This window comes from Plectropomus leopardus, chromosome 19 (assembly GCF_008729295.1).
Source record: "Plectropomus leopardus isolate mb chromosome 19, YSFRI_Pleo_2.0, whole genome shotgun sequence".
NCBI classification, from domain to species: domain Eukaryota; kingdom Metazoa; phylum Chordata; class Actinopteri; order Perciformes; family Serranidae; genus Plectropomus; species Plectropomus leopardus.
In genome coordinates this window covers 24,870,201-25,000,637 of record NC_056481.1, presented here as the reverse complement: position 1 = coordinate 25,000,637, position 130,437 = coordinate 24,870,201, and the positions used below count along the sequence as shown (strand labels likewise).

The 130,437-nt window shown below is 39.8% G+C and overlaps 1 protein-coding gene across 1 annotated transcript; it reads left to right on the top strand.

The window, feature by feature from the left end:
- Positions 1-38,698: 38,698 nt before the first annotated feature.
- On the top strand, positions 38,699-129,076 carry LOC121958945 (protein shisa-6). The gene is made up of 9 exons (XM_042508130.1): positions 38,699-39,268; positions 44,005-44,165; positions 55,613-55,714; positions 103,236-103,274; positions 118,729-118,791; positions 120,069-120,089; positions 125,065-125,217; positions 127,398-127,501; positions 127,728-129,076. The coding sequence occupies exons 1-9, from the start codon at positions 38,745-38,747 to the stop codon at positions 128,637-128,639; spliced, it is 2,079 nt and encodes a 692-aa protein (XP_042364064.1). The 5' UTR covers positions 38,699-38,744; the 3' UTR covers positions 128,640-129,076.
- The last annotated feature ends 1,361 nt before the right edge of the window (positions 129,077-130,437 follow it).

Here is a 130,437-nt window from a genome sequence, read left to right as displayed (position 1 = left end):
TGTTAGGATCCTTAAATTAAAGAAGCAAACGATGCGTGCAGCAAATTCTCGCCCCTAAATCTCCAGGGCTACCTTTCTCTGAGTGGAATCTAACTCCACTTTCTACCAGCTCAACTCTCATCTGCTCCACTGAATCAGCCCCCCACTCTTGAAAAAAAAGGGGGGAACGTCTCGCTGTCTTCGGTGTATCATTGAATTGGAACTGTATTTATCTACAGACCATTTTCATCAGCGCTGGAGAGCAGTTACTTGTGCATTTCATCACTCGGAAATCTATGGCACTTACAGCCGCGTTTCTGGAGTGTTTACCCCTTTCCTTTAGATTGTTGGGCTCTTTGAGAACATGGCAATTCAATTTCAGATGCCACCCAGCACTTAACACTGAGACGCCTGGAAAATTAAAGAAGATCCTGGCCACCTTTCAAGTGAGCTGAAGTGCAGATGATTAGGAAAGAGGATGTAATATGAACCAATTAGTTGAGATGCCTCAGCTTAGTCATCTAAAGGTCTAAAAGTGCAACAATACTAACTTATCAACATACTTTAAGAGAATTTTTATGTGATTGCAGAATCTTTAAAATTATGACTCTAGCATAAGTTTTGTCAAAACATAAGATGATTCTGGTGGGAACGGGTGAATGTGTCACTTTAAGCATTACCTCATGCCTTCAGGCCAGATCCCTGGGTTCTGACAGTTCTCATTCCAAAGTTGTCAAATATTGCTGCTTTGGCAGTACTTTCAGCATATGATCCCAATGCCAAAAGGCACCTTTCACATTTCCCTCATATACCCCAGACAGTGTATGGGTCCAACAAACCCTGGACTTTAATGTGGGAGTCCAGTGTTTGCTTCCCATCTGTATATGGTGTTTTTTTTCTACTCTTAACCATGTGCTTTTTTTTGAAGTTGTAATATTGGTTACCATGTTCTTGTGTTGACTAAACACAATAGCGCCATCCCGCAATGTCAACAGCAGATGCAGAAGGATACCTGAAATGTAATATGAACACGGAGAAGTCTGCGGTAACATGTTATGACTTGGGGTGAGAACATGTTTGTTTTGCAAAGTCAGAAATTTTCAAATTCTTCATATAGTGTGGGGGCTTAAGGGGATAATTCTGGTTTAATGGTATGTTTGGTTTTATTTAGACCAGTCACCGGGAGAAAATGTTGGCATTTTACGTTTCTGCAAACCACAAATACATTACATTTGCACCTTTCATTTGTATAGTAGCAACATTTCCGAAGTTACATAGTTTATGACCTGACTTTGTGTACTGGAGGTTTAGGGGATGATGGAATGTGCATCAAATCTGGGTGTGTTTTAGAGAGCCATTGCTGAGTTTCTGATGGCTTTTTAGCCACCAAACATGGCTGTTTTGTTGGGACCCATTGCTGTTTTTCCAGTGGGGATAGCCATGAAAAGGAGTTGTTTTAATATTGAGACATCACTGCATTCCCGCCTGGATAGTGCCATGAGAAGCAGTTATTTTTTCAGAGACACTGTTGTGTTTCCTGCTACGGAAGTGCTGTGAAAAGCTGTTTTTTTTTTTTTTTTTACAGAGACTGCTGCTTTTCCAGCAGGGATTGTGCCCCAGAAACTGGGTCTTTTAAGTCAAAACATGATCTTTTGTGTCTAAACTAAACCACGTTAACAACAGCACTGCTGAAAAGTAATTATAACTTAAAAATGAAACATATCCACGACTAATTGTAATATTTATTTACCAAAGTAAATAAATGCGGCAACTTCAAAAAAAGGCTCCATGAGACAAGAAAAGATTGAAACAAAGCCCCATGTCTGTCAAACTTTTTTTTTTAACAAAAATGTCAGTTAATAGAGGATCTGCGCATTGCAATGTTGTAAGGGATACACAGGATTGTGGTTATGGTTAATTTCAGGTCCATGATGGGATACGAAGTCCAATGTCAATATCTGTACAATGATTTAGATATTTCAGTCTGTATCGAAATAGTTCTAGACCCATGACATCTGCAGACCGTCCTTCATCAGGACATACAGTCTGCATGTTCACACCTCAAATGGGCCTTCATGTGACGAGATTTGATTGTTCCAGTTGTCTGTGAGCAAACTCAGGTATAGCCTCATGCAGCTACAGTGTAGCTTCATGTTTCATTAAGTGGTATGAACAAAAGAAGAGGTCAATTACAGCAGAAGGTGTAGAGGATGGCTATAGAAGCATGAATTACATATGATATGATGTTTTTTCTTTTACACTTCATAATTGGCATAGAAGTCCAGTGGGCTTATATTGAGTGAACCTAAAGCAGTGACAAAAGTGCAACAAAGTCAACTTTTTCCACTTTTATACAGAGCAAAGAGAGCAGATTGTAGGTGTGAATGCACTTTCACTTTCATGACTTTCCACCATGACCTGCACTCAATCCACTCTCCTTGCACCTTGTAATAACAGGGAAAAGCTTCTCTCTCCCACCCCCTTTTCTGAAACACAATCTGCCTCTGCTCCAGCCCGAGCAGGGTAAAGCTACAGGCGTGTGGGCTAATAGAAAATCTCCCAGCCATGCATCATAAACTTTGAAGACTCAAACTGGGGAGAATGAAAATAAATGAGGTATAAACACACGCTGGATGAATGTGTGCTATCGAATGAGCGTAAACACTGGTTATTCATTATCAAACGGGCACTTTAATTGGTAGCAGAATATATGCCGGCACCCCAGCCGCTATGAAAAATCAAGTGACAGCTTTGACAGAGGGTCGACTCCTCCGCAGTTCCTTTTGAGCAATGAGTCCCGCTTTTATGTTTAGAATTGTAAACCAGGAGTCAGACTGTCAGCAGGAGCTCGCAAACCGGCTGGTGTGCGTACATATGGATTATGTGGAATTTGCATCTGTTAATCAAGCTTGTCGGAATTTATATAAATAACAATTGGCAATTGCCGCAGTTGAAACTAATTATCCACATTCTTTATCAAGCACTGTTTGGTAATCCCTCTAAAGATTCTCTGCAGTGGCATCTTTCCAACACTTGCTCCTACAGTCAGCCAGTCACGAGAGAAAAGAAATTGTTTTGCATGTACACTTCATCAAATCCTGATTGTGGTTGGCCAGATATTCCATCTACTGTATGTGTGTGGAGTTTCGATGGGCCTTGGAGAGATTCCCTGCAGAGAGACAGATCAGATTTCCCCCTTGGAAATGTTCATGTTTCATTGTTTTACATCATTGAATCAAAGCAGATATAATGTAACATCTTTGACATTGAATAACTAAAAAGGACTCAAAATACATGTTTACATAATTATCCATGCCCTTTGATGGAACACACTTAAACCATGAATGGTTCAGTTGCAGTTGGTTTTAGGAATCACATAATTAGTTAAAGGCGCTCTATATGATGATGATTAATTATGTAAAGCCTAGGTCTTAAACAAGTCCATGTCCTCAAGGGGTTCCTCAGAGTTACTGCAGAGGGGTTGGCAAATTATTGTCTGATAAATTAATCTAAATTTTAAGGCCGTTTTTTTAATTCAGCCTTCTGAACCCTGAGTATATTGATTTCTTTTAGAAACATGGAAAGAAGGCAATGGGCAATAAAAGAAGAAGTGACCCAAACATTTGCAACACATTAGTAATAAGTACAAGAAAGTTACCTAAAAATTAGTGTAAAATATACATTTTAAAACAGAAATGACCTGGAAAAGTGCCAATAAATTACAATATTTCTGTAGCATAATTTTAAATATGTAATTGTGATAGCTATAAATAAATTTCCTCCTGAGCTTTTTTCTTCAGACATTTTCCAGTTGCTTTTTAATTTTTTTGTTTTTAGTATGCAATCGAGGAAATTTGTTAGCAAATTGATTCTTGGCATTTCCCCCTATATTTTAAAAGAAATCACACCAATTTGCTCAGAGTTTAAAGCTTTAAATACTTGGGAAAGGTGTCTGAAAGCAGCACAATAAAAGTGATGTCACTCCAGGTTTCAAATGGTTAAAATATGTCTGAAAATATAAATTAACATGGAATCAACATATTTAGAAAAGATAATTCCTAAAAAAAAAAACAAAACAAAAAAACATTTCATTTAAAATACACAAAGGTGATGACAGGCTAAATGTTTGTTACCCATGAATCTTTGTGCAATGATGTACGCTCACGAACGCTAAATCATTGAACATCAGTGAACTATAAGGCTAACATTTACATGCTACTGAAACATATTGGCCAGCTAGCTGTACTATTTTTTTCAAGTGTACAAATATTGTGAGCCACAATAGATTGTTTTATAGGATATTAGCAAGGGACTGACACATTGTCCACCTCGGAAACTATCAGTGAAACTGCAGAGGGTGAGGCCATTGGACATAACCATGCTGCAGCTGATGCTGAGTAAGCTGCAATAGACAAGCTCAAATTAGAGAAGACCAGAATATGTTTAAAGAATTATGTCAATTGGAAGTCAGTTTGATACAATATATGTATGCTCCACTTCTTTTTGGAGTTCTTGGCCTGAAAAATGTTGAAGACCCTGATGAAGAGATGTTATGGAGTAGGCTAATGACGTCCTAAGCAGAGAATCAAGTCATGCTTTTTCTGTGTATGTTGTTGTCTGAGCTTCTCTGTTTTTTGTTGTGGTAAACAGTCCAGCTGCATGTGCAAATTAGTGCAGGTGACTCCAGTGTGTGTATCTCACTGGCTTGCTAAGCACCATTGCTCTGCATTGCAGGTTATGGCTGATATCGGGACAGCATTGTTGTGGAAGTTTAACACTCTGGTTCCCCCCTACATTAACATTGTACGTTCTGTCAGCACTGTTGCCTTTGTCAGCAATTTGTTTTGTGTTGGCACCGTTAGCCAACTCCATGTTGAGAGCTGTGTGCAGACAACCTTTTAAAGGGAAACTTAGCTGATTTTGACAAGCTTTGTATCAAAACAGTGTGGCTAGGAGATGAACTGTGGTAAACTTCTAACCAGTGCCTGGATATCCCCCCACCAGAGCATTTATTGGTCTGGTATGGCGCAGTGCATTCTGGTAGTTGTAGGTTTTCTACCTCTTAAGCAAAAGAGACCACAGTCCTTTTTTGCTATTTTTATGTAGCACCAGTTTTAAAAGTATTTTCATCTTCTATTGCATGTATAGCCTAGTTTTATGTGAGCAGCACCCTCTTTATATCAGTGAAATACTTGTTTAATCATAGATGCAGTTTAAATATTGTAGGGCTCCTTTAAATGGACAACACCAATGTCTGGTCAAGAGTTTTAAAGATTAAAGTATAAAAACACCTGTATCTGGAAGGTTCAAAATATGGTGCATCAGTATTGTAGCAAAATTTCCACCACCTCAACAGAGAAACACTCCAAGCAATTTGGCAAAAAGGTTATTGAAAAGCACAAGTCAAAGGATGGATACAAGAAAACCTCCAAGGCAGCAAACATCCCTTGGAGTCCAGTTAAATGAATCATTAAGGAATGAAAAGAGTGTGGCACGGCTGTAAATGTGCCTCAAGCATGCTGTCCTTAAAAACTGAGTGAGCATGCACGAAGAAGACTAGTGGGAGAGGACACCAAGAGACCTATGACAACAGCGAAGGGGTTCCAAGCTTTAAAGGCTGAAACTGAATAGTGTGTATACAGCAGTTGGCCGGGTGCCTCAGCAGTCAGAGAAAGTAACTCTTAGACACCCTACATACCCATGAACACTTATGCAGGTTTAACAGTCATGTAAATCCCTTGCAAGCTGTGGCATCTGAGCCACATTTGGCTCTTTGGCCTTCTTTTACAAAAAAGCAGTCTGTTCTTGTTCCAAACTTGTAAATACTGCCAATTTGACAGAGCTTTTGGCATAAGAGTGCAATGTCAAAAGCCAGCTTTTTCATGCAACTGAAATGCCGCTAAATGGCGTCAGGTGAGAACATGATCAAAATGAACCATTAAAGGGTGTTATTGTATGCCAGCAGATGGCCAGACGGTACCTGCATCTGCATGAAACACAGCAGGATGGTGTCAGGTTAAAATGCTGGTGGTAACGACATAATATAAGGAGCGCAGGAGCGCCTATAGATGGGAGGGGCAGGGGATGGGTCCAACAAACCCTGGACTTTAATGCGGGATTCCAGTGTTTGCTTCCAGTCTGACTTTGATGTTTTGTTTCTACACCTTACCATGTGCCTCCTTCCCCTAATCCTAATCATCTGTGCAAGCATGTGCATTTGTTGATGTCCTGACGTTGGTTGCCATGTGCTTGTGTTGTTTAAACATAACCACGCGCAGCATAATCCCACCATGTGCTTGTTTTGACATCACGGTAGCACCATCCTTGACCGTACACAGCAGACGCTGATGTCTAAAATATACTTTGTGGATGCTTAAGTCCACTGCAAAGCAGCAGTATGTGATGAAATGGGATAAGAACATGTTGCAAAAATACATGGAAATAAGTAGCAGTTCTTTTTTTAACAGTTGACTTTACTACATTTTCATTTATTATTGTTTTAGGCCGAGAGTGATTCTTAGATTCCAAAATGTAAAAATGAGCAGCTTATACACAGAATTTTCATTTTGATTTTGTTTTATATTTTGTCAGTGAAATGTTCATCATACACCCATCGCCTTGCACTTTCCCTCTAAATTCTGCTGAATCTCAGTAGTGGTAGCAAGTTATGGTTCCAGTTACAAAGAAGAGAAAGTCTCGGACAAATATAGAGAATTTTGCTTAGCAGTGTGGACAGATTTGTTTGCTTTTCCCACTAACTCTGCACAAATAAAGTACCAAATGTTCATAAAATGACAAATGCTGAGTAGCCATCATGTGGTAAAACATATATATGAATGGTCACTTAGACTTAGGGGCAGGGGGGCTGCTGGTAAAGGTTGTTAAACCCTGCGGCTGTACATTTGTCCTTTTACAGACAGCATGCTAACATTAGCATGTTAGGATGCTCACACTGACAATTTCTGATGTCATTATCTTTTTGCAGATATTTGGTCACACAGTAATAGTGGACAAATTTTGCTTTTGACCTGATGGTGGTGCTGAATGGACGGTCAAAGGATTAACAAAGTTATTAGGATTCATCCTCTAGGAAACGTGAAGTGTTATACCACATTTCATGGCAATCCATTCAATACCTATTGAGATAGTTAATTCTGGACAGAAGTGGGGGATCTTGAGCCATGCCGCTCACATCATATCTGGATTGTAGTTTATTGGAAGACGGTTTGTCTTTGCTTTATACTGTGGCAGTAAATCCTTATTACAACGCCAAGTCTAACGAGGAGAGCAGCTGGAGCTGGAGCTTATTTTACAGTATTGTATTATTTAGTATTTAGTTTGGTATTGTCTACAACACCACACACAGGAATTTCATCCCTGGGAAATTATAAGAAACTTAAAACACTTTCAGACTCAACAAGGTCACACAGGTTCAAAATCACAGTGACAGGAGAGGTGATTCCAAGAATAATTATACTTTGTTTTTTTTTAACAATGTTTTCTTTTTCTGTTAAATAAGAGGCTGGTAACATTCTCTCTAAATGCACACACACACACACACACACACACAGTCACACAGTCAATTAAACAAAACAAACCAGTGCAAAATCAACACTACAAAAATGAATGGAACACAAGAAACACAAAAGCAAAAATAAATATTGCAGACAAACAAAACAACAAACTGAAAAATAAAAAAACTCAATACCATCAACTAAACCAATCTCAGCGAAAAAGAAAAAAATAAAAAACACACACTGATCGTAGGCTATTCTCACAGGGAAACCAGTAACATTTCCACTGTCCTACTGGTCAGCATCTCCACTCTTTGCTGAAGCAAGCTCGGACAAAGCTGCAGAGCCAAAGCAACTGCATTACAAAGCCACTTAGAGACAAACAGTGAGATTTGGAGACACTCAGACACAGTGCATGTTGAGGTGTGGACACTCTTAGAGACAAACATCACAGACAAAATCCTGTAGAAACAAAGCAGCAGTATCCCCTGGAGGGAATAGAGGCCAAGGCTACGAAGCAGGGCACCACGGTGATGCACAGGCTGCCGTAAGCATGTCAGAAAGCTTTTGCTCTCTGACTTCTCAGAGGTGACGCTTCCCAGACAAATGGTAGATGAGAGCCAGACTATGGCTCGCTCAGTACACAAGCAGCAAAGTTGTGTTTTTAGCACCAAGTTCAACAGTGGACAATATCACTTGGATCTGTCTGCCTTGCTTCCAATCACTGGGAAACCTGAAGAGACATGGTGTCAGCAACACTAAACTGCGTACAAAGCAAATTCATTTTCAACCAAGACAGTAAGTACGTTGTCATAATATTAGAAAAAGTCAAATTATTGTTAGTCTGACTAAAACTGGACTTTTAAAAGACATGTAAACATGTTTGTCCAACTGAAATTGTAGTAAGTCATATTTCTTGAAGTCGAACTAACACATCTAGATATTGTGGTTGGGGGTCAGTTTACTTTTCCATATATATGCCTAACCAGACCTGAACTTGCCTAGGCATTCTGTGCATGCTCCATGAATGACCTGGAAGGCAACCAGCAGAAAAACAAAAGTAGGGAAGAAAACAAAACAAGATGAAGGTATGAAGTAAAGCGTAGAGTACATATGAAATGTACGGCACCAAAATGTTTTCCATATTTTCACCGTTCGACATGCAGCCCGTTTGCTGCTTACCAACTTATTTGGTCTGTGATGTACTAGGTCAACTGGAAGAAGGTCCAGTAGCAAGTAGCTGAAAGGAGGCATATCGTCACCTACCACGGTGGAGTTGGACACACTTCCGTCAATAAATCGATTCTCCCCCGGTGCTTGTATACTGGGACAAGAACAGAATCCAATTAAATGGCCTAATCAAGCTATAACAGTAGCTCAATTTAACTGTGCATGTAAACATACTTAGTCTAAGTTTAAATCCAACACTACACAGAAGCCGCTTCAAAACAACATTGTAACTGCAAGGTCAAGTCAGAGTTTAGATCTCAAGCCATAAACCCCCACATGCAAACTGACAAAGCTTCCACTTTAATACGAAAGGATCTTTTTCTGTTGATCATTATCAAAGAAATTGACTTTATTGTCAAAAAATAAAAGGATCTGTTTATATTGGGACTGCTGTTGTGATGAAGGGACCCCCCTGTCGTCAGGGACCCTTTTGCCCCGGCCATCCATAATTTAGGTCAATTTATCACAAAGCCACTCGGTGGCTGATGAGCTGTCGAGAAACGCAGCGACAAAACCGGGCCTCTAAGGGCAATAAACAATCCCAGCTAACAAGCCTCCTCTGGCACAAATAAACAGAACAGTGGTGGCAGATCAAATGAAAGCAGACAAACAGAAAAGTTTCATGCGAAGGAGGTTGTTAGGTTGTTAGTAAGACACACGAATCATGTGCGCGCGCACTCACACACGGTGGGAACATAAATGTGCTTTTGACGATAGGAGTGCTACATGAAAGCTGAAGTCAATGAGACTTACTGGAGGAGGCATGCACACAATTATATAATCAACACCATATTCTCTTGCACTTCTGAGTCATTTTGGAGATTTGGGGCTCTCTGCTGTTGCCTTGCCATCCATACGGTGTCTGTGCACTGCATCTCTTGGTGGAGCTGAGCCTTAGAAGGCATTCATAGTTTAATCAATTAAACACTGTCAAATCGCTGGCTGGCTAACAAGCAGGGGGGGGGTAGGCCTTTCCTCTTCAAAAGAGGCTTGATTTGCTGTGATTTAAGCTCACAAGTTATTCAGTCAAAAGTTAGGGTGCATTTTGTGGGATCTGTGGGAAATTCTAAGGTTTCCTGTGTTGCAAAATGAAAAGGAAAAACAACATTAAAAAAAGCTCAGAGCCAGAAAATCAACACATCTCTCTACTGAAGTGCTGAGCGGAGAGCCATCTTTGTGAAAATTGTCCCATGCGTGAGTCATCGTGCCTTTACCCACGAGTGTCCAATTTGCATAACTACAGTTGCAACCACCGGGGAAAGTCTGTCTCTCTAAGCAAAGTTCTGTCCTATCTTGTTTCTCAGTAGTTCCAATCGTTGCCAAGGGAAATACTGCAATCATCTCATGGCTTGATACTGTACGAGGTTGAGGATGAAAGATATTTCATCTAAACAGCAGATGCTAACATGATTAGATCATGCAGAATCTCCTCCTGGCGTCCTGATTGATTCTACAGGAAGGTCAAGCTGCAGCTCACATTTATCACACCTTGCATATTCAATGACGTTTTTCTACCATCTGTTACCTGAAGTTGTTTTATTCAGAGCACCACATCCCTGCAGAGAGGGTACTAATCTTTAAGGGCGGGTTCCTATGCGTTCTTTTCCATGCTTTTGAAATGGAAACTCCCACTCAACCGTTGTCAAAAAGAAGTGATGTAGGTCACCCTCCCTACACAAGTAACTTGTGGTGTTGTGCAAAGTAAAAATTCTTTAAAAGGAGTCTGGAGGCTGTGGACGAAAACAGCAACTTTTGTTTAACCTCCTAAAAAAGGACCACCTAAAAAAATCAACCTAAATTCAAGTGTATGCCATATTAAGATTATTTTTCTCAATATCTTACTATCAGACAGCCCTTCCTGATGGAGATATGAAGCTGTTATCTTTGCTTTCTTTAAAGCCACCAGACTCCATTGGCAGAAACAGTAATTTCACTTCACAGCTCACAAGGTCTACCACACACTTGATTGTTTAGTTGTTTTTTTTTTATTGTGAGGCTTGAGAAGGAAAAATATCATTTTAATGCTATTGAATGGTTTTGAATGATATAAAAACCTCACAAAACACAAAGGCCACCTGTTTTGATGAGAATGTTGCCACTAAAAATCTAAGTCTTTCCTTGGGTTCAAAAAAAAAAAAAAAAAAAAAAAAGTCAGCGTTTATATAATACCATTGCCTGCCTTGATAACTCTGCCTTGATCAGTCTGTTTATGTTTGACTTTCTATTCAGTTCCTTGGCGGGAAAGATCTGTCTGTTTGGGATATCCTTGGCATATGATTTGATAAATGAGAATTATAATATACTGCACCAGTTGTTTAAAGTCTCCTGCACTGGAAGAAGAAGACGAATCTTAAAAATTTTGCAAGCTACACTCTGTGACATGTGTCTTAAACTTGGGTACGATATGAAGTTTCAGTTGTCAGTACACAAGAACAAAATGTCCTCGGTGTGTCATCCACATTTGCTGCTATAGTAATAAGAAGCAAAATGTAAACAAACAAATCGAGCCTTTGCTGTTGTAGCAATCATGTGTGTTGGAAGTCAGTGTGAAGAGGAGGATGAGGAGAATGTGGACGCGCTCATGGAAAAGAGGCAACTTGACATGTCAGTTTTGCACAAAGAGCTCAGAGTAAGTTTTAGCTTTTACCAGCGTTCAGCAGTGTCGCACTGATCAGTGTGTCATTCATGGCGCGTTCCTATTAGTTGGATAGTAGACATAGGTCGTAACAGTAGTCACACACTGAGATTCTCAGCCAAAATTTCTGACACTATCAGAACTTTATCCCAGACAGTCTTTGATCAAAAGACCGGAAAACGGCCATTCTTGAACCTCTCTCACTGTGTCATCTAGGACCACCGTTTTAGAGCCAGACATCGCCACATTTCCTTTGCGATGGTTATGTTTTGTCTGAGACAGCCCAAAATCGCACAGTGTATACCGGGCTGATGTTTTGATATAGCTTTGCAATTGTTTTGGATTCTTTTTTCACTGTGGAGGCATGCAAGAAAAGTTTTATTTAAGAATTCAGCGTAACACGGGAAGAATAAGTAATTAAGAGATGATCATTTTGAATGTGAAGCATTCTTTTAACGCTGAGGTTTCATGTTACAGATCAGTCCGCTAGGAGCAACTTCCACTGACACCAGCCAGGGAAAGGTTGCTGGATTTGCTTTAATACACTGTTCTACTACCTCAACCCCCAAATAGGAACAGATGGCGAGTTTTGGCAGCGTTTTGTTGGCTGGAAAAAACACTGTTTGATTGAGATACCCATTCTTTTTACATGTCTAAAAAATGATGTGCAGAGAGCAAACAGTGAGGGGGAAAAAAGCACAGAAGCAGAGCCAGACTACATCTTGCTATGTATGCAATGTCTTATAGACCATCTGGATGGTTCATTTGGTTGTTGAGGTTTCACTGCACTTTTCAGAAATCTCTTTAAAAGTCAGAGTCAGTGAGTGCAGGTTTAGCCCTCATCGTGTCAGTGTTTATTGTTGTGGTATCTGAGTTTTAGGAGTAAATCTGAATAGAGAATAAAAGCTTTTATTTGCCTGCTGTTCTACATTAACTGCAGTAATCAGCTAATGGGCAACTTTGGTCACAAACCACAGGGCTCTTCAAGGCTGTGTTACAGTCACCATTATTGGTAGTGACAGCGCATGTACGCCCGGGTTTCTAAGTGACTCCTGGTAGTGTGCCTTCTAATCCAGTAATTGGTAGAGAGAATGAGCGAGAGAAAGAGTGGGGCAGGCAAAGAGAGAGAGGGAGAGAGAGTGTGTACAGAGAACACACAGAGAGGATTGACCCTTTTCTCTCTTTCTCTAATTAGCAGTATTAGACAAAGAGCCCTGGGAGAAGACAGATTGCATCCCATCTAGAGTGCGAGATCACTCATGTTGGAGTGGCCCTCTGAGCAAACTCAGAGCAATGTGCCAGTCCCTGAAATAAAGCCGGTAACCCAGCACACCTCCTGCGGCTCCAGGGGGGCAGAAAGACATGTCAACATCACTGGCAGCACAGCCAGGATGGATGGTAAACAAAATCAGTGAAAAAAAAATCTATTATTAATCTTTATGTATGGATAAATGACCAGCTGTTCTCATAATAGCCAGGACATAATGAAAAATCTGAAAATTAACCATTTGAAACTGGACATCAGTTTCGTTGTGCTGCTCTCAAATGCAATTTTACAAGTATTTAAACCTCTGAAACCTGAGTAAATTGGTTTGATTTCTTTTAAAAACATGGAAAATGGCAGTGAGCTACTTAGCATGAAATTTCCCGCATATTGCAAGACATTAGTAGGTTTAGATTTTTTTTTAATCATCAAGCCAATATTACCAGGTTTTAAAGGTTTATAGACAAATTTTAACATGGAAAAAAAATGTCTGTAAGGGTTAAACCCTCCCATGTGGGGCCCATATGGGTAGTAAATGGGCTGAAAAATGGGCCCTATATGGGATTGTCCATGAGTTCCAAGTTAACCCAATTGGGCCCCAGATAACATGCTCATTTTGAGCCCATACCAACTTAGAACCCAAGAAGTTTTTAGGATTTTAGAACATATCTAGGACCTCAGGACATTTCTAAGGATTTTAAGATATTTCCAGGATTTTTTGGACGTTTCTAGGAATTAGGGACGTTTCTAGGATTTAAAGATATTTCTAAAGATTTTTGGATGTTTCTAGGATTTTAGGACATTTCTAGGATTTTAGGATGTCTCTAGGATTTCAGGACATCACCCCCCCCAACTGGCACATTTGTTTGATAAACTAAATATTTTGACGCTGTTTTATGCACTGGGGCACCTTATTGATACTAAAAATATGAAAACAATTCCTAATGTGAATAACTCTACTTTTTATTGTGAATTAGAAAATGGTTAGGGGCCACCTGGCACCCTATCAGGGGCCAGATTTGGCCTGCAGGCTGTAAGTTGAGTATCACTGGATTGGGAGATGCATATATCAGGTGTCGTTACATTATATTTCTGGCATCCACTTGCAAAGAGGTCAGCACAACCTGATGCAGACGTGTGTGTGTGTGTGTGTGTGTGTGTGTGAGAGAGAGAGAGAGAGACACGCTGCATTTAATATGCACTATATGATTCAATTAGACTTTTTAAGAGTTTTGTGTTTCAGTGAATTGAACAATAAGCCCACTGAGTATTCTGCTGATTGTAGTATTAGTGTTAAATGTAGCTCGCTGTGTTTTACATTAGAAAAAAAAAGTACTGTACAGGAGTACATAAAATCACATTGTAATGAATCAGTTTCTTCGCATAAATATAGCTGTTCTCCTGAACCCAAACCCACAAGCTTTTACATCTACATTTCCTGACATCAAACCCTTTAGATCTTTCACCGTGTAAATGCCACAGAAAATACTGAGCGAGGGAAACACAGCCCTTCTCTGCAACAAATTTGTTTTCCAGTTTAGTTCATTCTCTGTGATTTATGTGCAGCCCAGACACCCAGGGCAATTTTCCACGTTGCGGCGAGGCAGTTACACATAAAAACATCCTCCTTCAAGTCCTGCGTCAGAGCTTTTAGCGGGATAATTTTGGAAGGAGGATACAGTTGATCTGAGGACAAGAACTCTGCTGAAGGTGTCCTCTGCTCTGGAAAGAGCAACAGCCTTATCCATCACAGGAATGCATCCAAAGCAAGCTCTCTGATTATCTCAACAAACAACATTAATCTGTGCTCGGGCTGGATAAAATAATGATGAGCTAAGATAAAATCACTGATGGAGCGGCAGTGAAATGCGTCTTCATCCTCATCTCCCATGCAGAAATACAATGATTTTTTAAAAATACGAAGATTATACTTTTCTTTCTGATGATCCCGTATTGAAAAGTGCTGAAGATGATGCCTGGAGGCTTACAGAGCGGGATGGGCGGGGGGGACGGCAGCCCATACATACCAATGACATTGATCCCTGAGCAGGGCCCCTAAGAATGCTGAGACGGCCATATGCACATTTTTTATTCTGGTAAGAAAAGTGCGCAATGTTCCAACATCAAGTCGTCTCAGGGCTGTTATGATGAGCTGGGCGGTATTTGGGATGAGTGGGCCATTTCTGTGTCCTTCAGTTTTTTGAACAGCAGCAGAGCGGGCTGGGGACCAGAGAAAAGGCCCTTTATTGTGTTATGTAGCAGTGATCCGAAAAAAGGACCCTCTGCCACTCGCAGGACCTTCCCTCCAAGGACCCCTGGGTGCAATGTTCTACCAGGCCTTGAATCAAAATGCACCGTGGCGCTCGCTCTGGGGACCTGCTGAGCTCCAAACACTTTGAGCTTTAGTGTAATATTCTCACACTTTCATGCTCATGTATGAGCGGTTATTAATATTTCATGGCATTGTATTATCTATTCTCTACCTGATGCAATATTTAATGCATGTTCACTTTATCGCCAATGTTCAAACGCTTCTCAGAATATTTATGATTAGTATTTCATATCCATTAAAGTACAACTGTAACACAGTGTTTTTCACAGTTACTTTGACATGTCACAGTCACATAATGGCTGGGTTCTATTTAGCTGTGTCAGTTTCATGATCCTATATGTTGCATGCTTGTTCATTGTCATATTAGACAGGTGTCCATTAAGCCTCAAATAGTGCAAATTGAAATTGCAAATATAATATACACATAGTGGAAATGTAACTTTTGAATAAACTTATTGTAAAGAAGTTTTTATGCTTGCATAAAGTGGTATTTCAGGCGATTTAAAAAAGCCATATTTTGCAAAACTGCAATGAAAACGCTTTTTTGGCTTTTCTAGGTCACATGATGCTATGATGTGTTTCTCAGTAGGTGCTGGCTCCCTTGCGTCACATTACTCTCAAAAAAGCTATGTGGATCATCCCAAAGTTTTGAATCCACAATTCCTCTGTGAAATCATGGACTGTCACCTCCCAGAAATCCCTCATATGTGGCCGCTCCCACGTATAAGGGGCTTGCTTTTCCATTATTGCTCACATACCACACCTGCGTGGCGTTTTGTTGGAAATAATGACGGCTAGTGCGGTGGCTGCAATAGAAATAAAGCTGCTAATGTTTTGGATATCCATCGCCATGCTTCATGGAATGTTATCGCCAGAGAAGTTGAAAACATTACTCAATGGAAACGTAGTCATCTCGCAATTGTGTTTAATCAACATTTCAAAAATATGGCTTAAGTTTTGTGCAAATCTGTAATGGAAACCCACTTATTGTCAGTGGCAACAGAGCCATTGTCGATGTTATTATCAGATCGTTCTTATTTGGAACTCATAAAATGCCACTTCTTTGTGCTTTTGGGGTAAGCTCTTGATGCCAAAAGCCATCTTTTGCGTCTGCATGAAATAGCGCTGGACAGTGTCAGGTGAGAACATGGCCAGACAGAACTGGTCGCATGTCCTAGCATGTTTGTTTTTAACTTTTTTGGAAAATTCATTTTTCTTCTAAATTTTAAGTAATTTTTAAAATGTTTTATTTCATTTATTTTTTGCAACTTTGGGGGTCATTGCGTTAAAAGTTGCTCATGCTTTTTCCCATGTTTTTGAATGAAATCAAGCCAATTTGCTCAGGTTTCAGAGGGTTTAAAAAATGAGAGATCAGATGTGCTGATTTTTCGTGTTTTGTATGATGGATATTGTAAATCCGAAAAATCCTGCTGTGGGATAACTGCATTGTGTTTTGCTATTGTGCAGCACGACCCCTGTCATTTCATGGTTCCCCCATAAGAGGCAGTGTCAGCCAGCAGACACCCTCTTTACATGGACTCATAATGAAGGTCAATCTGACGCTGTCATCCCTCGGAGTCTCAACAGGGAGCTATTGTTTGTTCCTGACACACACATACACACACACACACACACACACACACACACACACACACACACACACATGCACACACAAACAACAAAAACACACCTACCACACACAACACACGACTATATATTCTCATAAACATAGAAATATAAAAGTGCACACACATGAAAGTATGCATATAAACAATTATGCATGCATGCACATACACACTCCCCGCGACACAAAGCCAGCTCAGCACAGCTGTGGCTTGGTTTGATGTGAGCATGGCCATCCAGGCAGAAGAGGTTGTTTCCTAGCATCACTCATGGGTACAACCTTTGATCTCTCTGTCTCTCTCTTTCTGTCTCTTTCCCTGCCTCTCTCTCTCTCTTTCTGCCTTTCCCGGAGCTTCTGTGAGTGCCTCCATCAGGATCCCTCAATGGCTAAACGTAGAGCTTAAGACATTACAGCCAAATCCATTTTAAAGTCCAACCAAAATCAGATCTTGTCATCCCTCATCGCCGTCACAAATCATGTTGAAGTGGTTTTTAATTTTTGAATTATTGAAATGAAGAGTAAAAGGCCTTTGGGGATGAATCAAAGTGCTCTGTTAGCCTTACAGCCTCAGAGTGAGAGCGCATGTGTTTGATTGACACTCAGCCAGCAGGTAAAAAAGGACACAATGTGCAAAAGCTCGTGTTCATACCTGTAGCCAGTGCTGCACACAAGCAATGTTGGAAGAATAGAAATAACAGGGACAAGATTAGCCTGTCTGTTCACCTACAGAGCAAGTTTCTAATCGGAACAGACTGGTGTGAAGGTGATTCATCCAGTTATTAACTAGCTCCTTCCACAAGCCTTCCCACTGCCTCCTCACTTGTACCCTTAGCGGTCTGAATATTAAAATACGAGATGGCTTTTATGTCTGCCGATTGCATTTAGGCTTCTGAATTACTAAAAGTTGTGTTCATTTATGATGATTATCTTGCTGACCAAAACTTTAAAGTATCACTAATGTTTTGTTTGCAACAGAGTTTAACCCTTAGGGTGCATTTTGCGTGTCATACCTGGTACACCATTATTTTGCCTGTAGTGAGCAATATATTGAGATTTTGGAAATATATGCAATGTATGTATGCTTTTTTGCACAAGGAAGTGAGCACAAATATGAGGCGTTTTATTGATGTTGTGAGTTTATTTTTCAAAAAAATGGTATCCATCTAACGAGCAGAAACTGTACATTTCCTGTGAAAATGCAAGTGTATTTTAAAAGGTGCAATGCTTTAAGATGCATAAATTGACACACCTAGTGCGTCATCTGTAGACGTGAACGGCACTGACCAAACAGCAATATGTGCTGAGTTGGAATGAGAATGTGTTTTTAGATGGGAAAGGCACCATCATTAAGCCAAAAAATGTTTAATATATATAGCACTGATGTCATCGAAAAAAAAAGAAAGCAATTGTGATCTGCACTAATTTAAAGATCTTAAGAACAAGCTCAAGCATGCAGTTTAATTTCAGATAGATCATGCCTTATTGCAAGTTTGAATGGCACGCTAACATTGAGGCTCAGGTGGTAAAAAATGAAAATATGTACAGAGCAAAGAGAAAGACCAGAGATTGAATAGTTGTTTTTCTGGCAGCCCTCGGGCAGCTTTCAATCCCCACAGCAGTGAGACAGAAGCAGTTGATGGAAATAAAGTAGCTGAGGCATTTTGCATGTGAATATGGCCCTGGACATATGGATGAGGCAGAAATAGGGGAGCCTGAGGTGCTCATTAGTATCCAACAAAACACAACACATAACAGCTTTTTGCTTTCAGCCTCAGCTCCTGTTTGTTTTCCCTTTGTTGAATTATCAATGTCCACAATGTAGATAAAATCATGCGCTGCGTTGTTCTACAGCTCCAGAGATACACTAAAGCACATGAAAACATCTCTCCGGAGAGACGCGGGGTTTGAAGGAACTCTGGGTAATGAGCTGGAAAACTGCATTGATAATGTTGACCGTCACTCGCTGCAGTGGTGTGAACGTGTCAGGCTCGATAAATAATGTGCGAGGTGCGGCCTCAATTTTGCGGATGCTCCCCTCGCTGACCCTCTCACTTGTCTATATCTCACTGAGGCTGTTTAATTATGTAAACCTATATTCAGAGAGAGAGAGAGACAGAGAGAGGTGAAGCAGAGATGAGGGTTATTTAACCCTTTGAACAGCCCCAAAACAAATTAGCTTGATGTCTTTCAAAAAAAAAATGAGAGGAAAGCAATGAGCAACAAAAGAAGAAATTACAATTAGCATGGAATTATTAAAAAGAGCAAGAAAATGACCTGAAATGTGAAAATGAAAAAAGAAATGAAAAACAGACATATATATCAAAAAGAAAAATAAATAAAGATTAAAAAATACTCAAAAAGATAAAAAAAAATATTTGTAATAATTGTAACAATTTTTTAAATATGTAATTATTTTAATTTTGGCTTTAAGGTTTTAAAAAAATGATTTTCTAAATCTAATAATTTCTTGCAATTTTACCAAAACTGAGCACAAAATTAGTAAAAAGATCAAGAAAATAACCTGAAATTTGTAAAATTAATAAATGAATTAATGAATAAATAAAAATAGTAAAAAAGTAAACAAAAAAACCCTGGGAAAAGTGCTTAAAAATTTAAAACAACTTTATAACGTAGGTTTTAATATGTAATTATTTTAATTATGGTTTTATATATGTGTGTGTGTATGTATTTTAAGTTTTTCTAAAATCATTTTCTAAATGAGCTAATTTGTTGCAATGTGTAGCATTTCTTATCAAAAAGTAGCAAGAAATTCTTAAATAGATCAAGAAATATTGATCTCAAGAAATATCAAGAATGTTATTTTGATTATCAATATAGTTTTGTTTTAGCCTTTTAACAATAATAAAATTTACTAATTTCTTGCTGTTTGTGGAGCATCTCTTACCAAATGTCTCATTGCCTTTTTCCCATGTTTTTGAAAGAAATCGCACCTATTTGCTTGGGGTTCAAAGTGTTAAATACTTGTGAGAGGCCACTGAAAGCAGCCCAAGAAAACTGATGATACTGTCTCAAAGGGTTAAATGCGTATTTTAAATAAGGTAATTGAAATACTGCCCATCTCTGCTTGTTAGATGCTTCTGATTACCGTTCTTAATGATGTTAAATCTTTAAACGTAGACAGAGAACATCTGCTTCTCAATCAAACATGCTGGCTTTTATGAGCAGGAGTGTGTCTGAAGAAAAACCCACTAAGCGGAATATTCGGAAAAACATTCTCAGCCCAACAATCTACGCAGAAATTGAAAATGCAAGACTCTAAAATGGATTTTCCTCAACAACAAAGATAAGGCCAACCTGGGAAACAAGCTTTGCTCGGGGTTGGGAGACAGAGCAGATATCAAAGAGAAATGGAGGGGTAGTTGAAAGGCATGTGAAAGATAGAGGGAAGGACGCGCATCAGTATGACAGCCTATTTGGAAAATGTATGCTCCAGGATTGCCTCTCTGTTCCTCTCGCTTGCATGGAGACGAACATGTGGTTAAAAACCGGGCTGCATGGGGGCAAGAGGAGGACAGGGCTGATGCACTCCTTTCATTTCTCCTCTCTGCTCAAGGAAAGCCCCTGCTTTAAGGAAACGGTCTTATATTGGCAGCTGTGACCCACTTTTACACATTCATACTCGAGCTACGATATGCACCCACACACACACACACACATGCACACGCCCACACATGCTGTAACGCATCAGTGAAGAGGAAAACAGAGGCATCTGGAAAAGTCGTCCTTTGGGAAGCATTGACATGATTTGCGGGGGCTCACTGCATTTCCCATAACTTTGGTAGTGCGGCACTCTGCTAGGTGACTTCCCAGTGCGTTCACCGTGGCAACTGATGGCTGCACAGCTAATTGGTGAAACGCATAAGCGGACCTGCGAGGGAGCTGAGGAATGTACTGTACCGCACTGTAAGGAGGCACGTGAGAACACACAATGTATAAATAATTGCGCATTAATGTTTAACTCCAGTTTAAGTGTCTCAGGACCGAAGGAGAGCATTTAAGTTCCCCGAGGTCTCAGCCGGAGCTGAATCGACAAAATGTCGTCTCTGACGTGATGGATTTGTTCGTGGCTTTAAATGCTTTTTTAATTCCCTAACATACACTGCAAGTTAGGTTATTGTTACTTAATCCTTTGAAACCTGAGCAAATTGCTTTGATTTCTTTCCAAAACATAGGGAGAAGGCAATGAGCAACGGAAGAAGAAGTGACTCAAAAATTAGCAGGAAATTAATAAAGGAAGAAGAAAATTACTTGAAATTGTGGCCCAAAGAAATATCAGGAAATTAGTAGAAGATATTTACTTAAAAATAAGCAAAAAAACAAACAAAAAAACAACAACCAAAAACACAGAAACAAACCTGAAAAATGTGCAGATTCTTTTTTTTTTCATTTTTCATAATTTTTTATATAATTTTAAATATAAATATAATGGATATAAAAATATAATATATTTAAATTGTATTTATTTATTTTAGTATTTTTCTCTAGTTATTTTTAAATAATTCTATCCCTTTTTTAAAACCATTTTCAGCTCATTTCCTTGTCCCCTTTGACTAATTTCTTGCGAGTTGTTGGACATTTCATGCCAAGTTGGTCATTGCCTTTTTCATATTCATCTTCATAACATTTACAGTATATAACATGTACCGTAAAAAAAAAAAACATATAACAGTAAAAACAAAACAACCCTCAAAATTAATAAAAATAAAATTAATAATAATGATAATATTATCAGCAATTTAAGCAACCGTATATAATAATATTAATAATAATAAAAGTTTAAATAACTTGTGAGAGAGGTGTCTGAATGCAGCACAAGAAAACTGATGTTAAACCAAGTTTCAAAGGGTTAGAGACAAAGAATGAAAAACATTTCAACATGTGTGATGAGGTTTTAAATGTGTCAGATTTGAAACTGTGCGCCTGTGGTGTCCCCAGTGGCTGTATTAAAAATGGCAACGTGGTAGATGGGAGAGAGGTGACGGAGTAACTGACGACATGAAATAGGCTGCCATTAATCTGATTACAAACACCAGCTGTACACCATTACTCACTGAAGAAAAACAAGATCACAGATGCTTTGAACAAGACGCTGCAGAGGCTTTTTCCGTCACTACAGTTTCTTAATGGGAATAAATTATCCATTTAAAAGTGTGCTTGGCATGCTGATGCCTCCATGTGGGGCCCAGAGTTCCCACAATACTGAAAGACGGGATTTTTGGCTCCTAATGTGATGTCGGTAAATTACACACAGCGAGGTGATGATTACCGACCCGGTTGGTCTGTGATGCTTTTGTTTCGGAAGGTGAATAGTGACAGGAGAGGTTACAGATCTGAAGGTGATGAGTCCAGCTGTCTCTGGTGGAGGAGGCATCACCTTGTAACACTGTTTACATGTTTGCAATATTAAGGAGCGATTTTGATTTTTAGATGCATGACAATGTGAAAATGGAAGATTCAGAAAAGCCAGAGATATGTTTTCTAAATGTTAATGTGATGTTGACGCAGCAAAAAAAGTTAACTCAGCTGTGAGTGCTCTGCAGCACCTGGACAGTCTACAGTGTGCACATGCTATAGTTATGCCTAATTTGTGCTTCTGCTAAAAAGCATGCATATATAAAGCTTTCACAGGGCTGCAAAGGTGGTTTGCAGGGCTCACAGAGGCCTGCAGATGTGCACTGAAACAGGTGTCTATGGGGTCGTTAGCATCAGGCACTGTAGTCACAGCAGAGGTTTGATTGGACATCAGATCCTGGAGATGTGACTTTGTGACTATTTGGTTCTTTCAGTTGCAAAGAAATGCAATTAACACATTTTTTGTGCACAATTGCAGTACTATTGTATATACACACTGTTGCCAAATGGGTAACACCTCTAACACACCCTCTAAATGAGAGAAAACATACCTCAAAACCTGTTGCACACAGTTTCACACTTTTTAAAGGAAACATATTGTTCAGCCTGAAACTGTAGCAAAATGGTATACACCATTTCCAAACTGAATGTGCCCCTGCTTCCACTTCCCTCATCTGTCCTGGAATAATGCTTTCCCACCTCCTCGCCTGCATGTATCAGTCACTCACTACATATACTGGTCTACTTCCTTTGTTCCTTTCCAGTTTCTCATTTTTCATGCAGTTACCTTCCTGCTACCTGCCTGCCTTTGTAAGCGTATTCCAAAATGAATCACTGAACTGCACCAGTCTACCTGTGTTCATCAGCGTTTGGGTCCTTCCCCTGCCGTCTGATCTCCTATCTGTGACAACCCCGGCCTTCAGCATTCAGCTCTGACTTACTCATCTTACATCAAATCAATCCAAGCTCCATCCTGCTGCCCGCATTTGTATCTTGTGGCTAAAAAAAAATGTACAGAGGCTGACAGGGGGAAACATGCTGCAACTTCAGAAAACAAATGCAAATAGACAAAATGCATGCAAATTAAGAAGAAATCTTTATTAATTTGAACACATGTGCAGCTGTCTTCATAATGACACCACTGACTAACAATAAAGACCAGACCAATCTGTCCCGTAATGATACCACTAACCAGATTGATCTGGTCTTTCTGAGGTTAAGTTCAGGCAGTAGTTGTTAGGTTGCATTATTATTTTATTGTATTATTTAATATGACCCTTTTTTGTCTTTTCTGTTTGTGTAATAATTTGCACTTCTACATCTATTTATTTATCTATTTATTCATATATTTATTTGTTTATGTATTTATTTAATCATTTATATATGACAGACTGACTGACTGACTTGTCGAATGAATGTGATTTACCTGAATGGAGCTTTTATTTTGAGGTCAACTCTTACATGCTGTTACCATAATGCCTATTATATACTCCAAACACTTAACAAGGCGGCATTAAGTTAGAACATCTTTTTCGTAGGGGAGGCTCACCTGACTGCAGAAAAAAATGCTTACATTTCTTCTCATTTTCCAACACCACTGACCGGTAGTCGACTCCTGTAACACAGTTACAAACTGCATCCAAAACAAGCTTGTCCAGATATTTGCATCACTATTAAATTTCTTCTGGAAACACTTGTCGTGTTGTGATGCAGAGTAGCACGTTTTCTCAATGTGTTGTGGTATTTGTAGCTTTTTCTTAATGTGTTGTGTTGTGGTATTAACAGCTTTTGCTTAAGGTGTTGTATTGGTAGAGCTTTCTTAATGTGTTGTGTTGTTTTGGTAATTGTAGAGTTTTCCCTTTTGTGTTGTGGTGTATGAAGCATTTTCTTAACCTGTTGTGTTGTGGAATATGTAGCATTTTCTTTATTGTGTTATGTTAATGTATTTGTAGCATTTCCTTAATGTGCTGTGTCGTGGTATTTGCAGCGCATTCTCCAAATGCTGCACGTGTCTTCAAATTGGTGTTCTCTTAATTTGCTTGTGTTTTGTGTATTTGCGTGTGTGTTTGTGTGTGTGTTTTTTAAGTTGCAGCATGTTTAAATGCTGTATTTGCATTTTTTACAGTGTAGATTTGGAACATCCCAAGATTCCCTGATGACAATTACAGCAGCTTATCATCATCTGTAACTGATCACAGTATGAAAGAAAGCTTCCAATTCTTCTACAAGGGTACCATTCCCCAGGCACACTCCACCATTAACTCCCATTCATTATATCCTACAAAGCGGCACTACAGTAATAATCATTTATAACCCCGACCACTGAGCTCTGTGAATATATGGCCCTGATCAAAAGCCAACACTGAACATCAAACGGGCTCATTCGGTTGTAAGTCTGGCTGTAAATTAGCGAGACATTATAGCGTGCCAGCACTAGTGCCAGGGACAGGCACAGGGACAGGATTTGAGACTAACAAGACAGTTATGGGAAGTGATGACAGCATGCTGGCAAGTGTCATTACTCCAGACCTGACACACTATTCATTCTGAGGAGGCAGCTGGCAAACGGCTCAAAGCCAACAGAAATATTGACAGAGTTCAAATGTTTTGGTTCTCACAAAAGTGATGGAACGCATTCAGTGGGTTTCATTTGGCATTAGCGCACCATATAGGCGGGAAAATGTGTATATTCTTCATTTTTATTGACAGCGTATGAGGCTAAAGCAGCGATACATGACTCCCTCTTTTTTGTGGGAACTGTTTCCATATTAGATAAGCTCTCCGGATTTTAATTCTCTGCCCGGCTCGACACACACCAGCCCGAAGCCTATGGCTCAAACTTGTAGCCCTGTGGGCAAAAAACGGAGCATTATCAGAAATTCTTGACAAAGCACTTTCTGCAGCAGGACTCAGCAGCACGCATAGTTAAACTCAAGGGGACAGTTTCTCTTAAAAGCTCTTGTACCAGCCTCGGCTCTTTCTGCAATTTGGGAAACACAGTTTTCAAAAGAAATTGGGTCATGGTAATGGCAGAAGAACATGGCATGTATAAAGGATCGGCCCCTGGAGAGAGAGCAAGAGGAGTCAAGAACAATGGGGGCCCGCTCAGACGGGGCGCGCTTCATTGCTTTGTCAGTGGCGTAACAGCAAAGTCTTGTCCGCTGAAAAACTGCTACTCCTCAGCCTGCCTCTGTGTTTCCCCCACACCGAGGTAATGTGTATCATCTCAGGGCAGCGAGTGTGCACCACGCTGATCCCGGGTCATTTCATAAACAAATGTGGAGCTTTAAGTGTGTCTTAGCCTCTAATGATTGTGAAGTTCAGAGGCTTTTCCCATGCAAAGGGGTCTTTTGGTGGTCATGTGGAAAAAAAAAAAAGAAATCCGAGGCACTCCGGAAACGTGTCTGAAGCCTTTATTCTGCATGGCTAGTCATAATTGCAAGCTTAAAATTACAGAAGGGGGGGGGATCCAAGGCACTCAAAAAATCTGTTAAAAAGCCTCTATTCTGCTCAGCTGGTCACTGTGAAGTTCTTAACTTGCAGTTCTGACTGCACAGGCTGAAGCTTTTTAACTGATTTTCACAGCGCCTTGAATCACTTACTCTTCAGCTTGATGATAAACAAATGGTGGAAGTGCCCGACTGCATCAAGGGCAAAATAACACCGAACAAAGGAAGCCTCCCTCCTTAAGAACACTCAATATAATCTGTTTATAGCACACTGTAGTGTCTCCTCTGGCAGGTGCACAAAGTGAAAGATTACAGTTTGGTCCAATGTCAAGAAAGTCAACGCATCCAGGTATTAACCCTTTGAAACCTGGAGTGACATCATTTTTCTTGTACTGCTATCAGATACCTTTAAACAAGTATTTCAATTGTTACACTCAGCAAATTGGTGTGATTTCTTTCAAAAACACAGGGAAAAAAGGTAATAAGCAACTTGGTAAGAAATCTTTCACAAATTTCAAGAAATTGGTAGATTTAGAAAAAGATTTTTCTTTAAAAGCTAGCAGACATCTAGGGAAAAATAGAAAAAACGCTAGGAAAACATTTTTAGTATGTTTTTATGTTACCAAACTTTTACGTAATTTTCAAAGCACTTGTTCCAGTTCATTTCCTTTTTTTGTTTGGCCGCATTTTACATACTTTTCATTCTTCATTTTTTGATAATTTTGGCTGCATTCATGCATACATGGCATGGCATACATTTTGGCAAAGTTGTGTAATTTTGTTTAATCTTGGAATTTCAAGCCCAGCTCATACAATAAAATTGATACATTCATTAAGTGAAAAAAATGTGCCATTGAAACCCATTCACACTGCAATTTTGATCAACAGCCATCAAAGCATAAACAAATGCATTGTATATTTCTAGGTGTCATTCTGGGCTTTTTCCCTGGAATTTGTCATTTTTACTTTTTCCATCTGGTGAAGTCATTTTTACCATATTTGTCATATTGGGAAAATACATGGTATTTCCACTTGGTGCACTGTCACAAATCAGTGTTGATGCAAATCATTGGGGATGTTTCATCATCTAAAAACGAAGTGGCTTCATGAGAAAAACCTGGCATTTAAAGGGTTAAAATTCTAAAAATTAATATATATTTGATAATTTTGGACTGATGTTTATTAAAAAAGAGCTCAATGAAAGTAGAAAATCATTTTAATGTATAATATTTTTTAAAACTCGATTTTGAAAGGCACATTTTGTGCGCAGAGATAAGTGTGTGCAATTTACTTCTCCTTTTTTACATTTTTCTTGCTATTTTTGGGTCATTTTTTCTTTTGTTGTTCATCACCTTATTTCATTGTGTTCAAAGACCAGTGTTGGTTACTCATTGAAAAAGTACAAGAGTTTGCCATTTAAAAAGCAGCTTAAGTTAAGTTATCACTTTACTCATAACTTTACGTCGTCTGTCCGGCTCCATCAGAGATGCCTTTAAACACCTCCAGACCGTCCAGATCCACACATCTTTTGTATTTCACACATGTAGAAATAGAAAACGAGACATTGTGATTTAACAAACAGGCAGCCAACAGTATAGAGGGATTTAGACTACTGACCATCCAGCAGCTAGCTTAGCCACAGTGAATGCACACAGCTCTCTAGAGGGCTCGACCTCACATACCCTCCAACTCTGCAAGGAAAAAAAAGCCCTCTCCACAAGTTTTGAATAAGATAACTTTGGAATCCCCAGGAGTCTTGTTTCTTGTCTTCAGGTAGAGGCTTAACTACCCTCTGCGTCAAGCTAACAACTTTGTTCCCCAGCTCTGTTTTTGCTTAACATGACATAGGCTGGAGTTTTGTAAGGGACTGTAAAAATGATTCAGAGAGTCATGAAGTCATACTGGATTTGGCCTTAATGGTACGTGCTCTGGCCGGTGAGCTCCCAGGGTGCCCCAGTAATTACTCTTTCTGTATAAACAACTTCTACAGAAATTCCACCCCTAGAATAAAAATAACAATTTGTCAACAAATGAATTAATTAACTCTTTGAAACCTTAAGAAATTAAATCTTTTTTCAAATACATGGAAAGAAGCAATAAAAGAAGAAATCACCCCAAAATTAATAATAAATTTGTAAAAAGGACAAGAAAATAACCTGATCTTGATCTTGACTGGTGTAGTCATAATTCATGCATGGAGAAGATCTAAACTGTATGACAGCAGAAAAGTTTTCCCAAAAAATATAAGACAAAAATAATAAAACTAAATTCCATGTTAATTCATACAATAATACGACCACTGATGATTCCCCTATAAGAAAAAAACAGGGATGTAGTATGAAGACCAAATGCAGCCTCAAAGGATTCATCCTAAACCATGTTTATTACAGGAACAGAAATGGATCTGAAACATTTATGGAACATCCTCCCAGTCGGTCACAAAGTGCAGCACACAGATGTAGAAGACTCGGGCTAAAACATGATCTTGTATCTTTGCATTTTTGGCTGCTTATAGAGCAGCTTTAGGCCATGCATGTGTTCGCAGATACAGTAACATGACTCATGAATCATGCAAAAGGAGTAAGGTCTGTATTTGGCTCGTATATTCCTGCTCTGTGTTTGTATATTTTTTGCACCACTATGTGCTTTATTTGATGCTCGGCTCCCGGCCCTGATCCATATGTCTCAGAGCACATCTATATCTCATGTTCGAGTCGCAGAGAATAGTTCAGTAGTGAGGAGTTTAAATTTTTCATCACAAGTATGGATGGCATCGTAAAACGTGGTTACCAAGCAACTGCCTCTCAGCCTCCCAATCAGCGGCGTTGTCGGTTTGAGATTCAGACACAAATATCATCACAGTCTCTTCTCCTCCTCTGCATGTCACTCAGTGTGCACAACCTTTATTGAATGGATTAATTTGATATGTAGTAAATGGAAAAACAAAGTGCTTTTGATCAAAACGTCTTTCAATTTCGTCTTCTAGAGGACAAATCCATTTCCTAAGTCGGTCTATCAACTTCTGATGTGCTGAAGGTGTAGAAGCCATTCAGGAGATACTGTAAGTTTTATAGGAAAGGCTTAGACTTTAAATTAGGATCTTTTGGTACCCTAACCTGCTGCCAGTCACACCAGTGGTGATAGTGAAAAAAAGGTGCTTATGCAAAGCATTTTTCCCCCTACTGTTCCTGTCAGGGAGCTTTTGAAATCCGTTTTCTAATGAGAGCTGGCATTCCACCTTCCTTCAGTATTTCCTCCGGAGGGGAAGCGGGGAGGGTTAGCGACAGACGGATGACAGCAGGGAAAGTGCCACAGTCAGGAAAACTCTCCTGCTCCCAGCTTAGAGACGAGTCGTACTCGGGGTTTGAGATTCGTGTGTTTTATAAACAATGTCATATGATTGCAAGGCGGCGGTCAGCTGTGTGACCTCCATCTGAAGCAGCGATATCTGATCTGGCACCGCTGGCTGTTCCTGCAAAAGCTTTGACAGGCACTGCTGATGGAGGTGGATTTGGGTGACTTTTAAAGGTCCCGTAAAAAAAAAAAAATAATAATAATAATCATTTTCTTTAGTTTTCAGTGGCTTAAAACCAATGATTCTCTTTTTATGTTTTGTAAATTATATAGTTTACCTAAAACTATTTTATGGGGAAAAATATTGTAAACATATCCAATGAAAAGAACTAAACAGACCTTTTTTCTCACTTCAAAACCTTGACTTTGGCAACCATCCACAAGCCCATTGGTTCATACTGAAGGTGTTGAATTTTCAGAAGAGAAGCAGTGGTTTCATGTTTTCATGTGTAATGTTTTCAAAAAAATATCTGTACTCCTCCAAAAAAGCTGGATGCTGTAGCATAGAAACAAACAGCAGGAAATAGTTGTACCTAACATTCAAGAACAAGAACATCATACAACCACAACATGACATGACATTTAAGAACTACAGTATTCTTGAACAATAACATTCTAGAGCTATAACATTATACAACCAAAATGTTCTAGAACTAAAGAACATTCATGACTTAACATTCTGAGGTTGTACTTTAACTTTCTAGAACTCTAATATTTTAGAGCCATAATATTCTAGAACTGATCAACATTCATGACTTAACATTCTACAGTTGCACTTTAACATTCTAAAACTTTAAGATCCTAGATTCATAAAATTCTAGAGCTCATGAAAACTCATAACTTAACGCTTTACAAATGTACCTTCATATTTCGAATCATAACTGTCTAGAATTAATGAACATTCATAACTTAACATTCTACACTTTTACTGTACCACTCTAGACCTAAAACATTCTGAAACCATACCACTCAAGAATCAATGGCACCTAAACATTCTACAACTGTACCTTAACTTTCTAAAAATATAACCTTTTAGAACCATAATACTCCAAAGCATAACATTTTATTGAGTTCATTGACATTCTAGAACTAATGAACATTCATAACCTAACATTCTACAATCGTACTTTTACATTCTAGAACCCTAACATTCTATAAAATTTAGATTCTAGAATTTATGAACAATCATAACTTAACATTCTGCAACTGTTCCTTAACATTCCAGAACTATAACATTCTATAACACTTACATTCTACAACTAATTCAATTCAACATTCTACAATTGTACCTTAACATTCTAGAACGAAGCAATTCTCTAACAAATGAACATTCATTCATTACATTCCACAACTGCACCACTACATTCAAGAACGAGAGCGTTCTAGAACCGATACATTCTTGAACCATTCTAGAACTAATGAACATTCATAACTTAAGATTCTACAGTTATACCTTAACATTCTATAACTAAAACAATCTTGAACTAATAAAGATTTATAGCATAGCATTCTACAATTGCAGCACAACATTACACAACTAGAACCTCCTAGAACAGATATGTTTTTAAACCATAATATTCTAGAATTTAATAAAGATTCATAACTGTTAAAGAAGTCATTCAAGTCCAGTCCATAAGTTTGCTGTGGTGATGTGAGTTTATTGAAGTATGCCGGCACACTGGTGAACTTCCAGACACAGAGCAGGTCTGAGTTGGTGAGCTGACACCCAGCAAATGAAATGGAAGCACATGTACACAGTAAACTAAAGCAGTGATCAGGAAGAATGAAAATCGTATTAATCAAAGCATAAGGGAAGACAGTGATCAGACACAATGCAGTTTCAAATGGAAACAAAAGGATGAAATAAGGGGCATTTACATACTCGGAAAAAGCGGAAACCCAGTTGTCAGCATAAAAATGATGAAAATAGCAAAGTTGGAAGGGGGGAAGGAGGCAGAAGGACACACATTTGATATGTGACAAGATCAATGGCCAGACCAGTGGGGGGCCTGAAAGCTGCTCCAAGATGCCACCTAGCAAGTCTGCACTGACCAATAACTATTCTTTAGGGTTAGCACCACAACATTCCAGAACTACAGCATTCTAGAACTGATATATTCTTGAACCATAACATCCTAGAACCAATAAACATTCATAACTAAACATTCTTCAATTGCACCTTAATATTCTAGACCTATAACATTGAGAACATTCTGGAACTAATGAACAATAAAAACTAATCATTATACAACTCTACATTAACATTCTAGAACTATAACATTCTAAAAACCCCAACATTCTACAACACTAAGATTCTTTAACTAATGAACCTATGTAACTTTACATTCTACAATTGAACCTTAACATTCTAGAATTAATGGACATTCATAACTCAGCATTCTACAATTGTACCTCAACTTTCTAGGACTTTAATATTCGAGAACTGATGAATATTCACAACCAAACATTATCTAAATGTACCTCAACAGAACCATAATAATCTAGAACCATAACATTCTAGAGCAGTACTATTCTGCCACTTAAGAAAATTCTTAACATTCTACAAATGTACCTCATCATTCTTAAACTATTTGGTTCTAGAACCAAATAGAATACTAACATTGTAGTAATACTTGAGATAGATCACATTCTGGAATGTTACCATTCTAGAACTAATGGACAATGATTACTCATAAATCTACAATTGTACCTTAACTTTACAATCATAACTCAAGATTCTACAGTTGAACCATCACATTCTAGAACTATAACATTCTACAACACTAATATTCTAGAACTAATGAACATGCATATTTTAAAAATCCACAATTGTACCTTAACATTCTTGTACTATAACATTCTAGAACCAAAATATCCTAGAACTAACTTTTGTAACTGTAATTGTACCTACACATTTTAGAACCATACCATTATAGAATAACCATTATAGAATAATGGTATGATGAACAATGAACAATGATGACGAAAAATCATAACTTTACATTCTACAACTCTACCACAACATTCCAGAACTAAAACATTCCAGAACCAATTCATTCTTGAACCTTTACCTTCTAGAACTAATGAAAATTCATAAAGTAACATTCCAACAGTTAACATTTAATAATTTTTTATAGTCTAGAACCACAGAATTCGAAAAACCTGTTGAACCTTCATATCTTAACATTGTGCAAATGTAACTTAACATTCTCAAACCATAACATTGTAGAACTAATGAATATTCATAACTCAACATTCTACACTTGTACCTTAACATTTTAGAAGTCATAAATTGCCCAACACATTGAAAGAGGATTGTTGTGGAACCCAAAATGTTAACTGTACCCTATTAGTCTGTGCACATCAGATAATTAGTAATATTAACTGTAAAAAAAAAAAAAAAAAAGTCTATCAGTATGTAAGTCCTTAACTCTCCACAGTGATATAGTCTTCAACTAGCCTATATACTTCAACAGCATAATCAAATTCCTGAAATTCAGTCATGGCTTTTGGTTTTGGTGTGCCACCTCTTAGACTTTCAGAGGCCCCATCTGGACACCCCTATGAAAAAAAATCTGGGTCTTGGATATGAGAGGCAAAACATGTTTGGTTTTTAATCAAGTACTTCTACAATCCTTTGGTGTGCTCTTGTTAAAGCCTCAACTCACAACAAGAAATTTCATCAGCCATAACTGAATTTGCAATAGAGAAGGGAGGACTTAAAGCTGCAAATATTCGTTAGTTCTTAAGCTTTTGCATTGTTCCGTTTTTCCCTTGTCACTTGCAATTGAAGTGTTTTTAATGTGTCTAGGACGTGATGCTGTGATAAGGTTGCAGGGAAATTAATTTTGAAAATGCAATAAGTAGAAATCAAACCCCATAAACACAATCAAATATCAAAGGAAAAAAAACTTTTTCCATCCTTTAGATTTTTTTTCATCTTCCATCTCTCCAGGGTCTTCTGACACACTCTCTCTCTCTCTCTCTGTCTCTCTCTCTCTCTCTCTCTCTCTCTCTCTCTCTCTCTCTCTCCTCTGTGTTTGTTTCAAGTGTTCCTTTGACCCACATCATTACAGCCTGCTGTCTGCTGGAAACAATGTTCTGTATGGTCATCATGTTGCATGCCTTAAGAACCAAGGCGTGTAATTCTGATTTAAGGTCCCGCTCTCACCCTGCAGCTTCCGGACCTCTTTGTAGCTGCTGATGTCGTGACAACCTCTGTAGTTTGAAAGTGTTGAGTGCAAATGTGGTGTACAGTGTACTTGCACAGTGCTCTTAGACAAAGTGCAACTGAAAGCAGTTTGTCATCATAACCAGGCCCTATACGAGTGATACTCAACCAATGGCCCATGGGCCAAATCTGGCCCCCCAACCATTTTCTGATTCACAATAAAGATATAGTGATTCACACTGGCAATTGTTTTTGTACTTTAAGTTTACATACAGTAAGATGCCAGTGTGCATGAAACACCATCAAAATAGAGCTTGTTTATAAAAACAAAAGGATCAGTGGAGGATTCTTTGCACCCCCTCTTAGCTAGGACCTCTTGCACAAAGGTCCTAGAAATCCTAGAAATATCTTAAAATGTAGAAACATCCTTAAATCTTAGGAATATCCTAAAATCCTAGAAACATCCTACAATCCTAGGAACTTCCTTAAATCCGAGAAGTGTCCTAAAATCCAAGAAATGTCCTGTAGTCCTCGAAACAACCTAGAAATGTCCTAAAATCCAAGAAAGATCAGAAATTCCAAGAAATTTCCCCAAATCCTAGAAGACTTCATAAAATCCAAGAAACATGTACGGGGCTGCTGCAAGTGTCCCCTGGCCTCCTGTCATTTTGCAGAAGTGGCCCCAAAGCAAAGCAAGTTGAGTATCCCTGCCATATATAGTACCTGCTGGTTTGGTGGCCCCATCTGGTTAAAGGTGTGGTAATTAGTTTACCTGGAAAGATCTACACATTAATATATATAGGTGATTTTCGATATAAATGGCTACAGAAGAAGAAGAAAAGGCATTAGCAACAGGAACAGAGCTGTGTGCAGGAGTGATCTATACAGCTTTGGTTCATTTCAGTGCAGCCGTGTTGAAACACACTTAACTGGTAATTTAGCCCTATCAGTTCTCCATAATCCCTCAGGTGCCATGGCTCGGCTACAGACTAATATGAATGACTTTATCTGAAATAATGAGTGTGTTAACTGAGAGAGCACAGCCAATTACTGTTTCACCCTGAAAACGATGCTTGTTTATGGGCATGTAGCTGGAACACGATAACAGCCAGCTGTGCAAAAGGTCGAGCAATTGTGGACACAAATAAACATGCAAGTGTGAAGACACCCAGGTTGGTGCCAGAGACAGTGGCGCCTCCAAGAGGGGCCAGGGGGGCCATGGCCACCATGATGCTATTACTGGCAAAAAATTATGGAACGCTGATATTATGTCATCAAACCTTTCAAACCTGGAATGATATCAGTTTTCTTGTGCTGTATTCAGATGCCTTTTACAAGCAGTTAAACCTCTGAAACATGAGCAAACTGGTTTGGTTTCTTTCAAAAACATGGAAAAAAGCAATTACCAACTTTCCATGAAATGTCACACAAATTGTAAAAAAAACCCCACCTAAATAATGATAAGAAAATGACCAATAACTTACCTTTTACAAAAGACCCTCACAGCAGAGATGGTTTATGGTTAAAACAAAAATTGTAAAAACCTCAGGAAGAACAACTGAGGAAGGATCCCTCTTCCATTCATAACTCAACATTCTATAATTGTACCTCAACACTCTAGAACCCTAATATTCTGGAACTTCAGAACAGTCATCACTTAACATTCTGTAAATGCACCTCAACATTCTAGAACTACAATATTTTAGATATATGACATTCTAGAATGCTACCATTCTAGAACTAATGGACAATGATTACTCATAATTCTACAGCTGTACCTTAACTTTCTTGAACTATAAGATTCTAGAGTGGTAACATTCTGGAACACTAACATTCTAGAATTAATAAACAATCAAAACTTAAGATTCTACAATTGAACCTCAACATTCTAGAACTATAACATTTTACTAATATTCTAGAACTTATGAACATTCATAATTTAAAATTCCACAATTGTACCTTAACAGTCTTTCACAATAACATTCTAGAACCAAAATATCCTATAACTAACTTTTATAACTTGACATTCTACAATTGTACCTTAACATTCTAAAACCGTAACACCGGAGAAAACCAACATTCTAGAAGGAATGCACAGTTATAACAATTCTAACTTAACATGCTCCTATTGGATTGTGTGGTACACATTCTAGAACCACACCATTCTAGAACTAATGAACAATCATAACTTTTCATTCTACAACTCTTCCACAACATTCCAGAACTAAGAGATTCTAGAACCGATACATCCTTGAACCATCTGCTTATAGATTCCAGAACTATAACATTCTAGAACTAAAGAAAAATCATAACTCAACATTCTACAACTGCACTTTACATTCTAGAACTATAACATTCTAGAACCCCAACATTCCACAACACTGAGATTCTAGAACTAATGAACATACATAACTTTACATTCTACAATTGCACCTTAACATTCTAGAACCTTAACATTCTAGAATTAATGAACATTCATAACCAAACATTCTATAATTGTACCTCAACATTCTAGGCCTATAGCATTCTAGAACACAAACATTCTAGAACTTCAGAAAATTCACAACCAAGCATTCTCTAAATGAACCTCAACATTCTTGAACCATAACATTCTAGAGCAGTACCATTCTGGAACTTAAGAAAATTCATAACTTAACATTCTACAAATGTACCTCCACATACCTTGAACTGGTTGGTTCTAGAATCATACAATTTTAGAATACTGACATTCTAGAATTAATGAATCAAAACTCAACATTCTACAGTTGTACTTTAACATTCTAGAACACTAACATTCTTGAACTGATGAATATTCATAACTTAAAATTCTAAAATTGTACCCTAACATTATAAAACAGTAACTTTCTAGAACCATAGCATTCTGGAACTTCATAACATTCATCACTTAACATTCTACAAATGCACCTCAACATTCTAGATCTATGACATTCTAGAATGCTACCATTCTAGAACTAACGGACAATGATTACTCATAATTCTACAGTTGTAGAGTTGACTCATAATTCTAGAGTTGTACCTGTAACCTGCTGTCTTCTTGACCCTTCTGCCAGTCCCCTACCGGTTTGTCTGCTTAGACTGGGTTATTGTTTCCTGCCTTCACAAACACATCCCCTGCCTACTCCTCCACAGTACCATTTCCTGCTATTGAAGTGAACAGTGTCTGTTGTTGGGGTAACGCCACCACTTGCTTGCATGCCTCTCTACCCAATTCGGCCTGCTAAACCATCCAGGCTGCAAAGGACTTTGTGGAGAGATTTTTCTGGAGTGCTGAACTGTATTTGTTTGCTTTTTACTCACCCTTGCCTGTACCTGCTGAGTTATAACAGTAATCATCATTACCGGTATCCAGTGTGCTGGATTTGGGTCCAAACACACCAAACACAGCATCCATTGGTACCAACCCCCTCAGCATAGTGTGTCAGGAAGGGGGCAAAAATAACGCTCCAAGGTTAGGCTAAATTTTGGCAAGGAAAAAACTGAGATGGTCATATTTAAAGGGGTCCCTCAAAATCCCACCTCAAGATGTTTGAATAAAAATTGGGTTCTACGGTTACCCACAAGTCCCCCTTAACATGTTATGTTTTATTCCTTACAATCAATATAGTCCTTCGAATTAAAGCTGTTTATTTGTTTCTCTAAGGGAAAACACAACCAGCCTATTTGAACAACATCAAATTGCGCACACATACAGATACATAGAACATAAAAACAGGATTAATTAGCTACTCCAAATGTTAACTGTACCAGAATTACTCTCTGCACTTAACATATTAACCCTTCAACACCTGGATCAGCATCAGTTTTTGGTGCTGCTTTCAAATCCCCTTTACAAGCATTTAAACCTCTGAGAATTTGGTTTGATTTACAAAAACACTGGGGGTAAAAAAAGACAACGAGCAGCTTTACAGGTAATGTCCCACAAATTGCAAAGAATTAGTAAAAGGCTACAAGGAAATTATCTGGAATTTAGCTGGAAGTTATTATTGGGCCACCTGTGCGGGTTGTCCTCTGACTGGAAGGTCAGCGGTTCAATCCCTGCCTCCTCCAGTCAACATGCTCGATCCTAGGGAAAGATACTGAACCCCAAATTGCTCCCAATGCTGCACCATCAGAGTGTGAGTGTGTATGAATGGTCACAGAGTTACAGGTGGCACCTTCAATGGTAGCCTTGACCACCAGAGTGTGAATCTGTTTTTTTTTTTGAAAAGCTAGGGGAAAATGTTTAGGGAAAAAGCTGCGGGGAAAAAATCAATTTAAAAAAACCCTTTTCATAGCTAATTATCATTAGTACATGTTCATAATTATGTTACAGAATTGTTATGTTCTATGTCACTTCCTTTTTTTCCTCCCTTATTTATTTATTTATTTATTTATTCATTTGTACTAGTTTTCTCGTAATTTTCTTGTACTTTTCACTGATTTCTTGGTAATTGGATTTCTTCCTAAGTTGATCATTGCCTTACATGTTTTTGAAAGCCATTTTCTCAGGTTTCAAGGGTTAACTGTAAAATATGTAAGCTCGGTATATTAACTCTCCATATTGTAACTGTTTTAAACTAGCCGATATACGTCAACCACATAATCCTGAAATTCAGTCATGGCTTTTAGTTTGCAGTGTGCCACCCCAACATTTTTAGTTGCCCCATCTGGCCCCCCCTATGACAGATCTCTGGGGGCACCCCTGCTGTGCGAGAGCGCAGTGTTCTGCGGACAGAGGTCTGCACAGCCGCTTCATTTAGAAGTGCTAATGCCAATAACCAGGCTTGCTTTCTTGCTTAGAGGAGGAAGAATAGGAGGAGGGGGGTTTGCAATTTACCAATACTTGACTGAGTTCTGACGCCAGCACTGAAATGATGTAAGAGACGTAGGGAGGGAGAAAGCCGAGAAGGAGGAGAGAAGAAGTAGAGAGAGGGGGGAGGGAGAGTGAGAGAGAGAGAGAGACAGAGAGAGAGAGAAAGAGAGGGGGGTTCACAGCTCTGATATTCTCCTCACTTTCGGAGACCCAGACAGAGAGCAACTCCCCAGCGGGTATCCTAACCGAGGTAGGCTGGCTTTCCACACTCCCACCCTGTGAATATATAAAGAAAAATATCATATATTAAAGTTATATTCGAATTTTATTGGAAACCATCAACAATAATTGTCCTGTATCCACGTTGAGTTGAGTGCGGCGATGGTAGGATGTAATTCTTAACATAAAAATAACATACCGCCACGTTCATTTGGAATATACTGTGTGGGTGTTATCAAGTTGAATGCGTCGTGCAAGAATGATTTTTTTTATGACTAAAATCTGTCAAGTTATTCGGACGTGTAGAAGCCTGCTAATTAATTAATGACGTCCCTGTGACGTGGGGATAATAGCTAATGAGACCGTTTGGCTTATTTGTTTCTCCAGCCTAACTTTGACTCGAGCAGAACTGACTGGGTCTCCAGGAATCAGCACCTTGGACAGCGACGCACTCAGCGGCTCTCTCACGCCGCGCAGCCCGGAGAGAGAGCGCACATCCCGGGCACACAATCAGCTCCTCTCCTGGTCAGGACATGGTGCTCTCCTGCCGCGGTTCCCCGACGGGTCGCGATGGGTTTTAGTTTGTCTATTGCATAAGAACAAGCGAGAGATGCCCTTGATGGCAGCGTGCACAGAGTTGTATCCAGCATGACGGCGGCGCAGGAGACTGAGCGAGCAGGGGAAGACTCGGCGGCGAAACTTACACAAGACTAAACCCGTGCATGCTTATGAACCAGAGTTGAAGTGTCTTTGCCAAAAACATAAGACTTGAGTTCTTCACACTACCATGGGGATAAGGCACCTTTTGTTGCTGCTGATCTACCTGGACCCGCTGTGCGTGCTTAGTGCCGCCACAGGCGTCAAAAAAACCAAGCCGGGTATCAAGAAGCCCAAACCCACTATGGTCCCCACGGTGGTCCCGCAGAAGACCCCGCAGCCGGCGCCCGCCAGAGACCACGACACATGCCTGGGCTACTACGACGTGAGCGGGCAGTATGACAAAATGTTCGAGTGCAACAACACGGACCACCGGTATTGCTGCGGGACGTGCTACCTGCGCTTCTGCTGCGACTACAAGAAAGACCGGCTGGATCAGAAAGCCTGCAAGAACTACCAAACACCGGTGTGGGTGCAGACGGCCGCCCCGTCGCCCATCCCGACCGGTGAAACGTACGATCCGAGCATGGATCAGACCAACACCGCGGTCTATATCACCTGTGGGATCATAGCCTTCATCATAGTGTTGGGAGTGTCGGTCAAAGTTGCGTACGACAAAGCGACAGAGCCGCCTCAGGAAATGAATATACACAGGTGAGTGGCCCTAAGACACTTTATATCTCATATTATGTGAGAGTTATTCCATGGAATGTGTTTGCAGCACAAATATGCACTCTGCTCAATCATTTCTGCAACATGTTTTCCCCTTAGGGACTGTACTTTATTTATCAGAGTAGTGGGGTGGTCGAGGCGTGACTTTTTTATATCATGAGCCTCCAAAGAACTACAAATATTTTCCTTTAGCCTCCCTGAGTGAGTGGGGGGAAGATAAATGGCTCTCTAGCCAACATAAATAACCATATTTCACACTTTCTGGTCATGATAAATGGTGTGATTTGGGCGATTTTTAAAGAAAACATGCTTTTCCAACCCATTTGCCAGTTTGGGGGATGTGAGGGGATTTAACCCTTTGAAACCTGGCTCAACATCATTTTTTGTGCTGTGTTGGTATGCCATTTGACCCTTTAAAAACTGAGAAAATTGGTTTGATTTCTTTCTTAATTATGGTTGGAAAAAGCAATGACCAACTTAGCAAGAAATGTCCCACAAATTACAAAAAATTAGTAAAAGGTGACAATAATTTTTTTTTAAAAGAAAAGAAATAAACAGGAGTATCATTAGTAAAATCATCAAAAAAAATCCAGAAAAGTATATTTATAATTTTAATAATATTACACTTAAAAATTTTTTTTTTGAAAGAAATTAAAAGAACTTTCTCTTTTTTTAAAGGGTTAAGATTAATACAAAAAATTACCATTTGAAGTTGAATGTCTGTTTCCTAAGCCAAATTTTAAAAAACCATTTAGTTTAAGTGCCTCGCCCATTTTACATCGTAAAATCGTAAAGAACAAACAGTTCCTTTGTAAGATAGAAAAAGAAACATGCAAATACCTCATCTTTTGCGATATACATATATAGAGTATGACTGGAGAGACTAATACAGACAAATGTGTAGACCTCTCTGCAGAAAGGGGTCAAAGGTCAAGACTCTTGTCAGAAACAAATCTAGCCATGGGCATAGGTTTCCTTTTCACTGTTTGGATGGCATATGAGAAAGAATTTTTATGCACCCTTTTGTGTCTTTTCTGCATTACCTTTTGATGTAAATGTAAATGTCAGAGTAAAACTCAGCCATTAGTGTAGTGGTAGTTAATAGGGAAGATGTGATAGGTTACCCTGGAGGAAGTGGTTATGCTCTCCTATATACTCCAATGGCTTTTTGGCTGTAAAGCGCCAGAAAAGCGCCACAACAGTAGGTGGGTATAACTGTACCTGCGTATACCCTCTACAATACTGCTGTCTTTAACTTTAATGTTTTCATTGGCCGAGACAAATGTAATGCTCTAAATATTGAGGGGGGCATGCCCTGTGCGTCCCCCCCTCCCGACATCTACGCCCATGCCAGAGCCTACAGGTCAGGGTGTTTATCCCCTGTATCCAAAAAGAGCTAGAAATCAGGCACGCAATGTGTTTGAAATTAATTAACAAATTGTTTTCTGAAGGCAAACTGAGGAGCACTTTTCAGATCCAATTCTATTAGATTTGCAGCAGATGTTAAATCCCAAAGAAGTGTTTCAGCATAAAAGATAAAAATAATTACGGAGGAGTTAAAAGAGAACTATTACAGTGATTGTGGTGCTCAGGAAGAGAGAGAGAGAGAGAGAGAGAGAGAGAAAGAGAGAGAGAGAGAGAGAGAGTGTGTGTGTGTGTGTGTATGCGCATCTGTTCTGTGTGGGAGTGAGAGGGACCGATGGCCAACATGTTTATTGGATGATTGTGGTTTATATAGCTGATACAAGTAGGGCTGGGCGATATGGAGAAAATCATATTTTTTACACTCATATGGATATTGAAACAATATTGAAGTTCAGACTATTGATGCTTTCAGAAAATATTTAGCCTACACAATGAGATTTTTCACAAATAATTATCAATCATGTGGCTGTAATGACCAAGTGAGTAAAAGCAAATTATAGAACATTATGTTGGAATTTCTAACTGTGATACACTACCCTGAAAAGTATCGATATCTGGTACCAATTTCGATACCACAGGAAAAAATTGACATTGAGTGCGTACAACCAAAGCTATAAACATGATGACAACTTTTCTTTTCTTAGTTAGTAGTAGAGAGCAGCAGAATGACTGTAGTTAATTTAACACTACGAAAGAGCAAAAGCGTAGCTAGTACCGAAGTATCGATACTGCAGAAAATGACGATTGAAAATGAAAACAGCAAGTAACAATTATTGTCATAGTTGATTCATCTGTTGGTTATTTTCTTGATTAAAAGATTAAGTGTTTGGAAAATGGTGAAAATGTTGATCAGTGATTCCCAAAGCGCGAGATGACATCCTCAAATGTATTGTTTTGTCCACAACCCCAAAATATTGAGTTTAGAATTAGAGGAACTGGAAAATTTTCCCATATAAGAAGCTAGAATCAGATAATTTGGATTTTTTCTTAAAAAATTACTCAAATCGATTAATCGTTCCAGCTAATGTATGTATCGATAAAACCAATGTTTTTAACTACAGTACTAGTAAGTTCAGAGACTGTAATGCAGCTTTAAAACCAGGAAAAGACAACACTTACAGTATGAAGATATACAAAATCTTATCTCATATCAGGATATATTGATATAATATTGATATATTGGTTAAACGATATATTGCCCAGCCTTAGATATGATCTGTCTTGTTTTTCATTAAAACTTTCAAATCTTAGCAAATTGGCTGATTTTTTTTTAAAAAACATGGGAAGAATGAGCAACTTAACGAGAAATGGCCCAAAAAATTTGTATGAAATTAGTAAAAAGGTACAAAAAAATTATCTGAAATTTGTTTTTTTTAAAAAAAAAAAAGACCAGTAAAACTGCTTAAAGATTAAAATACAAGAAAATTACCCGAAAATAAGCTTAAAAAAGAAAAAAGCAAAAATAATTATAATTTTAAAAAAAACAAACAAACATGTACTTAAGACAGAGGTGAACGTAAAGAAAAATTTGTATTTTTCAATCTAATATTCTAGCTTGTCTTTTTTTTTTACCTTTTACCAATTTTTTTTGCAATTTGCGGGACATTTCTTGCTGAGTTGCCCATTGCATTTTTCCCATTTTTTTTTTCAAATCAAACCAGTTTTCTTCAGTTTCAATGCTTGCGAAAAGCACCTGAATGCAGCACAAAATGATGTCACTCCAGGTACATGTTTGAATGCAACCGCAACCTACATATTTAGCTCATGAAGCAACCAAGTCAAGGCAGCCAGCTGTCAAACATCATACTTCACAACCCGCGCCCCCACTCCTCCGCTGGCTCACCAACCCCCACCCTCCGCACATCAGCACATGGTTGCCTGGTGTATTCAGGTGGGGATTTGACGAGAATGTGTAGCAAAGATGGGATACCACGGCCAGCAATTGCATCTCACCTCCTCAGCTGGCTCCTGCTTCCTCCCGGGGGCCCCGCCATATGAGAGTTATCACACCAGAGTGGACCACATGTTGTAGACTGTACCTACATCAGTGAACAAACGCTGACACACATTATTTCCTCAAGATTGAATAGCTTTTTTTTATTGGATGCATTATTCAACACTTGAGCAATCTTAAGACTGTGAATAATGGATAGTGTTAACGTTGAGGCTGTATCAAGGTCGTGTGACATGCATGCACCGCTGCACATTCAATAAGGAACAGGAAGGGGGGGGTGAAGCTAAAATATTCATTTAAAAGCAAAGGTTATGTCGGTGATACATTTGTCGTACAAAAGCTTTGAGCCGCTGCAGCGCTGCAAAAGTAATTTGATTTCCCCCCTTTTTTCTTTTTTTTTTTCAAAAGCAGCGCCAGAAAAAGCAAACAAACACTTTTTGAACTTTCTTTCATCGTGATTGCTTCTCCCTCTCTTCCATTCTGCCCCCTCGAGGGCTCCATCCTTCCATATGCACCTGGTGCGGTCTGAAAAACATTCAAATTCAACCCAATTAGACAAGATACTCACACACATGCAGTGTTGTTTCTCTTGCAAATGAACACTCGTCATGTTCCCAGACGTAAAAAAAATTAAAAAATCAGAGAAACAGAGCAGCTCTGAATTACTCATAATGGCACAACACTGTCTTAACAATTAGCAGCCATTCGGCGTGCAGAAAACAGACGTGCCATCACTTTGTTTTTAAGTTCAGTTGCACTGAGAGCAAAAAACACCACAAGAAAAGAAACATAGTACAGTATTAACCCTTTGAAAACTGAGCAAGTTGGCTTGATTTCTTTCAAAAAGAAAGATGTTTAAAGTTATGAGGTACAAGAAAATTACCTGAAATTTAACAGAAAAAGTAAAGAAAAAAGAAGTAAAAAAAATAATAAGAAAAAATAAATGTATAAAAATAATATAGATAAATAAATAAAATAGTAATAATAATAACAGTATTAATAATCATAATTATTATTATTGTTGTTGTTTTCTGGATATTTTCCCTTTTTATTATGTTTATCTAATCATTTTTTCCTTTTCCCTCTCTCTCTCTCTTCCCTTTTAATAACTAATTTTCAAGTCTTTTCTTTTCCTGATTTCTTTTAATTTGCAGGATATATCTTATAAAGTTGCTCAATTCCCTTTGAGTCATGCTTTCAAAATAAATCAAAACAATTTGCTCTGGTTTCAGAGGTGTAAATGCATGTGAAAGCCATCTTAACGCTGCACAAGAAAACTGATGGTGTTTCAGGTTTCACAGGGTTAACAGTCATTCTTGTTTTGTCTTTTTGCTTCCAGGGCCCTCGCAGACATCCTGAGGCAGCAGGGGCCCATCCCCATATCGCAATACGACTGCGAGAATTTCGCAGCGATGAACGGCTCGCCCAAAGACAACACACCAGTCAGAACCTCATCCAAGAACCACTACACCCCTGTTCACACCTCCAAATCCAACCACGGTAAGAGCTCTCCTCTCTCTCCCCTCACAAGCATCCACCAGTTTATGTGTCACTGGTCAAACATGGCTTGAAGGCAGCTTTGAAGTGCAACCCTTTGCGCACATCCCTCTAAGTGTGTCTCTGTGTAAAGCTTTTTGCGATACATTGATTATTTCTGTGCAAAATTCTGCATTCCCCCTCCAGAGAGCACCCACTGTGCTCACCCTTTCAGCAGTGTAATCTCCAATGTTAACATCCAGTAATCATCTGATTTGAGCGAGAGAGTGCGAGGGAGAGAGCGACAGGGAAAAAGAGGGGCCTGCTAGTGGAGATAATTACAGGCTGGCAAGGTAGCGTGGCCCCGCAGTCTCTGACAGGCTGGAAGTGATGGCCTCTCAGTCACTCGGTCTGTGAATCAGACGCGGCACGCACGGCGTGATTTAACCTCACGATTCAGAGAGCAGGCGGGAGGCGTAAATTGGTAATATGGCCGAAAAACAAGGAAAAATAGCAGTCCAGGGGAAGGCAGTCAGCAGCGGCAGGTTTCTGGATAGAGCAGGTGTTATCAGATGGGAGAAGGCAAAGACACTCAGAGAGACGCACACAGATGGAAAATAATGAGATATTAGAAACACAAAAAAAGGCAGAGAGATGGAAAAAAGAGTTTGATTTTGCAGCTGTTAAAGCACCAAAATGATGATATGTGTGTGGTTAGCTTATTGAAAGAAGTATTAACACATATAGATATAATACACTGAGGATACTCAACTTACAGCCTGGGCCAAAGCTGGCCGCTGATGGGATGTCAGGTGCCCCCCCCAACCATTTTCTAATTCACAATAAAAATAACGTGTGTCACACTGGTAATTGTTTTGGTACTTTTAGTAAACATAAGGTGCCAGAGTGCATAAAACAGCATTAAAACAAAGTTGTTTATCAAAAAAAGTGCCAGTGGAAGACCCCCCCATATCCCCCACATCCCCAACAGAGGTCCTAGCTAAGCCAGTAACATCCTAAAGTTAGACAAAAGTCCTGAAATCCTGGAAATGACCAACATTCCTTGAAATGACATAAAATCCTGGAAATGTCGTAAATTTCTAAAAACATCCTAAACACCTAGAGACAAACTAAAATCTGAGAAGTGTTCTAAAATCCTGGAAACATCCCAAAATCCTAGAAACGCCCCAAAATCATTGAAAAATCATAAGATCCTAGGAATCCTGTTAATAGACTTAAATCCTAGAAATGCCCTTAAGTCCTAGAAACACCCTAAAATCCTAGATACTTTTGAAAATAATAGAAATGTCCTAAAATTTGAGGGATGTCCTCAAATTCTAGAAAGGTCATAAAATCCTAGAAATGTCTTAAAATCTGAAATATGTCCTAAAATCTGACAAATGTCCTAAAATCCTATAAACATCCTCATACCCCAGAAATTTCCTAAAACCACTGAAACCTCCTAGAATCTGAGAAATGTCCTAAAATCCTAGAAACCTCCATAAATCCTACAAATGTCCTAATGTCCTAGAAATGTTCTAATGTCCAAGAAATGTCCTTGAATTAGAGAAATGTCCAAAAATCCTAGAAATATCCTTGAATCCTAGAAACCTCCTAAAATCCTATAAAAATCAGAATATCCTATAAATGTCCTAACTTCAAAGAAATGTCCTAACATTAAAGAAACCTGCTGATATCCTAGGAAAGTGCAAAAATCCTAGTAACATGATTTAATCCTAGAAACCCCTTAAAGTCCTAGAAACGTTCTTAAATCCTAGAAACTGTATGCGGCTGCTGCGACTGGCCCCTGGCTTCATGTCATTTTGCAAAAGTGGCCCGCCAGCAAAGCAAGTTGTATATCCCTTTAATACACCAAGGAGAATGTGATTTCTGTGGAATGAACTGCATTTATAAAGCCAGTCTCAGCGACCTCTCAAAGTGCTTTACACTGTAAGCACCATTCACACACTGACACACTCATTCATACACGGGTGGCCAAGGCTACCACACAAGGTGCAACCTGCTCATCAGATAAACATTCACACACACACACACACACACACACACACTCGCACATCAATGACACAGTCATCTGGAGCGGCTTGGAGCTCAGTATCACACAGAAAGACACTTCCACATATACACTGCCAGAGCCAGACACTACTGAACTTCTGATCAGTGGATGACCACTCTACCTCCTGAGTCACAGAAGCATTATGGGGTGAAACAAAAACACACATCTCCAGATCTGCACATTTTGAATCTTTGAGTGAAACCGATGGACTCATTTTCCCTTTCTGGCAGTGTTTCCCAGCCTTTTTCCTTAAGGGAGCCCTTCTCTGTGATTGAGTAACTGATGACCCCTGGCTAAATGACATTATTATGAATAATTCACATTATATTCAGTGCATGACAACAGTACAGAACAACAGATAAACTGTATAATTAACCTAAATAGCGAATGCAATAACTGCAGGAAGTTTTTGGAAGCGATTTTGATGAATTTTGGGGTGTGACTGTTGCCTCAAATATGAGTTTTCCTGGTAGGTTTACAAACCTTTTTATAAGATTCTCTGTATGTTATTACATTTTCTTCACTTTTAACATATGTAGAGGTCTTATAGGCGTCTTTTTTGTTGATTAATTCAGTGAGGCTTTCTTTTTTTTTTTTTTTTTTAACCAAAAAAGCTTTCTTACATCCCTTAAAATAAAAAAAGCCCCACTTTGATGCTTTTGTGACCACCAGTGGGGTTCCTGACCCCCAGGTTGGGAACCAGTGCTTCATGGCATTCCTGTTTTTCACAAGACAGTGATGAGCACAATGATCCCTTGTTTCTTTATGTATTATTTCAGTAGTTTTAAAAAATACATACTCTATGAAGGACACAGAATACAGAAAAACCTCTATCTTGCTTTTGCTCATGAAACAGAAATGACACTGCGTGTTCTGCACATAAGAAAGACAATACATTTGTATGTTATTCTATCCTGTTCCGTACTTCCTCCCTCCACCACAAAGCAGTAAACTTCATCCAGAATAGCAAATATCGATCATTCTTAGTACATGAAAAATCCATCCTATAAGGACATAGAGTGTGTGGTTTCTGTGCTACTTTGAAAAGACCCAAACCAGGGTCCTTACAGTTCTTTAGTAAGTCAACAGAAAAATTAACAGTGTCATCATTTTAAATTATAATACCTCTCTATCAATGCGCATGGTTTTCCTCAGAACCTTGCTGTAACTGAGCAGCATTGCTAACTGGAAAATCTCACTTAAAGGTGCTGTATGTAAGTCGGGAGAAAGATCATTCCAAAATTGTCTTTCAAATGCCTTTCCCAAGCTATTTGACCCTTTGAAAACTGAGCGCATTGGTTTGATTTCTTTCAGAAATATAAAGAAAAATGAAATGACCGACTTGGCAAGAAATGTCCCACAGAAAAATTGCAAGGAATTAGCTAAAGGGGATGAGAAAATTGCCTAAAAATTAGTTTAAAAAAAGGGGAGTATATTAGAAAATTATCTAATAAAATAGGGGAAAATGTCCAGAAAACTATATTTATAATTACAATATTCTTTTATTTGAGATTATTATAGTAGAGAAAAATTGCTCCTTGCTTACTCCCCATGTTTTTGAAAGAAATCCAACCAAGTTGCTCAGGTTTAAAAGGGTTAATTAAGACTTTCTATTGTATGCAGTCCAGGGTCAACTGCATGTTTAATGGCCTCTGCAGGTTATGACAGAGCTGCTGCAACATTCCTGAAACATCACTGGACACCCTTCATGTAGCTGTTAGGGTTGATCGGAGCAACAGGACAGCGGAAATATTTTTGCGTCTTGTTCTCTAAATAATAGATGGGTGCATACTTTCAGCTTTATTTGGGCATACAGACCCGCGTGTGTCATGTAAAGTTGGCCTCTTTCTGCCACATTGCCACCTATCAAACGCTGGGAACATTTTCTCGCAGCTCAGCGTTGGTCGCGACCGCAGTCTGCTGTTCATTCACTTCCTGTCTCCCTCACTCATTGGCTGCATTAGTCTAATGGTCACTCGCCGGGCGTGCAGGGGACACGGCTGATACGCATGTGGCAGCGCGACCTTGCATGCATTAAGTAAAGGTCACTTTATCTGTCTATCTCTCCTCGGCTGTGGCGATTTTGCCTGCTCGCACACAATTGCTGCAAAGAGAACACAACTCGGGCTCAGCTCAGTCTACCACAGCCAGGCCCCCCTTTCATCAGGGACCACAGCAGTCCTGATGGGCTTGGACATGAAAGGCAGTGACAGCCTGGGTGAAAGCGTGGTTAATGTGTGCATATAAATTGGGAGCTCCGCTCGATGCCTTAACGGGCTCCAAGGTGCTGAGGAGAGGGAACCGGCTCGCTCTCATAGAAAATGCATATTCATGTGCGCCTAAATGGGCATTTGGCACAGAGCGGGGAGGCAGGCCTCTTAAGGAGAGGGTCCTCGGCTGGAGTCATCACCACACTCCACATCCAGAGGCTTTTTGAGACACTTTTAAATGAGGTGGAGAGACCTCATAAAGCAAGTGGCTAAAGGGCCCAAGAGGATCCTATCAACTTGTGTCAAGAGTGGGAATAACATCCATTTCTCCTTTGATCCTCAGCATGCAATGATGCCCAGTCGCTCTCAGCGGTAATCACATCCTCACCAAACTTCTTTCATCCTCTGAGCTTTGTTTAGGCTCAATTCTAAAAATACATGCTGATTTATTCTTTATTTCCCCCCACATTGCCTTGTGTTGTGACATGGTACCCTTGGTGCACTGCAAAACTTCCCCCTGCATTTTTAGAACGATATATTCCCTTTCAAAAAAAGAAAAAAAAAAAACACAGCCCTAAAGCAAAAACAGTACAGACAGCATAATATGATACCAGCGCAAGTGCTGCTATTTTTATTTGCATCCACTCTGCATTGTTGTGGGCTCAGATCCTCTTTTAGGTCGGGGGTGTAAACACAGAGCGCCCCACGGCCACAACAAGGAGCAGACCTTGAAAGGGAGGAGTAGATACCTTTACAGGAGTTCGCCTTTGGTTAAAGTAAACAATAACCGCTTCTCTGAGTAATGCAGTTTGGCCCACAGCTCTCCTCAGATGAAGTTGATTTATTTAGCGCGCACCACAGGCAAAGATTTGCCTTTTTTTCCTCCCTTTTTTGTTGCTTGGTTTCCTCTCTGACGTGTTCTTAATGCGCAGAATGATGAAATATAGTTTTCAGGTAGTGCAGAGAGGAGCTACCCCCCCCCCCGTGTCAGTTTACTCAACAGAAACCAAAGAAAAAACAATTACTCCTTATATAGCAGTTCTAGCAACAAAAAAAAAGAATAGGCAAATTGGATTATGAGTTATGGGGCGCTGTGTTTACCGCACCAGAGGAATCAGAACGTTGGAGTGTATGCTCGTTCAGAGGTTGAAAAGCCTTCAGCCAGCATCTATAAGTGTCTGGGCTCCTATACAGTACTGGAGGGATTTGAGCAGTCGCTTCATTTAGTTTGAGATGAGCAGCCTCCCATGCTTAAAGGTCAGCTGCTGTGGACAATTAGAGGTCGTGATGATAGAATAACATTTCCAGCTTTTTAGCAGCTTTGACATGACCTTCAGATATTTTTAAAGCACAATTTGGGTGTGTGGCCGTGTGTGTGTGTGTGTGTGTGTGAGTGTATACGAGTGCGCACTGTAAAATCTGACGAGTTAATCTTCCTTAAAATAATCTTGGAAACAGATTGCCTTGAAAAAGGAAAGTAAAGATAACTATAAATCTTAATTTGCGTTTAAATGTGTTTACTTGAAATTTAGCTGTATTCACTTGATTTTATTAAGTTGTTGCAACCTATAAATGACAAGTCAAGTCAATTTTGTTTATAAAGCCCATTATCACATATCACAATTGGCCTCAGAGGGCTTTACAGCATACAACATCCCTCTGTCCTTAGTCTTAGTCTTAGCGTGAGGGAAAAACTCCTCCCCAAAAAAACCCATAAAGTGAAATTACATTGTTTTTTTATAATGTATAATGTCAGCGACTTCAGTAAAAGAGGATGTTGCCAGTGATGAATTAGGAGATCTACGAGTTCTGTTTTGTTAACGTGTTTTAAAAATGCAAATATGATTTACTGGTTTGCAACCAGCATGCAGATATATATCGCACAGTATACTTGGTTTAGTTAAACCAAGCTAAAATTAATAAAGATTGATTTCATGAACCCTTTGAAACCTGGATCAACATCAGTTTCCTTGTGCAGTTGTTAGACGCCTTTCACGAGCTGTTTGAGCCTTTGAAACCTGTATTGGTTTGTTTGATTTCTTTCAGAAGCATGAGGAAAAAGGCAATGACCAATTTGGCAAGAAATGACCCAAAAATTGCAAGAAATTAGTTAAAAGTGACAAGAAAATTAGCTAAAACTGAATTTAAAAAAGGGAGGATTACTAGAACCCACCACCCCACACCCCCAAAAAAATATAAAAGGGAAAAATGCTCAGAAAACTATTACAATTAATAACACTATATTTAAAATTGTCACAAAGTGCCCGGGCAGAGCAGGTGTCCCATGTACAGAGGCTGTGTCCTCGCCGCAGCAGCCGCGGGTTAGAGTCCAGCTTCGGCCCTTTGCTGCATGTCATCCCTTCTCTCTCTCCCCTTTTCACGCTATATCTGTCCTATGAAATAAGGCAATGAAAAAGCCCCAAAAATATCTTAAAAAATAGAATTAAATAAATAATGTCACAAAAATTACTATATATTTTAATACATTCATTTTTCAGCACTTATTTTGTCGTTTTACTTTTTTTTTGGGGGGGGGGCATATCTTGTTAAGTTCCACATTGCCTTTGCTCAGGTTTTCTTAGGGTTAAACCTGTCACTTTTTTAGTTGCAACAACTTCACAAAATTGAGTGAATAGAACTAAATTTTAAGCTAACTTAGGAATTAGATATAAGGTTTACATATATTAAGATTAATAGTTATATTTACTGAAATTTTTCAAGGCAATTTGGTTTCCTGGATTTTTTCAAGTAAAAGCAACTTGTCAGATTTTACAGTGTGTGCGCTCTCTGAGAGCAAAAGTTCTGCCTAAATAACAAAACAGTGATTTAATTACTCTAATTATTCGCCAAAAGGCACTTTTATAATCACATTCAGCGAGCGCTCCCGCCCCGCACACACACATAAAACACCTCCCTCCTCTGCCTCCAACCGCCCTCCAATTAATCGTTAAAGCGTGCAGGTATAACATCTCCGCTGTGACCTCGCCAGCTCCCCATTGGCCACATAATCATCCCCCACATGTTAAAAACAACATTCCTATGCTGACTGCATCAACATGTTTAATAGAAGCTTCCTCCTGAGTGCACCTGTGTTAAACCTCAGCATCTGAGAGACCCCGCCTAATTGTCTCCTGCCCTAGATCTCATTATTGCCCCTTATTATACAGCTGGACCTTTTGCCCCCCATGGGTGTACATGTGTACGTGTGAGTGGGGGGGGGGGTTCAGGTGTGGAGGCAGGGATCCATCAGCATCTCTTTCCAGCAGCAGCGCCTGTTAATTATGGTCTGGTGTGAATCAGGACTTGCTGCACTGCACCATTAGTTTCATGAGAGTTCAGGGGCAGGGTTAAAAGAAAAGGGGGCATGTATTTGCCAAGATGGCATTTAAAGAGCGCGCATCTCAGACCGAGAGAGGATGATAAAGATATGAGGATATGCAACGGCGAGCTCCAGCTGAGCGACTTTATCGAGATGATGTACACAGCTCCGCGTCCACTCCAGCAGATCGGCATCTGATAATGCTATAAAATCAGTATGGCATGTAAATTACCCCTGCCCGGCTGTGTTAAAGCTTAATCGACCTTGGAGTCGGGTAACCTCCCCGATGCCAGCCGCACAGTACCACATCCGGCCGGTTCATGATATAATTATCGTATTATTCACATTTTTCCCCACTCTCCGAGGTAATTCAGAGGTGTAGGTGTCCAGTGAAGAAGTCTGATTAAAAAAGTATTACCATATGAATCCTCAGCGGCGCCTGTTCATTTCCATGGCACGTCGTTGAGGTGAATGTCACGATTTTCTTTGTATCAAGGACGATAAATTCATAATGCGTAGCCTTCCCCCTGCAGGCTCTTCATGCTACCTCACCTTAATGAGCTGGGAATGGGAGCAGGAGAAAGGAGGGGATTGCTTTTGAAGGGTCTCTCCGATTCGAGGGTTGTCGCAGTGGGTCGTGGAGTGGCCTACCAATGACAAAGGTGACAAAGGAAGACAACAATAGCGTGTGTTGGTGTGTCAGACACAGACTCACGAGTGTGATGGAATGGGAAAATAACCCCAGCAGATAGTCTATCTGCAGCCATGACAGAGGCGCAGGGAGAAGTGTGATTGAGTTCAAAGTGCATTGGTACGTGGGTGGTTGAAACATATTGCTTGGTTGCGCTGTGTTTGCTGGCACGGTTCACTTTTCCACCATTTCCCCTCTTATCTGTGCTTGAGGGAAAGACACCACAGGGAAGTTCTCCATTTGACACCAAGAAAAAGACACAACTGGGGCCACTGAGAACATGAAGGAAAAAAAGCCCACACACAATTTTCTTATCTTTAACAGGGGCTCTGGTGGACTCTATATAAGCTTAGTGTTCTCAAGCTTTTGCTTGTCATCTCCTGAAGTTGAATTCTTGTGGTTACAGCTGAGATGATTGGTTGAAGAATTGGCCGGTCTGTTCACAGAAAAATAATCAGCAGCTATTTTGACAAATAGTTTAGATTTGATGCTTTGCTTTGTCTGAGGAAAGTAAAATAAATATATCTTAAAGGAGAAATACAAAATGTTCTCACTTTTGCAAATATAGTACCACGGTCAGTACTCCTAATGTGTCAAACCACCACATTCTCATCCCAACTTGACAAATATCGCTGCTTGGTCAGTGCTGTTCACGTCTACATATTACGTGCTACATGACTTTTGGCATTGATGCGTGATGCCATAATCACGGACCAAGCAGTGATTTGGCAGTTTAGGATTGAGAACTGGCTGGTTAAAACTCTGATGCTGTAGCATCTGTTTTGGATGCTCAGGGACGACGTGTCAGTTCCTGCTTGTTACATGAAGAGGATCTTTTCAAATTAAACTTTCTTTTAGAAAAAACACAGTTTGGGCTACAATAACCATGTTTGGTTAACTTAAGTAACTTAACGCACATGATAGGTGATGTATGTCTATGATGCTTTAAGTAACCCTCTAGCATTAGTTTTGGACGCTCATGTCAATTTCTGCTCGTTACATGCACAATGTCCTTGTCCAATGACCAAAACTACTTGAGGTTTAGGCAAAGAGCAACTTTGTCAGGTAATGTATGTCATGTGACATGTAAGTCTTACTGAAATGCACTGATGTGCAATCCTCTTGGCAGATTCTGATTTGCAATTTTTTTGATTTTCTGTCTTTCTAAGAATTAAAACTGACAGCGTACACAAGTATTTTTGTCACTTTTCTTCAAATTCACTAAAAATTTGACCTGAAAAAATAAAGTTGCGGGTATGATATCAAATCTGAGTGTCTTAAAATTAAATTAAATAAAATATTAAATAAAATTAAATATTCACAAAAATCTGAGTGAAAATAACTGTTTAATTCAATTGAAAAACCTACTTCAAACCAGCTCATTTGGCTCCACAAGTCCTTAGCATGTGGGGGCGTGGTCACATCATGTTTGATTGACAGCTGTCTTTCTGTGACTGTCAGAGTGACTTTACCTTTCTGATAAGCACTTGCGCTAAAACGTTTTGCTAACACGGAATAAACTACCGAATCTATCAAACGGAAACTAACTGGTAAGGAAACTAACTAGACTAAGTAGACACCAGGTAAGACCACCCAAATCTGTGTTTTTATTTAACTAGACCCGAATAAGGCGCTAATCGTTCTAGCATATTCCATGCACTTAGATAAATCGGTTAGCATTAGCATTTTTATGTAAAACTTTTTAGCCTGTTGTCAATTAAGTTACCCAAGTGGTCTGTTAGTTACCGTAACTATTCGGGTAACAAACAGACGAGAGTAGACAAAAAGGCAGACACGCCTGTATTTGTTTATTGAGCTACACCTTCCGGACTAAGAAGCTAAGTGTTTTAGCATCTGTCATTCACCTACGTGACACGGTTAGCATTAGCTTTACTATGCTGGGAGAGCCTCCTTATGAGTGATTGATACAGACTTGTGTGGTGTCCTGCAGTCTGTCAGTAAGTTTAGCACAGCAACTGGTGTTATAAAATAACATTGTGATCAATGTTAGTATACTCGCCTGACATGCTTTATAGTTAAGTCTGCTTGCTTCCTACAGCTAATAGATGTATATACTAAAATGTGCAAACACTAAAAGTAAATGATAGCTACTAGGAACAAAATAACGAAATGTATACATTTTTTGACAGTCATTTTTTGGAAATTTTGCAAGCTTTCTGCTATTTCTGCTGCCTGGAAACATCACGCAAAAGTCACAACTCGCCAACTTGGGTATCATCAGGATTTTTCCAATTTCCCACTCTTAACTATGACATTGGAGGAACTCGTAAGTACAGTAATATACAGTATACAGTGATATTTCCGAGGAGCAGGAGAAAGCAGCAAAACAGTAGTCATTACTGTCTGTTGCTGTTTGTGACATTAACCATCTTGCAGCAATTACATTTAAATCTGATCCACACAGGATCAGCTATTTCTGAGACTGATTGTCATGGCTGATCAAATACATGTAAATATATTAGTCAGACTCGAAATTGAATTTCTTGAAGTCAGACTAACACATCTAGATAATGCGGTTGGAAGTTGATTTACTCTTTCGCCGCAAGCAGACTTAAACTGGCTGGGGCGTTCTGCACACAGAACTGTTGGTAGTTGAGTTGCATTGTAATTGATTTAGGTGCCTGGTTGACCATATCTTTGATCTCTGGTCTGAGTATTACTACACAGAACATTGCCATTGGTTGCACCTTCTATGGGTCAACCCGATAGTATTTTTTTGTTCCTAATTTACTTCAGTCAGTGCTGTTAATCACCAGTATAATGTGAAAATGTGGTGCTGGAATCATGTGCATGCAAATTTTCTGCATGACAATTATGCACAATGAGTGTAGTGCAATTTATAAATGTTGCCATGTTACCATCTTTAAAGAAATCTGTGCTTGGTGTGAGATGACAAGGTTAAACTATCAAGTAACTCATGACATAAAAAGTCAAATGTTTAACTGTTTAATTTTGTCTTTACATGTACATACATGTTTTTTCTCTTCTTGTGAGCCCTCAGATGTGTCTTGCACCACCACGGGCAGGTCCCGATCCCCATCTCAGGAACCACTGTTTTAGCCACTGCTAGTTTACCAATTATAAGTGATCCGAATACTGACGCTGTATTAATGTCTACTTGACTAATTGTATCTGTGTGTGTATGTATTTGATCAGGTCTCCACTATGGGAAGGAGAGCGTCCGCAGCAGTGGAGGCGCTGACCTTCACAACTTCATCTCCTCTGGCTTCGTGACGCTGGGTCGAGGCCATCAGAAAGGTAAAGTACCTTTTCTTTCTTCCTGTCTTTTTTTCTCTGTCCTCTCACACGAGATTGAATTAACTCTTCTTATCTATGAACACTGTGCCGTATCCTCCCTGAATGCTAAAGCGACCTGCGTAATGTTCCACTTGGTATACTTGTGATCAACAACAAGACACTGGCGGAGGTGAAATGTTTCCAGATTCAATTTCCCTCCCAAGCAATTCACATGAACTCCTGCCTCTGCATTTCGCAATTAAATACAGGCCAACACACACTTACTGCTGCTGATGGGCGACGGCGGGGTGGAGAAGGTGACTCCGTACTCACACACACACACACACACACAGACATGCAGCATTAGTCGGGGGGCAGAGTTTTCCCATGGGTAATACACTGATTAGTATGCAGCCATGTTGGCCGAGCTCCTGTGATTTATTCCCATCCATTTGGGCTCCACAAATCAGACCCTGTGTGTGTGTGTGTGTGTGTGTGTGTGTGTCACCTCGCGGGGGTTGCAAGGCGAACTCCTTTACCTGATACTGCTTTCGAATGTTTAATTGAATGTGTTTGTGCCAGACCGAGAGTGCTTGTAATGTTTCACGCCGGCTGAATCCCTTTAGTAAAAGTCTACATGATTTAAATTTGATGTGGTTGCACCGCTACATCCGTATTCCCCCACTTCCTCTTTGCTGATCTCCTGTTCATCATCCCAATCACAGCAGCTGATGACCTGTTGGTGCTGTAATAAATACCAGCTCAGATTTTAGATTTTGCTCGGCAGGCTTCTCCACCAGCAGAGTTCGACTTTTGCAAAGTATCACAGCTTTGTTTCTGAGTGCACAAAGAACTGCAGGGGCCTGGAAGCGTCTCTCCACTTCTTTTTTTTTTTTTTTTAATGGGGAACCATCGTATTTATGTTTACATGAAATTAGCTGTTTTTCTCCTTGCTTTTTGCTTCCTTTGTTTTCCTCCCCAGAGGGGGTCTATTTCACAATGGTATTCATATGCAGCCAGAAAAAAACCCTCTTCTGATTTGCTCTGAAGTCCACCGCACCCCTCCACCCCCTGCATCTCTAGCCCAGATGAGAAATGAGGAAAAAATGATTACGTCTTATGAATCCTGGATTCTTTTAAATAGATTTTCTCCTCTGTACAAAGATCATAACAGCATCACTCCGGCTTCTCTTGCTATATACTTGTCACAACAACAGCATGGGGTATGGTTTAGCGTTCAGCATCTGTGCAGTGAAATCTGTGTTTTCTTGCAGCGGGTAGCCTTTGATTCCTCTGCTGCGAAAACAAATGAATCGTGACAGATTGAGATCTTGGAAGGGTCTGCTGACGCTAAGATTTCTCACAAAAAAAAAGTATGTGAAGCATGTGCACTTCCTTAACAGTATTCTTCTTTCCAACGTCTCTGTTCGTTCGTGCCCAGAGGCAGGTATTACTGTGGATTGAATTCGAAAATCAATGAAACCCTGGACTGAAGTTTGGTTCGGGTATTGTTGCTGCTTGGTATTATCTTTCGCATTTCACGAGCGTACAATCACTTCAGGGTGGTGGAGGGAAACTAACAGTTTAACCAAGCCTCCCCCGCTCTCTCATAGTCTCTGTACAAGCACTCATATGCACAAAAAGCAGAATGGCTTTAGCTCCATAATACAGCACTTCTCTTCTTGACTGATTGAAGGATATCAATTGCTCTTACCTACAGTGTATTCAGTGTTTTTGATCACACAAAGCCTTTTATGCTCCTGGTTTAATGATTTACAAATACATCACTTGATCCTGGCAGCGAATTTATCCAAAATCTGCAGATGGATTTCAGTGTCCAGCGCGGTGAAACTGTGGGCCGATGTGAACTCACAGTGCTGAGATGGAGTCATGTTAAGGTTAACAGCAAGTAAACAGTGCGGTTGAATTTAAATCATACCGAGCTTCATTATTTTTGAAGAGGTTTGCACAGCTTGATTTGCTCTGGCAGAGAGTATCAATGCTGGGGGAAAAAAAAGAATGTGAACAAATATTCACTGGTCGGTCAGTGGAAAAATTCAGTTTCCACACCAAGTTGGAAACAGATGTTGTCTTCTTCAGTTGTTTTTTTTGCTTTTGCTACACTGACGGAACAAGGTTTAGGAGTCATGATGTAGTCCTCTGGCTTTCGTAAGCGTGGTGTCTCTGACGGTGCTTAATTATACAGGCAGAAAGTGTGTTTGGTTGTTAATTATATGGCGAGTCGTGTGTGTGTGTGTTGCAGTGCAGCCCTTGGGGAGGACAGGTGAGGTCAGAGAGTGTTGCTGAGCGTCAGAGCAGCTGGATGCTTCGCATCTGTGTTGCGAAGTACAAAACAACCCTGTGCTGAACTCTAAATGAGATCTGCCACGAGCGCCAGGGTGGGAAACTAAAACCCAGCCTCTCACATTGCAGTCCAAGAGTTATTCTGTAATGTATCTTTTTGGTGTACTAACCTTCCCCTCAGCTTACCCTCTTTAATTGTACTTTAGTTAGTGGTGTCCTACATTTCCCCAAATGCCTTTCAGCAACCTTTTAAAAGGGTTATGAACTTATTGTGGCCATATCCAGGGTACACAGAGATGAGGTTTTCGTCTTTGTCCTAATTTCATACTGCATACTAACTCTAACTATGTGTGTTTATACTGGAAAAGTTTTAAAAAAAGCTTTTAATGTATGCAGCTTTAGGAAATGTATCATTAATGGAGCAGTGTTGTCGAAATGCCTTATAAAAATTGTTGTACCCCATAGCTGACTTAAATTATCTCAAGCTCAGTTGCCAGAATAAAATGTGGGCATTGTGTGTTGCTGAAAACCACAGATGTGTTATGTTTGTATGTTACACATTTCAGATCACATGTATCACAGCTGAGTTTGTTGATGGTGGATGGGCGAGTCACTTAGGTGAGATGACTGCTAAGCAGCTGACAGCAGCAGATCATTGTCCTAATTAGTAGTAATTTTAACAGACATTTCCATCATTTTTTAGAGACAAAAGGGAGTATTTTCAGAATGAGAGACTGGGATATGTCCAGTTGTGTTTGTAGTGACAAAAACAAATTGTTGTTTTATGTTTTTATGAGCGGACATTTCCAGCGTTTTTTGTAGTGAGAAAAACGTTTTTTTAACGAGAGGTCAGGACATTTCCAGCCTTGCTTGTAGCGTTAAAAGCGGGCATTTTTAACAACAGTATGTGACATTGCCAGCTGTGTTTGTGGTGTCAAAAGGAAGAATTTTTCATGAGAGGTTCGACATATACAGCTGTGTTTGTAGTGACAAAATAAGGTGTTTTTTAACATGGGCTCAAGAGTTTTTCAGCTGTGTTTGTAGCAAAAAAACAAAAGTGGTATTATTTAGCAAAAGATCGAGAAATTTACAGCCTTGTTTGCAGCATCAAAAGCAGACATTTTTTGTAACAGTTTGGGACATTTTCAATTGTCTTTGTAGCGAATAAAACTTTTCTTTTTAAGGAGAGGTCAGGACATGTCCAGTTGCATTTGTAGCAACAAAAGTGGGTATTTTTTAACTGGACGTCAGGATCATTCCAGTCATGTTTGTACTGACAAAAGCATGTTTTTTTTTCAATGAGGGGTTGGAACATTTCTAGCCATTTTTACAAAAGCAGTTTTAAAGAAAAAAAAAAAAAATGAGATTGGGGTATTTCTAGCCTTGTCGGCAGCATCAAAAGTGGGCATTTTTAATAACAGTTTATGAAATTTCCAGCTGTTTTTATAGCGGTTTTATAAAAGTGGGTGTTTTTTTAATGAGAGGCCAGGACATTTCCAGCTGCTTTGTAGCAACAAAAGTTGGCATTTTTAAACAACCAGTTGGTACATTTCCAGTTGTGTTTGTAGTTACAAAAATGGATATTTTTTAAAAAGGGAATGGGACATGTCCAATTGCATTTGTAGTGACCAAATCTGTATTATTTTAATAAGAGTTGGGGACATGTACAGCCACATCTGTAGCAACTAAAGCAGGTATTTTTTCAGTGGGAGGTTGGACATTTTCAGCTTTGTTTGCAGCGTCAAAAGTGGGTAGTTTTAACAAGAGTTTGGGACATGTACAACTGTGTTTGTAACAACAAACGGGGGTATTATAAGCCAAAACATGATGTTTTCCTAACAGTTAGGAATCAGGAATTTGAAAACTGCTTGCCTAAGGATGTTGTTTATCTTGTTAAAAAAAAAAACTATTTCACATGTGGGAAATTTAAATATAGGCAAGCAACCCAATTATCAGAATAAATGTTGTGATTGTGTCTCACAACCTGCATATAGTGTCTATGTTGAAACTTTCTTTAAGTTTCAGTTTTCAACTATATGTTGTCACAGTGCTGTGGTTCACATATGGTTAGATTTAGACACAAAAACTATTTTGTTAGAGTTAGTAAAACATCATGTTTTGGTTTAAAATACCTGGTTTGGTCTCTACAAATACGGCTGGTAACGTCCCAAAAACCCCTGCTGTTGGTCTGCTGCTGTCTGCTCGGCAGTCATCTCGTCTTGATGTCAAGCCATCCTCTATCATGTCCTGCTCCTGATAAAAACAACGTCACTCATGTACACGTAATCATATGAAACATACAAATATAACATATCTGTGGCTTATAGATACAGTAGAAGCACATTTATGTCTAGTAAATTCACACATTAATGTCTTATTGTAAATATTCAACACGGCATGTGGAAACATCGATTTCACACATGCTTGTTTAAAATGCATCTCTTCCAGTCAGCATCAGTAGTGGCTGTATATCAGCGGTCTGTGCTGTTGTAGGATGCTGAATGAATCATCACATTGTGCTACATTTTATGGGAGGAGATCGAGGAGCATGTAAGAGAGAGAGATATGAGAGGCCTTTTCTCCGTTTCATTCACATGCACATGGGTATTTTATAATGTAGTCCACTTCACACCAGCTTACAGAGCGTTCACGTCAGCTCAGATGGAGCGGAGCAATGTGACATTTTGTTGACAAACCAGCAGACGAGCTTTTTGTGTTGGAACATTTCATTTCTCCATGACTCTTTCTGAAACCTTCTGCGACTTTATAGAGTCAGGTGTAGTGTGAGGGTGGGTTGCCATCTGTTCCCTGCATGTTCTCCCTTCGTTCAAACTCCCAGGTTTGTTGAAACAGTGATGAACATCCAGAAATACTGGCTGCAGAGGTGGTTTGGGGAATTTGGAGTAAATGTTTTCTTTTTTTTTTTACTTTTGGGCAAGATTTAATGGCACAAAGAACACAGGGTTACTTTTGTTTGTTAGTTATGTTTTTTTTTTTTAAATCCCTCAACATTTTTGAACTCCAGCCTAGTGTTTTCCCTGAGTGACAGTATTTTTCGTAAAGTTAAACTTTATTTAGCATGCACAGCTGCTTACCTTGCCCCTGTCCCCTCAGCCATCTGTCCAGATCGATGCACCGCCTCACACATTCCTTTGCTCCTGTGTATTCTGTTGTCCTCTTGTCCAAAATTAGGAGGCAGCAAGGTTGAGGCTTCTGTCAAACTGAGCCAAACTAATGAGGATGCTCACTGATCTGTTGTGTGTTTGTGTGCTGCTGTCAGATGGGACTGCACTGTTACACTGCCTTGGGTGTAAAAACTGCAGAACTCAGTTTGAAGCTTCAGAGTCGCCAGTGATTGTATAAAAAGTTCTCTGGGAACATAATCTCAGAAGATAGATAAGAGGGAGCCGGAGCAACTTTGCTTTCCCTTGTTTGCTGGCAGCGGTGATGCAACGCGACACCACATCATCGCTTGTAGCCTACGCAGACTGAAGCCCAATCGCTCGGTTTATATTAATTGTTCTTGTCACAGAAGAAGTGCGGGGCACTTTTATATTCTCTCACTGTCACAGAGCAAAACTCTGCACTGTAAATCACTGTCGTACATATTTCTGTGTGCCGGAGCGTGTTTAAAGAGAGAAAAGCTCAGCGTGTGTGTGGTTGGGATTGAGCTCGCTTGCCAGTGGTGTGGCTGGATTACAACTCTAACACCTTGATTGATTGGAATATGTGGCCTGAGAGTGGATTGACAGCCGGCATGCAAATTTGATAGTGTATTAAAAATGCAGCACACCAGCTGTTATTGGTTGAATGCGTCCATTTTAATTATTTTTCCATATGTCAGTCTTGTTGATATGAAACGCGGCCAAGCCACAGCATCCGGCAAAGTGATTACTTCAGACAAAGCCTCCATCCTTGACTTAGCGTGCGCCATGCTTCATTACCTTGCTAAGCCCAACTTTTAATTCTGCCCCATGGAGGAAGTCAAATTGGTTTTCATGGCAGACAATTATTGTTTTTATAAATATGATGTGTCTGGAATGGCGGATATGGTGATGTAGTAGCAGAATTAGTGGGGGATGTTATCACAGAACTTTTATTTACTGTGCAATTTCAGCACATTAACAAGTGCAAGAGCCACTAATTGGTGTGCTCCTTATGTAGCAAGCCGCACAGTACGACAGCGCATTGCGAAGAGGCCGCAGGGACTATCAAGGGAAAGGACTTGTGGAAAAAAAAGGGATCTAACAAAGCAAACAGCAATCAGAGGGTTCTGCTGTTGTACTAACAGCTGTTTGCCTCTAATTTGTCCTTTTTGTTTACCTTTTTGTGAAGAACTTGATGACAGGGTATAAAAAGCCCCTCTCTACATCTCAGTACTTCCCTCTGATTGTGAAACAGTCATCTCCTGTTCCTCCGAATGAATCACATGCCGTGGAACAACAAACCCACAGGCAGTATCATCATTTCCCAGCCCGTGTAATCAACACTCCAGGCTGATGAGGCAGAAGATGAAAACATCCGCCCGTGAAAAAAAAACCTTTGGTGTTGTTTAAGGTACACAAGGAAAAACAAGCCCAGACAGGAACTGATTCATAGGGTGACCACTGAATAGCTTCGATGTATCATCAAACCAGAGAAAAATCTGATGCAAAAACATTTTGCAGCAAATCAAAGAGTGTAACAACCACTCACACACCTTCAGTTCAGTATGCTGACTCAGTGGTGGCTTGTGCATTTTGCCAGGCCCTGTGCGGTGGTGTGTCAGATCGTAACGGCTTCATTGAGACGTGCAAAGCCTTGTTCTTGCACTCTACCACTCCTGTCATCCATCGATCTGATTAGCTCTGACCAGCTTAATTTATCAATTTTCCACGCTGTGACTAAAACTGCTGCTGACGGATAAAAAGGATCATTTACCAATAATTAAGTATATCAGTACCCTGCCTTAGCCACTTTTAGTTCACTCTCACCTCTCATCAACCTAATGTCAAACATTAAAGTCAATACATGTAGACTGACAGTGAACGGAGGGATGTTGGGGTTGATTGTAGCACTATACTCTAGTTGATTGTGGAATTTGTTGAGTCAAAAGTGTGCAACTCTGCGTATTACGCAAACATTTCTGATCTTCACAGTCTGTATGTAAAACAGTACTTGCTCGCTTGATTATATATGTGCAATGCAACATTCTTGCGGTTTTTTTTTTGTTTGTTTTTTTAAAAACTTTTTTTTTTGCATTTTTGCCTTTATTAGACAGAACAGAAGATTGAAAGTGTAAAAGGGGGAGAGAGAGGGGATGACATGCAGCAAAGGGCGAGCTGGAATCGAACCTGTGGCCGCTGCAGCAAGGACATTGCCTTTATTTATGGGGCGCCTGCTTTGTCCACTGAGCCACCCGACGCCCCATGTTCTTGCGTTTTAATCATACAAAAACATAATTTAATATAAAACATACCAATAAAAGCGGCATTTTGACTGGTATATGTATACACAATGTTTGTTTGTTGTTGTTTTTTTAATGGAGCAGAGGCTTGCAGATTTGGTCGTCTTTTTCATTTTTTTTTTTCAAGTTGCTGTTGGAGGAGTTAAGAACAGCACAAACATGTAAAAAAGACTGCCAGCCATCTATTAAAACCGGATGATTTTGTTGAAAAGTGCATTATAACCTTCATCTCAATGGCATTTCTATGATTACATTCTCTCAAGGGTTCTACAGACTCCCCACACACATTTTCCAGTAAAAGCAGTTAAAATCTCAAGTCCTTTTATTCGCAAGTGAAGTACCCCGACAGTGATGGCAGCTTTACTTGTTCAGTTTTATCCATAGAGATTAAAACCTCATCCACTTTCTTTCTTTCTTTCTCTCGTAATGACAATTTGCAAATGAAAATGTATCATTACATTTGATTGTTTTCAATAAAAAGGGGCATTGCTTTGTATGTAAAACCCTAATTTAGTAAAAAAGTTGACCCCCTTACACATCAAAGAAGTCTCTCAAAAGTCTCCCATATAATCTTACTGAAAACTAATTATTAAGGTCGACCGATATTGGTTTTGCAGGGCCAATACGATTATTGGTAGTTAATGAGACAGATAACTGTTATTTGGAACTGATATGTATTTACAATAAAAAAATTAATCTTTGTTGTTATTTAGAATTTGAAATATAGCAAACTCCAACGCAAAACTTTGTTTAAATGCCACAAGCAAATGTTTAATCAAAACTGAAACATTCAACATCATATACAGCAAGATCCCTGCAACTTTTTTTGTAAGTCAAGCAAAAATTTGAATAAAAAATGAATAAATAAAAATAGCTCCCTGATGTTTTACGAAGTAAAAGTTCCTCTGTGAGACTTCCTTTTCATGTTTTAATTAATTAATTTTATTTGCGATCATTAAAATAAAACGGCGATACAGATAATCTGCAAAATGACAAATAATCGTCCCCAATAACTGGCCAGGCCAATTATCTGTGGACCCCTAATAATGATCTTACAAGATGTTAGTGTTTGCCTGAGCTTGTAAGAAGTGAGAAGTTGAGAATGAAATCTGTATCGACATCACCGTTTGCTCTCCTACCAAAGATTTCTCTTCCCTCCCTCGACTTCCTCTTCAAACACTTTGAAACCAGGTCCCACTTCAGGGAGCAATCTGTGCCCCCAAATCAGTTTTAGCGGCTGAAAATCCGTCTGGGCTGCTCACTTTTCGCTCATTGGCTGTTTTTGATTGACAGCAAGCTCCTATCGGGCACAAGCGTTCTTGCTCATACAAATTGATGGTCAGGTTCAGGGGAGGTGGCACGGCTGACCTGCTGGCTAAGCACTCTGCGGAATAACCAATAAGAAAGTGTTAATAAGGTCCTGGAGAGTGCAGGGCCGGGGCTGTGGCACTCATTAGCGGAAGGAGAGATCAAGACTGATTTCTCTTGCACACAATGCGGAAGGATGGCTGGACATCTCTGTCCTTTGCCCTGTAGCTGGAGCTTCTTCTACTTATTATGCAGGTGATGCTGGGATGAGGACAGAGGTGAGAAATTGTGCTACTGTATGTAAAAGCAGAAAGGAGGAGTTTTTGTATTTTTACTGGTAAACATACTGTGCTCAGTTAGAGGTTAGCAGGGTGTTGGTGGGTAAAGTAAAAGTGACGTGCCTGTTTTATTTGTTTTATTATTCACTTTGAGCTGCAGAGGGAGTAGAGAGGTGTGGAAAAGAAATTTGTTAGTAAAGAATGACTTGCTGACATTTAAAGGGACAGTTCACCCCAACAGAAAAAAAAAATATTTTTCCTCTTATCTGTAGTGCTGTCATTGATCTAGGTTGTTTTGGTGTGAGTTACTGAGTGTTGGAGATATCTGGTAGAGATGTCTGTCTTCGCTCCAATATAATGGAACGAGATGGCACTCAGCTTATGGTGCTCAAATTGTTGCCTTGCCATTGTTGCTATGGGCCAAAGTTCCAAAGCCCCATTAGTCTGAAAATTGTTCAAAAGCCCATTTCTCTGACAGCTCGTCATCCCAAAAACAAACAACCATCGCACTGAAATTCAATTTCTCTCAAAATACACACTCCTTGCAGATATTTTCAGTTTTCCAGCAGCTACCAATCCCAAGTGTTTCTACAAGGGATAAACAATAATAGGCTTAACAGAAATTGGCTTTAAAATGAAATATCCGAATTGGCCAACATGTTGATTTCTGCTGATATGACAGCTATTTTTATTTATTTATTTATTTTTTATATGACAAAATGAACATGTCCAAAACATCAAAGTTGAAGTGTTTCTCTTATTTTGCACAATGAATAAATATTACATACATTGAAAGGCACTATACATTATGTCTCCATCATCTGGTAGGCCATCACAATAAGAGTATACATAATATGACATCAGTTCCACTACAGAAGAGACCTGATTATTACTAAAATTAGTTGAGGAAAAAAGTGGATATAGCCTATCAATGTTGGTTATCTGCCAAATGAGTTATTATATATCAGCATATCTGATATCGGCAAAAAATCCAATATTGTACATCCCTAGTTTTTACTCACCCTTCAAAGCATTGCCCAGCAGCATCTGAGCCACCAATCCAGGGTGTGTTTTATGACCCTTTGCTGCATTTCCCAGTGGCATTTGAGCCTCTGATCTCAAATGTTTTTACCAGCCCTTCACAGCGTTTCTCAGGGGCTTTTGAGCCACTGATGCCAGGTGTTTTTACTAACCCCTTGCAGCGATTCCCAGCATGTATGAGCCATTACACCTGGGTTTTATTTCACTGACCTGTCCCTGCTTTTCTAGTAACCAGTTGTATTGTGTACTTAAACCTAACCACACATTCATAAAAGTGTTGTTGACAAAGTTAATGCATCTTTAGTTTACAGAAATGTGCAATGCAGTCTCTCTTTCTGGCAATTAGGTTGTCTAACAGCAGAAATGGTGTTGAAAATGGGACTTTGGAGCAATGTCACTCCTGAGGTGGATAACTGATCTACTGATACATTCACAGCAGATCAAATCAATGGATGAGAGAGGATATTTGCAGATTTTTGTAAGTGAAAGTGAGTTTTAGGCCCAGGAGAGTGAACGGTTTAGTTTCACTTTTAATGTGCCTGATGTTCTGCTGCTCATCTCTGTGCCTTAAATAACCCAGCATGTATATATTATAATACCGCTCCTAATTAACAGTCAAGCTCCTTTCATTGAGACTATGGCAGGACAAATAAGACTATGGCGGCCCTCCATTTTTCAGAGTAATGGGGCCTATGACCTCTGACTGTTGGCTGTTAAAACAATGGCTGTTTCCCACTCAAAATCACAAAAGAGAAAAATAAAATGAAAATAGTGGAGATGAAAATAGGTCCTACGTGGAACTGCTCACAGTAACCGAAGACATGCTGTTTAAAAAAATTTTTTGGCGCTTTGAGCACCACAAGCCGAGTGCCATTCAGTTCCATTCTATTGGAGAGAAGGCATTTTACGGCTGACTCATCAACTCACACCAAAACTATCTAGATTGAAAAATAGCACTACAGGTAAGAGGAAAAATATGTTTTGCTTTAAGGGTGAACTATTCCTTTAACTGCAATTTCTTCACCCTCATTCACAGAAGTCAGGAGCAATCCTCGGTGTCCTTTAATGACCATCTCTGGGTATTGAGGAATTCACACATGCCACAAACACCTTGTAGCATTTTCCAAAATACCACCAAAACTCAAATATGTTGAGGTCAGTGAATGACAAGCCACCCTACAATTCCTGACAAGACTCTCGGGTTTCCTGAGGAACAATAGCACCTCCAGATACACTGCAGTCAATTACAGTGATGTGAGATGTGGGGGCAGACAGAGGAAATGACAGTTGGGAGACAGCTCTCTTATCATTGTCCTTCTGTTGTGGCCACTTTGAAACAAGTGGAGCTATTTGTCTGGCAGCAAGGTATGCTGGAGGGAAGAGAAGAAGGCTTTTATCTTGGAGAGAGTCGGGAGAAGGGAATATGCAAGGAATGTAGCGCAGGCAGAATATCTGAGTGGTTAAAAAGTGAGCGAGCTAAACAAGAAAGAGGATTTTGCGAGGAGGAGTTTGGCAGGTAAAATGGCAGGAGAAGAGATAGAGAGTCCTCGCAGGCAGGTAGCCGGGGACAATGGGCTGACAAGGCTGCTGTGATGTTTGCTCAGGCACGGTAGCGTATTCTTAATGCGCAGCATCAATCAAGATGCTGCCCACTGCGCAGCACGACAACTTTTATCGCCACTCATTAAAGTAAGTGCAGATATTTTATGCATCAGTTGGAATGCAAGGACTTTTTCATGCTAATTTCCCCTCCTTTAGATTCGTTATTCATCATCTTTGATCAACGGGGTCCTGTACACAAATAAAGCGGAGTGGAGTCCGCACGCCTGATGAATCTGGAATCCGCCATGTGCTGAAGCATCATATCTGTGGATCACTACCGCTGCTTCAGTTTATTTACCAAGCTCAGGAGTTTTATATATGTTTAATGAAACTGTGTAATATATCAAACCCTCCTCCAGTTGTTAAACTTTTCTTTGGAGTTGAATTAAAGTATGCTCACTCCTTTTACAAGGGTGCATTTATCATCCTTTAAAGTGAGAAAACAGCATGTGGAAATCAAAGTTTCTGTCCTCCGACTCTTCCCCTAGGAGCGATTCCCCAATGAAAAGAACATTTAACAATTTTAAATCCACACCTCCTTTGCCCCCTGCCTCCCCCACCTTCATATCCACTCCTGCAGCGTCCACCCTAAACTGATAAGATGACTTAAAACGCCACAGCCCACTCGGAAATAAAACGAACTTGTGAACTTTGCCCCAAATATCCATCCTTGTGGATCATTTTTGCCTCCCTCGTGGACGCGTTAGCAGATGAAAGGAGGCTGGCATGAGCAGTTGAATTGTGTTTTGGGTCTGGTCCCAGTCTTTGAATTCCAAGCTTCTCCACACTGGGGCTTTCCCCCCTCCGTTCGTCTTCTTCTGCTTCACAGCGTACGCAAGGGGAATTGAATCCAATGTTTAGTTTTAATTGATTTTTTATGACCGTACGTGAGCAGTGAACACCCTCTCTGATTAGAGACATGGGCGCAGATCTGAGAGCTGTTAATCCACTGCTAAAAGGAAAGTGTCGAGCCTTTGAATCAAACAGCTTTTTTCCTCACAACCCTCCCCTATTTTAAGATGCTTCTCAGTCCAGGCTACATTTATTAAATTACACACTTGCAGTTATTTGAATGTTTTTTTGTTTTCTCCGAATACCTCAAACTGGTAATCAGCCACGGTTGCTCGCCACCAGCTGAGAATCCCAACATAACAAGCACAGAGGCGGCTTAGCCCCGAATAGGAGGGATAAAATGTGTTAAGTGCACAGCAGCAGAGCACTACCAAATTTTTAGCAAGAGAAGCACCAAAAATAGCTGGCTTAAGCTGTTTTATCATATTGAAAAGCCTGACATTGTGTATTGAGCAGCCCTGTCCTTCACAGAGTTGCTTTGAGTAATCAAACAGACGTTATAAATAGTCATGTCACGGGCGTTGTGAGGATACTTCTCCAAGTGTTTTAGAAAGGTCTGGTAAAAGACTGATGTTGGCTTTGCCGCGCTGACCTCAAGAAGCTTTATATCCACCTCCCTGCAAGGCAAACTCCCGCTCTCATCTGTAATCTATTATTCATAACGAAGAGGCAGAGACGAAGACTGGGAAAGGCAGATAACTTGGTCGCTTTTCCCTCCATCCACCCCCACCTCCCGTATTACTATTATCCAGAGGCCATTGTGTGGGAAAACAAATGGAATGATTGCCTTTTGTTGTATAGGAGCTGGGAAAATTTTGTATTCTGTGCAGAATTTGAATGCAGACTTGCTATTCAGAGCACAGGATGCTACGACTGCCAGTTGCATTGTGCAAATAATGATGCATGGGAGGGATCAAATTAAAATTTATCAGCTCTGGATTGGAATCCATCTCGAAATCTATTTCCAGCAAATGAAAAATTGAAAAGGCAAAGGGGAGCCTGTGTTTTGGGTTTGGTGTTAATTTGCTCTGTCAGTCTGTCTTGTTTTTTGATCAGTTCTTGTCAAATGTTTGGAGTTTTGTGAGTCTGTTGGGGCGACATGTTGTTTTTTTCCCTTTTCTATTAAGACATGCATATTTAAAATGCTTTAGTTAAATCTATCTACAGCTGCCCTGACCTAAACCATTACCAGTAAGTGCCCTGACCACCAGAGATGTACAGACACATTATTATTTGTATCTGTTCAACCAACAAAATTATCTCTCTGTATTTGTGTTCATATAGGAGACCTGACGTGTGTGTGGTTTATGTAGAAAGTTTCATTAAATCGGGCAAATATGTTTTTTCCTCACCAAATATTCACTGGCAATGGACACTGATCAGTCAGAAACTGAAAAAAACAATTCTATGAATCGAAAGATTCTGTCTTCCATTGTAAAAAATAACAAGTATTCACAATAGGTTCTTCAGTTGAAAAACATACATAAATAATTATTCATTCCAGTGTTGCTGTGAAAGGTTTACTTCTATTTCAACTTGGTGTATTAAAATGGAGGAAATTTACACAGACCACAGATAAAAACTACAGCTTTTAAGCTTCATTATGACATATTAGTTGCACGGGGTTTAAAGAAATCAAGCTGCCACATCAGGCTTTTGTCCTGATCCTCCCTAGTTTCCCTAATTGATAGCCGGTTTTGTCCACCTTCGGGTCCTGAACAGCTTACTAGAAGATATTGTGGGTGTAGCAGGCGGGTAGTATAAGTAGTATTCCAGGTAAGTTATCACTAAATTACAGTACCACTGCGTGCAATATTCCACTTTCCACTTGCAAAAACATTGGCCCAATAGTCCACCTTCCACTCATAGAAAAATTGCACTCAAAAGTCCACTTTTCACCCACACACATTGCACTCAATAGTCCTTCCACAAGGAAGAACTTGGGGCACAAGAGTACACTCTCCACTTGCAGAAACATTGTGTGCACTAGTTCACCTTCCACCCACAGAAACATTGTGCACAATAGTCCGTCCTCCACTCGCAGAGATATTGCGCAGAATAGTTGTCCTTCCACCCAAAGAAATATTGCATGCAGTAATCCACCTTTTACCCACAGAAACATTGGGGGCAATAGGCTATCCCCCCTTGAATTTATGTTTTCATTGCATGATTTGTGCTTACCTGATTATCGTACACAGATTGTACATCCCCTGTACACCCTAAACAAGACACTAGTCTGAACCCTAGTACTTTATTTTGTGGGGAGCAGCTCTTTTCTTCATAATGTGAATAATACAGATCCACATATTTACATGCGAAAAGATAGACACCTTGCAGCAAATGCGAAGACCAACAGCCATGTTTAGCAGCCCTGGTGCTGTAGAGGCTGATAAATGTCTCCTGTTGTTGTGATAATCAGTAATCATTATCAATTTACAGTGGGCAATTGTTTTACTGAGCACCTAAAGCAATTCGCTAATTTCGCATCCACAGATGATAAACCATTATGGGACACCTTTTGCGTTTTGCTCTCAGTAAAATTGCGCAGTAATAATCCAATCCACTGAACTGGGACAACCAAACCCTTTAAACGTACCTTTTTATTATCTCTGCAGTATATTTAACAACAAGCCGAGTCTCGCTGCCTCTTCATAAAGCAGGTGGTGTTTTCCTCAGCATGCACTTCACACTGTTGTTCATGCAACACGCAAGCTGGAGGGATGAGGGATCAACACCTTGTCAGGCTTGGCATTAGGCTCCAATTTGAAAAATCACACGAGACGTGAGAGACTTGACATGCTGTGAGGAGCTCTGTTGGGCTGATAAATCTACTCTACGAGTGGAGTTGAAGAGAGAAATTTGGAGCCATGTCTTCTTGTCTACATCTCTCTCAGCTGTCACTGACTCCATCCCCCGCCGCACATTACGCCACAGCGTTCTGGCCCTCTCCGACCAAAGAGCCAAATTGCCTCCACATTGTGCAGGTGCCCGGTGCAGGTTCTGTGAACTTTCCACATGGCAAGGCGCCGGAATTATTGCTGATAGAGGCTACAGGTATTCAATCTACACGCCTAGGGGTAATAGACAGAGGGGGCTGAGGTATTATAATTGAAAGGCTCCTTCAATAGCGATAAATAATGAAGTTTCCCCAGGGGCCATTAGGGGCTGGGGAAGGGAGTGTGTCAGATGATGGGAGGCGTTCTCACATATATTGAGCCAGCCTGTTAACCCCACGCTGGGTGAGTCATGGAGGGAATATGATACAGGTGTGAAAACACAGGAGGGGGAGTCACTCACACTGCTTCATTATGAATCAACCGGAACAAGTCTATGCATGACGTAACTCTGGTCATATTGCTAGCAGAGGTGTTGTTTACATCATTTTAGCTATGAATAGACGTTAAAGGACCATACCAGTAGTTTCACACATTATAGCCCATGTGCTACAAATGATATATTTATATATGCTTCACCATTTTTCAAGTTTTGGAAAAGTTGTGGAATTTTTGTTCTGCATAATTACATTTTTACAGTAATTTTCTGTGGTTAACCTTTCATGTAATGTAATGTAACGGCAAATTAATTTCTGTAGCTGTCAATGTTACATAGCATATATGTCTTTTGTTTACCATTTCCAACCATTTTCTCCCTGCAATTGGTCTCTCTCTCCATGTATGCCAGCTAGCTGAAATTAGGTTTGAATAGAGTTTGATATGTCCAAAAACATCAGGAAACTGGGGCAAGAAAAAAAATCTTTTGGGGAAAAGTCATGGATGAATTCTTACCATGAAAATGTGTGGGAACTCTTGTATATAATTTGTAGTTAGAATGATAAAATTGTACAAACACACTGGTATGGTCTTTATAAATAATATTATTTCCTTTGTGAGTATTTGCAGGTAATGGTAATAACATTAAGAACATTTTTATACTGATGCTGAAAAAGATCTTCTGATTTACTGAATATCTTTTATTTTCAGCCTTTCTTTCTAGATTTTATATGGGTAGTAAAGCCTGTGCAGTAGTGTTTAGCTCATCATGTGACACTGATACCTACGCTTAAGAAATTCTATTAAGGGTTTAGCAGGCACATAAATCAGAGTGACCCACCCCATCTATTCCCTGTTCGGGATGTCTCTGGGACGCATGAGGCATTTAAATGGAAATTGAATTTTTCAATTTCATTGCAGGTTTTACAAACCATTATATGTAACTGTTTGTCAGGGAAAAACCTTAATCTTATCAGACATGGACAACATGACGGCTTATGTCTTAGATAGAATATAATATACACATCATGATCGGCTGCTGTCTGATGTTTGATAAAAAGGTGAACACCTGTATGTAGTGCACTGGTGGTTCAGAGCTTTGTGGGAAAGGCGGAACATAATCAAGATGCAAACAAACTTTTTCTTGTCCCCAGACTATTGCACATTCCTGCCATGCGAGTCACATGCCGCTGCCTATAGTATATGCACATAGTAATTGGCACACCCTTGAAGCGCTTTCACATCAGCCGAAATGAGCAGCATGCTGCCGCTTCTGACAGATATGAGCTTTTCAATCCTCTTCCCAACTGAGTGGAGGAGTTTTCTGTGTCTTAATTACCTCACATTTGGCACAGTGCACTGCAGAGCTAGCGGGAGCCGCAGGGAGTTAGGGACTCAGCTGAGACACTCAGACAGCGGTTGGTGACAGAAGCCAGGGGAGGATGCAGTGGAGAAAAGGCTCCCAGCTAGCATGCCTGGGATGACAGGAGCGGTGGTGGAGGGGGCCAGAGATCCCCGAGGAGGAGCAGAAGAAAGAGGAAGAGCAAGCTCAAGGGAGAATTCCCCTCAGGCACATATGGCAGAATTGAAACATCCATATGCTGGCGTAAAAGAGAAGATATTCAGTGTGTCGATGCTTTCAGTCTCTCGCTCCATTTTCCTTTGGAGATATTGTCTGCTGGCTGGTCTGCTTTATTTTTGCACACCACTCCAAACCCCCCAGGAATGCTGACAGTAGGGGAGGCAAGACAAGGATGTTTCAGAAGCTCTAGACTGGGAGTGCAATGTCATGGTCAGTGTGTGGATGCAGCTATAAAAAAAACCAAAAACATTTTTATACTGAAGTTGCAATGAAATTAAGTTATTTTTGCTAAGAAATCAATATATCTTTAGTTTTGGCTCGTTTAATTGTTTGCTCAAATTTATAATTACCAAAAATAAGAAATGTATCTTTCCATTTTTTTTTTTTTTTTTTAGTGACAGCAACCCCCTACATTTGTGTTATTTTTTGCTGCCACTGATGATGTAGGTATTGAAATTTAATTGCATTTAAATTGTATATAGTAATTATCCCTGTAGGCTGACACTGAAATTAGATTTTTATTTAACTAACCCAGCAGCTTAATCGGCTGGGTGGCTGATGTTGATTCTCTAAACATGACTATTTTCTTTTTTTATTTTTGAATCAGAGTTGACATCACAGGACCACCTTCTGTCAGTTTTGGCATCTGTCATCACATCACATCATCCTCTTAGGAACAGTGCCAGGCTTTAAAGCCAGTTTGACACTAGGGTTGCACGATGTTGGATTTTTTGCCAATATCTGATATTCTGATTTAAAAACAACTAATTTGGCTGATGACTGATACCGATATCAACATACCCATTGTTATTTCCACCTAATTTTAGCGATCATCAGGTCTCCTCTGTAGTGGAATTAACATCATATTGTGCATACTCTTATCATGATGGTCCACCAGCAGATTGAGACATGAAATACAGTACTTTTCAATGTATGTAATATTTATTCTTTCTGCAAAATAAAAAATATAATTCAGCGTAGAGTTGATGTTTTTAACCTTTTCACTTTGTCTCATATTTCATTTTAAAGCCAGTATCTCCTGGTACTGATGACATGCTGATATTTTCGTGCATCCCTATTTGACATAGTGTCCAAACCATGGAGCTCCACCTTCCAGGTCTGCCAGGTGGTGCCATGGGGCCCAAAAAGACTCTGTCCCATTTACTTACATTGTGAAAGAGACGTTTGTAAATTAGTTAATACATTTTTTCTGAGCTTCACAACCACCACAAAATAATTTGATTTGGAAAAATCCATTTGGTCTGATGACATGAAAAGTCTTGCACCGTTGAATCAGTTTATGCCATTTAAGTTAGTAGGTTCCAGCTAAACCAAAATTAGCCTCCTGGCCAGGGGAAGCATATGGCACCTATTCAGTCCAGTGGAACTGCTTACCTGGTGCATATGCCAAAAAAAGGTTCCCACTTGGCTCATAGACTTCACATTGTGATGAAATCATCAATTTTTTAATGGTTTTTCTCAGCTTGAGGAAAGTTTAACAAATATAGAACCTTCATGGATGGAAAATTCATAATAGAAAAAGTCATAATTCACTTTGTTTGCAGTTTGAGATGTCCTGTCAACAAATTTGCAGTCATCTCTTTTACAGTGGTGGTCTATGCTTAATGGGCTTCTAAGCGGGCCGGGCTGTAGTCTCAAGTGAATTTGCTCCATGGGCCAAAGAATGCAGAAGATTGGGGTTATTTTATACCCGCATAGTCAAACTTTTTGGAGTCATACGCCACTGAGCAACTTTCATAAGAATAAAAGGGCTTTGCCTCCAACACTCTATCCAATTCTCTTTATACATTCATCTTTTTACATTTTGTCCTGCATTTTTAAACACAAAAGTGCAGAGAGGTTATCATATAAAGTATAAACATGCAGCAACTTTTTAGGGAATCTCATATGTCTACAAATGGCTTTACCCTCTTTTTAGAGGCTGACAACTATGTAGTATGCAGCAGTGGCTCTAATACCTTTCTTTTTTTTTTTTTTTTATTTTTTTTTTTTACATATTTTCTTACTTTTCTTTAATACAATGTATTTTAGCTGCAAGATTGCATCAGAATCACATCCACTGTCAACAGTTTACCAATCAAATGGAAGAATTAAACCAAATCCTTTCAGCTGGTGCTGAGACACCACATGGCTCCAAACACTTAAGGGCACTTAAGTCCTCCATGAAATTAAATAACCCCAGTTAGGTAGAAAGTTAAAATAAAAGACTAATGTACTAATGTGTCTTATACCCAGGCAATTTCCAGCCCAGTGTTTTCTCCAAGTTAGCTGATAGTGAAAAAGCACAAAAAGACCCTGCAGAGAGAATTGACTCCTGCAGGCGCGGGCAATGAACCGCGAAAGGCTGACAGCGAAGCACCCGAGGTGTTAGTGTAAAAACCGCCCCTGTATCCATGCTACAACACTCTGCCACCCGAGCCCATGTTTGCTTTCTCGGTCTTTTAATTATAACAGTCAGCTGATTGAAGTGTGCACGCAGACAGCAGAAACATGACACTGATGGGAGATGTCGCGATGCTGCAAAACACGGTTGTCCACACAAACAGCCGGACTCATAGGGGATGTAAAGAAGCCTTATCAATCATGTCTGCTCAGTGTCATTGCAGAGGCTGTTTTAGCTCTCCTGATAATACACAGTCCACTGAGGCTTTATGTTGTGGCCTAGCGTGTATAGTTTCTATCCATTCCAAACCCCACAAAGAAGTTACGCCTCCAGTCCAATTGTGCTCCCTTCACTAAACTGCCTCTATTCCCTTGATGTGGCATTGATCCGTCTACTCAGTGCATTGTCTGTGCCAGCCTGACCAGCACCATCAATATTGCATCAGGTTCAGTCTAAACAGCTCAGAACTCTTTTGCAGTCCATCTCAGGAGAGGTAATAAAATTCATGCCTGTCTTCATTCCCTTGGCGGGGGGAGAGTCATATGGCGGCTCGTCTCACCCTGTAGCTTAATTTCGTACAGCAGAGGACGGAATAATTGAGCCGATTTCCTTTTTGTGCCAAGAGGTGAGGTGATGAAACGATACTCTTGGGTTATGCAAAAAGTGACTTTTACATTATTTATCGCCTCAAACATTAATTAGTAATCCCTGGTAATTAGTGTTGGGTCCTTTCATCACCCGGAATCAGCTGTTGCGAGAAAATTAAATGTTTACAAGAGAGCGAGTCAATATTTGCTCGCTGGAAGTTAAATTGAATTATCTCAAGAATTACTTCTGAGCGCTCAAACCCACCTGAGCTGCGGAGGGAGTCGACAGCGTCCAGCTCTGTACTCCGGAACACAGATTTTGGCCCAAACTTCCACCTGACTTTTCACCGTTCCCTCGCTCCATCTCCCTCTCGATCGCGGTGGTTTATCTGGCAGACGCAGCAATCTAGGGAAGCATGAAGATATTAAATTAAACCAGGAGGAATCAGCCATGCAGCTGCCACAATGCCCTCTGGGAAATATAGTAAAAAATGGAAAGTGTTTCCAGAGGATGATATCTACAGGGCTGGCAGCTCATTGACTTCAAGCCTTTTAGCTAGCTCATTAGCCTTTTAGCTATAATTCACTCCACAGACCCCTGTGGCTCTACAGTTGTGCTGATGTTAAAAAATCCTGCTTTTTAATGAGTAGCTTGAAAATGATCTCAAAAGCCACAGTGTGTATTGTTGTGACACTGAATGGAATTTGGAAGTGGTTAATGCACAATAATGACCGACTTCATATCTAAATTGGTTGTTTTGGTTAAGCCACCAGAGCAAAGGGACCTACCAAGGGCACGGCCTATTTCTAAGGGCGTTGCGGCTGAGCTGGGTAATGATCCTGGCCAATGCAATAACCCCAGGCTGCCATCTTGGACTCTATTTTAAGAACACTAATTGAGGAAATGCCATTTTCCCCATTCTCTTAAGAGAAGTAAATCTCCCCAATTTGATCGGCCACACATTTGCACAGCAAAAGATCTAACGGATATATATATATATATACATGTTGTTTTTTTTAGGGGAAAAAAACAGGTTATGTAAGTGTTCTATGAAGTAACTCCCCCTAATCATTTAATAGGGCATCACTAATGTACTCTAATTTGTTCTAATTGAATTTGACTATGCAGTTTGACTGGAGCAGATGCATTTGTGCAAAGAAAAACTACTTCTCTTTTCATACATCATCCAACAATTATGATTTACAAAGAAATTAGAGCAGCAGTATCAGAGGAGGTTGCTCTAATTTGCTCAATTGAGGAATTTTTTTTTTTCATGCTGGAGTTTGCCATATGCTGTTAAATTAAGCGCTTTTGTGAAATTAGCCTCATTGGTACCACTTCCTAATGAATCACCATTTTAAAGGGTGCACAAGCTCTAAATAATTTCTTTATTAATGGTTAGTAAATATTTCACTAATATTTAATAGAATTGTTGTAAGCCAAATAAAGCCCCTAAACAGCTTCAAGCTATACACTAAATAAGGAACTATTAAATGTGGAACACACACACAAACACACACACACACACACACATACTCCTGTATTATCAATTTATAGTTTTATACTTAAAAAAACTGAGTTAATCTGTATGGGTGTGATTTTATCATATTTGATCGACAGTGACCAAACAACCCATTAGCTGTCATCTGATTCTGATTCAAATGTTAAATTCTGATCAGTGCATGGAAGCATATGACATCACCTCTTTCCAACTGACCCCCACCTACTTTAAACAAGGGGTATAAAAAAAGAAAGACAGACAAAAAAGGGTTGAGGGTGCTTGCTGCCTTTAAGGCGCCTTAAATGAACTGACATTCTCAGTAGTCCAGGGTAATGCTACATGGGCTGTGTGCAAATAAATTTAAATGATATAGTGCATGTGTTAAATATCATTTCTTCAAACATGATAAAATGACAGCCCCAGTACCCTAAAGGCCAAAAACTGCTGCCAATACTTTTATTTTGAAGGACCCGGCTCATCTCACAAATATTGATGTTTTTCTGTGGACTTGAAGCTTCTGGTCAACAGTTAGACAGTTTAGCACACACCACGGCACCTTTGACCATGAGGTTTCATTCTCTGTGAGCAGGCAACAAAAAACAGGTCTCCAGTTCAAATAGTACTAATATTTGAAAGAGGCACTGGTGCTCTGTGATCACAAAATGTGACTAAATAGTCGCTATTTGAGCTCTGCAAATACAAACAAATGCATCACCACTACCACTCATTAAGTTGGACTGTTACTGCAGTGCTTGTAAACATGTTGATTTATTCTCTGTACGCTGGAAACAAATTAACAGCTCTCCTGTTCATATCTTAGTAGTATTTGCAAATAGTCAGTCTGGAGCTCTGCAAAAGCCCTGCTCTGTGTGTGTGTGCTTGTGAGAAGCAGAGAGCTGTAGAACACAGCAAGAGAACCAAAACACTGGTGGCTAATCTAAATGGCGTAATATTTAAACGATGTTCGCAAAATAATTATTTCATACATCGCATGTGGAACAAGCCGCAATACATAGAGTATATACAATACATTGCTCACCCTTAATTCATATGCAGATATCTGTTTTCAGGTCAGCCGAAATGACCGGATGTCAGCCTGAAATATTGACTCTGGCCTTGAGAGGCTTTACGGTTGTCATAATATAGCCAATGGGTTAGGAGATTGGGGTTAGGGTAAGAATGTCAGGGTAAGCCAATCAGAGACAGAGTAAGGCAGAATAGGGCAGGTAATGCCTTCATCGTATTGGAAAAATACATTTACAATGTACATGTACATGTACATTTTTTATTTTTCGTTTAACTTTATTGATAACCGCCAAAAGACAGTGAAATGCCATGTGTGAGTTGCATATGGTAGATTATATGTTTGGTCTCATGTGGACGTGCTCTTTATTGGCACCAGGGCCGGGGCACTGTTGGGGCAGTGTGTCTTCAGCTTTAATCTCTCAAACAGGCTGGTGTCAGTGGATGTTACCTCACTTAAAGGGTCAAGCTAGCAGTTTGTCACTGTTGCTCTCTCTCATTGCGTGCAAAAACCAGTCAAGGTCAGCACAGACATATTCCTCCCAAAATACCTTTGACAGGTAACACAATGACATCCAGGAGGACAGAATGTGAGTGATATTTCTAAAAGTGCTCCAGCCTCTTTCATAAATAGCACGGCTGCTGACTGTCCTTCATGACATCCTTCCCCTCTGGCAGGCTGATTGATAGGGATGCACATAATCCATTATTTTGGTCCATTGATTGAGCCCGGCAATCAAAGATCAGCGTTGTGGCAGAGGTAACCGGACCCTCCTATGAGACGGCTCCGTCACACAGGCGCAAGCAAAGGTGTCAGCCGGCGGCCTACTAATCACCCCATGCTGTGAGTAATGGCTATGAAAGCAATCACGGGGGAAATGCATCATCTCTACAGACCCCCGATCTATCAACCTGACTCGCTCTCATTTGACTGAAACGCATGCCAACGTGAAATATGACGCTTTGTCAAAGGCAGAGGGAACGTGTTGGCTGCGGAGCTGCAGAATGTAATAATTAAACACACCCATAAAGACCCATTGTATTTCATCCATTGACGTGTACGTGTTGCGCATTTCCGAAGCCGTTTCCCCGGGTAAACATTTCATGCTCGGCCCCAGTGCATAATTACAATGCTTCACTAGTTTATACAGAGTTACAATATACTAACAGTCATTTTCCACTTCAGTCATCTTTCAATTTGTTTCCCCACATGATACCAACAGAGTAATGGCGGTAGAAGAAAGAAATGCCTCGCTTGCACACCATCAAAAAACTATTTGTCAGAGAGTTTGATGCGTTTCGCCCAAACAAAAGCCACAAGCAGGCGTCCTCAGCTAACCCATCCTTTTGAGGGTTTGCATTATGAAGCGGGAAGCAAGAGAGATTCCCTGGTTTTCTTTACAAATCTGGGATATTTGAAGTTGTTTGTGTTGCAGTTTTGGCTGTGCAGATGTAATTTCACGCAGTAGGGAATGCTTCCTCTCCGACCACAGGAGTCCTCAGTCCCATCACCTTGCAATCTGCAGAGTGGCCTCTTCCATGCCCTCTTCTGCAAAGTGGCTCTCCATTATGCTGCATGTTGTTAATCTCAACAGGTGCCCAAAAAATATTTGCACAAGGAGGCCTAGATTTGCTTGTTCAGAGATAAAGTGAAGCTAGAAGACAATCACGGCAGAGCTGGAGTGAGAACTGTAGAGGACACAGAGTTTCTTTCAACAAGCGCTAATGTTCCAATTTAGCAAAAAGACCAACGGTGTCAAATAGGGTCCCTCAACCCATAACAAATTCAGATGGTGATTTATGTTTTTGTACATCTAACGAATGCAATATTTGTCAATTTGAAACAAATTGCCACTGCATCTCTGGAAATGAATTCTATAGATTTTCCTCTCTGCTCATTCTGGTTTTCTCTCAGCGAGGTTATTACTTAATTAGATCGGAGGAAGGCTCCGTCAGATATCTCCCTTGCCTCCGACTCGCCTTACCTCAGTCGCTCACATGGAATGCTGATTGCTCCACAGACACTTTAACCAATTACCTGACACCAAATGTGAAATAATACATGAATACATTTCCACAAAAGCTGTTTCTACCGTTTTTTTCCTTGTTGCTGTGGGGCGAGTCTTTTTTTTTTTTTTCAAGATTTAAATCTTCAAGTTTTACTGCTCATTGGAGAATACGACAAACTTGATTTGAATTGAAATCAATCTAATTAAAACTAAATATTATACAAAGGAAGGATCCCCACAGTATTTCATGACGTTTTTATGCTAATGATGTTCCGAAAGTGTGCAGAATATTTTTGAAGCAGAGAGTTCTCTATCAGAAAGTGTATTAAATTATCATCCAAGCCATTTTCTGTTAATGCATAATTTTATGACTGGATTCATGTGAAACTAGATAGCCACAAGCAGCTTTGATTGGCAAGCAGATTCAGAGCATTTAGATGCTTATTTCTTATTTAACTGACAAAAAGAAGAAAAACGGCCGTGTCTGAAAACTGGGAAAACAGTGAGATTCAGGAGCTTCTTACCCTCCAAGCAGAGGACGAGATTAGCTGCCATATAAAAGAGACAGTAAATGATTGTGATTGAGCTGTTATGCCTTTGTTTTTAAATTGCTGCTTACACATATACAATATTCTATGTCATGCTAGAGGCAGATGCTCGTGCGTTAAACGTCATGCCCATCATGCCTTCTTTGACTGCAGGATGCCGCAATGCAGTGTATAATCACACACAAGAGCGGAATGATGCCGCCAGCATTTGGTTCTGTCTAAATGTTCAGGGGCGGTATAAAGGGGGGACTTAGTTGCAGCTGTACAGTGAAATCTCTGTGTAAAAGCAGCTATGTTTCACCTGATAACAAGTTAAAGTCATTACATGTCCAAAACTCAGGCAATCTTGTTTTAAACTTAAAATGCTTGCAACATTTAAAATGTTCGCGAAAACTCTGAATAAAATCACTCATTATCCGTCTGGTTTTAGGTTTACGTCAAATACTTTGGTGACATATAATCAAACATTGGGGTAAACAGAAAATGTTGTGCATACAGTATTAATTGGCTGAGGAGGGGGAGTCGCTGCAATTTTCGATTTAAGCTTAGCTATTCATCCTAAAGCTAAGCTAAATTGTCGTTCATTTTTTATGTCTTTCTCACCCACCCTGGAAAACTCTATAGCCCATTCTATTTGTTATAGTTTACCCTGCCCCCAGCCCATACTCTGAATTTCTATCTGAATTCTCTGAGTTTATGTCAAGTTTAGTGCTTAAATCGGACAAAGTAATTATCGTAGAGGATTTTAACATTAACATGGATATTAATAATGATAGCATTAGTGCTGCTTTCTCCACGCTTTTGGATTCAGTTGGCTGTGCTACAACCACACCCTCGATCTTGTCCTTGCATATGCGTCCATATCAAAGATTTATAAGTCTTTCCTGAGATTCCCACTCTGTCAGACCAATTTTTTAATAACTTTCAATTTTTTGCTCGATTACACACCACTCGGCAAGAATTACTATACTAGATGTCTATATGATGGTGCAGTAGCTAAATTTAAGGAACTGATTCCTTCTGCATTGATAAAATTATTATATATTATTCAAGATAAAATTAATCACTTTTGCCCTTAACTGACCTGATCTCAGACACAGGTAGCTTGGATAAGGCAACATGGCCTAGAATTTATTTGGACTGTTTTTCCCCCATTGAACTTCACCGACTCTAATTTGATTTCTGCATCAACATGCCTGTTAGACCCCATCCCGACTACGCTACTTAAGGAAGTCTTACCCTTAATAGACAATTCTTTATTAGATATAATCAATGTGTCTTTACGAACGGGCAATGTATCGCAGTCCTTTAAAGTAGCTGTATATATATCCCACACTCAATCTAGAAGTTTTAGCTAACTATAGACCAATATTTAATCTCCCCTTTATTTGTAAAATCCTTGAGAACTAGTTGCTCATCAACTTTGTGACTTTCTCCAAGATAATAGCTTACTCGAGGACTTTCAGTCAGGTTTCAGAGTTCATCATAGTACAGAGATGGCACTAGTAAAGATTAATAAAGACTTATTGATTGCTTCTGATAAAGCTCTGGTCTCCATCTTAATCCTGTTAGATCTCAGTGCCGCATTTGACACCATTGACCATCAAATCTTACTGCACAGACTGGAACACTTAATTGGCCTTAAAGGAACAGCACTATAAATCTTACTTATCAGATCGTTCCCAGTTTGTTCATATTAATGATCAATCCTCCGCGCAGACTAAGGTCTGCTTCAGAATGCCACAAGGTTCTGTGCTTGGACCAATCCTTCTGACGTTATATATGCTTCCCCTAGGCAACATAATCAGAAAACACTGTAAATTTCCACTGTTATGCTGACGATACACATCTATATCTATCTATGAAACCAGATCAAACTGATCAGTTATCTAGACCTTAATCATTTGTTAAGGACATAAAGGCCTGGATGAACCATAATTTCTTGATTATGAATTCAGACAAAAGTTATTTTTCTTGGCCCCAAACACCTCAGAAACTCCTTTTCTAAGGATGTAATTTCTCTAGATGGCATTATCTTGGCCACCAGCACAACTATAAGGAACCTCTGAGTTTTATTTGATCAAGATTTATCTTTTGCTTTCTATATAAAACAAACCTCTAGGACTTTTTTCTTTTACTTGCATAACATCGCAAAAATTAGACATATCCTGAGCACGCATTTGTTACTTCTAGGCTGGATTACTGTAACTCACTATTATTCGGTTGCCCTAATATATTTCTTAGGTCTCTCCAATTGATGCAGAATGCTGCTGCACGTGTTCTAATGGGAACCAAGAAAAGGCACCATATTTCTCCTGTTTTAGTTTCTATGCACTGGGTCACTTTAGTTTAAAATCCTCCTCCTTACATACAAAGCTCTACATGATCAGGCTACATCCTGTCTGTCACAGCTCATAGTTCCTTACCAACCCTCAAGATCACTGCGCTCTAAAAACGCAGGGTTACTTATGGTTCCCAGTCTCCAAAAATAGGATGGGAGCCAGAGCCTTCAGCTACCAGTCTCCTCTTTAATGGAACCATCTCCCAGTTTCAGTACAAGAGGCAGACACCGTTTCCACTTTTAAGGGTAGACTTAAGACCTTTCTCTTTGATAAAGCTTATAATTAGGGCTGGCTCAGGTTGCCTGGACCAGCCCATAGTTGGGCTGACATAGGTTTTATCTGCCGGGGGACTTGTTAGACTTGTTAGTCTTCACTGCTCACTGACCTTTATATTTAAGCCATAATATCTGGTTAGTGACCATAGTTTCTTTAGTGAGTGCTTATTCTTTTCTGGAGCACAAGTTTCTTGTGTTCAGTTGAAATCCCTATCCATGTGACGGTGAGGAGGAGGAGGAGGTTGCAGAGCTTTCAGCCTCATACAGCAGCAGTAGTTTTTCGTCCGTTCAGACCTGCCACCCTGGCTCTGCCTCCTCTTTCTTTCTTTTCTATTATTGCTCTCTGGCCCTAGGTTCTTCATTGAGTGCTTATCCTTTTCTGGAGCACAAATGTCTTGTGTTTTAGTTGACCTGACAGACTGAGCTTTTCCTTCTCTTACTCCCTCCAGCTGAAAACGCTTATGTCTGTTTACTGCATAACGCTCACTGCATGACGCTAACTTCATTGCCTCTCCTGAGCATTTCTGCTCCCTTGTCTCCTAGTTTTCCCGGATCCTGGCTGCAATCTTGGCTGCGCTTGATCATTGTGTTAGCTGTGCTGGTGCTGTGATCCTGCCTTGGTCATGGTCTTGCTGTGGCTGCACTGATACTGTTCCCCCGGCTCGCCTTGACTGTGGCCTTGGTTTTGCCACTGCTGTGGTCCTGCATGAAGCTACGTCTGTGTTGTGGGTCCTGGTTGCGCCAATGCCGTAATCATGCTTGATGCAACCCTCTACTGCCTTTATTATGAGCCACGCCTCCACTATCAAATATGCATGAGACTCTTATCAACACCCACGATATTACATTTAATCATTTTACACCTATCGTTAATGTAATATGACATGCATCTGTTTCCATTATTGCTGTGAACCCCCCCTCTAGTGCCCTCTCTCTTTCTCTTTCCTTTTTGTCATGATTGTATTTCATTTGTTATTTACGACATAAAGCTTGTCAATACCATCCAAACAATGCATCAAGTTTGGTAACAATTGCTTGTTTTTTGATTTTTGATTTAGGATTATTTATATAGAATTTTGCATGAAGACACAGTTTTAAAAATGTGTAATTTTAAACTGTTGGGTGAAATGGTGATTCCTGTCGCTGTGTGTGAGACAGGTGCAGCAGCAGAAACGCAAACACTGAAATGGCAAAAAATGTCTATATATATGTATATATATATATGAATGTCTCAAAACCAAATACCCACCCTATTAATGAATACTGGAATAGCTGAATATTTGGTTACAGCCCTAGTAACAACACTGTGGTTAGGTTTCCTTAGGTTTAGGCACAAATAACACATGGTCAGATTTAGGGAAAAATAGGGTTTGGGTTAAATTCCTACTTTGTTAAGGTTAAGGAACCTTTGTCATCATGGTTACAGTAATAAGATAGGGGTAGGGAATGATAGTGGTTGTGCTTTTCAAAGAAAAACAATGGTGACTCTTATTTGGAAACAGCAAACGGCAGTCTTGCGTGTTCAAAGTCAAACATTTTGTAGAGCCAACCGTCCACCTGACCATCCTCCCTATGCAGACTTTGTTGCTCTGTAATCGCTGCTTTCGTAATTTTCAGCCAGAGGGATTTTTCACTTAAACATTTTGTAGTTGTTGCTGAAATGACTCATATTTAATCTTTTGAGGACAGTCTTAAGTTGCCATAGGTCTCTTTCATCTTTCTTCTTCACTCCTTTGTGCACACTCACTCAGTTTTTTTGGGGACAGCATGCTCCAGGCACATTCACAGCCATGTCACACTCTTTCCATTCCTTAATGATTCATTTAACTGGACTCTAAGGGATATTTGCTGCTTTGGGGGTTTCCTTGTATCCGCCCCCTGACTTGTGCTTTTCCATTACCTTTGTTTTAGACACAGCCCTATTTATACTACAATCAATAGACTACACACGGGTAATCTCCATTTAGCTAATTACATGACTTCTAAAACCAATCGGCTGCACCAGTGATGATTTAGGTGTGTTCCAGTAAAGGAGGTGAACATGTATGCAAACACCCTGGGAACCAGGGAACATTCCCACAACATTGGCTAATGTTACCTACAAGTTGTAAAAATGTTTTAAAGAAAAAATTTCATTCTAATATACAGAACCTTTTTGGGGAGTTTTTCCTTAGGTGATATGAGAGTGTAAGGGCAGAGGGATGTCATATACTGTAAAGCCCTCTGAGGCAAACCATGTTATGCGTTTATCATTTTAAATAATGTTCCTGTAAGGTTAAATGCTGACTAAGATGTAACATTTTAACTGCAACATTCTGAGGATGTTTTGGCGATGTTGAGAGGTGACAGATCATTGAATGTTCTTTTTTTGTAATTTTTTTTTTTTGTTTCATGATAACAAAAGAAGAAAACTTTCAAAGCAACATTCAGAAAATTCCAGGATGTTTTTAAGGCCTAAGATTACAGAACATTTTTATGAAACATTCCTGTAATGTGATCTGTAAAAAAATAAAGAAAGAAAGATGACGTGTATATCCAATGTAATCCTAACTTTAAGAAGAACATTAAGGGTACTAAAAGAAAACATTCCACTGAAAACACACCGAAGACATTGCATGCATTGTACCATTCAGAATGTTCCAGAATGTTTTTAGAACTAACATTTGTTAGCTAGGTTGTCACTTTTGGCTCTGAAAATTCAAGATAGCAGCCAAAATGCCAAACTCAAGGTTTGAGTCCACAAACCAATTGGTGATGTCAGAGTAGCTCCATCCACTTTTTAAACAGTCTGTGATATGTGGTCATAAAACAAAACAATAGACAAGTGACATTTTTGACCAGATGGTGGTACTAGAGGAAAAGTCACTCATGGATGTCTGTGCATAATGCCATCGTAATCTAGCTGATGTTTCAGTCTGGACCACAGTGGTGGACCGACACGGACAGAAAGACTGGCTTTGCTGTCCTAACCTGCTGCTAGCATGGCTGAAAAGCCAAATTAAATTTACTTGAATGTACTGGAGTATTGTTACAATTATTTACCATTATAAGTGTGAGAAATCCACATAGCAATGTATGATGTGCCAAATACAAGGCGTAAATTCTTAGTATCAATACAACTGATTAATGCCTTGAAAAATGATTTCAGATTGATACAAGTCACACTAGTACGACAAAATGCCATTTATCTATTGATATAGTATGATCACAGGAATATAAATTGATGCATTGATACAGTGGAAGTATTGTTACACCCCTATTAAACATGAAACATGAGAACTTCCAAGAGGTTAAAGTACTTTCTATAGGCGGTGTATGAATTCCAAAAGAAGAAAAGGCAAAAAGTGCAAAGGATTTATTTGCTGAGAGATCCAGTCATCAATGAATTCTTACATTCCTACATATGGTGCCATAAACCTCCTCCCAAGTTACCTCCCTCCAGTCTTATTTGGCAGGCCATGAAATTAATCACAATTGCTGTGATCAGTGCAGCCGATGTGACCGGTGGCACTTTTCTGAAATGTTAATAAAGCCATATTGAATGGTGCACTATTCTCGGCAGGAAGTCCGTAGCCTGTGGCTGCTCACTAAATCTCAATGACTTCATTAACTCATTACCATGAGTCACGGCACGCAGTGCCAACAGCAATTAAAACACGACAGAAAAGAGCGGTGTCCTTGGGCCACTGTTCTGCTCGCGAGACTGATGCGCTTTACTAGATTTAGCAGGATGATTGACATATCAATAGGCGGCGAGGTGGATTAAATGGACTCAGTCAATATTCAGATTTGTCTCACTCGCAACTGAAGCAAATTGTGCACACCTTGTCAAGTGCTGTCGGCTTTTGTGCTCCGGGCTGCGTGGAAATGCTGCAGTTGAGGCAGGATATCCTGCCTGTCACATCCAGCAATGTGACGTGCCTCTGAAGGATTTCATTTGAATTTTTTAAAAAATGCTCCAAAAAATGTGACTTTTTAACTTATGGTAATTGAAAAATTACCAAAAGCTACACAAAGTGGAAGTCAGGGGAAAAAAAAATCCTAGAGGGCATGAAAGGTCACCAAGATTTTCTCCTGGTACAGAGAAGACTGGTTAATATTCATCCACGCTTTTGTCTTTTTATTCCTTATTCAACCAGGAGGCCAGAGGAGACGGAAAAATCGTAACTTTCAATGAATATGTCAGGGCTTTAATTCAACTCTCTCCTCTGTCTTTTGTAGAAACACATTTCTATTCATGAAGCCAATCCTCCGTAGTCATGACACTGCATACTTATGTTTCTTTTGTAAAACTCCAGCAAAATGGTAATTAAATTGCAACTGTGGGCTTCTGTCCCCTATGCAGACTTAAAGAAGCCTTTATCTTAGCAAATGACTGGCAGTTGATTATGAAAAACCCAACATTCCTTCTTTCTCTTTCTCCTGCGTGAAGGCAGTCCACCCACACCTCCTGCTTTTGTGGGCACTATTGTTATGGCTCCATTGTTAATGAGTTTAGAATTAACTGGCTGTAATGACTGGAGACTGGAGCCCCTGCTGAGCCTGATTGTGCTGTTGAATGGGGAGCTGGAGGAGTAATGTATGGACGGATGTGCATGCTGTGCGCAGGTATTTGTGTCTGTTACTTGCCTGTGCGCTGGGGAAAATATGAGCGCTGGCAGAACTGGGATGGTGGCTTTTGGGGACGGTCACACCTCGATGCTCGTTGCTGCTGTACAGGCTGACATCAGGTGTCATCCTGTGGCCGTTCATCTACTTCAGGGGATTGGTTTTATTGTGATTTTTTATATCAGGCAGACATCAGCTGGTAAAGCTGTGGCCCCAGTCAGTTGGGGTGTTGCCCAAACTCACCCATTTCGCTTTGAATTGCTTTTGGCTCATTTAGAGACATTTAATTGGTATTAAAACATTTTTAGACTTGGGTAGATTCATTAAAGGAGCTGTATATGACATTTTAGAGCATATCTATGATTCAGAGTTTGAGTTGAGCAGAAATTATCCGCACATAGCTCTCATGTGTAGACTTGTGCTTTATTTAGATGCCTTTCACAAGTTATTTGAGCCTTTAAAACCTGAATTGGTTTGAATTAGAAAAAAGGAATGACCAATATGGTAAGAAGTGTCCCACAAATTGCAGGAAATTAATAAAAAGTCATAAAAATACCTAAAAAAACCCCTAAAACTTAGTTTTAAAAAGAAGAAAGAATCATTCGAGAAATATATATATAATTGTTTTTCCAGCACTTTTATTTTTATTTGTATTTTTTTAAATCTAATTTGTGGCTTGTTTTTACTTGTTTTTTTACTTTATTTTCTTATCAAGTTTTAATTTACTAATTCTTGTTAAGTTGTGCATTGCCTTCTCTTCATATTTTTGACAAAAATCAAGCCAATTTGCTCAGGTTTCAAAGGGTTAAAGCCAATATTGGCTGATACCGATGACATGCTGATGTTGTCCATGTCTTGGGGTCCTCCCCCTTGAAATGTCAGTCATCAAACACTTCACTTCCTGCATTGTGGTAAATTTTATGCACCCTTTTTTGGTGGAAATGTCTTTATTTATTTAAAGTAAAACACAAAAGTCGGGTGGCAGGCGACAATTAAAACAGAAAAAAATAGGAATATAATGCAGTAAAGTTCTTAAGCATTCTTTATTATCTTCAAATATTTTTTAACCTATAGACCAGCTTTTCTTATTTATTGAAAAAAGTATCTCTGCTGAGTCAACACACATGTAGGCATGACTCTAAAGTCGTCTTTGTTTGGTCCAGTAACTTCTTTAAATGTACATGTGGCACCTGTTCACATCATTGACACATTAATTGCTTTTAATTATGAATAATATGTGTCATTTTTAGAACCAGTAAGTTATAGGGAATATTCTTGCTTATTTTTTTGGACAGTGCACATTCTTTAGGCTGTTTTCACGCACTAAATTAATACATAATCCACGTAATCAGAAGGCTGCAATCAAGTGACCAATGCAGTTACAGAAGTAAGGAAGGAAGGAGCATAAAGAACGAAGGTCCACGTATGGGGCCAGTGGATCGGTGAAACACACACAGGACTTTCCACAGTAGACCAGTGACCATGCCCACTGTGAAACTAAGTGAATTTTGATTTATTTTAAGTAGCATTGTCATCATGTCTCTTTTCCTAAGCCTAACCTACGTAATTTTGCATTAAGTACGTAACTTTATGATGAGAGCATAACGCGTCAATACCATTGGTGGGACGTTAATTTGGTAGATCTGTGTATCCACTGAATTGTATGTTTTCTAATAGTATCTTCACATTTATTGGTTCAAGTTACTTTTCAGAACATTTTTAAGAAAATATGCTTTCAAAAAGTGTTGTTAATGAAAGCAGCCATTTTCAAAACATGGCAAGGACATGTCCCCAGCGTCCACTGTGTAAATGACAGCTATGCTTGATTTCAATCTCTGCTAAGGGTGCCAGGAATCCATTATGTCTTTACATAGAAAATACTTGTTTGCTGCTGCATTGTGTCTCTGAATGTCTCATAGAGCACCATTAATGACATGTCGGACAGTAACTAATTCACTTATGATTGTTATAAGGGATTACAGACTCTAGTACAGATTACAGCCCTGTTAATCTTATGAGACCCAGTTTTAATTTAACCACTACTGCTCTCTGTGATGCATAGCTTTTTTTTTGCTGTCATCATTAGATCACAGCTCTTAAATGCTGCCAGTAGGCTAACTCCTGCACTATACTGCACTGACGTTTTGGCCACAGCACTAAGTTTTGTAGTAGTGTGATGATATAAAACAAACACTAAATGTCAACTCCTTTATTCTGACACTTAAAATGAGTGATTCTAAAAAGTGTTTGAGGCTACAAGAAGTTGTCTCTTTATCTTAACTGCGATACAGCAGGTTTCCAACAGCTCACTTTACCAGCTTTTCAAGATTGATCCGCTCTGGAGAACATTTTCAAAAAGCTCCATGTGCAGTGAGGAAAACGTTAAAACCTTAAGTATGGGAACAAGGCCCAGTCACAGAAAAAAATGCTTTTAGATCCATCTTAATGTCGTTGAACTTTAAATAATCATGTTATTGATATTAATTTTGTTTGTGTGCATTCAAAGGAGAAACAGAACCATACGAAGGCTTGCTTCTAGTAACTCCTTTGTCTCATTTACATGTTGTCTTTTTAGCCAGCTAGTCTGCATTAAGAAAATAAATAGTTTTTGGTTCTGTTGAGGGTGTGTGAACCCTGCAGCTTTACTGTGAGAGCAGGACCTCTGGAGAGCTGTGTGTAATTACTGAAGCTGTGTTAACTCCATCTCAATACAGTAAACACCTCCACACTGGCTGCTCCTTAAACCATGGATATTCAACTTGTTTTGCCTGGGGCCACTTTTGCAAAATGACAGGAGGCCAGGGGCCACTTAATAAATGGACATTAATAATTTTGCTAATTTTTATTAGTTTGCCATCCTCACTCATCTTTGTCCAGTTGTAGCAGACCTGTACCGGGCCAGGAAGACTGTTTCTAGGACTTGAGGACATTTGGGGCTTATTAAAGACTTCTGTTGGGGGTCTTTGGGATCCTCCCCAAGTACTTTTTTGATAAACAAAACTCTATTTTAATGCATTTCTCATGCTCTCTGGCACCCTATTTATATTCCAAGTACAGAAAACGTATCCATTGTAAATCTGTTTACTTTCACTGTGAATGAAAATGGTTGGCGGACCACATTCCGTACGTTTACATGATGTCAGAAAAACTCAAATTTTTGTGTTTGTCTGACTAAAACTGGGCTTTTAAAGTACATGTCTACTAAATTGCATTTGTGGAAATCGGACTAACACACCCAGATAATTCGATTGGAAGTCGAGCTATCCAGTCATGTGCACACCTCATTGGTCTTTAACTGGACTGGGCGTTCTGAACGTGTTCCTAGTCACCAAACCGGCCTCCCTTGGTGGTTGGGGATAGGGGTTCCTCATAATTTATGAGTGGGGACGGGGTGCTGCAAAACGGGTCAGACATTTTAAAAAATGTAAGCACTAAGGAGGAACTTGTGTTTTTAATTTTGGCTCAGGTGATAGACATACAGTTTGAAAAGATAGTATTTTATATTTACTTTTAATAAAAAAGTCACACCCCAGCCACACCCCACCTCTGAAATATAAATTACAGTCCCACAACACTTGCATGGAAGCTTAGTGAAGTCCTGCTGTGGACGGGCTGCAGCAAAACATATTCTAGCCACCTAAAAAAATCTGTATCAGTGTAAGTGTACATTATTTTTTGATATTGTCTCCTCTTTACCTTCCACAACAGCTGATGGAGGCAGCGGTAGACCAGCAACTCCACTGTTCAGTGGAGTGAGTGTTTTTCTCAATAGTGTCTGGTGTTTTTGATATAATGGCTTCAAATCCCTGTCAGTAAGGGCTGTCTAACAGCAAGGTTAAGCGCTGAAAATATTCTAAATGTTATAAGGCTACACTTAAACTGATGTTGATTTTTTTTTTAAGGTGGCTTAAATCTAATCAATGAAGGCAGAGTTTGCTCAGCGCTGTTTGATTATATGTATGTGACGCAGCGATTTTCTACCTGGAAGTTATTTTGAATAAACATTTGTGATTGTGATTGGGTCTATATCATAGACTGTATAAATAATATAGTTTTATATTATATCTCAAACTGCCATGGCAGAGTCGGCCATGCTTCCGTCAATAAATGGATTCTCCCCTGGTGCTTGTATACTGGGACGAAGACAGTAGTCAAGTTAAAAGGCCTTATCAAGCTGTGACTGCAGCTTGACTGAGCTGTGTGTGTACTGATTGTCTCATTTCCTATTCCTACATGTGTTAAATGCAGAAGATGTGGTGTGTGGGCGTGGTGGCTTTACAGTTTGGCAAGGCAACTTTGATAGATCTGGGCTGAGCAATGAAACGACTAATGTAGCTTATTACTACAACTTACTTACTATGATGATGTCAAATGGTGTTATATTCAAGGTTGGCGCCCTGCTGGGGCGGCACCACAGGGAAATGCCTCAGGGTTGAAGCGAAGGTCACTATGGCCTGTTTATAACATCCATAACAGGGCAAGACAGGTCAACTGTACATCAGTGCTTGGCAAAAAATGTGTTTTAAGTATAGAATAGTAAACTCTCAGGATTTGGGGGCTTTGAGTGTGCGCCTCCTGTGTCTCTCCTGCTCTTCTTCTTCTCTCCCCCTCTGTCCCGCAGCATAATTCTCTATAATGAGCTTGTGGACAGGAGATGAGATATGATTCTTGGAATTAAAACAGCATTTTCTACTTTGATCATCCAGCAGTGTGTGAAGCACTGAAATAAGACTCTCCCCTTCTTTATCGAATCTTTGCTCTGGTTCTCCCTCTCTTAATCTTTCCCTTGCTCGCTCGCCCTGCTCTATCTGAGCTTGGGGGATTGCTGTACGAGATGGAGAGTTAATGAAGAAAGCTTTTTTTTTCCTCCCCTGCAAGAAGACTGGTAAACTCTGGCAACTTTGTGCTCCGCTTTTGTTAATCACGTCACAATCGGCTTTCATGCTTTACAATCTCAACCCCTGAACCAGTTAAGCATAAATATTTAACATCATTATTTTCAAGCCCTTGAGAATATGTCTTAAACAATTGCATGAGCTGCAACACAATCCGAACTATTTTTTTGCTCCTAAAGTTGGCCGAGTGGCTGCGGCCTGTGAGACAATCCCAGCAATATCCCTGTTATTCCTTTTCATTACACTCCATCTTTTTTTACATCACTTCCAGGCAAAAACAGCCGTCACACAGCCCCTCGCTCTCATGCACACACTCACACTCATGAGCAGCCTTGTATTCGTAAACTTCAAGTGAGATGCAACATTGTCAAAGAGCCATTTAAGATGCTATCATCTAATATGGAGGCTGACGTGGGCTGTTGCTGGCAGTGTGGTTATGTAAGCAGCTTTCTCAGGGACTGATAGCAATCCAACACACCCAGCAGGGGAGCCAGTGTGTGTGTGTGTGTGTGTGTGTGTGTGTGTGCGTGTGTGTGTGTGTGTGTGTGTGTGTTTCGGGTGAGGGGCTGTGGGGGGGGTGAAACAAATCACACATTCAGTATGCTACATAATATTGCACCCAGTGTTTTGCCACAGGTACAGAGTGAGGCACTCGTTCGTGCCAATTGATTTGTTAATATGCTAATGTGCCGTGATTAGCGAAGCAAGAAGCCAAGCGCATCTTCGCTCAGTGAGGTGTTGATTGAAAGAAATCAACAACCGGGGTGGCAGATGAGAAAGAAATGCACATTTTGGAAATGAAAACTTTGAACCCAGCAGATGCTAATGCTTCACCAGCCTGGTTTAGCCAAATAGTATTACCAAATGGGTATTTTAAAGTGTTAGTCTTTTTTATTACAAATTCTGTGTAGGTGGTACCCCAGACGCCATGCAGAGCCACAGCGTAGGCATAACTACTTCCTGGTAGTCTTTAGTGCCATGACAAAACACTTGCAATAGACTTAATGTCACATCTGACACTTCATTTTGGCTAAGACGTAAACTAACATATCCTCTTTTTTTTAAATCATTTATATCATAAAATACTCACCAAAGTCATATTTGAGTGATGCTGTGTCTGCTCTGGAAACCTATCAACATCACAAAGACCAACAGTAAAAGAAACATGAGTGGTCACACAATCAGACAGGTTGTATCAAGCTAAGATTATGTTAACCACATTTATGTGGACATAAGACCAAAAGCAAGCACAAAAAAATGTCATTAATAATCCCTCATTGCACTAAGAGGAAAACTGTGTGAGCATCCGTGCAAATACAGCAGGTCAAAGACAGTGACCATTGATTGCAATTGAAAGCTAATTAGGGAATAATTTTACCATTAGCCTTTGCTTTCTTCTCTGAATGAGTTTTTACTCAGCAGTTTGTAGAAATGGAAAAGATAATCTGACTATTTTTACTTCTTGCAACCCTATCGCCAGACCATTTTAAATTTGCAATAATTGTTTTTGGCCACTTGGGGGCTGTGGACCATTGTGAGCACAACACTGACATATCAATTCTTTTTGAAATGAAAAGGTGAACTATTTACTTATTTACCCAAGCAGTTAGTGATCAACATTAGCAATTGTTCTTTTGGAGGAATGTGTCTGATAACCAGATGAGTCCAGTTTCACTCTCTTTTACCTCTGTTTTTGGCAACATGATCTCACATAAATATTAGAAAGGACCATAACCTCAGAGTACCTCATTCCACGGTGGCGGCACGGTTGGGTTTAGACACTAAAATTACCTGGTTATGTTTAAAAAAAGATTGTGTCTTTGGTTAAAGTAACTACGCTTGTTACATCTGTGGTGGCACAGATGGGTTAAGGCACCAAAACTGATTGGTAAGGTTTAAGATAAAGATGTGTTTTCGGTTAAATAACCTAGTTTGTCGCATATGGGACGTAAATAGGCTAAGTGATGTAATTATGTCACGTAACTAGAAAGTAAGGTATTTATTTATAGGACTTAAGTATGTCAAAAGAAGCAAAACTTTTCATTTCAATTGTAACAGTGGTCTCCAGAGTGAAAGTCTGGTGCTTGTTAACCCACCCACTAACCTGACCTCGTCCCTGTCCCTCTTTATACAAGCTATGGGGTCATAACATTAACCACCACCCATTCTGTGATGTCATTGAACAAGGGAATTTGTGTGTCCGCCGCAACAAAGGATACTGACTGACTTTCCATTGGCACTGTTTCCATGGTGCTGGCACATAATTTCAACACAATACCACCATCACGTGTTGTAGTGTTAAGTGTTCATTTCACATATTTCTGTCAAACCAAGTAGGTTTTTGGGCTCTTAACAACTTCTGAGAAAAATCTGTGCTTTTAGCTCCTAAATGCTCCACTATGTTCACCAGCTAGTCTCTAACTGCTGTTTGGTGCTGTGCAGGTGGTGCACAGTGGGTTTTTAGAGCTCTTTTTCTAAAAACTGCTGCCTGCTGTGGCTGAAACAATGCTGGGAGCGATGAGTGAAACAAACGTGAAAGCTGTGGGCCTGACAGCTTAACAATGAGCTGAAACTCACTACAGTGGTTCCCACAGAATTGGAATCTATGTGTGGCGGTAGCTGACAAAGGGGAGCAGGTGGGATGACAAACTTTTGGGGTTTTTTGTTGTTGTTGCTGTTTTTTATATTGTGTGTCCCTTTTTTTTTATCATTCTGTGTCCCATCTTTAAATTCGGACGTTTTTGTGGGTCAGTGAATGCAGAGCTCTCTATGTGCTCTGTCTCGATGTGTTGATCTGGTCAGAGCATAGCAGATCAGATTAGAAGAGCAGCTGCTACAGAAACGGTGAATGCAAACTTTTAGACCCAGTTCAGTGAATGGTTAAGAATCACTTTCACTGTGCCTGCTGCTCCATCTGTGCCAGAGTACGCTCTGTGCTAGGGCTGTGATGGTAACCACATTACCGCAATACCACAATACCGAAATACTGTGGTTATGTGAAGCCTACCACGGGATTACGCTCATTACCGTCATCACCACTTTTCTTTTTGCTGGTGAAAGTTATAGGAATGCATATGGTGTGTGATGTGAAATATAAACATAGTAATCATTGTGTAGTTATCATTGTTAACTTCCTTCCATATGCTCAATGGCATCTGAAGAAAGAAAACTTTTTCACTGTTTTCCCCTTCAGCTTCTCATGCGCAAGGGGCAGCGACAGGCTAATGGGGGATTTCTTTCTTGTGGGTGGCAGTGGTGGTGGTGATGGCCGGGGTGCGGTAAACCGCCAAACCGTGGTAGTACGTTGCTCTATCACCGCAGTGACAAAAAATCCATACCATGACAGCCCTACTCTGTGCTCTGAGACTGTGGTGCAGTGTGTAACCAAATGGCATATACATTCCAATAGCGCTCCTAATGATAGTCTTGCTCTAAATATCTTAAATCTGTTCATGGTGGCAGATGTTTTAAAAGTGCTGGTTTGTAACAAATAAACTAATGTGAAGGACACCCTGCATTAAAGCTCCACAAAGTTGAGGGAAGCTGCAGATTCAGGTTATAACTGCAAGCTCATTACTACAAAAGACATCTTTCTGGTTCCCTTTGTAATGTTATTTGTGTAAAATTACTAATTATAGCCGCAATAATCTCAGGATTTAATTTCATTATTTAGCATTACTTTTGTCATGCAAAATAAAGGACAATTGCATTGGCAGTGAACGTTTGCACGGTTGTGTAATTGTACAATATGGGCATAATTACAAGGCATACTGCAATGTTTTTTGTTTTCTTTCTGCCCTCTTTTTAGTGATGACAGATCTCTGTAATCAACTTGATTACTGCAGAGAGAAATGATGGCCAAAACCACAAAAATAAGATTTGAGCTGTAATAAACTGGAAGTATCCTTTCAGTCAAAACATTCAGATTATGTACCAGTAAGGCAGTAAAATACTAAAGTATGTTAGCAGCAGCTCTACAGGCTATATTGAGAGTTTAGAATTAGCACATTACAAGAATACATTTGTGGCAATGAAATAATGAGCAGTTTGTTTGAACATGGTTTCAGCTCCCAGGCTCATGAGGTGAATGCATCTGCACCATTTGCAAATATGGATTACAAGATATTATATATGCTACAATATGTGTTGATATGAGACGCAAGAAGTATGTGAAGTCTTACGCTCATAAAAAAGCATTTAGCTTTATTGAGACATACATCACAGCATGGCAGCAGCCCTGGAGTCCCTGTTCCATTCACATAGCCTTAACGTCAGTGAAATGTCCTTTGCTATCAATGAAACTCACAGCTATGAAGTTTGAGCAAAAAGAGATCTACTTTTATGTGTTTTATAAATTATATACTGCTCTGTAAAGATCAGAGTGGGATCATATACACTTTTAAATTTGACAAGTTAATTTTACTCAAAATAATCGTGGAAACTGATTGCCTTGAAAAGTAAAGTAAATATAACTGTTAACCAGTTTATGTTTACTTTATATCTAATTGTTAATTTTCCTTCAAATTTAGCTGAATTTACTCATTTTTTTTGAAGCTGTTGCAACTTAAAAATGACAAGTGAACTTAACTCGTTTTGTCTAAGTGTTTTGTTCATGTTTTAAAAAATACAACTTTGACTGACTAGTTTGCAGCCAGTGGAATACAGATATAAAACACAGTAAACTGGGTTTACTGAATCTGCTAAAACTTCAAAAGATTGACCTAATAAAATTTGTCATTTTTTAGTTGCGGTAACTTCACAAAATTGAGTAAAAAGAACAATTTTAAGTAAACTTAACAATTTGATTTGATTTGATTTATTTTGCAAATGTAAAAAGAAAATAGAGACATTAAAATCCAAAAAAGCAGACAGACAAAAAAATTAAAGCAGTATATACAGACAATGACAGACATACAGCAAAAGAAATGGTCAAGCATGATGACTTGGTTTAAAGAGGTTTGAAAAGGAGTGAGAAGAAGTACAAACTTTTTTAATCCTACCCCTTCTCCATAAGTCATTGACTTTTAATGGACCAGCTTTCTTATTGATTTAACCTATATACTAATTGATTAAATATATATGCCCATACCCGCATACCCAAAATCAAATATTTACTAATGACTATTTTTTAATGAATATTTACTGAAAAAGAGAAACAAGGAAAAAATGAATATTAATTAACCAAATGAACAGTAACCCCTGTAAACACCTGGTGATTGTCAAACCCCCTCTTCATCCCTGTACCTTGTGAAAAACATGTTTTTATACATTATTTTGAACCGGTTTATGTTTGGACATTGTTTTAGCTCCACATTTAAACTGTTCCATAGCTTCACTCCACAGATTAATATGCAAAAACCTTTCCTGGTGGTGTGAACACTGTAAGTTTTGAAATTAAATTTAAAAGTTTCCTATCTTCCTATTAAATATAAAAGTACATTTAAGTTGTTATAGTAATATTTATTTTTCAAGGCAGTTGGATTCCTAGATTTCCACATTTTTAGACTTAGCAATGTAGATTTCAGCCGCACATAGCTTCCTACAAGAAGAAGTAAAGTGTTCTTCTTGAAAACTCATAAAAAGCCCCTCTTATCTTGTGTATATTGTGAACACACGACACGTTTGGGGCTGACATAGTGAGCTGAGTACACAGCATTGATTTCAGAAGATAGCCCTGCTGATCTGTCAAGGCGAGCCAAGGTGAAGGTGGCTGGAAGTGCAGCAGAGCCGTTGTCGAACGAGTTACCTTGGGCTGAAAACCTGAGCAAACATTGTTAAGTGCTGATGGTGGGCATGCTGGCAAGTAGATTTGCCTCAGTAGGGAGGTCTCCTCAGTGCACCGACTCCTCTGCAGCTTTTCACTGGCAGTTTCCCTCTGTGGTGCTGCACCAGAAAGTCAGGAAATTCTGCCTGTTACAGCCAGCTTCTCCTGCAGACTACATGAAGCAGTTGACTGTAAAAACACAGCCCTATTCCAATTAAGGAGCTGTTTACAGTCGAGCTGCCAACTACACTTATGTCATTTGTAGCCCTGCTTTAAAAGTCTCATTTTTTCAAATTCCATCTCTCCACTGACAGTCAGTTTTAAACCTTTTTGATTTACCCCGTCTACCCTGCATTGCAAGAAAATTGTGCGTCAAAATAGCTGCCTGCTGTACATGGCAGCGCCGTGAAATGCGACGATTGTTTTTCTTGTGCAGCGCTGAAGGAAATGCTGAATCTCCCTGTAGCGCTCTTCAACCTCACAAGTTTCTGTTGACTAAAACACTGCACACATCATAAATATACCGCATAATGTTGAGTCAGGAGAACTGTAAGTAATGCTGGGCATCAAGGTTTCTTGTCACATTTTGGTTCTAAATAACCATGCGGGAACACTGGGACCGGTAAATGGAGGTGTGAAACACCACAAATGGATGAGTTTGGTGTTTTACAGCGTATATAGCAGGGTTGCTAACACATAATTCACCTGCATTCCCTCAACCAAAGCAAACTGCTAAAGCTGAAGGTTTAAAGCAGCCACAGATTTTCCCAAGCCTTAAGCCTTTGTAGTAGAGTTCACTGGGTCCACCATGTCCCACTCTACAGAAACACGTCTGCATCGTCCTCATTATCCCCCCTCACCAGGCATAGACACCAAACAAAGGATGCAGGAGATGACAGTGTGTGTCCTCTGGGTGAAACACTCCACAGCCATCAATATACCAGCCTTGCATTACATGTCCGATGGATTTATCAAGCCATCAAAGTTATTGACTGGAATAACGCTCAAGGTCATCTGGTAGGAATCTTCAGTAGCCCTGCTTAACACAGTACAGTAAGGGGTTAATGTCGGTGGTCTGTCCTGCTCCGTTAAAGTGCAATGAGTTCAGATTTCACCGCTTCATGAGGTCAAAACAACCATAATAAATCTAAGGGAGGTTATCAAGAGCTTCTGATCAATACTAATGTAAGGAAGCTCAAGGCTGCCAAAACTGAAATAAAATAATTTGGTGAAATTGGATTTTCAGTGGAGATTTGTGTGTTCAAAGTGTGTTATAACATGATTCAGTCATTTCAAAAAGCGAAATGATTTAACAAGTACAATTTAAAAAAAAAAAAAAAAACATTCTTTAGAGATATGAAAACAGATATATAAAATGAAATAATAAATACTAACATTTGCACATCAAATATTAGGAGTGGGGGAGAAATCAATACAGCATAGTAATGTGATATATTTATGTGGCAATATTGTATCTTTACACAGGTTCCAAGTGTAATATTTTTAAATCATATAAATGATTAATATTACAAAAACAAATTAAACTTTTGAAAGCCTACTAAAATGATAAAATCAATTGCATTTTTTAGTTCACTAGATACATTTTGCTGCAATAAAAATGACTACTTTATATTATTACATAAAATAGATGCTGATTCCTCTTGCAGATCAAAAAAGGTAATAAAATGCAGCATATCGCATTGAAATACACAATATAATGTATAGCGCAAAAAATTTAATCACAATAATATTGTAATATGACTGAAGTAACTATAATGTTGTAATGTGGGGCCTTTGGTGATTCCCACCTCTATCAAATATATGATACATATGTTAGCAAGATTTCAAGGTTGTAGGTTTTGTTTCAACATTGGGTAGGAAACATTTAAAATGGGGGGTGGGGGACTAATCACCCCCAAACTTTAAAAATTTTTTTTTTTTTTTTTAAATTATTAATTTTTTACTTTTTTTTACAATAATATATAGTGTGAATTCCTTTAATTTGAAAAAAAAGTCAAGACATATATTACTAATTTCCAAAAATGTATACAACAATTTTATTGGCATATTTTTTTAATTTTATGGAAATGACATGGGGATGCTTGATAATGGATTTTGGGCCAATATCTGATGTGCCGATATATAAGAACTCATTGTGCAGATAAGTGATATCAGTGTTTATATTTTTCCCCAGAGAGAAACATAAAAAGCAATGCTTTTTAATGTATTTAATATGTAAAGATAAAGTAAAGTAAACATAAAAAAAACTTCAACTAAGGGTTGGAGTTTTGTACAAGTTCACTTTGACAGTATCAAAAATTGTTTGTCATATTGGCAGAAATCGGCATGTTGGCGTATTCCGATATTTTATTTAAAAACCAATATTGGCTGATACCAATGATGCACCAATATTATCGTGTATCCCTAAAAATCAGGAGAGGCTGAAATATGGGCTCAAGAATAAGCAGAGACCTTACTGTTATCTTTAGGAGAAACCTTTTAAATATAGAAAGGAGTTTATATATGCATAGGAATGACTTTACATTGTGCATATATACATTTTTCCTCACAGCTGCATCTGTGTAAAATTTTAACATCAGTTATGCAACCATATCTATTTTAACTTTGCCAAGCTAACATTAGCCACTATGAGTTATTGGTCTTACTGGAAAAAGTGAGGCTGTAGCAGCAAAATCACTGAGTGTATTGAGTGGAGTGTAGGTGTGTTTTATTAGGAATTCAACTTTCAAGTTAAACAAAGCAGATGTGCTATTTGCTCTTGTAAAGGTCATATGCTCTCAGTTTAATGGACAATGAATACTCAAGACCCGAGAGGTTCTTAACTTCTCCTTATATTGATGAGAAGGGCTTATCTGGTAAAGGAAACAGTGTAGTGGGTAGAATACAGCCGTGCGTGTTAATCCGCAGTGTGTGTCCTCGCGCTGTTGGTACTGATGTTATGTGTACTTTAGCATTTTAGTACAGAGATGTTCTGTTTGTGTATTCCTCTCACGGGGGATTTCATGTAAACCTCCTGCTGCTATCAGTAAGCTGATGTGGAAAAAAATCTGCAATTCATGTTCATCAGTGTATCTACTGCAGCACTCCCACCTCTTATCATGAATGTACTCCAAACTGTGTATTTGGTCAGTGGGTTTAAGGTCAAAACTGTTGTGCATACCATTCAGAGGCCAGAGCATCCCTGTAGCTGTGTGTTGGTGTGTGGGAGGCAGCAGCAATGAGAAGCTGATGGTAAATCGATAGTGATGGATCAAAGTGCCGCATGGCTGGAGCCCTGCGGTGTCAGGGTGCAGGGAACAACAGTGACTTTTTAGCCCTCCTCCCTTCTTCTCATTATCCTTGCCTCCTACCCCAATTCTCTTTTTTTATCTTGAAATTCCAACTCCTCTCTTACCCCACGCTTGGTGGCATTTTAGTTGTGTGTGTATCTGAATGTGTGTGTGCGTTCATAAGGGAAATAGAGAGAGGTGATTTGATGCTTTGTGTCATGGTGTCAGGTGGCATCAGCCCATAGTTGAAGGGAAGATAAAATGTAACACAATCAATATCCGAACACTAAAAATGCTCTCATTTCCAGCAGCCTTCTGCTCTGCTTGTGTCCACATATCTGTTGCCGTAACATGTGGGCAGTATTTGACTCATAAACGAGATGTTATTCATAAAACGAAGCAATTGTGCTGCTTTATTGTCTCATGTTTGTCACAAATGCTCATTTTCAGAAAAATTAGAATTTCACTCGTAACCAAGACTTGTGAATTTAACCTTATTCTTGCTTTTCAGTGCAAATACAATAACTGCTCGTTGTTCAATGTGACTGTATTTTTTTCTGTTATAATAAAAGCTGAACAATCTAATAAATAACCACTTGGTTCTGTTTTCTAGGCGAAAAACATTGGCCGGTCCGCTCCCAGAGTCACCATGGTAGGGATGGCTGTTATTTGTTAAAGGGTCAAAGTTGCCTCTAACCACTTCTTTATAGTGTCTGTATTTCTCTCATGAACCTGTTAATGATTAATAGCTATAGTCTGATGTAACATCTGTGTTTGGAGGCAGCTTTACACCTGGAGTGTTAATTGTAGTGCAGTGCCTTCCCGTTGACCTCTATCTATCTATATACCTAACCTGTGTATTTTCCCCTTGACATTTAGCTCTCCTGTCTGTGTGATGAATACATGTGTGCAGTTTGGTGTGTGTGCGCTGGTTCTAGGGGTGTAACGGTACACAAAAATTAGTGGTTTGGTTTTAAAAAAAAAAGTTAATTAAGAACAAGCACAGCAGGTTCATAATGAACTTACACTTATTTGCTTTAGATGAGAAGGTCGATACACTCGCGTGGGTTAAGTATGGATCTGAAACCAGCATGCAATTAGCTTAGCCGGGGTCCATCCAAAGTTCAACACCTCTAAAGCTCAATATTAAAAACACACATTACCTCATTTGTTTAATCCGCCCACAAAAAGGAATGTAAAAACAATTTGTGTGGTTTTACAGGGAGTTACAGTTGCTCAGTGAACAACAACAGCTAGTAGCAGAGACTTCCTGGAGTCTTTTCACATTGAGGTCGGCAAAAAAGTGCTGGGTAGTTAGATGAACTATTGTTGTACTGTTGTTGTATTGTCAAGAAATTGCATATGTCACTAAATACTTTATTAGCATGTATGTCTGTAATGCTGAAGATCCATCCAAAGTGAATATGACTGCCAGGGTATTGGATATTTCTTGGTTCAGTGTAGCTTGTGCTTGTATATAAATCAGGCACTGACTAAAATGCACCCGTTAGAAGAGATTTATACAATATTCAGAGCATATCTATGATTAGGGCTGGGTGGTAAATCGTTTTTAACATTTGTGGTTTAGGACGATTTTTTAAAATGCAAATCTAGATTTTCTCTACCGCTGTTCCCTTTGGGCTTCTGTAGTCACAGTGGGATGTGCCATCCCCACAACAACTTCTATAGAAATGAAGAGGGCCAAACTGCTGACTGCGTATCCACTTTTCTTGTGCGCTGTGCTTTCACTACAAGTCGGTGGGTCAGGATGGTTTTATCAGCAATAACTGCCGTATAGAAGGTAATGTATTGAAATGAAGTTTAGCTAGACAGTGGGATACAACAGAGGGACCCACATGCGCTTACATGTACGCCCTACCTAAAAACAGAGAAGCTCGCACTACAACACACACACAGAGAGCGAGACTTCATTCTCTGGTCAGGACGCCATTACTCTACCACATCTTTACATTGCAAACATTTGCTGCTGTATTAATGCTCTGAATGTTGCATACAGCTCTGTTAATTCATTATACTTGACAGCCGCCACGCTGCCAAAGCTCTCTCAGTGGGACTCTAGCTCTTTTAAATATATAGCCCCCATGTCCCAACACCAAATTAGACTAGTTTAAGCTTCTATGACAAACTGAACCAAACCAAAGTTCTAGCTGAATATGTGTACTGTTATACCCCTATCTGGTTCTGTTCAAATCAATGCTGTTGTGATGTGGGCTCGCCTTCAAGGAAACATTGTTAAGAGGAGATTTTCATTGCACTACAGTTTTTATTTTCAACTAAAAAGTCCATTCTGTGAGTAGAGTTTGGATCTAATTAATGAAAAACTAACCAAACTAGGACACACTGAATGTAAACAAGAATATTGTGTACCTCTTGATGTTTGTTGCAGCTGGCCCACATTGTTGTTTCTTCATTGTGTTGTGCCTTAAAACCAAACTGGTCCCATTTCACTCCTCTGTTCTAATCCCTGCCCTTTGAAATGTATGTTTTGAACTGTTTCACTGCAGCTTTTTTCTGTGTTTGTCCACTTTACTGAAATGAATGTCCTAACCTCTATGGTGTGCGTGGTCTTCGACTCTGTCCGTCTCAGTGGAGAGGAGGGCTGGTTTATAAAGGCATGGATAAAGGCAGTTTTGATGATGTTACTTCTTTTATTTTAAGAAGACATCAGATAAATCTGTGCTTATCCTTGCTTAAGATATACGGACCCTCCTCTTCCTCCTCTACCTCTTCCTCGCCCTCCGCCTCCTCTCAAAGGAAGTCTGCTTTTCAACAGCCCACAAATGGAATTGGTTGGTATGTCAATCAACTGTTGAGAGAAATGGCTGTTTTTGATCCTACTATGTGACGTCCCATGAAAATGCCATACTGTGACACTGTTTGATTTCCAGGAAAGATTATTACCTTTGAGTCACCTCGGCTTTGTAGTGAGGGAACAGAGTGAAACTGGACGAGCTCTGTAGGAACATCATGAAGCACTACTTCAATAAAATGGAGCTCTTATTGCCTTTTAACACACAGGGTCACCGTAGTCCACGCTGGCTTCACTGTCTATCACATTTCAAAATGAACTGGATATGGAGTCCATCTCAACCTCCTGCCCTCCCCATCCCTGCTGAGACTATCGTGGCACATTTGTCAAGCTGCAGAGGCAGTGACATGTCAAGTAACTACTTGGCCTTTGGTGTCTTGGGGGTGATTGTGAGTTATGAGATAAAAAGCGATACTTACTGGCAATATAGATGGAAACAGTCTGGACTGGGATTTTATCACACTTGGAAGAACATAGGAACTTTGCAATCTGCGGCTCTAGTGGCTCTCATTAATGGACTAATCTGTGAATGCATAATGATATCTGAGTGTTTCAGTGTAGCTATTCATTTCAACCAATTCAAAACGTGTGTTAATTGGTTTTCACTCATTAGAAGACATGAGATGTAGATTAACTGACAAGCGCAGTCATTTAGCAGTGTACTGTATTTGCAGAGTGTAGGCATACAGATGGTAAGAGCAATAAAAAACAACATAATCAGAATTAACTATATATATTTTTTGCTTTCTTTATGTTTTAGTTGTTTTCGATATTGTTTTCCAGAGTCCTGTTGAATGTAATGCACCATCTGTTGCATTCATGAAATACAGTGAGTCAGATAAGTAGCAAATTTCACTTTTTGGTTATTTGTTAATGTATATGCACACAATTTAGGAAATTAGAAAAGCTGCACTAATCAGTATTTTACATAAATATTGCATTAGCATAATGCAAGTTAAGTGACTATCTTACAGAGAATTATCACCAACTGTGCAGTTCCATTCGGCTCTGCAGAGAGCTACCTGCCAAATGAATTCGGCGTGAAATAAGCTGTGATAATCGTCCGAGTGCTCTACCTCACACTTGTTTAAGGAGCTTTGAAATAAACATGATTTGCTTGTCTTAGACTTGATGGATTTGAAGAGCACATGTTAAAGGTGCTTTATATCTGGTGACATAAATATAGACCCTTTTACAGCCGACGGCGGTATTTTGCCCCTGCTGTCCAGACAAATTTGCAGTCTTTCAACACTGAATTGAAACTGTTGCTGGCATGAAAATGTCTGGTTGTTGAGTGTTTGGTTGTCAGAATCAACATTCCAACAGTAGAACAGGTCCAGTGTCAAGTCTCTATTTGATCGTTTGACGAGACGATATGGTAGCTAGTTTAGACGCAAAATTTTACAGAATTGGCAAGCTGAGAACATCTGTAAGCCGAACGAGCAGTCATGCCTTTCAAACATAAAAGCCGCAGTAAGAAAAGACAAGGGAGAAAAGAGCAGAAGAAGATAGAGAAGCTCCCTAAATTGGATTCCTGGTCAACGGCCTACAGACAACCTTGTCCTAGCAGCAGTGCAGCAGTTGGGCTGGCATTGGCTTCAATGCTGCCCTCAATGGTGTGTCAAAAACCATGCAGCAGATAATGTTAGGATGTCAAGATAGATATGACGTTAGAGAGGCTGTTGCGTTAGATGTGGATATATACGTGTGTGTGTGTGTGTGTGTGTGTGTGTGCGCGTGCTTCATAACTAGTAACTCGTGTGCATTTTGACCCATCTAGTATACTGTACACCACTGTTGATATCAGTAGCTGTGATGGCCGGTGGAGAGAAGACCCACATAGCAAATTATTTTTAGTCTAGTTACTATTGGCTTTGCACATTGCTGCTCTTTCTGCCAGCACATAACGCCATACCAGAGGTCAGAGGTAAAATTTAAGCCACTGTATTTAGGATTGGAATATATATTGCATAGACACCCCCATGATCTAAACCAAGGATCCTGATGTAAATGGGCCACATTCAGTGTGAAGACTGCAGCAATTTTACTTATTCTTTTGTTTCTACAAATGTATTCCATCAGCATAATTCAAAAGATGGCATAAAAACTCCATAAAAATTCCACACACACTGGTTTTAAACTGTGATTTTGAGGAGCCAGAAAATATGCTGAGTTCAGGAATGTGGAAATGACTTGAAAATCCTTTTGGGTCTTTTCAGTCTTGCAGTTGCACTCTGTCTGATGTTGGAGCTGGGAAGCTTCTTAATCTTGTTTTCTATTTTCACAGCATATTCAAATTTTGATTTTATGTTTGCAAGTATTGACTCCTGAGTACTATTTCATTTTATACTATTGACACCTTTCATATCAAGCAGCTGGTTCTATGCCACAGTGGTTTTTGTACTACACTTACAGATAGTGCTTATCAAACAGTGCTGTTTTTCAAATTTATTTTTGCTTTATTGGCACGGCCATAGTTAATCACTGTATTGCCAGAGAGGGTTGTACAAGGTTTACACCCTAAGTGCTGTTTTATATCTGTTGATGAAGATTGAGTTTCTCTGGGTGGTGTTCTTTTTGTTATCACAGATGACTTACTACATCTCTACATGATCCTGGAGAGGAAACTTTGTTTCTCAACAACGCTGTGGTGAAGGAGTGGTTAGGTTTAGGCATAAAGACTACTTTGTTAAGAAAACACTCACTGTTAAAGCAGAGATTAGTCAGTGAAAAAAATACAGGTTCCATATGCTGCATGATGGTGTGAAAGATGACCAAAAAAACCAACTCGTTTTGTTGTTTGTTGCGGATGTTGTTGGTAAAGGTGTCATGCCATCAACCATCCCTGACCACTGCTGATGACCAAGTAAGCTAATATACGACGTCATTTTAGATGTGCTGATGTGTTTCCCACAGAATTCGAGTTGATCTTAGCAAATTTTTCTTGTGTGTTTTTCCCCTTTTTCTCTCATTCTGTGTTCCGTCTCTAACTTTGGACATTTTTGCGGGTCCTTTAACACAGCGCAGGTAGAACTTGTCATGAGCTCTTTTTTTTCTTCAGCGGTAGTTTGAGGAGTTTGAGTCGCAGGGGGGATAACTGATCTGTCGATCCGTTCAGAGCTGATCAGTTCAATAAATCAGAAGAGCAGCTGCTGTAAGAGACGAGTCCCTCACTACATTTACATGCACAGATTAGTTGCACTATGGTGATAACTCGATTAGGCCATTAAATTGGACTACTGTCCTTGTCTCAGTTTACAAGCACTAATTGAGAAAAGATTTATTGATGGAAGTATGTCTGACTCTGCCACAGTAGGTGGCGATATGCCTCCTTTCAGCTAGTTGCTATTGGACCTTTTTCCTGTAATGTTACACACCAAACGAGTTAACAAGTGGAAAACAGGTTGCTTGTCGAACAGTAAAAACTTGGATGACTTTTCTGTGCTGTACATTTGGTTTGTGCTCTACCCTTTACTTTTAACCTCTGTCTTGTTTTGTTTTTTTCCCCATCGACTTTCTTTTACGTATTTATGCTGTTATGCTGTTCCACTTCCAGGTCGTATCCTGGTGTGGCGACTATGGAGCATGCGCAGAACGCAGAGGCCAGTTCAGATCCGGTTGAGAAATAAATTGACCCCCAACTGCATCATATAGGTGTGTTAGTCTCACTTTATCGGATTAAGATGTTCTCATTTATATTAAAAGTCCAGTTTTAGTTGGACTAACATAATAATTCAACTTTACGAACATTATGTAAATTTACTTGACTGCAAACTTTTAGGGCCAATGCAATGAACAGTTTAGTTTCACTTTCAATGCACCTGAAGCTCTGCTGCTCCACTTGCGCCCAGACTACGCTCTGTTCCCCCGGTGCAATGAGCAACTGACCTCTAAATATAATCCAATAACGCTCCTAATCAACCGTCCAGCTCCAAAAATATAAACTCAATATATGACGGCAAATGTTTTAATCATGGTAGACTGCCACAGATAATTGAATTTGTTGGAAACCCTGACATATGAAACTTACAGACAATATGTATTTTTGGTTGCAGAAATGTACAATGCCAGCATTTCTTTTTGTGACTGGGCTCAGACTGAATCATGGCACTCTGTCATAGCAACAAAGCAGACTCTTATTATGAAAATGAGACCTTTAGATAAAGATATAGGCTAAGCTCTTTATCAGGGTAAATCCATGTTTTTTAGCTTAAGTTCCAATTCTGACTCATAGTAGCCAGTTAGTTAAGAGAAGTTGGTGCTAAAATTAGCAGAGCTAGAAGTGCTATAAATATAACTTATAAGCATTATCACCACTTCTGCAATTGGGTCAGAGTTAAGCCTCCTGCTCTGCCTGTGAAATCAATGAGGAGGTGGGAGCTACTTCTGTCCAGGGACTTTAAGCTTTGTCCCCTTCTAACCGAGTGAAGTGGGGCTATTATGGCAGTTAACATTTAGCGATTAAATGTGAACACACTTTGTCAGTTGTTAAATGTCAAGCCCACGGTGGCTTCCCTTTCCCCCTCCGCTTCCTTTGCTGCGAGAGGAGGGCAGGGATGTGTTGGTAGCACAGTGCTGTCAGCCGAGCCAATAGGACAGAGACATCCGCATTCATACCTGTCACACACATTTTGCACACAAAAACACACATGTGCACGGTGCACTCTTTACCCTCCACCACCTCCACCTCCACCTCCTCTGGGCCTTTCATAACTCCAGTAGCTCCACTTGGCAGAGCTAATGGGATGGCAGGGCTGTTGGTTTTAGAGAGGGATGTCGTGAGGAGAGTGGAGCAGAGAGCCGGGGATGGCTCTCTAATAGATCTGGGGTGGGCGGTGTGGAGTCTGGGGGCGGAGGGGTGCAGGGCTGCCTTGTGATCACTGGCCCATGCTGCTGTTTCTCTCCTCTTTTCATCCCACTGCCCCACCACAGCCTCCTTTTTCATACTTTTCCTTCTCTTATCTGCTGTCTGTGTCAGCTTACCCCCCCCCCGCCAATGTTGTTGAGAGATACCAAGCCTTTAGGGTTTCCATTAAGTTGTGCCTGTCCATCTGTATTGTCAGTGTTTTGAAGTCTGTCTGTGTCCACCACGATTTCTACCATATCTACTAACAGTTTGCATTTTCAAAGCAGTGGATTGCGTATTCACATCTGCTGCATAAAGCATATGGTGCTGCAAGATTTCTTATTACTTATCCTAAAAGTAAAAGTATGAAGCTCAAGTTACACATTATGTCTAAGATTTGAGGTAATGAACTGTGAATGTTGACAAGAAAAAGGAACACATTGGTGACAAATTTAAGGGAATGCCAATATAATGTATTGGCAATATACAGGGTTCCCACTGTCATGGAAAACCTTGAAAAGTCAGAATATTTCACAGTCTCCTTTTTCAGGCCTGGAAAAGTCATGGAATTAGTAAAAATCATTGAAAGTTTTGGCAAAGTCATTGACTTTTGTTGTGTATAATGAAATTGATTGTTACAGTGATATTCTGAAAATAATCTTCCACTTAATGTAGCATACCATCGAATTTATTTTTCGTGAGTTAGGAGTTTACATAAAGTAGCTATGTCGAATAAGTCGTTTCAGCATTGACATTATAGTGTGTAATAGTCACATTAAAGACCTGCAGTGTCATATAAGGAAAATTTGAATGGAAAACGGTTTTCGTTTTCCATAAGCAGCTTGACTGAGGCATGTGTAGAGGGAGAAAATATAAGCTAAAGAAAACAGGACTTGACAAGCATGTTAACATGGTGGTAAAAGTCATATACTTATCAAAGATGATATTGAGAATTTTATTAGTAGTTTGATAATGGAGTGGTGTGGACGAATAAACCGATAACTGCAGTGAAAAAAATATCTCTTGAAATCTAATTTTGTCTCTTTAACTATATTTTTAAGTAATAATTTTAAGCAACTCCACACCTTTCCAATTTTAGAATTTGGGGGAGAGCATCCAACTAATTTAGCCAATTTTTGTAAATGACAATTCGTCAAGCACACCAATTCGTCTGATTGATTGGCCCAATATGTGGGATTTAGTCAGTACTTAATATCCAAAGGCATTTGCCAAAATAACCCAGTGCCAAGTAGTATGTGAATGTCTCCAGTCAAACTGTGCCTGCATCTTTTTTCTCAGCAGCAGCAACTAGCATCAGACACTGAGCTGATAAATGGTCTCAAACACTCATGCTTCCGACTTTGTAGTGTTCATGTGCTCTGAGGTCGTAAAGTGGGAACAATATGAAAACTGCAAAAAAAGATAGGTTGTATTTTAACGCTCAGAGCATTTGAACAAAAGGTTGAAAGCTGTTTCCAGTTTATTTATATTTTTTAATATAAATATTTTTTTATTTTAATTTCTATATATTTTATATAGGATCATTTTTATGTCAATTAACCATTAACTATTGACCAAACATTGACTTTTGCCCACCATGTTTATGCATTTTTGACGTCAGGTCGACAACTTGTGTTATAAATTAAAGCTGATATCAATGTTAGTATACTCACCTGGCACACTGTTAAAAGTTTGCTTGCTTGCTTTAGCTTATAGATGCATATCCTAAAATATGCAGCTACTAAAAGTAAATGATAGCTACTGTAATCAAAATAACAAAATATATATTTTTTTACAGTCACTTGTTGACACTGTTTTTAAAGGCTTCTGCCATTTTTGCTACCCTGAAATGTCACAACTTGGCAACTCTGGTAACATTGAATTTTTCCAATTTTCCACTCCAAATAAAAACTTTTGAGGGCCGTTCATATGTTTGTACCTCGTAAATACGGTAAATACGATATTTCTGGAGAGCACATGAAGGCAGCATTACACCAACACTAAAATGGCTTGTTTTTTAGCCCGTCAGTAAATGTTACATTAGCTGTGACATGCTAACAGTTAGCCCTGTCACAGTGTGTGTACGGCCAGGCAGACTCTCAATGTTCCCCTAGTGATACTCCTACAGTAACAGCTACAACCCACACAACAGTGTGTGGTGTGGTGAAGTCGACAGTGGTGTATTTGATGGAGTTGACAATTAAGCGTGCGGAGATGCTACCAAAATGTTTGGAAGTATTGCTATATCACACACCACTCCAATTAAATTATGCATTAGGGTTGCACATCATTTTCATACTGACCAACCAATTAGCGAGCTCTTATATGAACACAAGCCAAGAATGTTGATTTCAGATAATTTTGCAGAATCCTGTATTATGGTTTTAACATTTTTTAAATTCTCTAATCATGACGTGGCATCATCCAATATGTTGCTCAAGCATTTTCATCCGTTGTTTCACCACTTGCCTGTTCGGGGATTTGCTTCAGTTTGTCACCTGTCTGCATGGATGTGGGCCAGTGCATAGATTTTTGGATGTTGCTTGACATTTGGGAACTCACATCTGGAGAGTCCTTACTTGTTCAAGCAAATAATGTGATGTTTGTTTGTCGAGGTTTTTTTCTAACAAAGATTTGCCTCATCATGTCTCCTCTATTCATGAAAACACCAGAGACTGTGGCCAAACACACTCTCACACACACACAGTCCATCCAGCTGAGTGGATTTAATGATGTGCCTGTTCAGTTGTTGGACTGAATGCAAATTCTTAGCAATCAATGTTCTGATGGTTTCTACGAATACCTCCCAGCATGTGACTCCAATCGATTCTGCAGATGCTCATTTAACCTTGGCTCTGGGTTCAAGGTGTTCAGTGGTCGGCCCAGCGTGCCTTCTCCTGCCTCCCCTGTGTGCTGTATGAGGATGTGATGTTTGGAAGTGTGATGTGAAACAAAATGCCACGCCAAATGTCAGAGTACTGAGTCACTTGTGTGCCATCTGGATGCTATTATGCAAACTTGCCAAGGAGGTTTTCTCCAGAGATCGGTAATAAGTGAAGGGAAATTTTGTGTGAGTAATCATTTCGCGAAGGTTAGGGCGACTGTATCCAGGAGAAAGTGTCTTAAGAGGGCTCTGCAGCCCACCCATCATAGAGATATGGTTGATTCAGACGCTAAATCTGAGTGACACCATCTGACAAATACACAGCTGCGTCATCAACATACTGTCAGATAAACATCCATTTAGCAATTTAGATAGGGACCCTGTTTAACCCAACAATCTGGAGAGCATGTCAATCATAAATAATCAACCCACTGTATGATTAGACAACAGCACTGGCCTCGGATCTGTTTTAATATGCCAGTTTAAGGAGATGAAGGCAATAACTAATGGACTGCAGTGCATCCAGGGGGTCTCACCCCCACTGTAAGCCCTCTTCATCACTGACAGACATTTTCTGGAGCTGCTTCATGGTAACGCGGTGTGCTGAGGTTATTTTTGCAATGTCAGCTCAAAGAGGTGAGGAGGGTGACGGTGCAGAGGGGTGTTCTGAGCCGATAAGCAGCCTCATGGCTCTGAGAGGTTGGGGGTTGCTGGTTGTACTGGGACTCTTCCATGAATATGGTTAATTGGTCCCCAGATTACAGAGGGATCCTTGAACATCGACGGTTCAGGTTCTTAATGAGCTACAGTCTTCTGCTTCTTCTCAGTGGGCCGTTCAGCTCGGCCTGTCTCTGCAGACCCCTCAGAACAGGCTTTGAGATGAAATCACCAGATTGAGACCAGACTTCTTAGAGATCAAGAACATTGCATTTTGCTTCATGTCAAGGTTCTCTGTCTGTACGTTAAAGTGGAGGACAGGGAAAATAATACCTATTAATTATCAAATCGGGGAGATTTTCTAGTTTTCTAGCTACTAGTTGCGGAATTAACTACATCTTCCAGTAGCATGTCATAGTTTTATTTTTTCACAAGTCTATATATGCTTGTTGATTGACTAATCACATGTTCAGGATATCCTGATATGAGTATGGATTTGAAGAATGGCTGTTTGCATTGACTGGCATTAAAGCAGACCATTTTTTCACAGCATATTACAATATTTTAATTAAAACTTTCTGCTGAGCTTTTTTATTCAAACCATACACATAGTGACGCATTTTTTGTATACAAAAAACTGCATGTGTTTACAAATTGCCCAGATTGTTTTCTACAGCATAAAAAGATATTTGTGTTATGGACCTGGAAAATGTTAACTGACATTTTTCACTTGTTTTTCCCATGATTATGCTCATTTCCGGTTCATACTTGTAGTTTAAGTTTCTACCACAACATGTACCCATGCTTTAAATGGGCAAAAAAATGTGGATATTTCCCTGTCTGTGCTGGAACACCTGTGCTTACCCTTTGACTGAGATGCTATGCTTTAGCGGATGTCTCTTTATGGCCCTCTCCCAAAAAGCACAGTCTACTCTAATTGGTCAGCATTTTTGGGTCTTTCGTATCTTCAAGTCTCTACATTGCAGCCGAGGGAATGATTGTAACGAAGAATAGCGGCACTTTCTGCCGTGAAATATCACCAATAAAATGCTTCTAAAAGATCAAATACTACACGTTTCAGCTGGGTTAGCATGTAGCTACATGTAGCAGTGCACTTGCAACGGGGTAATGATTGTGTAGCTGCACTTTTTATGCCAAAAATCATAGATAGAAAGTTTTTTTTAACTCAAGCAGATATGTTCCAGTAGAATTATGATTCAAAATGAGGGAAAAAATGAACTACCAAAAATTACAGGTTTCCCTGACGTTAGCGTGTAGCTAAATGTAGCAGAGGATTTAACGTAAACACTAAACAGTTGGAAACAGAGCATTTATATTCAGAACAGTTTGAACCTTTAAATTTTTGCTCAGAGATTACCTATACCTTTACATTTACCTCAATAATTAAAACCTTAGCCTCGTTCACCATAAACATCTGACACTGTCACATTAAATATATAACAGAAAATAAGGAAAAACATAATAGGCTCCCTTAAGATATAAGTTAACCGTATCAGAAATTATAGTTATATCTCTTGGTTATGACACACAATTTTAAATGCAGTCCAGAAAAACTGGCACTTTTATTTTAGAAGTGGAAACAATTTTTTTTTTATTTACACACATAAAAATGAGCAGTGGTTTCAAACACTTTGCAGTTTTTATGGACTATTAATAATAGGTGGTAGTGCTATTTTAGAAGGACACAATTTTTTGCCAGGAATTTTACTTTAGAAATGACACTCGTGGCAGGGTAGTTTAATAAAAAATGACCTTCACAATTAATTAAAATTCAAGTTATTATACATCCATAAATCAGATATAAAGGGTTGTAGTGTAATGACAATTTCAGCACCATAAGCAATAGTTTCTTTCTGTTGTAAAGTGTTCTGTGACACCTTTGTGTCGAGGAACAGCATATAAAAGCTTTTACATCCTGGCTGCAGGTTCAATTACTCTTGTTATACAACAGATGGTAACTAAACAGACATATATTTATCTTACAACGCTGTTCATCGAATATATTCAGGAGACAGTCTCAGATTACTTTGACTTCCCCTCTTTTGAATCATCTCTTTTGTGGGATCACTGTTAAGCATCTATATGAAAAAAAAGAGAAAGCCAGTAAAGGAGCATCTCATCCATCTCCATAGCTCGAGCAAATATTGAAACCCATGATGTGAAAGCGTTGGGCCTCCCTCTCCTCCTTCACTTCTGTGACAGATGTAAATGGATGTTTCAGCGGTTGGCTCTAATGCATTTTTAAACAGGCACAGCAGCAGACAGCAAATGAACGTGTTGCGACGGCAACACTCTACGACGGGGTCTCTATCTGTCGCTGCCTCCTCCTCACATACAAACATACAAACCCACTTACACTCACATACACACACAGTCCTACATACTGCTGAGAATGGCTGTCATTCATCAACTTTCTCAGTACAATGGGCTCAGTAAAGGTCCCATCTTTCAACTAAAGCACCTCCACACTGCGGTGCCCAGCCGAGCTCGGCACCACTGCATCACATTTCCTGTCAACCGCAAACACCCCTGCACAGTAGGACGGAATGATGATTGGGAGAAACTGTTGTTTATTCTTTGACTTGGAAATTAAAATGGCAGAAGACTGTTACTGCTGATTAGACCAACTCATGCGCTCAGAGAGCCAGAGAGAAAAAAAAGGCAGTGACCAGACACGGGAGGATGCGTGTGTGTGATGTTTTAAAGAATTTTATAGTAGGGGGCTGCAACTTAAGAGAGCAAATAGAAAACGTCTTTAACTCTTTGGCAACATATTTGTCACAGGAAAATGCTGCATATAAGTGAAACACCAGCACTTTTAGAAACACATTCACCAATCACATTCAAACATATGCAACATCTAAAAAGCCCTGCAAAAAAGGGAAACAATCACATACAAATGTGCGTTTATACATGAACTTAGATTTGGAGTTATATGTCAAACTACAATTTAAAATGTCGTGATCTTTCACATGCATATGCTTATTTTAGTTGAAAAATTCTGATTGCTGTGTGTATAGCATTAGGAAATAACTGGTACTTCATGGTTCTGATAAAAAGTGAATGGTGATAGTAACTACAACCCACTAACCAAGCTTAAAATTTTACTCAGTGCACCGTCAACTGCGGGTGGAAACTAGAGATGACGCTGTGAAGATCGTTAAAAAATATGAATCATACAGTCAGGAACTGACTTTTAGATTCTTGATTATTTTCATGTATTTATTTATTTATTTGCTACCCCTCTAATTCATGCCATTGACTAGCATCTGGTATCTTCTATACAGCAATGGTTGCTGAGGATAATTGGTATTGTAGTATTTAGACCTTTCCACCCAACTAAGAAATACCTTTGTTACATTTGTACATTTTATCTGTAGCAAATATGTTGAAATTTCATGTTTCTTTAGTACATCACCAACATTTTATTCTAGCGTCCTGCTAATGGGAGATTCTGGTGTTCGTGTGAAGCATGATTATATAGTTTATAGAAAACATATTCCCATTGCTCTTTTTTTTTTGATAATTGAAGACGGAGTAGAGGTGGTTTATTTGTGACTGACACAACAAAACATCAGGAAAGAAAAGGGGTGTCAGGAAAGCACATGAGCATTTCAGTTGTTTGTGTGAGTGTGTGCATGAGTCAGGCAACGATGTGTCTGCAAACAAAACAAGCTGGCAAAAAAATACTTTGACTTCCCACTTTGCAATGCGTCTGTGTGCCGCCCATGTGTTGTCATGTTGGTGGATGTCAGTCAGTCTTTGCTTTAAGTTTGATTAATATGAGCCTTTTAAAAAAAAAAAAAAAAAAAAAAAAAAAGATGTGTGTGTGTGTTTTCAATGTGATTTTAAAGTGTTCTGCTTGTGTTCTGCCTATTTGTGTTTGGTTCCGTTAAAGGACTACTTTACTCACAAAATGACCATTTGGGTATCACTGAGCCTATGTTATGTTAAATTCATAAAGAAACTTGATGAATTGAAGTAAAGTGGGGCTGCGTTTAACAAGAAAACATCGAAACTACATGATAAGACTTCAGCATATCATTTTATATATGAGGCTTTTTGCCAGCATATATTTAGATATAGTGTTGCTGCAAACATGGACCCCAATGACTTTGAATTATGAATTTTCTCAGTTTTTGAAGCCTTTGTTCACTGTGGAGGAGTGCAAGATTTTTTTTTCCCCACAAATTTAATTTTGAGTAACTAATGTACAAAAGATCATTTGGGGGGTAAAGTGTTCCTTTAAGTTGAAGTATGTTGGCTGCTGTGAGGCATTTTTTTTCATGATTAATGCGCACATTAATGAAGTCTCAGTTTCTTTCAACTAACACAATTTCCAAAGAATATGGGAGCCTGTGTGTTGCAGGACAGGATGTAATAAATACTGTATACAGCCTTGTTTTTTGTTTGTTTGTTTTCTTTTCATCCACACAGTTTCGACTGTAGCCTCTGACTTTTTTGATTCTGTTTGATGTAAACAAAAAAATGTTTTGCAGGGTAACACAGAGCGGACTCCGCCCTGTTGCAACCTCACTCATCCCATAATGTCTCTCATCTTTTTTTATGTCCATTAACTTCATTTGAGGAAATTAACGGGATATTTCACCTACTAAATAAGTTTGTCAGCAGTAGAATGGTAATGTGACTTGTGTACACTATAAAAGTCGATTAAAACATACAAATTCTTCTACATAAATGTGTGTTTTGTGAATTGTTAATTTTGTGAATGTGAAATAAGTATATCTCAAAACTGGTGAATTATCTCTTTAATTGTCTCCCTCCTAACGGTCTGTACAGTGTGTGAGCTGATACAGAGCACTCCTCATAGACGCTGAACAGATCTTTCATTGCTTTTGTCATTGCAGGTACCCATCAGCACAGCTATAACCATGTGGCTCTAGGTAGCCCTACACGCACACCTAAGAATGGTAAGACAAACTAGGGGGAGAGGGGAATATTCCAGTGAATCCACAGCTCAGTTCAGTGTTTGAGACGAGGCCTGGACCATGGCATTAACTTGAATTTAGTGCTTGACATCGATGTGTGAAAAACCCCTTGACACGGTCCTCTTTTCAATTTGTCACAAGGCGAATCCATTCTGTTATTGAAAATTAGGCCTTTTCGTCGACGATTGAATCATAGAAGTGTCACAGCCCATAGTGATGAACATTTTTCTGAGAGCGGGATCGAGCCATAGCTGCTGTCCGTCTCTCTTTTAAGGGGAATACAATAGGCGGAGTATCAAGTTAATGTTCTGTCAAGGTCGTCCCGTCCTCTGGTTGACAGAGCGTGAAACCCCAAGTACAAAAGTTATCACCGTAACCTCATGCTCCCTGTGAGGAGCATCACCGTGAATCGGTTTTTATTACTGATGTCATGCAGCTGTTTGTTGGAACAGTACTTCTGAGCGAGCCGAGGCTGGCCCCGGGTCGCAGACTGGCAGATGTGAAGAGTAACGGTTGCATAAGGATGCAAGGTGGAGACTGGAGAGAGGAAAGACAGCAGAGATAAAAGAGAAGAAAGGAGGCCATAAGCTGAATATTCACTGCCTTCTGTATTTATTAAATCAGTCTGATCTCGCCACTTTATTTATATTCTGTTTGTTTCAACCACAAATATATAAAAAAAACTCACTCACTTGCTCTCAGACAGTCAGTGACTATGCTTGAATTCTTCGGCCAGAGTGGCCTCTTCTTTATGGACATAATTGACCATGTGGTCCATTTCACACACACAAACATACGCGCGCAAACACGCACACACACACACACGCACACGGATAAGCAAACCGCGACTATGGAATAATGCCTCGGAGATCTATGGAAAACATGAAAAATCCATTTCAACAACACATCTAACAGAGAGACTTTGATCACAGACTCCCTGAAAGGCTTCCAATTTCAGCACGCAGTGTATTTTCTAGATAAAACCCGCTGACACCACCCCACCCCACCCCCCGCAGGTTGTGACTGAAACAACCAGGGTATACAGCTGCAAATCACCAGCAGAAAATATGCAGTCACACACATAAGTGTGCAGCACATGCCTCAGGACGTTAACGCTGATTTGATTTGAAATATGTTTTGGTTTTGGAGAGGATCTCTGTATAAAGTCATGCTAATTGTGGAGTAGGTCTTTGTAGGCTTTGCTTTTCTCACCACCAACGTGTCTCTGAAATATTTGTTTTTTTACTTGGGTTTGGTAGCTCACCGATCATTGAGACGTGGTAAGTCATACATACATTTAGTTTAAAACTCATTCATTACATCCCAGCACATATTTGTGTACACATACACCACAAATCAACCCTACGTTTGTGTCTTCCTGTCTTCCACTTGAATTGGTGTATGTTCAGACCTGATTTAAGTAGCATTTGCTAATAATTATTGGAAAAAACGTTTAAGTTTGTTATGTGGAAAAAGTTCCAGAATCCTTTTTACCAATGGGAGTACATGAAAGTCCGCTCATGTCAAAGATGCAAAAGAATATAATTTTTGTTACTGTCCAGTCTTCTTTTTGTCAACAAATTCCACAAAAAATTGTTGGTCCGACTAGAGGGAGAAATAGTTGACTAGTCAGCTTTGTAGTAAGGAGTAGGAAAGGGGGCATTGTATTCCTACATGGCTAGCTAGTTACCTGGCTAAGTCAAAAGAAAAATTGCAGAAAAAAGTGTACAGAAATAAATGGCAGCAAGCATAGAATAAATCTGTGCAGCTCTACATGTTGTTAGAAGTCAACAGGAAGAATGGAAAGCTTCAAATGAATACATTTCTAGAGTTGTCGTTAAAAATTTTTTTAACTGGTTCTGCAACTGCTGCTTCAGCTTTTATGTTGACTGATAATGGGGTCGGCCCATGATATTTCATTTGCTGATAGTTTGGCACAAAACAACAAAATAAACCCTCTTTCCAACAAGTGTCAGGCAGAATGAATTAAGTAAAGCAAAATTTTGATACAGTCTGATAATCAGATATGTGTATGTGCCTTTTTTTATTTTAATGTGGGATCATGCCACCCAGTAGGTGCCAAACCATTGCTGTAATGGCCCATTATTCCAAAACCACAATATTCGGAAAAATGTCCCACTGGAACGGAAGCTTATTTATCCAATAGCCCATTATCCCCAGGCGACAACCTGAGGCTAAAAAAATGAAGTCAATGCGAAAGTCCCAAAAACTGCAATTCATTGAATGGTCACTTGAGGCTGGCTCCAAAACAGAGTCAATGCCCAAAGATACCTATATAAATATGCCCAGAAATAAACATGTTTACAGCCTGGTACAAGGTCAGGGTCATGTCTTCGCCAGAGGAAAAAATACAAATTGGCATCAGGAAAGGTTCATTGATGTCATTCAGTAAGCATGTGCTTTTCCAAGTGATGAGCATTTGTTTTCCAGTTAACGGGCTGTTGGTCAAATGGGCAATGGGTCCAATAGGACATTTTTTGGTCTGTTGGAGTTTAACAATAATGGGATGTTTGAACAATGGGCAGTCTCCACCCAGGGCACAGTGCGAGGCAATACGTTTTGCAGGATCAATCAATTGTTGGTTTTGTTCTTTTTTATTGCATTTGTTGGCATTAAGAACATTATCTCTTGACTAATCCTTTAAAATCACATGCTGAAATCTGCAAAGACTACTTGAGTCAGGTCTGTGTGGTTGCACTGTCCATCGTGATGAAGCAGTGAAATGTGTTTGCGATTGAGATAGCTAACAGCATGCCAGTCTGAGTCGATTCTCCTCTTATTGATGCAGTGTGGCAGACAGTCCAGTCACAGATCGTTCACATCCTTCGAACTCCCTCCCTGCAGCTCCCAGGACCCCATGCTGTCGCCCGGCCCTGCTGCCACTCCTCTGTACTAGTATTCCGAGCTGCCCTCCTCGTTTCATCCTGCTATTTTCTTTCCTTCTTTATTTCAGTCTAAATTTTTTTTCCTTTCAGATTCACTTATCTCTATCTCATCTCTCTCCTGTCCTTCTCTCCATCCTGCAGCAGTTACTAAAGCCCTATTTTTATCTGTCCATTGGAGGCTAGTGTTGAGCCGCACCCATGCCCACTGCTCTGCGCTGCGTGACAGACTCACAGCCCACTGGGGAAAGCCAGATAGAGCAGGAGTGAGAAAGAAAATGAGAGAGAGGGGAATACTGAACGGACAAGAAAGAATTAAGGAGCGGAGGAAAGTGGGTGGCAGCATGGTAGGACAGATAAGATTGACAGAGCAAGGAAGACGGTGGAGAATGGGACACAGTGCGAATGTTTGTGTGCGTGCATGTGTGAGAAAGGGAGATAAAGCGAAGGCGAAAATAAAAGAGGGCTTTGGTCCAGTCACTCCCCCTTTGCGTCTTTCTGGCATCATATCACGTCACATCAGCGACAGCCAGTCCAGGGATTGCTCCCTGGCCAGCCCCAGATCACATCACAGCACTGTCACGAGCAGGGTCACTCTGCAGCACACATCTGTTGTTCTGTGTGTTGTCTTGTTTTTTTTTTTTAAAAAAATGTTTTCTTTTTTGGGCCGCTGTTTCCTCCCGTCAAACCACCACGTCACCTGTCAAGTCAGTCCAGCACCAACCGTTCACTGAGTGCCTGATGTGACCGCCTTACTCCCCCACCGCTGCCACCAGCAAGTTGGAGTTTTAGATCTGCAACCATTTCTCAAAGGCTGACACTCTCAACTCACTGGCTGAGTTAAAGCTCAGGCTGTGTTAGTAAAATTAAAAGGCAGGAGGAAAGAGACAGAAAAAGTCCTCATGCTTCATGCACTAGTCTCGGACTGCAAAAAGCTAATAACCAGGGCTGTAGCCAAGCTTTTAAAAACACTGAGGTCATCAGTCCAAAATAACCTCAAAAAATCTTTTTGACCACCAACAAGTCTTTTTCCTTAAAGACTAACTAAATCCTCCACTTTTAGCTTGAGTGCCTTCTCCCTGGAATGGGAAAAAAGTCTCAAAAGTAGTCAGGGCCTGGAGGAAAATTTGGCCTAGATCCCTCAGCAACACTACTAAATACCCATATATATTGCTTTTCAGCCCTAAAAAAAAGTGGCCTTGGAGTTTAGTTATTTTTGTATTTAAAAATACTGTTTCAAAGTCCAGGATGTTATTTTGGTGGGGATGTACCGAGTCCTTTTGACAGTTACGTTTAGGCAACAAATTCAGTCAAATCAAAGAATTTAGCCAGTTCCATTTTGGATACAGTTCAAGGTTTACAATGATAAAGACTTTAGTTTTCCTTATTCTGTTAATAAACAAAACAAAGACTACAAAACTCTTCTATTAGCAGGTTTCTGATTTTTACTGACTGTTACAAATTGCCAGTTAAAATAGTAGACATGCACTACAGCAGATAATTATTATTGTTTTATCTCAGGCTGTCAGTATTTTAAAAAAAATCACATTCACATTTATAACAAACAAAACCCAGAGAGCTAACCTTAAAATACACTGTCGGATTAACATTGCTCTGTTTATTTTTTGGTCCCTCTAATGCCTCACTTGTCCGACAAGCTAATGTTTAAGTACGGCAGTTTTGTTTGAAAAATGATCACGTCCTCACAAAAATAAGTTAAATGACCAAAATCCCCTCTTAATACCGCATTACGTGGTGATGGCAGATGTTGCGTTGAAATTACATGCCAGCACAACAGATATACACCGTCGGACCAATCACAAGCAGCGCCATTGATTGCAAGTACACTGGTTGACAAACAATCATGACGTCACACCCCCTTTTTATACAACAAATTACTTAATAAAACCAAAATTATAAGAAAGTAAACACTAAAACACACAGCTATGAGTAAAGAACTACCTAAAATGACAGAAACCATCTTTGGGGAAAATTTGCACCTCAAGATTTTAGTTTGACCCATGTCCCATTCACTGAGATGAAGGGGGGCTGAGTCTATAACCTATACCGCAGCCAACCACCTGACAGTGATGTTTGGGTTTTGGCTCCACTTTTTGGGAAGTTGTCCAATCGTTATAGGCAGTATAAGGAGCAAGAAAGTCTGCATTATTAGATGGTCGATGTGGCAAATAGTGAAACAAACACCAGACTTTCACTCATGAGACCACAGTTCATGTCCCATGTAAAACTTAAGTCAATGCTGGCTTCTTTTAACCTACATTTTTACCATTTTTTACTTGTGTACTTACTTGTACTATGTCAATTAACAACTAACTTAAGTCCGTAAACAAGCGTAGTTATTTTAACCGAAAACACCAGCACATGATTTAAAAAAACAATATGAGCCACCACCACATAATGTAGTGTTATGAAGTCAGGGTCATTTCACATATTTCTCTAATATCACATTGTTTTAAAAAAAAAAAAACAGCCTGACCTTGATCCAAAAATGTTTTCATATACGCTCCAGTGCTACCTCATGTTTCTTCTCACGTAATTACATGTCATGATTATATCATTTGTCTTCTTTGTTAGTTTTCTTTGTTTTGATTTAACAAGTAGAAATAGTAGTTTACTGACAGGGCACCAGGATTATAGTGAGAGTGCATTTAAGTAATGCTCTCCACTGAAGTACAAACTGGACTGTTGTACTCATACAAGAAGAAATTTAAGTTTTTAACAAATGATATATATTTTTTTTTTTAATAAGTAGCGACTGCGCTGAAATCTGCTGTAGCTAATTAACATTAAGCCAAAAAAACAGCATGAAACTTGGCAACAAGATAATGTTTGGATTCCAAAGATCCTTTAGAAAATTTAGCACTACTCTCTAACAGCCCTCTGTGTTGTGGTAGTTCAACAAGACAAAGAAAGTGGTGAGACTGGAGAGACGATACCAAGGACGTGTCCTCGGTGTCTTTGATGGTAGCTACAGCCCTGGCAACAACAATAAATTATTTACACCTGACAAAGGTCTGAAGAAATTCTGGTCTCTATATTTTGTTATATTTGAACCCAAGTACTTGCACTATAAAAAGTGCACTTTTTGTACAGATTCTTTCTTTATTCTATTTTTTAGAACACCTCTGCCTCAGGAAATATTTGTAAAACTAAAGCTCCAGCCTGCCTGCCAGCTCAGCCTTCACTTTTCTACCTCAGCAGGTGGTCTTCCATGAAGGCCTGATCCTGGCTAGCCCTTTTTGGAGGGGGGCTACAGGGGATAGGAGAAGCCAGCCTGCCCATTTTTTCTCTTCCCTCTTCTGTGTCTGTATATGTATGTATGTGTCTCCAGAAAACAATCGGATAAGCGGCATCCTGACCTCGCAGACGGAACCCTACGACCTGTCTTTCTCACGCTCCTTCCAGAGCCTGTCACACCTGCCGCCCTCCTATGAGGCGGCCGTCAAAGCCGACCTCAACCGGTTCTCATCCCTGAAGAAACTCAGTAGGTCCAACAAGTTCACTGCACTAATGCAAGAGTAGGCTCCCTGCCCTTGATGCCCTGCATGACCAAAAAAGAAAAAAATCTGCATTAATTGTGCTTCCCTGACTCCTTACTGAGCTCTGAAGTGTTTCAGCTGTGAAAATGATTTGCTTGCTCTACGAAGGACATCCAAAAAAAAAAAAAAAGTCATAACCGACATTTTTCTGGAGAATTTTGCAACTGCCCATTGAGAATCCTAAAATACACATTTTTCAACTCTGATCCTTCATGAAATCAGCCTAGTCATCTCAAGCAAAACTATGAGTCATTGATATTCCATGCTTCCCTTGTCTCCACTTAAAGGCTGCAGCCACTATTTCTCTTGGAGCGTATAAGTACATTAAGCGGCTTCTTGTGCCCGGCCCGGCTCGGTATTGATTTAGTGGTGCTACGCTGGATTTCTGCTGCGTAATGAGGTCTCATCTCATGATATTCTCAGAGTGGAACGCAAATATTCCTTAAGGCTTGTGTAATTTCATCATGACTGCCCCACTTCACTGCTGGCGTGCAGTCAAAGTGAGGGATGACGATCTACAACTCATCCCGTCAGGGCTCACTCCACACTGGCTCCCACTCGTAGCTGCTGGGCACCATTTCAAACTAAATGGCAAAACAGGTTTGCAGGATGCAGTGCTATTTACTGGTCCTCACTTGTATTGGAAGAAACAAAAACATTACCATCCTTTTGCTTGAAGAATTAACGTAATAGTTTAGGCTGTAAAGCAAAACCAAATGAATTCAATTGTCAGAGATAGCCCACAGAGGAGGCAATGTTGAAATGGAAAAATATCCTTAGGCAGTGTCCTTCAGTCTTTCCAACTTTCTTTCTGCTTCCAAAGCAAATTATTTGTTGCAGCAAATAGCCAAAAGGCTCTGCAGTTTCTTTTTGTTGCTCAACTAGTGTGTGCACACTGATAGATCATGTTGGATTGTGCTGGAGGGAAGATAGAGCAGCGTTTTCATTGTCGGGATAATAAAAGAGAAGAATGCTACTGCTTATTAATGCAAATTGGTATCAAACTGAAGAAAAGCATTTAGCCCATTGCAGCGCAGGACAGTATACATCACAAGTTGTTCATTCACTCCGTGGTAATATAGTTGATGAGTTTGCAATGCCCCTGCCCGAATCCTGAAGACTATTATGCTTGAGAAAGGAACATCTTGTTTTTATTATCTCTCATAATGAATCGATTTGCAGCGAGCACCCTAGCTCGCAGCTGAAGGGGATTTTGGCTGAGTGTAATCTTGACAGGTGGTGTGAGCACTGCTGCACCCATTATTGAAAAAGACCGGCTCGGAGTCATCTACGAATTCTCAACGAGGTGAAGAGGTCTGCTCTCTGCGATTTATACCCGCCACACAAATGCCACCTCTGACTGCTTAAACATTCATGCTGGTGTTCAGGAAGAATTTGTATCTTCATAACAATGGACTTATGAATGTTTCCATTTTTTAATTTGTGCCGCATTTTGTCTTTTTGAAGAGTTTTTGTGAATGTGCGTCACTATGTGTGTGGTCCTGTACTCAAAGTCTTTCTGCATGTGTTTGTTTTGTGTGGCATGCGGTTGATGACACATTCACTCCCACACTCTACTGTCTCTGGAAATGTATTCTCGTCTTTGTGATTTGCTTTTATATGCATGTTGTTTGTACACACAAATAAACTGGAGCACATAAAAAACTCCATTCTTAACAGGAAGTGACTGTTCAATAATACAATAAGCTTTGCAGCATGAACATACGAGGTGCCTGTGTGTTATCTGTATGATATGACCATGTTTGTTTATAGACTTTCACATGACCTTTGCAGAGTTTGCTCCCACAGCCAGAGCTGCCTGTAGCCTCCCAGATGAAGCCTGGATGTGTTGATGTTATGTGCCTAGCATGTAATACAGTCTGACTGCGATTCCTGCGTCTCTCTCTGTTTTCTATTCCCCTCCATAAGCTTGGAAAGGTGAAACACAGATGGGTCCGCCAACACTTTTCTCTGCATTGTGCGCAATGTTCTCCAATCCCACTTTATCCGATTTCTCCCCTTGCATTCTAACACCTACCCGTGTTTTCTCTTGCTTTCCCTCCCTGAACCTCCTCTTCACCTCTTGCTTCTGTTTTTTTTCTTCTCATTCCTGTCTCCTCTGCAGCAGATAAAGAAGTCGAGGACTACTACACTCGTAAGCGCCACCTGCCCGACCTGGCAGCAAGAAGCACGCTTCCCTTGCATGTTCTCAAAATGACTCAAGACCAGGTGGGTACATAAGTGCTCGGTTTAAGAGTGCAGGCGTCTAAACAAGGTCGTGTTCTTTGCTTTTTATGCATCCGTGAGGCAGAGAGAGTGTTATCTCTGAGTCTCCACATTTGAATTTGTTAGAAGCTATGGCTGGTCTTTCTCTGCTTCCTGCAGTAGTGGGTGGCGGAGCCTTTTACCCCTTAGTTTGTGAATAAATTCACCTCATTCATCTTTTGCTCAACAGCACCGGGAACAGCAGCAGCAGCTCCAGAGCCAGCCCCCGCAGTCCTCCATGTCCCAGGCCCCTTCCCAGTCGCAACCCTCACAGCAGCAGTCCCAGCAAAGGCAGAGGCCTCGTCGTGTCCAGAGGGCCATGTCCCAGGACCGAGTCCTGTCCCCGCAGAGAGCCCCGCAGCAGGACTACAGCATGTCCTCGAATGGTATGTCCCCTTACGGAGGCAGGATCCTGTCAGACGAGCAGCTCCTGTCAGCTGAACGTCTCCGATCCCAGGAGCGTCTTCTTCCCCAAGACCGCCACACCTCCCAAGATCGCCTGTACTCCAAGGACCGCATGTACTCCAAGGACCGACTCCTGTCACAGGATCACCTCTACTCAAAAGACCGCCACTACTCTCAAGACCGCCTCTATTCACAAGAGCGCCTGTATTCACAAGACCGCCTCCTCTCCCAGGATCCCCTGCTCTCGCCGGACAAGCTGATGATGTCGCTGAAGCGCGGCATGGTGAGCAGCATCTCTGGCGGGTTTCGCGGCAGCGACAAGTCAATGTCACGTGCCATCTCGCACACAGATGTGTTCATACCGACCACGCCGCTTATGGATCGCTACAAGATGACCAAAATGCACTCCCATCCCAGTGCCTCTAACAATGGTGGCGGTGGCGGTGGCGGCGGCGGCGGTGGCTGTGGCAGCGGTGGCGGTGGCGGTGGCGGCAGCAGCGTGGCAGCAGCAGCGGGAGGCAGTGGGCACTCCAACACTTTAGCCATGAACCAGACAGCAAACAAGAGGCAGGCATTTGCCTCCAGACGGACTCATACTGTGGAACAGCTCCACTATATCCCGCCGCACCACCAGCAGCAGCAGCAACAGCAGCCACAGCACTACCGCACAGGCAGCAAGACTGAGGTGACTGTGTAACCACGACTACCTGAACTGCACTGGAAGGAGCACTGTTGTGCGCCAGGGGGGTGGGATTAAAAGGGGCACGTGGGTACGCTGGCCTTCTTTTAGAGTAGGACGGTGGCGATTTCACTTTCTTTGACTGAGGTTCCTGCAAAGTCAGAGATTCCAGGACCAAGAACATCCACACGCTTACTGAGAGAGACCGGAAAAACGAGCTACACTGTACACTGCAAACACAGGCCCAGCTAGATCTGACGCCAGAGAGGGTCGTGGATGGGGGGAGGTGTGGTATTATCCAGCTAACTTGCCTATTATTTCCACTGTCTTGATTACCCTATTCATCCCCAGGCTCCGGCCTCATTCTGTGTATGTTTTAGTGAGAAAACACTGATTGTGTCTGTTTAAGCCTTTATCGCCCCCCCCCTTTGTCCAACAAATCTATTCTGTGACCTTTTCTGGCAAATCTTAAAGGGCTTTGCATGGTTAAACACATAGACCGATTCCTCCGTGACTTCTGTTGTGCAATACAACACCACCACAGGTGATGAACAAGGTTGAGCCTGTTATAACTTTATAAATATATAAATAAATGAACAAAAAAACAACCATTTGTACGCCCTGTCCAACTCATAGCTCTAGTGAATCTCAATGAGAGAAACTGAAATGGATGTTATCAGCACTTCTGTTTGGTGCCTCTGACAGATGTTCCATTTCTTAAAATGAAGTGGTTTTGTGGGTTACAAAGCACAATCAATAAAAAAATATTCTGTTCTGTTTATGATTTTTGGGTTTGAATAGTGACGGCTAGCTTGTTTTGTTCTTAAAGCAATGGCAGGTTTTTTTGCTTCCAGTAGACGATTGTAAATAAGCTATTCTAGAAGCAGTACTATGGACAAGTCTGTACTGGATGGACTTTGTATTAGACTGTCTGTTTTCAATAGATTCTTAAAAAAAATCAACTATAAATCATCACTGTTTCGTGAGTTCAGAATAGAAACCCACTTAACCAAGTATTTGACAGGATAAATTAATACTCTACTGTGTGTGTCTTTGCAAAACTGTTTGTAGGACGAGAAGTGAATGAATGTGTCGTTGATAACAGATATACCACTGTTTATATTTGGATGTAGACTGTGTTCCATTGACATCAGAGGAGTTGAACATCATGGAAATGGATTATAATGCTTGTTATCGTAGGGTCAAATAAACCATCCATATTTTTCTAAACATTCAATATTGTTTCTTGAGAGAATGTGTTTGTGTTAAGAAATGATATGCCACATGACCACTGTGAATTTAGGTGTTTGACAGTGGAGGGACAAGAGCACTTTGTTAGTAACCTTTGTTCTCTGAGTGAAGAGACTATAGCTGTGTTCGTATTTTGTGAGTGATAATGGAAAGGCACGCCCCTTATACATGGGAGCGGCAACGTGTGAGGGATTTCTGGGAGGTGATAGTCCACGATTTCTCAGAGGTATTGTGGATTCAAAACTTCCAGATGATCCGCTCAACTTTTGAAGAGTTATGTGATGCAGTAACAGCTCTTGTAGCTCCTGCTGCATCATGCCCGAGGGAACCAGTCTCCACAGACAAGCACATAACCATAGAATCATGTGACCTAGAAAAGCCATAGTGTTTCTATAGCAGTTTGTTCGAATCACTTGAAATACCACCTCATGCGATCGTAACACTTTTTGCCATAAATTCTTTTTAAATTGACCTGCCTAATGTTAGGGTTAATGGATATGTGATATATGATAGTTAGATCAAAACCTGGCTCTGATCGGTCTAAAAGCTGGAGCGATAGTCTCTT

What these genes read in the sequence shown, in the direction of transcription:
- LOC121958945 (XM_042508130.1), top strand. Translation starts at nt 38,745, where the DNA reads ATGGGGATAAGGCACCTTTTGTTGCTGCTGATCTACCTGGACCCGCTG. An exon ending in GGGTCGAGGCCATCAGAAAG is followed by an intron (nt 55,715 to 103,235) that starts GTAAAGTACCTT and finishes TCTGTTTTCTAG; the next exon opens with GCGAAAAACATTGGCCGGTC. An exon ending in TACACGCACACCTAAGAATG is followed by an intron (nt 118,792 to 120,068) that starts GTAAGACAAACT and finishes TGGGTTTGGTAG; the next exon opens with CTCACCGATCATTGAGACGT.